The 144,179-nt window shown below is 41.5% G+C and overlaps 1 protein-coding gene across 3 annotated transcripts; it reads left to right on the forward strand.

Annotated features, from left to right (window-relative positions):
- The first annotated feature begins 546 nt into the window (after positions 1 to 546).
- On the forward strand, positions 547 to 64,972 carry LOC119649264 (adenosine deaminase 2-like). 3 transcript variants are annotated; one of them, XM_038051352.1, is made up of 4 exons: positions 547 to 1,029; positions 48,141 to 49,022; positions 55,775 to 55,957; positions 64,357 to 64,972. In XM_038051352.1, exons 2-4 carry the CDS (start codon positions 48,162 to 48,164, stop codon positions 64,963 to 64,965), a joined length of 1,653 nt encoding a protein of 550 aa, XP_037907280.1. In that variant the 5' UTR covers positions 547 to 1,029; positions 48,141 to 48,161; the 3' UTR covers positions 64,966 to 64,972. The 3 variants fall into 3 exon arrangements, with proteins under 3 accessions (XP_037907280.1, XP_037907279.1, XP_037907278.1); XM_038051351.1 differs by lacking the exon at positions 547 to 1,029 and adding an exon at positions 19,574 to 19,832; XM_038051350.1 differs by lacking the exon at positions 547 to 1,029 and adding an exon at positions 19,855 to 20,038.
- The last annotated feature ends 79,207 nt before the right edge of the window (positions 64,973 to 144,179 follow it).

Here is a 144,179-nt window from a genome sequence, read left to right on the forward strand (position 1 = left end):
GAGATGTTTTTTTTTTATTTTTAGACAATTCAAAGATATATAATTCTATCATGTTGTTGAAGCTAGAAAGCCTACTCATGGCCGATTGGGATTTGGGATTCTGTGGCAACGAAATAGATATGTAATTTAAACGAAGTAGTTGGAGTAATCTACCTGAAGAAATATAAATCATTCCGCACTAGAATAGTGTTCCAAATAAACTATGTGCAAACCCCAATACAGAAACATACCTCACACCTCTTGCGTTAGTTTTTGGGATCTCACGTGCCATCCTACTTATTACGGAAAAGTTTTGTATTCCAAAGTCTCCAAAGTTACTCCTCAGCAACGTGCGAGTCTGTTTACTTTAACCGTCATTGCATTAATCTGGCTCATAAATTATTTACATAAAACAGAAATTGGCAGCACCACTCCAAAGCACTGTAAGCTAAGTGTTTCAGTCTGAAAGCTTAAGAATGCAATCTTTAGATTTGAAAGCAAGTAAGAATGAAACCATGTGCAAAGACGGAAACTACATGTTCTACTTGTTGTAAGAAGCTGGCGTGTTCTAGTTGAGCAAGGCATCATCCCCAAGAACACGGCTGTGGTGCTTGACTTCTGTAGCCAGCCTCGAATTGGAGCTGAAGTGCGGTTGGACCTGCTCTCAAAGGGGCTCTTTTGCAACGGCCCCACGAGTTAATTAATAAACTCGTATGTTTCGTAGTATCTGAAGCGTAGTGAAGGCGAAAGCGATTAAGAGGTGTTAAATCGTAGTCTGTGATGCGATGCTACTTAGCTGTCGGATGTGATTTTCGGTATTATCTCTGAGCTTTCGGTCCGCTGTTTACCAACAAGCAGCGAGCAGATGCTGCAGAGTATTCAGTGTTAAAAATAAGTTTTGTGGGCTGTTCCGTGTTCGCGAAAAGTTAGTAATTGGCTGAATATTTGTTAGTTTTAGTGGTTTAAGTGCTTTAACGTATCACCAGCAGAGTGGAAATTAGTTCTGCAAATATAAATCTGGATTCATTGTACACGAAGGCGAGACTAGCGGTGAGTCAACTAAATAGAGTTTCCCATGATCTCTTCGAGTGAACTGTGGTCAATTCAAGCAATTCCAGTTGGATATTCTCGGAATAATTTTAGTGAACGCAAGAAAATTAAATATATTTCTTGAAAGACCTTCTCCGAAACTTTCACTAATATATAAGTTTACGGACCAGCGCCATCAAGGGCGGAACTATATCCCTTAATAAACGAAAAATCTGGGCATGTATTTAAAAGCGAATAAATGCTCCCGTCATTACGTGTAAGGAAGAGCCTTCCCTCGCGTATTCACATATTCTAATTATTCAGCTAAGTGATGCAGAAAGGAGACCTGTTCTGCCAGGAATTAGTAAGATACTTCGTGCCATTGTAACAGAGCGCCACATAAGGTAGCCCAAATCAACAGATTATAGTCATTCAGCGGACTTGAATCGATGTGTGTATGCTTTTTTAATTAGATGACTCTATAAGGCTTTCATACTTGAAAAAGATAATTTGAAAGCGTTGGTAAATTCACTCAAAATAGGCACATTAACAGCGTGATTTGATTGAGACGTGTTGATGTCGTCACGAAATATAAAAAAGTCCGAAATTTATGAACTTGAATTCTCGATAATGAATTTATAAAAGTTGAATGTAATTGAATGGCAGATTAGCTTGGTCATACGTTCTATGAGACTTACATATATTTTGCACGAAATTTTCATTCTTGATTGGATGGCTTTTTAGGAATTGAGTAGGGGAAAGGAAAATGTTTGGATTTAAAATGGACCTCTTTGACAGCCTTTCAGACAGCTTATTTTAACATCGCCTTGGAAGTAAATACACCTAGCTGTTCTTATCCTTTCCCTTTTCTCCTGGGTATTATGGTCAGCTAGATGTACGAAGTAATGTTTTCATGCCCTGTTAACGAGCTAACGCGAAACGTCAGTTCTTCAGGTTTTGTGTGAAACAAAACCTTATTAAAACGATTAAGTGTCTGTCTGTCTGTGACACCCGGTTTACTAGTCGCGAAATTCGGTGGTCTAAGAATCCCTTTACATATAGCAAGTGAATCCATTTTGTGTTGAGTATGAGTGAGGCTCTCCATACATTCGTAGAGGGGCAGAGGTCCACCCAATGTGGGGTATCAAATGAAAGGGCCCATTTAGTACTTTTCGAAGCTGGTCTTATTTCTGATACTGGGTGAAACATAGAGTAGTAGTGCCCCAAAAAGTGAAGCAGGTCTCGTTCTCAGAACCTATCGAACGGAAAAATCTGACTAAAATCACTATGGTGCATCTATACCAAATCTAGAGCTCAAAATACACCCCACCCCGATATCTGCTCAAATAAAGTTAGTGATACCATTTTACTATATTTTAGAAATTTACCCGAAAACCCCTATTAATAATTTCATCCTACAAATACAAATACATAAGTATGAATGATAATATAAGTCAAAACCAACCAAGCAATTTTTGAACGAAATCCAACTATTATTCACCATCATCATCATCAACGGCGCAACAACCGGTATCCGGTCTAGGCCTGCCTTAATAAGGAACTCCAGACATCCCGGTCTTGCGCCGAGATCCACCAATTCGATATCCCAAAAAAACAGTCTGGTGTCCTGACCTACGCCATCGCTCCATCTTAGTCAGGGTCTGCCTAGTCTTCTTTTTCTACTATAGATATTGCCCTTATAGACTTTCCGGGTGGGATCATCCTCATCCATACGGATTAAGTGACCCGCCCACCGTAACCTATTGAGCCCGATTTTATCCATAACCGGACGGTCATGGTATGGCTCATAGATTTCGTCATTGTGTAGGCTACGGAATAGTTCATCCTCATGTAGGGGGCCAAAAATTCTTCGGAGAATTCTTCTCTCCAACGCGGCCAAGAGTTCGCAATTTTTCTCGCTAAGAACCCAAGTTTCCGAGGAATACATGAGGACTGGCAATGTCATAGTCTTGTACAGTAAGAGCTTTCACCCTATGGTGAGACGTTTCGAGCGAACCAGTTTTTGTAAGCTGAAATAGGCCCTGTTAGCTGACAACAACCGTGCGCGGATTTCATCATCGTAGTTGCTATCGGTTGTGATTTTCGACCCTAGATAGGAGAAATTGTCAACGGTCTCAAAGTTGTATTCTCGTATCCTTATTCTTCGTGTTTGACCAGTGCGGTTTGATGTTGTTGGTTGGCTGGATTTCGGCGCTGACGTTGCCACCATAAACTTTGTCTTGCCTTCACTGATGTGCAGCCCAAGATCTCGCGCCGCCTGCTCGATCTGGATGAAGGCAGTTTGTACGTCTCGGGTAGTTCTTCCCATGGTGTCGATATCATCAGCATAGGCCAGTAGTTGGGTGGACTTAAAGAGAATCATACCTCTTGCATTTAATGTAGTATCAGTATCACACTAAAGTGAGCAATCCGACATGCTAAATATATCTTTGTTTTACGGGCTATGTACAAATGGGATAGTTTTGCACTCAAATATACCTACATAAGAAACAAACAAAACCTTTCATACCTAAAGCGCCGAGCTTTTGGTTTTCGACTTGTTCTAAATGCCGTACTTGCGATTGTGATATTCTAGTCTACTTCACTTTCCGCAGTTTATGTTGGGTAGATTTAATCAAAGAATTGAACAGAACTCAATTTTCCTGACATGCCACCGATGTCTTCATTCCGGGAGCAGCATTGGTTAATTCGTCTTCGGTGCTGACGCTGCCACCATATATTTTGTCTTGCCTTCATTGATGTGCAGCCCAAGATCTCGCGCCGATTACCGCCTGCTCGATCTGGATGAAGGCAGTTTGTACGTCTCGGGTGGTTCTTCCCATGATGTCGATATCGTCAGTATAGGACGCATGATAAGGCATCCCCCTTGTCGTAGACCGTTGTTGATGTCGAATGGTCTTGAGAGTGATCCTGCTGCTTTTATCTGGCCTCGCACATTGGTCAGGGCCAGCCTAGTCAGTCTTATTAGTTTCGTCGGGGTACCGAATGCTCTCTTAGCCGTGTACAGTTTTACCCTAGCTATGCTATCATAGGCGGCTTTAAAGTCGATGAAAAGATGGTGCAACTGTTGTCCATGTTCCAGCAGTTTTTCCATCGCTTGCCGCAGAGAGAAAATCTGATCTGTTGCTGATTTGCCTGGAGTGAAGCCTCTTTGGGCCAATGATGTTCTGGGTGTATGGGGCTATCCTGCCTAGCAAGATAGTGGAGAATATCTTATAGATGGTACTCACCAACGTGATACCTCTATAATTGCTGCACTGTGTGATATCTCCCTTTTTATGTATGAGACAGATAATGCCTCGTTGCCAATCGTCAGGCATTGATTCGCTGTCCCATACCTTGCGTACAAGTTGACGAACCAACTGGTGTAACTGGTTGCCTCCATATTTAACCAATTCGGCTGTAATTCCATAGGCTCCTGGCGACTTATGATGGGACCTCCAACTCGCCGATGTTCTGGTTGCTCAGTAGCTCATCAAAGTACTCAACCCGTCGCTCCAATACGCCCATTCTGTCGGAAATCAGATTTGCGTCTTTGTCTCGGCAGGATGAGCATCGAGGTGTGTAAGGCTTCATCCTGCTGACTTGTTGGTAAAACTTCCGCGCCTGGTGCGGTTGCTCCCTGTACTTTTCTAGTTCATAGACTTGTTGGTTCTCCCAGGCTTCCTTTTTCCGTCTGTGAAGTCGCTTCTCCGCTCGACGGAGTTCGTGATAAGTCTCTGCGCGTGCCCGCGTTCTTTGAAAATGCAACATTACTCGGTATGCGGCATTCTTCCGTTCCATTACTAGCTTACATTCATCGTCAAACCAGACGTTCCGACTCCTTTTGCGGCTGTGGCCAAGTATGTTTGTGGCCGTATCCATGATAACGTTCTTCAGGTGATTGTGAAGATCATTTGTTGATGTTTCATCTCCAGGTCCTCTGTTCACTGCGGTTATTGCGGCATCCATTTCCCTCTTATAGGTGTTGCGAAGGGCTGTGTTGTAGATGACTTCAGTGTTCACTCTCACCTGATTGTCAGAAGGGATTCTAGGTGGTATTGTTATTCGAGCTCGGAACACCATGCCAACGAGATAGTGATCCGAGTCTATATTGACCCCCCTATATGTTCTGACATTCATCAAGGCTGAGAGGTGGCGGCGTTCGATCAACACGTGGTCAATTTGGTAGAAAGTGATCCCATCTGGAGAGGCCAACGTATGTTTGTGGACCGCTTTCCGCGCAAACCAGGTACATCCAACAACCATTTCGTGTGACCCTGCTAATTGAATGATCCGCAGTCCGTTATCATTTGTTTTTTCGGGTAAGCTATGGGAGCCAACGTATCGCCTGAATACGGGCTCCTTCCCTACTTGGCTGTTAAAATCCCCAGATATAATTTTAATATCATATCTGGGACAGGCTTCGAGGGTTCGTTCTACTGCCTCGTAGAAGGTATCCTTCTCCGACTTTGCAGTCTCCTCTGTAGGGGCGTGGACGTTAATGAGGCTTATATTTCTAAACTTGCCTCGCAAACGCAGAGTGCATAGCCCTTCGCTTATGTTTTGAAAGCCGATAACTGCAGGTTTCATTTTTTGGCTGACTAAGAAACCTACTCCGAGCACATGGTTTACTGGATGACCGCTATAATATATGGTTTAGCGGCTCTTCTCCAGGAAACCGGTCCCTGTCCATTGCATCTACCCTTTCACCCCGAAGCCAGCTTCCGATAGCACCCCCCGCCCCCCTTGCTTGGTTAGAAGGTAGAATTCGCACAACGAAGTTTGTCTGTACTAAGTGAGTCTTGACTGACTTTCAAGTTACAGAGCTGTATTAAATTGTTTAGCAATGCATTTGAAACAAAGTTATACTAACAAGGCGGATAGTAGGAAGCTTAACGGTAATAGCGAAAACATGGCATTCAAAGCCTGAGAAGGATCTGCGTAAATGGGACGAACCTGCTTTAGATAGAATTCTCAACGAATTCAGGCATTCCTTCTCATATAACGCTGAAGCCCGATGATCTCTTGAACTTTCCGTTTCCCCTCTTTTCGGTCGAGCGACCGTGTCCTTAAATTTCAGTAACCGCGCAACTTCTAACGTCATCCACATCATGGCATTTTCCAGGTGGCTGCTTACCTTTCATCTTATGTTTAATAGGCGGCTGGGAACTGCATTTTTGTTACCACGCTCTATATGGTCTGAGGACTTCACGCAAGAAAACATTGATTGTTTATTTTGTTTGAGGATTCCGCATCCAGTTGATGTCAAACCGGACCAATTGGGAAAAAAACCTACTTCTACGTTTGCGGTCCACGGACCCCTGTGTTTTGAGCTAAATACCCAAGTTTTCAAAAAAGTGACTGACGGTTTCGTTTGGTGCACAGGCATCAGACGCTGCCTTACCTCCAACCTATCTGAAAATTAAGCCGGATTTCACTTGAATATAATTCGCATTCATGTCGTGCTTGCGATTATACATAAAGGAGCAATTACTAACTGTAACCAGTTGCGGCCACGCTGCTCCCAGGGCAAATGTCTCATGAATTGCCTCTGTCATGAGCGAAACCGTCAGTTACACATTGATTTTTTGCTCCTCAGTCTGTATGATCATCTATGCCTTCGTGCTGGCACACGTTGGAAACCTTCTTTGCTCAGGTCCCTGTTGCCGTTCCTGCCAGAAATGCATTCGCCTTCACGCTAGCCTCGAAGCACCACTTCGTGCCGCCAGCCCGGATCTATTCGTATGATTTAATGAATGGTGACGAAAGGTCACGGTTCAAATCTCACTGGTGCCAGTGGGGTTTGTATCGTGATTTGACGTCGGATATCAGTCGACTCAGCTGTGAATGAATTCCAGAATCAAATCAGGGTAATAATCTCTGGTGAGCGCGATGCTAACCACATTGTCTCTTAGAGTTTCCTCTAGTGTACCGTTACGGTTTTGAATGAAATGCTCTAATACACTTGAACGCCCTGATACAATTGGATTGTTGGGCCAGCGATAATTATTTCCGAATTGTCACAGTCTCGGCAGATGACGGGTTTTACCTAATACTAGCACTAAGTGCCAAGGATTTAGGCTCGGATGATCCTACCTACTTAAATTATAAAGGGGCATTGGTGGTATTGGCCAGTGGTAGGTCAATGGACGAATCCGTCGAGAACTCCACGAAATATCGAGCACGTATGCAAGATGGCGTACTTCTGCATGGTTTGAACCAGACTGTGTGATAGTCCCAGGACATGGAGGGAAGCCGTGAGGGTTTTAGGTACAATACCTGTAGCTGACAATATTATGTGAACTACAACCACCCGTTCAAGATGCCAAATTTTTTTGACTGCTCGAGCCAGTGGCTCATAATTCACCTTCTTCTCCACGTATTTCCGTTCCATGTAACTATTATGTTTTGTCAACGATAAGTTAGAACTTGCCGGTCACAATACATGCTGTAAGCAGAACTATTAATTACTGCTTGAGGCTTATATCCGTAAACCGGACATGTTCCCGTGATCAGCCCATACTTGCATGCATAATGAATAACCTTACATACAGCATTATGCCTGGGAATGTATTGCACCGGTGCCATAGCAGTGCAACCAGAAATGAGATGGTCCAACGTCTCTAATGCCGAACCATTGGTCGTTTTTCACCCGTTCTTTCATGATGAGCCTTTTATAAGCTTGGGTGGCGACTACGCCGTCCTGAATGGCACACATGAATCCCTCTGTCTCAGTAAAGAGCTCCCCAGGACACAGCCATCTATTCGACAAATGCAAATCGACAAATGGTTGCCAAAGAGAATTTACATGTTTACCGTACATTACCTTCGACTTCCATTCATCGATCCGCTCTTGGTCCGACTTCACCCCAGTCAGAGGATTGAAAGCTCGATCCTCCAAGTTAAGTAGAGTCACGGTCTGCCTTACAGACTACCGATTGCAAGGGACTCGCTTTCTTTTTTCTGTAAAACGTCAACAACGCCCCTACCTCCGATGCCACGAGGCAGGTTCATCCGCTCCACTGCAGACTTTGAATGATGCGTTCGGAATTTGGACATAGTTGTCCATATCCGCCCCTGGACATTTTTCAGGTCCGTTTTCGTCCACGACAATATTTTGAATTTAGAAGCCAGTGAAGGGATAGCGAATACATTCAATGTGCTTATTTTATTTTTCCCCGAGAGATGCGATTTCAGTACCAGCTTTACACGTCGCAGGAATTCGGATAGCGGGAGCATCCTTCAGATCACCAACTCGAGCATGGATTCCTTGCAGAATTGCTAGGTACCTGTAGAAGTCTAGCTCGGTCATAGCTTCGATGTGGAGGTCACCAATGTCCAATGTCCGGCTTGCGGCTTGTGATGACCTTTGCGAGTGGCTTGGATTCGACACTTGTCTAACCCAAAATCCATCCGAATATCACGGCTGAGCATTGCCATCCACCGCAACAGACTTCTAAGATGGTCGTCAGCACTAGCATACAACTTGATGCTATCTAAGTACATCAAATGTGTCAATTTGCACTTGGCACTTGGCCCATACTTTATTGAAAAACCATGCCCTCTAGCATCATTCAGTAGCCATGAAAGGGGTTCAGTGCCATGCAAAACCGAAAAGGACCCGACGAGTTCCTCTGGAAGATGCCCCTCCGTATATGGATGGGCTCTGAGGTATTGACACTCTCAGAAGTACGCACTGATTATGTCTGCGCGATCCTGCACCGTGTACTTCTGGGGGATAAGAAAGGTGATCTCCACATTGAGGAAGGGTGGAAATTCTTCCGGCTGACTCATGACCTCATTTATACTGTGTGCCAACCGACTGTGTATCCTGGCAAATTTCTTATGCCAGAAATTCTGCACCCGATCCAGACCTGGGCCCCTCCAGTTTTTCCAGCTGTTTATAGCTCGTCGAACTTGCTCTTCGGTAACATACGCAAAATTCATGCCAGACGTTGTGGCATGGTGGGTGCCTTCGGCGATGATCCACTCAGCTTATGCTATCATAAGTGGCCTTGAAGTCGATGCAAAAATGGTGCAAGTGGTGTCCATGGTGGTTAGGTAGGTTATCAATGGACGCTTCCAGGAGCTGTGATGCACCGTTTTGATGCCGCAAACTCCAAAGACCATGACTGCTGTTATAAGAGCAAGGAGGCAGAGTCCAGCGGGACAGATCTTCAGAGCCCGCCGATAGCATGCACGATAGTAAACAGCTCTTCTACCACGTAGCCAGAAATCTCCCTGAGGTCCTCAAAGATTGGTTTTCCTAGAATCCGCAGCCTGACTCCAGCTAGTACTGGGAGTTACTCATCTTGTGCGCAGCATTACGAATTGTATCGTATGCCGAGTCTGGCAACATAGTCTCCTATCTTCTATGTATTTGCACGTGTTTGGCCCGAGAGCTCTGGCCATTGGGTTTTGTTATAAGGAGGCCAAATCCTCCATGATTTGGTAAAGATGGTGAACCTTCACCACCAGGTCTGTGGCTGCTAAGTAGTGTGGGTAAATTCCACCTTTGACAGTCGCTAGCCGGACACAGAATCTACCCAGACTGTTCAGCGCGTCTCCGCCCTGTCCTACTAACCTGGAGGATGTCACCACTGAGTACCAGGCCTTAATGGTCGCTTAGCTGTTGATCAGAATGGCTATGTTACGCGTGGGCATCATACTCCAGCCTTCGATAGGTTTTCAGTATCGCTAGTACCTCCGCTTGAAATACATTGGCGACTCCACACACCATCTTTAATCCGTCTATGAATAATGCTGTATCACAGCCTTGCCTGGTTGGAAAGTCCACAGCAAAGTTTCTTATGGAGTTTTCCATCGCTTGCCGCAGAGAGAAAAAAAAATCTATTGCTGATTTGCCTGGAGTGGAGCCCCTTTGGTATGGCTCAATGATGTTCTGGGCATATGGGGCTATCCTAGCTACTTTTGGTCGGTCGGATAGCCCTATATGGAGAACATCTGACCGTTGGTATTCCGCAACGTGATACCTTTATAATTGCGTGATATCTCCCCTTTTATGTATAGGACAGATAATGCCTCGGCGCCAGTCGTCAGGCATTGATTCGCTGTCAAACACGTTGAGCATAAGTTGATTAAGCGATCCAGTGCACGGACTGCTTCTTACATGCTTGGTGGAGGCATTTGCCCATCGTCTATAGTTTGCGGTTTTTTGGTTGTTGAGTAGTTCATCAAAGTACTCAATCAGATTTCTCAGCATCAAGCTCCAGATTTATCCAATTTTTTGGTAACAGTTTTGCGCCTGGTGCGGTTCCTCCCTATAATTTCGAGTTCACAAACTTGTTGGTTTTCTCATGCCTCCTTTTTCTGTTGGAGTTTGTGCCTCTGCGCATGTTCGCCTTTTTTGAGGATTCAAAGTAACCCGGTGTGCAGCATTCTTCAGTTCCGCTGCTACCTTACATTCATCGTCGAACCAGCCGCTCCGACTTGTTTTGTGCCTGGAGCGTATGTGGCCATATGAATGATAACGTTCTTGTGAAGATAATTTTTTGATGCTTCATCTCCAGGACCTCCGTTAGCTGCGATTATTGCGGCATCCCTTATAGATTTTACGGAGGACTGTGTTGTGGATGGCGTCAATATTCACTCTCACCTGATTGTCAGAGGAGATTCTGGGCGGTGTTGTAACCACAGAGGAGTACATCAACGAGTACCCTATAGGAGGTAATGTAGTCAGCAGTGTGCTCGCCCGAGATTGTTACCCTGATTTGACTCAGGTACTCATTCACAGCTGAGTCGACTGGTATCCGACGTCAAATCACGATACAAATTCCACTGCCACCAGTGATATCGCGGTTGTGCTTGAACCACTCAGCTATCCGGACACAACCAGATAGGGATCCGATATGTTCTGACATTCATCAAGGCTGAGAGGTGGCGGTGTTCAATTAACACATTGTCAATTTGATTGAAAGTGGTTCTGTCTGGAAGGGCCCATGTATGTTTGTAGGCCGCTTTCCGCGCACAACAAGTACTTCTAACAACCATTTCGTGCGATACTACTAACTGAATAACCCGCAGTCCGTTATGATCCTTATGTAAGCTAGGGGAGCCTGAATACGAGCTCCGTCCCCACTTGAATATTGAAAAGTATGTTTTTGATATCATACTTGGAACAGAGTTCGAGGGTCCACTCCACTGTCTCATAGAAGGTATCGTTCTCTGACTCTGCAGTCTCCTCTGTAACCGACTCCAAGTACATGATTCACTGGATGGCCGCTATAATATATGTTTATTAGTAGCGCTTTCTTATTGACAACTGCGGTAACCATAACATAGGATATAATAAGAAATTATATCTTTAATACCATTTGGTCCGACGAACACCTAGTTGGTGACATCATCACTTCAACTTTTACAAGCTGTGGAAACTATAGAGAAAGTGCGCATTTCGAGAATCCTGCTTTCAGCTTGATAATCTTGTGAAGGTTGTCTGAGTAACGACCACTCTTCTGTATACTCAAGCTCAAAAGTTAGAACTGTTGCTTTCCAAAGTCCATCTTTACAATGTCCCAAACCACTTTTGGATTCTGATGCGAGTGATTTAGCTGACACCGTCTCAGAATTACAATTACTGAATTCTGAACCCATTAATAAACTCTGAATTTCTTTCGCAAGTTATTCCAAATGAAATCTATAAGTGAACTCTCGTGCGAAAATGATTCCGCACCCTCCGTTTTGGAAGTGTTCATTTAAAAGGTGCTTTCAATTGTGCAGAAGTCGAGGGTCACTTCAACATCTCGAACTCCAAACTCGCAATATCAATTGCACCAGCAAATTGCAAAGGAGCACCTCAAATGCTGGGTGTATAGATTTGCACAAGCATGATCCTTTGAATCGATGACAAACTAAATCCTGTCTCGTCTCGAATTTAATTATTCTGTGACTTAATTACTATCAAAGTTATAACGTTCAACTTTTGTCGAGATGGAGTCTGGTATTGAATGCTTGCATGACTTGCCTGTGAAAGCACAATTGCCTGCAGAAACGAACGTAATTACGACGAGATTTGTTTGTTAGCTCCACAGATTTAGCAACCTTGCCCCTTTGGCTGAGATGTTTGGTTGCCGGCAGCTCAGGTGTTGATTGAAGCCTCAAACAAATTTATCTAGGTATCTTGGAAGCTTTAACTTCGAAAGCTGGAGAACTCTTCCGCCTAGATTCTGATAAATTTACGTGGCTGGGACGCTTCGCTGCTGAATGTTTGCATTTTATGCTATCTCGGAACATGAAGGTAAAACCTACACTTTGATGTCAATATTATGTTGCAGAGTCGCAAGTAGTTTTTAATGAAATTTAGGCTGATGATTCTGAAAGTTTTACTTCTGCAAACATTGTCCTAAAACTAGGAAGCTGCGCCACAATTTCAATTTGGAATATTTTATGGGGACGGAAAAGTTTGTGCTTTACAATTTAGATTTGCTAGTTCGCAGATGAATGTATCAGGGCATTATGTCATGAAATGTGTGAGGTTTCTATGGAAGTAGCTGAATAATTTCGTAGAAAAGCAAGTTCGACCTCCTGCATCATACCCAACAGCAAGGATGCTTCCCAATTATCTTGTTATCAAACTTATTCTGATATTCTCCACAATATAACCATCCTTTTCGACTTGTTTGAAATCAGTTATTCGTTTGAAGCCAACAACAAAAAATACACAAAAATCTAATTACAAATTCACCTCGCTGAAATTTACAGAGTAGGACAGAATAAAAAGCAATTTTGATAAGCGCAGGAATCGTACTCATCAGTGAAAGGAATGCAGTCGCAGACTACATAGTGCGATGCTGTCAAAGTGTTTTTTCAAGATGGTAGTTCTTATGTACAGGTCTTTCATGCCTCCACATCTGTATACCTATACTTCAAAAAAGTCTAGCTAATTAACTTTGGAAGAGGCTTCGTCAACGGCGCTAAAGAAACCAGAAAATACCGATCCGCCAGGAGGAGGTTCGCGGAATAATAATAAGATTTGCTTAAATTTTAATTTTTCTTCAAATTTTTTTTTATGTAACATAACATCTTCAACGCGGAACCGAAAGCTGAGAACATCACCCATCACGATTTTTTCTCAGGAAAATTTTACTGAACTTGGGTCACCTGTCCCTCTCGACTATTGAGTTACCTGCATCCAAAGGGTTAAGGTTCATCCAAAATTGTTATTTACCCTACACCCTATTCATGCCAACTAAGAACGCTGCTTCGGTAATTGAGTGTCGAGCGTGTTAAAAAAACCGCCTTCGTTTGATCACCGGAATTAAGTATATTGGGAGCAATAAGTACCTGCATACCTTTCATTTCCATTTTCCTATAGATTTCCTTCTCGGGAATAAATTGCCTAGATACCTAGTGGAGTAGAGAAGAGTTATATAATGCCGAATGCCCGAGTAACCCCTTGGCGTCTTAGGGAATAGCTGTGGTGAACTCGACGTTGACTAATGGCATTTACTATTAAGGGGAAAATCGGCGCCCTCTTTCAGTAGTGATTACGTTCTGAACTGAGGGGTTCAGAATCCACTCGAAGAATTCACTGCTTGAAAAAGGTAACTAAAGGCAGGCTATAAGCCTGCAGTTCTCGAAAATCCTTATGCTTTGGAAACTGGTATGATTAGAGTCTGAAATGCGCGAACAGTTCTTGACAACGATATCGACGCTCTTAAGAACGTTCGCTTGCTCCAGCTTAAAATTGAATTTCAGCGACACAGTCTGGATATTCTGGGGTTAAACGAGGTAAGACGATGGGACTTTCGGGAGCACCCCCCTTCCGTTGCGGCACTGTGCTTTTTTATTCTGGCAAGTCTGTCGGAAGTAAACGGTAATGCGGTGTGGGACTAGTCCTTACCTCATCCATTTAGTACTCCCTTATGATAACCAGTATAAGACAGAATGTTAATTACGAGGTTCGTGATGACAAGCCCTTCACCTTGGTTTTGAACTATATAGCACCCGCAGAAGGTCTACTTCATCGTGGATGAAATGGATATTTACTAACAGCAGTTACTGTTGCGTCTGCAAATCTGCTTCTTCCATTCTTCCATAACTCCATTAAGAGATCTTCCTCGGTGAGTGGAAGAAAGCAATGACGAGCGAGTGCCACAATTGAAAAGGCATTTGCGTGTGCCGCGATTGCGCCAAGATATAACTACAATTTTCCTCGAATATATTGAAGGATACCACTCAAATTTGATTCATAAAGGGCAAAGCGTGATCCGCTCTCGATCCTCCTGCGCAGACCATATGAATACCCTTCAGATGACTTGGTGGCAGTGTCGGGGGATTTGGGATATGTGAAGTTAGCTGGTTGTCTGTTCTGGGCTGCATCGTTCTTGGGCTTTGGAGTGCTAACTCGTGAATTGTATGAAGCAAAATTTCTCTCCTTCAAAATACATCCCATTTCGATATTTGGTCAAATAAAGTTAATAGAGCAGATTACTATATTTTAGAAGTTTACTTGAAAACCCTCCTTAAGTTTATTGATTCACACACTTTTGCAATAGTATAACTGATATATATCGCATGGCACTGATATGTTTCGCGGTATTCGTATTGAAATCAACAAAGTTTTAGCACATCAAATTGGTATTTTTCATGAGAGAATTACCAATTATTATACACTTATTACCAATTGGAGGTACGCATACTAGAGCCCTACGCCAGAAATTATTTCATTAAATTACTAACTACTGAAAGGCTTTTATTTTATTTTTTTTTTGTCTTCTTCATGTGAATTTACTGCATTCTAAAACATCAGAAAATATTAGCGCGACATAGTCTGAAATACACTATACCATATCTACGCATATAACACAAAAGCGTTCTTCCTGTCTGTGAACTATTGGAAAATTTCTTTAAAATTCTTTCAGCTGAAAACCATTCATTGAATGTATTAATTATTAATTACGAGCTAACGCTGTTTCTGAACCGGACAAAGGCTAAAGAAGAAGATGAGAAAGATAATTACCAATTTTGCTTGTTTCGTTCCATTGCTGAAAAATTTTCAATCAGATTTTCGCAAAATGATATAGAGACACATGAAATCTAACCTGTCCTTTTTACACAACTAAATTCTTATTTTTTGAGAACTCACTCCTAGCACTTGTAATTTTTTGTCCAGCTCAGTAGATAACACTTTTGAAAGTAGACGAAATTGCGACACCTAGTGCCAACGTATACAGTTATAGATGTACCTTTTATATTCCCTTCTATCTCTACAACAGTTCTTAAAACATACCGTTTTTGAAAGAGAAACCGGGACAAAAGAACCAACGGACAAAATTAAGCAAATTTATGCGGTAGTAGCAGTATGGCAAGAAATATCCAAGTCTATTCTTTCCTCGGTGTTAGGCAAGCACCTCCCCCCCCCCCCCCGCAGTCCAATGGGATGCTGAAACGTTGGCAGCGGACGCTAAAGGCCGCCTTAATGGCTCACGACCATCCAACGTGATCGCGGTCTTTGCCTTTCGTCCTCGGCCTTCGCACAACCCATCGAAAGGAATTCACGGCCAGTCCCAGGAGATGGTGTACGGGGGCAATCTGCGCCTCCCCGCCGACCCTGTGCTAGGCATCAGAACAGCATTAAGCGACTCCGGTATGCTGCGTCTGCTCAGAAAAGCGGTTTCGAACCTGCGGCCGACTCCACCTTCCCGACACACGGCACCGGAGGTCGACACCCCCACGAACCTCGAAAAATGCTCGCAGGTCCTCATTTGGGTGGACGCTCCTCGGAAGCAGTACTTTGTCCGCAAAGTATTGGACAATCGATTGAAATAAAGTTTGTATAATACAGTAACAATTGCGTGAGGTGGTTATACTTTAACATTTCCATTTACAGTTCCAAATTCGCTATAGACACATATAGACTGTAGTGTCCGCAGCTTTGCAACAGATACAAAATTTTGCCTCGTCCAGAGAAAACCTGACGTATTTGGTAATACGCCACATTTTTTTTTTGTTTTCTGATGTTTTGGCGAACCTTAGCTGTTCCAATTCATTCCAATTTCCTAACTTGCAGGGTTATTTTTATTTTATCAAAAAAATCACTAATACTTAGTACCTCTCCCCTAAACCCTAAAATTAATTTCTTATTAAATAATTTCAACTTTTACATAATAATAATTCCCTAACACTTATTGCTGGCTGGAAAAAGAATATCTAATTCTTGTTTCTGCTGCCACCGACCTGGAATTTGAATTTTAAGGTCGGGGTCAGCAAAAGTAAGAATTAGCGGCAACCAGACCGGCAGATGAGGTTTGACTTTGATCAGCTGGACTTAGCAGAGGGAGATTGTGTTTGGTTAGTGTTTTAGGTAAATCGTTTTTATCTTTGTGAAGACAGAGCTCTAGGAACTAGAGTATATATGAGAGAAACGCTTCAAACACTTTCGTTTTCCTTATAAAAACTTTAAATATTCAATCTCCTTGAGCTTAAATAAATAGTGATCATTCAGTGACATCACCGATTACCATTTCTTTGTTTTAAGCCACTGACTGTTCCCCTTCTGCCCTTCAATCTTTTTAATGCTATTTTGGGGGATAGCAACGCGGAGCGACCGGTCTTGTCAACTAACAGCACGTCAGACTTGTGTGCTCCCTGGCGGTCAGCCAAAACTTTTCGGTCCCAATACGAGCCATAAGCAGAACTATCTAGTGCTAACTGCGACTCATATCATCCCAAAACCGGACATGTTCCAGTGATCAACCCATGCTTGTATGTTATGCATTATACCTGCCTTGGTATTGCACCGGCGTCATATGATAATAGTACGGCCAAAAATCAGATGGTCGAATATCCCTAACCTTGAACCTTCATTGATCGATCCACTCTTGGTCTGGCGTCACCTCACTCAAAAGTCGGTCCTTCAAGTTAAGTGGAGCCAACCCACATTTTGCCTTACAAGCAGTCACATGTGCAGGATTCGCCTGCTCTTTACTGTAAAAATAAACGCGTATTGAATTGACTTGGCGTTGATGTTGTTCCGCAATGTCAACCACATCCCAGTCTCCGATATCATGAGGAAGGTCCATCGGCTTCCAGCCAGAATTTGTCCGGCAAGTGGTTCGTGATGAATTTTGTCGATGGTTTGAATTTGATACTTATCTAATGCAAACTCCATCCGAATATCACGAGTAAACACCTTTACTATCCGTGTATCAGCTCGCACTTAGCACCTAGGTCTTATTTCATCCCAAATCCATGCCCTTCAGCATCATTCAGTAGCCACTAAAGGGATTCAGTGCCCCTTTGAACATAAGTTTGGGATCAATGCGATACACATGTAAGATATCGACTAGCCAGGTGTGCGGGATGCTATCAAAAGCCTTGGCGTAATCAATATAGTAACTAAAGAGATTTCTTTGGCTCTAATTACCTGTCCTGCAACTACCGAGACGATAATGAGTTGTTCTTTGATTCTACTCGGTAGCTCTTTTGCTCCTCGACAGAATGTTATTGGTCCGGACGTGCGCAATAACTCTTCCACTAACAATAGATGCTCTAAATTTGTAGAGGGTTGATAAGCAACTAATCGGTCCTGCACCGTGACTTTTTAGGACCAATATAGGTAATTCCCGCAGTGTAGAAAGGTGGAAATTCCTCTGGCTGACTAATGTCTTGGTTTATGCCGTCTATCAACCAACCATGTATACTGGTAATCTTTTTACACCAGAAATTCTGCACCCGATCCAGACCAGGCCCCTCGAATTTTCGGAGCTGGTTATGAATCTTCGGTAACATCCGCAAAATTCATATCCGGCATTTTAGACAAGAGAAACATCGATTGAAGATTTAATCCATCGTGGATCTTCCTTCTCGATCGCGGCTCTTGGGTTACAAACGAGGGGTCCGTGGACTAAGAAACCTGAGAGTAAGTTGCTCTCCGCTTGGTCCCATCCAACATCATATAGATGTCGACTTAGGATCCCCCCTATCCTAAACAATAATCTAGCTTTAGCCTCGTTTAGGCTCAAACTATTGGCAGTTTAACTTGATACAATTCGCATCCTTGTCGTGTTTTTGCGATTATATCAAGGAGCGTTTTCCACCTACTGCACTTTCGGTCACGTTGTTCCCAGGGCAGAGGTGAGGCGGCGTCTGATGAGTTGCTTCTACTCTGGAGGAAACCGTTAGTCCTTGTTTCTATCATATAGACTATCTGCCCGTCATTTTTGACAGCATCTTCCTTATCTTCTTTTGCGGGAGACTCACTTAATTAGCTAGATGTTAAGAAATTTGAACTCTATACAGATAGAGTATATTTAAGTCGGTACTTTTGAAGAAACTTCCACATTGTACCTATGCAATACATCTTCCATACATTACAAGGTCGCTCGATGCGTCTCTTCCTGTTTCCTAGATTCTTGAGCAATATTCTGAAAAATATTCAAAAGAATCATTATCAGCGACTCAGTGAAGTCGAAATTCCCACCTTACTTTTCTCCCCTGCTTTAAAATCAATCAATCTCCATTAACAGCTCACATTCACACATCACATTCGAATGGCTGAAGAGGAGAGATGATAGGCGTAATTTCCATAAGAATCTACTTTCGGGTTCTTCTTTTCCAGGTGCTTTTACACATAATATTATATTAAAATGTATAAAAAATGTGTATTATGTAGTATCATCATCATCATATTATGTAGTATATACATGTAAAATATGGAAAAGTCTGAAGTTTTCAAAATGTGTTGTTTTTTTTATACACCATTTCATCGGCAAGAGTATGTGTGTTTTTGAGGTGGGGGAGAGGCAAAATCTATGAACACTCAAATCTTAGTGATCCATTGTACTCGATTCACCCGTCTAACAGAATGTCCCCGTTGTGATGTTACCCGTTGTAGTTGGAGCACATCAGCACCAAAAATCTGATGTCTGACGCGTCCATAGGCGAAAACGTTTCGTGGATTCCCCTTCCTCATTACAGGATGGACACGTATCATCTTGGATAATTCCTATTCTTAACATATATATAGCTAGTGAATTATGACCAACCAGAATGCCTACAATACTTCTGCAAGACAGGATAAACTTTACAGTATGTTTATTTGGTTCTGACAGGAAAAGTTTGGTGTATCTAGCAGCATTAAGGTTCCGCCACCTGTCATTATGGGAAGCTGGTTCCCAGTTTTTGATAACACCATCAGTCAATGCTGCTGACACCCCAATTTCTGGAGTGTCACCGACGGTTGGCTACTGCAAATTATCAAAAGAGCAATTAACACTGAGGTATTATAAACATTATATTTAGATAGATGATCATCAGCAATGGATTAAAGGCGATTTGATAACATTAGTAACTTAAGATGGCTGATATGGTATCAGTTGTACATACGAACTTGCAGTGATAAGAGCTTAGATTAGTTGATTGTTGACGGGAGCTTTTTGAATCCATAAATTACGACTGGTCACTAAGACGCTAATTCCTGTTAATCAGCATGATAGTTCTTTCAATTAAATACGCCTTTCCGAGTGTTGTTGCTAATTTTATTTGGACTCTGCATAACAAGCTGCGCAAATACTTCCACGACCCAGAAAACCCCTGTTTTCCGTCGAGAAAAAAGCATGTTCCTAATGATCACACTCAGATTTCAGATATAAATGGAATTGATTATTTTCTTATCACAAGTAGTTATTTCGGTTTAATTGTTAAAAATTCGCTGTGTTTTTTCAATCAGAAATGTTATCAAAATTAAATACTCGCCGTGATTGTGACAAATGTGGTGAAAGTTCGCTGCGGTACACCATTACCAAGTAACACTTGCACGTATATAGCAAGAAGAAAAAAGCGTAAATTGATTCGAAAAGGTACGCTAATAATATTGTTTGCTGTAAATTTGGTTGGAAAATTTATTGTGTTTCGTAATTTCCAAATAAAATTTAAAACTTTGTCACATAGTGCATCACTCAATTTTATATACTAGAAAAGCAAAACCGAGGGCAGTTGAGTTAAATCTGTGATTCAAGTGAAAATAATCTGATTTAGTGCATCAATACCCCATCCTCTCATGCTGGTAATTTCTTCTAGAAACTTAATTACACGAAAATAAATTGATTCCCATGGTGATGATGACCATGTATTCCGTCAATTAATTTGCAACTTAGTTTGTTGGTTATATGCACTGGGATCAAATGTTGATTCGGTCATGAATGTCGGCGCGTCTTTCCGCTTGTATCACTGCTGGCAGTGTCTTATTCCGACATTTAGGACAAAAATAATTTGGAAATAACATATACTTACGTAAGGTATGAATATTCAAACAGAACACATTATGCGCGGTTCCACGAAAAAGGACAGATTGATTACCCATTGAGTCACAGTAGTATACCTACTATGCCACTATAGTGAAGTACAGTTTGTTCTCTTACTGTTGGGACCGCCGAACAGTAAGCATCCTCTCGTGCAAGGGTCAGTCATTTCCCCTCGTCCCCAAAAAAGGAAATCGTCCGTAGTTTTCGAAAATAACGCTTTAGCAACACAGTATTTGTGGCCAATTTTCAAAATTCAGTCAACCTGATTAATTCGGGTTGAACAATAAATGTTCATTAACTGAAGTAGACGCCTCTGGGTTTCTGGTAGGCATTTACTTTGAAAGGGGTTGTGATTGCGCCATTTAACTCGGCACGGACTTAATCTGGGTGGAGTCGAGAGACTCTCAAATCGTTTCCTAATAGCAAGTTGCTCCCGTTGACAGTGATAGTTCGTGTCTCATTGGGGTTGGTTGTCATAAATGGTTCAGATGCAATCTCAGACCGTGCTGCATGAAACAATCTTTCCAATTTTGGACAATTTGCTCGAAACATCATTTGGATAAAAAAGTGTGTAGAACATTAAACGTTGGATATCCTCTGTCGCAGCGTCCGTAAGGAGGACAAAGTGGAATAACGAAAGCACTTACTTCCTCCCTTCCACCAAGCGGTTTTGATATACCTGCCACACTTCGAACTTTTAAGCCACCGCACAAGCTTCTCTTACACTAGGTGTTCCCGTAAAGAACACTCGAAGCGATGTTTCTCACAGTATTTCACCTTGAGTAACCGCACAGCGTGTATTACTATATGGCAATACAGTAATCTCTCAATAATCCGACGTTTTGTAATTCGACATACTTGGTAGTTCGACGCATCCTCCCTTCAAGGTTACTACAATATTGTTTACATAGATTCTGGAGTTTCTCGCTGCGTGAATCTATCTCATCTCACCGCCACTCGCGCGTCCGTTCGGATTGTTCTGTAAACAGTTTTGTGTCCATAACCTATGTTGTTCTGTAGCTTGTCAGTGCGTGAATTTCCCTCTGTCCACTCTCCCCGCCGTGATGTTCGGTTTTTCTTTTTTAAAAATCATCATCATTATCATCAACGGCGCAACAATTGGTATTCGGTCTAGGCCTGTCTTAATAAGGAACTCCAGACATCCCGGTTTTGCGCCGAGGTCCACCAATTCCACCAATATCCCTAAAAGCTGTCTGGCGTCCTGACCTACGCCATGGCTCCATCTTAGGCAGGGTCTGCCTCGTCTTCTTTTTCTATTATAGATATTGCCCTTAGAGACTTTCCGGGCTGGATCATCCTCTTCCATACTGATTAAGTGACCCGCCCACCGTAACCTATTGAGCCGGATTTTATCCACAACCGGCTGGTCATGGTATCGCTCATAGATTTCGTCGTTATGTAGGTTACGGAATCGGCCATCCTCATGTAGGGGGCCAAAAATTCTTCGGAGGATTCTTCCCTCGAACGCGCCCAAGAGTTCGCAATTCTTCTTTCTTAGAACTCAAGTCTCCGAGGAATACATGAGGACTGGCAAGATCATTATCTTGTACAGTAAGAGCTTTGACCCTATAGTGAGACGTTTCGAGCGGAAAAGTTTTTGCTGAAATAGGCTCTGTTGACTGCCAACAACCGTGCACGGATTTCATCATCGTAGCTGTTATCGGTTGTGATTTTTGATCCTAGACAGGGGAAATTATTAATGGTCTAAAAGTTGTATTCTCCTATCCTTATTCTTCCCGTTTGATCAGTGCGATTTGATGTTGTTGGTTGATTGGTTTTTGACGCTGACGGTGCCAAGATATACTTCAACATGTTGCCTTCATTGGTGTGCAACCTAAGATCTCGCGCCAATAGCCGCCTGCTCGATCTGGATGAAGGCAGTTTGTACGTCTCGGGTCGTTCTTCCCATGATGTCGATACCGTCAGCATAGGCCAGTAGTTAGATGGACTTAAAGAGGATCATACCTCTTGCATTTGCCTCAGCATCACGGATCACTTTTTCGAGGGCCAGGTTAAAGAGGACTCATGATAGGACATCCCCTTGTTACAGACCGTTGTTGATGTCGAATGATCTTGAGAGTGATCCTGCTGCTGTTATCTGGCCTCGCACATTGGTCAGGGTCAGCCTACTCAGCCTTATCAATTTCGTCGGGATACTGAATTCTCTCATGGCCGTGTATAGTTTTACCCTGGATATGCCATCATAGGCGGCTTTAAAGTCCATAAATAAATGATGCAACTGGTGTCCATATTCCAACAGTTTTTCCATCGCTTGCCCCCACAGAGAAAATCTGATCTGTTGCTGATTTGCCTGGAGTGAAGCCTCTTTGGTATGGGCCAGTGATGTTCTGGGCGTATGGAGCTATCCGGTCTAGCAAGATAGAGGAGAATATCTTACAGATGGTACTCAGCAACTTGATACCTCTATAATTGCTGCACTACGTGATATCTCCCTCTTTATGTATGAGACAGATAATGCCTCGTTGTCAATCGTCAGGCATTCATTCGCTGCGCTTGAGCACAAGTTGATGAACCATTTGGTGTAATTAGTCACCTCGATATTTAACCAATTCGGTTACAATTCCATCGGCTCTTGGCGACTTATGATTTTTAAGCCGATGGCTGTTTCTTCTGTACTTGGTGGTGGCAGTATTTGTCCGTCGTCTTCAGTTGGTGGGACCTCCAACTCGCCGATGTTCTGGTTGTTCAGTAGTTCAACAAAGTACTCAACTTATCGCTCCAATATGCCCATTCAATCGAAAATCAGATTTCTTTCTTTGTCTCGGCAGGATGAGCATCGATGTGTATAAAGCTTCATCCTACTGACTTGTTGGTAAAACTTCTGCGCCTGGTGCGGTTGCTCCCTGTACTTTTCTAGTTCACAGATTTGTTGGTTCTCCCAGGCTTCCTTTTTCCGTCTGTGAAGACGCTTCTCTGCTCGACGGAGTTTGTGATAAGTCTCTGCGCGTGCCCGCGTTCTTTGAGAAGGAGCATTACTCGGTATGCATCATTCTTCCGTTCCGTTACTAGCTTACATTCATCGTCAAACCAACCATTCCGGCTGTTTTTGCGGCTGGGGCCAAGTATGTTTGTGGCCGTATCCATGATAACGTTCTTCAGGTGATTGTGGAAATAATTTGTTGATGCTTCATCTCCAGGACACCTGTTACTGCGGTTATTGCGGCATCCATTTCGCTCTTATAGGTGTTGCGGAGGGCTGTGTTGTGGATGGCTTGAGTATTAACTCTCACCTGATTGTCAAAGGGGATTCTGGGTAGTGTTGTTATTCGAGCTCGGAACACCATGCCAACGAGATAGTGATCCGAGTCTATATTGCCCCCCCTATATGTTCTGATATTCATCAAGGCTGAGAGATGGCAGCGCTCGATCAACACGTGGTCGGTTTGGTTGAAAGTGGTCAGGGTCAACAACAACAACAACCATTTCGTGTGACACTGCTAATTGAATAATCTGTAGTCCGTTATCATTTTTTTTTTTCGTGTAAGCTATGGGAACCAACGTATCGCCTGAATACGGGCTCCTTCCCTACTTGGCTGTTAAAATCCCCAAGTATGATTTTGATATCATATCTGGGACAGGCTTCGCGGATTCGTTCTACTGCCTCGTAGAAGGTATCCTTCTCCGACTCTGCAGTCTTCTTTATAGGGGTGTGAACGTTAATAAGGCTTATATTTCTAAACTTGCCTCGGAACCGCAGAGTGCATAGCCGTTCGCTTATGTTTTGAAAACCGATAACAGCAGGTTTTTTTGGCTGACTAAGAAACCTACTCCGAGCACATTGTTTACTGGATGGCCACTATAATATATGGTGTGGCTACTCTTCCCCAGGAAACCGGTTCCTCTCCAACTTATCTCCTGTAACGCTGTTACATCAATCCTATATTGGGGCAGGGTATCGACTAGCAGCTTAATCTCTGTACACAAGTGTACGTTCCATGAGAAAATGCGCAAATTGTTATTCCTTTGTCGTTGCGGGTTCGTCGTTGTGTAATCCGTCCAGTCCGAGGCTCCTATTGTGGCTTCGTAACAAGTTGTTTTCCTGTAGGGCTGTCAGTCCTACTCAATCGCCAACCTGGAGGACCAGTTCATACAATTTGTCCCGTTTTTTGGCGCGGGAGACTCGCCTTCATCCTTCTCCGTCTGCAGCTTTTCATTACGAAAGAGCTCCCAGTGGTCACCACGTGGAAGTGGAGATAGGGTTTGGTAGTAGAGCTGTTGGTGTTGGCTCAGCAGGCGTTTCCCAGGTTTTATGCTCCATCGTGGGTACCAATCCACCTTTTGCCCTGGGACCTATAATACCCTTGTAAAAATGGCGGCCCCAAAGTCGAAACGTAAACACAAAACTTTGACCATAAAAGATAAGAGGACCAAGTGTGGAGAAACCCAGACTGCTACGATATCAGAAGAGCAACAGGTTATGTCATTTTAAAAAATGAGGATAAAATTGAAGAAGTCGGGAAGCCAGAAATTCAGCGATTCAAGTATAAAACGTTTTGTTTGTTTTCTCTGTGAATATATGCCGGTTATGTGTATGCATTTGGTATGTCGGACTGCAGTAAATTTAAATGGTAAAGTCAATTTTAAGCTACTGTAGCTTTGTTAGTAATAATACGATTTTGATCAAATTTGGGGATAACATGCTTCATACTAAAATCTACTGTTTTCATAACTCTAGAATAATCTTAAAGGAGTTTCTACTCTATTTCCCCAAAAATATAGTAGTATACTATTATACCCTTAACTTGAGAAGATATCGATATGGAGAGTATTTTCGGCCCTGCACACAGTATAGAGCCAGCCTGGTGCAAACCCTCTGCAATTTTAGGCGACATATTGAAAAACAAAGTCCAATTTTTTTATCAGAGTATAATAATAATAATAATCAACAACATTCTGTCCGAGCAGCACAAGGGCTGCCGAGTTGGGTCAAGGGGTTGCAAAGAGCAACCCATTATCAACTCAGTAGTTGTAGCACAAGCAACTAGAGGCCAAAAAACCTCTTTAGTTGCTATATTGATTATGGCTAGTCGATATCCTACATCTGTATCGCATTGATCCGAAACTAATAAAGTTTTTGGCGACAGTCATGGAAGGGTGGTATACCACCCTATCAGTGCGTACATCTGAGGGTGCTAATACATCAGAGCCCATCCGTATACAGAGGGGCATCTTCCAGGGGGATTCGTTGAGCCCCCTTTAGTTTTGTAAGGCACTGATCCCACTTTCATGGCTACTCATTAATGCTAGAAGGCATGGTTTTTCAATAAACTTTGACCTACGTGCTAAGCGCGAACTGTCACATTTGATGTACTTAGATGATATGATGATGATGAATATGGATATGTTCAGCCGTGATATTCGGATGCAGTTTGGATTAGACAAGTGTCGAATCCAAGCCATCCGCAAAGGTCATCACGAGCCGCATTCCGGACATAGCATTGGTGACCTCCACATCGAAACTATAACCGAGGCAGATTTCTTCAAGTACCTAGGAATTCTGCAAGGAACCCTTGTTCGAGTTGGTGATCTGAAGGATGCTGGTGCTGAAATCGCATCTCTCGGGGAAAAATAAAATAAGCGCATTGAATGTATTCTCTACTGGCTTATGCATTCAGAATATTGCCGTGGACGAAGACCGATCTGGAAAGCGTCCAGCGGCAGATACGGAAAAGTATGTCCAAATTTCAAATGTATCATCCAAAGTCTGCCGTGGAGCAGATGAACCTGCCTCGGAATGGAAGTCGAAGGCAATGCACGGTAAACACGTGAATTATCTTTGGCAGCCATTTGTCGATTTGCATTTATCGAACAGATGGCAATGTGCTGGGGCGAGCATTTTGCTGAGACGGAAGGATTCATGGGTGCCATTCAAGATGGCGTGGTCGAGCTTATAAAAAGCTCATCATGAAAGAACGGGTGGAGAATGATCAGTGCAGAATGTGTGGTACGGCGTTAGAGACGTTGGACCATCTCATTTTTGGCTGTATTTGTATGGCACCGGTGCAATACATCACCAGGCATAATGCTGTATGTAAGGTTATCCGTCGAAACCTTGCATACAAGCATGGGCTGATCTCGGAAACTTGTCCGGTTTATTGATATGAGCCGGAAGCAGTACTTAATAGTTCTGCTTACAGCATGTATTGGGACCGGCGAGTTATGACTGATCACCAAACTGCACATAACAAGCCTGAAGTACTGTTAATTGACAAGACGGGTCGCTCCGTGTATATAATTGATGTTGCTATCCCCGATAACAACAACATCGAACGAAAATACGTGGAGAAGAAAGTGAGCTGTAAGCCACTGGCTCGAGAAATCAAAGAAATTTGGCTCTCCCATTGACCTACCACTGGCCACTACCACCAGGGCCCCTTTAGTTTTTAAGTAGGTAGGATCGTCCAAGCCTAAATGCTTGACACTTAGTGCTAGTATTAGGTAAAATCCGTCATCTGCCGCGATTGTGATAACTCGGATAATAATAATAATCGTTGGCGCAAAAACCAATTGGATCAGGACCATGAAGTGTGAGCACTTTATTCAAGACCTTAACGGCACCCTACAGGATCATAGTTCCCTATGGGAGGCAATGTAGTCAGCATTGCGCTCGCCCGAGATTATTACCAGGGCTGTTTTATTTACAAATTGCCCTATTTATTATTTTATACAAATTTTCATATTGTAAATTATTTACTGCTCACAAAACATTTGCAAAAATTTTGATGGTCCGTACACCTTTGGTAATCCGACACGTTTTTGGTCCCATAACTGTTGAATTATCAAGAGTCTACTACAGTTTCGCATTTCTTGGTATAAACGACTCGCCCACGGTTATGTGAATGATATCGCGCATCCGATTGTCAGGAATGCGTTCAAAAATGTTTATGGAATGCGCAATAATCAGTAATTTAAACATTCAGGTGGTGCTTTCTTTTTCTATATTGGAACGTTCGTGTTTTCTCGCCAATTAGATAGGATTCTACCATCCTCAATAACGCCATTGAAAAACTCACTCGGCAAGGGTTTTGCGTACCAGCTCTTCGCTTCCCATAACTCAACTCCGATGCCCTTACATGCCTAATAATTTAATCATCACATTTCTGTTTTCTAATGAACGCATTCAGACCTATGTGTTATACTACTTGCATTATGTTAGTATTCACAGATTTTACGTAGAATAATGAATTCATAAATCAACCCAAAGGATTTAGCAGTAATTGGTGTTCACCATGGTTCTTGTCGCCTTCCATGTTTCGATACTTGAGATGGCAGTTCCGTACCACTTAACATTCTATGGCAGTTTTTATGCTACATAATCTACGCCACAAGCTTACTCTATGATCTTCTTTATCCGTCTTGATTACTACGATTGGTTTTACGGAAAGCACGTCGATAGGAGTCATCTGCATAGCCTTTATGCTTGTGGCATTATATCATGGGCTTTTGGATACGAATAAGTCCGTCAAAAAATGCTACACAACCTACGTCACCAATTATAAAAAGCAATAATATTTTTGATGAAAAATAGCTCTTCATTGTCTCCACATTAGGCTTAATTTTACTTAGAGGTTTTACTATGATGCGGAACGTAATATATTGCGTCAGCTTTCCCTTCCTCCTCTAGTCGCCTGCAAAGCACTCAGATATAATCCTTGTTTATGCTGACAAAACCTTGCTTGCAGTTAATGAAATTCATATTGTTTTGTCATAACCCGTGTTTCAATAACAATATCAAAAGCCTAACGCAACATATTCTTTGTTTATCAACCTTTCAACCCTTATTATGCATTACGATATTATTTGAGAAACCATATTTGCGGTACCAGAGAGCTGACAAATAACGCTCCACTTCTTCCACTCATCGATAAGGATATCTAATACCCGAATTAACAAAGCATTTAATTTGGAAGAATTATAATATTATATTATGGTAATTGGCTTTTTTATCCCTTGTGTCATAAATCATAACGATCATATGTTGAATCTAATGTTGCTAAAGCATCAAGGTACATCAGTTCGGTGTTACCATGGACGAACTGGATGTTCTGTCCTTTGATTAGACAGGAAGGCTACAATAAATCATCAGTCAAAGCTATTGGATCGATGGCAGAATACAAAGTGATCAAATTCCGCTTTGGACTTCAATTACTCACGAAGTTTAACCTCGATGCGGTGAGTGATATTTTTCTCCGTCATAAGTCGCTCTGGCAGCACCTATTAATTTATCCGCAATGCATCAGAGCACCCCAAATACCCTCCTTTTAGATACGGTCGAAAATTCTCATGAAGCGGAGTTCTAAATTAAGCGCAGCATCTTACAATAATTCGTGATATGTTGACGTCATTCAGAGCAAAAACCTGGCAGCTCTTTTCCCGTGCTGCTCCAAAATTATCCCAGATTATATCCTTGCGATAACAGAGAAAACGCAGATATCACACTCAAGGCGGGTGCTCTTGGTCAGGATATTAACGGTCATCTCCTTCTTTCATTTCCTCAGAAACATTTCAGATTCTCGAGCTTTGTCGATAAGTAGATATAGTAACTAACTAGCTCTAAAATTGGCAGGAAATAGTTCAATCAGTATTCACATAATAGAATTACTAGCCACTCCACCAGAGAAAGATGATTAATCGGATATGCATTCTTTTGTGATGCAACTGTATTTCAATCCCCGGTTTGTTACCGGCATTTTGAAAAACACATATGTTCATTTACATTAAAATCATGGGACTTTTGAAAGACAAATAATTCATGGCAACGATCCATCGGGAACTTGTAAGGCTGAAGCTACTCCTGATTACCGCAACATATAACCGAAACTCAGTGAGCAAAAAATAATAGTCTAGACCGATTTCAGCCTCCATCTTCTTACGATTATCCAGAAAACAACTACTATGTCTACTGCTGACAACGATTTGGTAGACCTAATTAGTTCTTCACCATCAGCCAATTGAAACCCAATGTGCTGATATATCATTGCACTTGTCATTCTAGTAATGTAGGCGAGGTCTTTCTGCAGATCTGCAGAGAGTGTGAGATGTGACAGTTCTTCTGGTTGAAAAAAATCATTTGAGGAAGCATCCCTCTTCATTACCAATAGCATCCAACGCGCGCTCTAAAATCTATCTTCACGGTTCTTTTTGATCATCGATAGAATAGAAATGACAATAACCTCTCAACCTTCAATCAAGGTTAGGCTCCAATCGAATCTTAGGAGCGATTTCCTTGTTTTTTTCTGGCAATGTCAAAACAAAATGAGGAGGATTGCCTGTATCACTGAAATCAACATAGAGAGGCAATTCATTCAACCACTGCGCCACAAGCATCGCCGTCATCGAAGTTGAAGACAAATGAAGAGAAATCAGACAAATGTAGCCACGAAAAGCAACAGGATTAACAACATTGTATTTGAGGAGCCGTAAGCAGCGAAGGGGGGACCCAGGTTTGCCATGAATGGAAGCACTGCTACTACTCTCCATCTGATTATGCAAAGTGAAACACCGTGAGAAAGATACGACCACTGCTAGTGAGACCCACATACCTAGATTTCCCTAAGGTAAGTACTTCGGATCGATGTTCCTCAGCTCAGCAAAATATTCCTTGATATACCCAACTCCACTGTTCATATGAGTTCACATTATATGGTGATGCTGCTAGATACTTCTTACTTTGCGATAAATTTACCTGAAATACAAGACTTCGACCTTCTATAACTTTGTTGATAATTGTTGGATTTCCTTCAAACCTTTCAAATTGCGTATTATATTATTAGTTATAATAGTTTTGTGCTTCTAGGATGAACCTTAAAAGGGATTTCGGATAAATTTCTGAAAAAAAAGTATTAGACTATATTATTTTGATTCCTAGATTTTGTGTAGACGCACCATTTTTATTTTTTTCAAATTTTTCGGTTGGATACATTCTGAGAACGAGACCTGTTAGACTTGTGGCGGCATACATATATTTTGAGCCCTCCGCCCCCTATGTTTCACCCAATATCAGAAATAAGACCACCTTCGAAAAGTACTAGTCAAGCCCTTCCATTTGATACCCCACAAAAATTGTACACCTCCTTTCATATCTATGACGAGGCCCTCTTAAACTCAACTGAAATTGGCGTCACATACTGTATGTAAAAAGATTCGCAGACCACATGTTCCCACCAAATTTTCTGACAATAACTTCTGCTGTTTTTTAATAAATCGGGTGTGACAGACAGGTAGACAGACACTAAATCGATTCTAGTAAGGTTTTGTTTCACATGAATCCATAAAAAATATGGTAATATATTAGTTTAAAATAATTGGCTGAGTGAACCCGCAACTGCAGGCGATCAGTTGTTATATATTAGACCAATTTACTATACCGGCCCCTCAATTGGTTAATATTTTAGAGTGCTGTTTTTTTTTTTTTTGTGCGTAAACGGAGGTGGAAAATCTTAGAAAGACACGTCCGCCGCCCGAACGGCGGAACAACAGCGGGCGCGTGTGGGATTCACACCCACTAAAAACCACCCCCGGTCTCTTCAGCCCCAGCCCCGCGGGACCACCATTGAGGTATTACTTCGCGGGGTAGGTTTGCTCTTAGGCACTCATCCTTCTCCTATTTGCAGCTTTCCTCCTTCTTTGTTCTTTCAGAGCCAGAGATCAAGCGACTCTGACCTTGCCGCATTTCTACGCTGTGCATGCCCCTCTATATGTCTTGCATTGTACAGGACACTCATTTCTTTGGCCAGAATGTCAACCGGGATCATGCCTACCACCACCAATACTGCCTCATCTGATGTGGTTCACCTGCTTCCGTCTCTGAGAGTTTGCAAGCGCCTCTGCCCACACAGGTGACGAGTAGAGCAGGATGGAGCGCACCACTCCGGCTAGCACCAACCTCCGGCAATGTTTCGGCCCGCCAATATTTGACAACATTTTTGCAAGTGCCGTGGTGGCACCGGCTGCCTTTTGGCATGCATTCTCTAGGTGTTCCCTAAAACTCAATTTGGTGTCAATTATTACCCCCAGGTATTTGATAACCGGCTTTGATGCGACCGTATGTCCACCGACCTCCACTTTTACAGTGTTATTTTTCCTGCGTTTTGTTATTAAGACCGCTTCCGTTTTCGCGTCCGCCAAGGTCAGCCCGGCCTTTTCTGGCCAGGACTTTACCGCTCTCACTGTTTCCGTTGCGTAAACCTCCACATCTTCTGGGTGTTTTGCTGCAACAACCACAGCTAGGTCATCAGCAAAGCCGACAATCGTAGTCCCCTCTGGGACGGGAAGAGCAAGCACCCCATTATACATGATATTCCACAACAGGGGACCAAGTACCGATCCCTATGGTACCCCGGCTGTGACAATGTACTCTTTGGGGCCCTCATCCGTCCCGTATCAGAGAGTCCTCTCTGAGAGGTAATTTTCCACCGAATTCGCTAAGTATCCGGGGACACCTATGTCAGCCAACGCCCCTTTAATTCTATTCCAGTTGGCCGAGTTGAATCCGTTTTTGACATCCAACGCCACCACGGCACAGCAGCCGCCAGAAATCAGTACACCTTTTGCCAGGTTTACCACCATGCCAATTGCGTCCACCGTAGAGTGGGCGCGTCGGAAACCAAACTAGCGTTCCGACAAACCATTTCTGGCTTCAACGATGGGCAGGAGTCTGTTGTAGATGACTCTCTCCATCATCTTCCCCATTGTATCCAACAGGCAGATAGGACGATACGACGCTGGGTTTCCAGGTTGCTTGCCAGGCTTCGGAAGCAACACCAACTTTTCTTTTTCCACTGGGCAGGGAATATTCCTTCTTTTAGGCACGCCTCGAAGGTGTTGGCGAAAAGGTTGGGCCTAGTCTTCACTGCCAGTTTCAAAGCTCGGTTGGGGATGCCATCCAAACCTGGGGCCTTGTTGTCACCGAATCTACTACATATTTCCCGCAGCTCCTCCACAGTTACAGGCGGTATTATGTCGTCATTTGGCTGGACAAAAATTTGCCTTCCCCTATTTTCGTGGTAAGGGAACAGAGTGGTAACAATATCTTTCAGAAGGCGCGGACAGGTCACCTGGGGTGATTTCCGCAGCCTTTTCATCACCACTCTGTAAGCCTCGCCCCAAGGGTTTATGTCGGCATGGTCGCACAGCTGTTTGAAGCAGTTCTTTTTGCTCCTCCGAATGGCTTCCTTTAGGCGGCCACGCAATTGCTTGTGTGCCTCCTCTCGACCGTCGCCACCGGGTTTTCCCCTGAGCCTCTGGCAAAGCCTCCTTGCCCGAAAACATGCGGCTCGCAAACTTGCGATTTCGTTGTTCCACCAGTAGTTGGGTTGCCTACTGGGGAGCAATCACCCATCGAGTGATCTGGGTGGCTTTCTCTCCAGCCGTACCATTCAGGGATATGTCGGATTTGAGCACCGCGGAAAACGTGTCCCCCTCGAACGCTTTCACTGTCCAGCCAAGCATACCACCCGGCATTTTGCGAAAACTCTTTTTCGAGCTCGATCCGCCCTTGATCTCTATGCAGATTGCCTGGTGGTCGCTGTGAGTATAGTCCTCACTGACATGCCAAGCGATTCTACTGGCTAAAGTGGCACTCACGTATGTCAGGTCCACTATAGACCCCAGGCCCCTTCCCCGGAAAGTGTACGAAGACCCAACATTCGCCAGTACCACGTCCAGCTCCGCGAATGCTTCGAGGAGAACACGTCCTCTGACATTAGTTATCCGGCTGCCCCATTCAAGAGCCCACGCATTGAAATCGCCTCCTATTATGATCGGCCAACGTCCTCTTGCATCCAAGACAAGAGCAGCAAGCATCCGCTCATACTCGACGAGTGTAGCGCTGGGTGGAGCATAGCAGCTGTAGATGTGAATGCCCTTCACCTTCGCTCTGATGAAGCCCTCCTCCGGGTGCTCCATTATTTCCTGGAAGACTTGTTCTCCATAAGTCCACAGCGCTGCTTGGCCCATTTGGTCTTTGACCCAAACGCTACCACCGCGGTTTCGGTATGGTTCACTTAGTATGGCCACATCGATGTTTTTCTCGCGGATGGTTTGCGCGAGTAGATCCTGCGCCGCCTCGCAGTGTTTGAGGTTGATTTGTATCAACCTCATCTGCGATTTGTGCTAAGGGCTCTCTTGTATTCCGGCCTGCAATGTGCCGATGGTCCACACCCTCCTTTCCTTTGCACAGTAGACAATTTGGGTCAGCTCCGCAGTCCTTGCTGATGTAGCCTTCCACTCCGCATCTCATGCATTGCTTTGACCTGTCATTTGGGTTAGTGCATGACTTCGCAATGTGACCAAAGCCAAGGCATCTAAAGCACCGTTTTAACGCCACCTGTTCCCTAAGGCGATACATAACCTAGCCTATTCTCACTCTCCCTGCTGCTAACAGTTTGAGTGCGTTCTCCACTGATAGGCTGATGATGGCGGTTTGTGTTCCCCCATAGGCTTTCCTTAGCGTTTTCACCACTGACTCTTGTAGTCCGGCGAGATCGAACTGTTTCTCCAACGCTTCGCGAACCTCCTCCTTCGTCGTGATTTCATCTATATCTTTGCAGATTATAGTGATCTCCGGCCTGCTAGCTCTTATGTCGGCTTCCTGCCCTAAAGTCTTCCCGATTTGGCTTAAGAATTTGTCCGCGGTTACATCCTTGGATTTCTTAAGTTCCAACATAAGATCTCCCTTCTGCGACCGTCTAATACGGCTGACGTTGTCTCCCAAATTGGTGACTTCGGGGTCTGCCTTCACTTTCCTGAGAATATCGGCATATGACCCTTCGCCTCGTTTGGAAATGAAAATCACCTCCGGTCTAATCTTCCTCCGATAATTTCTTTTCCGCGGTTCTACCTTCCTCCAAGCTTCCGCATCCGCCTTTGAAGGTTCGATCCCTTTTCTCGAGGTAGTTAAAGTGCTGTTAATTGCCCTACTAAAGGCATATCCCCTTACTCAATTGATAATTAAAGTGCAATAAACTAATTTGGATCTAGGTCCTAAAATATATTACACACATTTCACTAGAATACCATGACTCTACACTCAGCGGCAATGTGGACAAAATTGCCCTCTCATGGAAAGCACAAAATACTATTCTTTATTGACCACCGTTTTCACAAGCCAATAGGAATTCAAATTTCTCCTCTCTTTTGTAACTTTAGAGCAGAAGCTCCTGTGCATTCGTTAACATTGAACGCTAAAAGCTCCACACCAACTGTCGGAGTAAATTTGAATGGTGAGTTCCCGCCATACGGTCTCCTCTTGCTAATAAAATGTATGTATATCCACCTGGAATGTGGCCGACATTTTTCCAAAATACTCCTGGGTCCAACCTCCAAGGCGGACATGCTAGTGAACATTATTATGTCCGTAACCCCCCAAGATCCCGTGACCCCCGAGTTTTATTGGTTCAATTTCTGTCTGTCTGCCTGTCACCAGAAACGGCTATACCGATTCGCACTAAATTTGGTCTGAAGGTGAGAACTGTGAGCGCTCACACCTACAGCGAATTACAACTTTCTGCATCGTGTCCTAGAGGAGTTTATATTCATGCAAAAGGGAGGTGTCAAATTTGTCAAAATATAGTCATGGAAACTATCAAATAAAAGGTCTCGATTAGGGCTTTTCGACCAGTGTTAGTTTTGACATTTGTTGAAATGGCGCTGGGTACGGGGTTCGAAAGTGATGACTCCTTTAGCAGAAACTGCCCAACCGAAAAATGCATAAAAAAAATCACGAGGCTGGCTCTATACGGTGTCCAAACTTCAACGTGTTCTCCAAATAGATACCTATTCCAATTAAGTTAATAATATTACTGGGTTTTTGGCAAACTAAGTTTATCCTCGCGTTCTAATATAAAAATAATATAGGCTATAGTATGAATCATCATTTCGCCAATTTTGATCAAAATCGTACTATTACTACAAATAAAGAAACCATGTGATTAGCGTTGAAAGCAGTTTAAAGCACCACAGGGCAATGCAACGATTATTTCGAGAAACCTGATAAACATCTACATGACATCCTTTTGTCATTAATAGCTTAGATGGATGATGTCTGTCCTATTATAATATCTTGCAAGCAGAGCACCACAACATAACTGACTATCAACCTTTTACTATACCGAGCCGAGAGCTGACAATCGCGAGCCTACAAAAGAAACTTCGAATCACTCTTGATCCTTGATCGTGCAGAAATCCTTGTGACGTAACAGCCAATAACGCGGAAGTTTTGTGTCTCCGAAATTGTTGCAATCTAGGCTCCTGTACAAATCGCTTTGTCCTCCTTCAGCGAGGTACTTGATCATCAAGTTAGCAACTTTTTAGATGGCTAAGATACGGGTGAGTTGATGCAATCATCATCATCATCATCAACGGCGTAACAACCGGTATCCGGTCTGGGTCTGCCTTAATAAGGAACTCCAGACATCCCGGTTTTGCGCCGAGGTCCACCAATTCGATATTCCTGAAAGCTGTCTGGCGCCCTAGCTCCATCTTAGGCAGGGTCTGCCCTGTCTTCTTTTTCTACCATAGATATTGCCCTTATAGACTTTCCAGGTGGGATCATCCTCATCTATACGGATTAAGTGACCCGCCCACCATAACCTATTGAGCTGGATTTTATCCACAACCGGACGGTCATGGTATCGCTCATAGATTTCGTCATTGTGTAGGCTAGGGAATCGTCCATTCTCATGTAGGGGGCCAAAAATTCTTCGGAGGATTCTCCCCCCCAGGTAAGAGCTTTGACCCTATGGTGAGACGTTTCGAGCGGAACAGTTTTTGTAAGCTGAAATAGGCTCTGTTGGCTGACAACAACCGTGCGCGGATTTCCTCATCGTAGCTGTTATCGGTTGTGATTTTCGACCCTAGATAAGAGAAATTATGAACGGTCTCAAAGTTGTATTCTCCTATCCTTATTCTTCTTCGTGTTTGACCAGTGCGGTTTGATGTTGTTGATTGATTCGTCTTTGGTGCTGACGTTGCCAACGTATATTTTGTCTTGCCTTCATTGATGTGCAGCCCAAGATTTCGCGCCAATTGCCCCTTGCTCGATCTCGATGAAGGTAGTTTGTACGTCTCGGGTGGTTCTTCCCATGATGTCGATATCGACAGCATGGGCCAGTAGTTGGGCGGACTTAAAGAGGATCGTACCTCTTCCATTTACCTCAGCATCACGGATCACTATCTCAAGGGCCAGGTTAAAAAGGACGCACGATAGGGCATTCCCTTGTCGTAAACCGTTGTTGATGTCGAATGGTCTTGACAGTGATCCTGCTGCTTTTATCTGGCCTCGCACATTGGTCAGGGTCAGCCTAGTCAGTCTTATCAATTTCGTAGGGATACCGAATTCTCTTATGGCCGTGTACAGTTTTACCCTGGCTATGCTATCGTAGGCGGCTTTAAAGTCGATGAATAGATGGTGTAACTGTTGTCCATATTCCAACAGTTTTTCCATCGCTCGCCGCAGAGAGAAAATCTGATCTGTTGCTGATTTGCTGAAGCCTCTTTGGTATGGGCCAATGGTGTTCTGGGCTATCCGGCCTAGCAAGATAGTGGAGAATATCTTATAGATGGTACTCAACAACGTGATAACTCTATAATTGCTGCACTGTGTGATATCTCCATTTTTATGTATGAGACAGATAATGCTTCGTTACCAATCGTCAGGCATTGATTCGCTGTCCCATACTTGAGCACAAGCTGATGAACCACTTGGTGTAACTGGTCGCCTCCATATTTATCCAATTCGGCTGTAATTCCATCGGCAACAGGCGACTTATGATTTTTTAGCCGATGAAATGCACGGACTGTTTCTCCTAAACTGGGTGGTGGCAGTATTTGTCCCTCGTCTTCAGTTGGCGGGACCTCCAACTCGACGATGTTCTGGTTGTTCAGTAGCTCATCAAAATACTCAACCCATCGCTCCAATATGCCCATTCTGTCGGAAATCAGATTTCCCTCTTTGTCTCTGCATATAAGGCTTCATCCTGCTGACTTGTTGGTAAAACTTCCGCGCCTGGTGCGATTGCTCCCTGTACCTTTCTAGTTCACACACTTGTTGGTTCTCCCAGGCTTCCTTTTTCCGTCTGTGAAGTTCCTTCTCCACTCGACGGAATTCGTGATAAGTCTCTGCGCGTGTCCGCGTTCTTTGAGAATGCAACATTACTCGGTATGCGGCTTACATTCATCGTCAAACTACTGCTAGCTTACATTCATCGTCAAACCAACCATTCCGACTCTTTTTGCGGCTGTGGCCAAGTATGTTTGTGGCCGTATCAATGATAACGTTCTTCAAGTGGTTGTGAAGATCATTTGTTGATGCTTCACCTCCAGGTCCTCTGTTGACTGCGGTTATTGCCAGATCCATTTCCCTTTTATAGGTGTCGCTGAGGGCTGTGTTGTGGATGGCTTCAGTGTTAACTCTCACCTGATTGTCAGAGGGGATTCTAGGTGGTGTTATTATTCGAGCTCGGAACCCCATCCCAAAGTGATAGTGATAGCCCCCCAACACGTGGTCAATTTTGTTGAAAGTGGTTCCGTCTGGAGAGGCCCGCGATTTCCTGTGACGCTGCTAATTGAATAATCCGCAGTCCGTTATCATTTGTATTTTGGTGTAAGCTCCTTCCCTACCTGGCTGTTAAAATCCCCAAGTATGATTTTAATATCATATCTGGGACAGGCTTCGAGGGTTCGTTCTGCTGCCTCGCAGAAGGTATCCTTCTCCGACTCTGCAGTCTCCTCTGTAAGGGCGTGAACGTTAATGAAGCTTACATTTCTAAACTTGTCTCGGAAGCGCAGAATCCATAACCCTTCGCTTATGTTTTCAAAGCCGATAACAGCAGGTTTCATTTTTTGGCTGACTAAGAAAAGTACTCCGAGCACATCGTTTACTGGATGGCCACTATAATATATGGTGTAATGGCTCTTCTCCAGAAAACCGGTCCTTGTCCAACGCATCTCCTGTAACGCTGTTACACCAGCCCTATATTGGGACAGGGTATCGGCTAGCTGCTCATCAGCTTCAGCTCTGTACAGGGAGCGCACGTTCCATGAGAGTTGAGGCAATATTCTGCGGAAAGAGGGTTTGAAATACTATCCATGAACCCGCGTGTAACCTAGGCGACCAGCTAGAATATTTGCAACTCGAGGATAATATGGCAAAATCGGTATATCGTGGGTGCAAAGCGAGCACACAGAAAGAAGTTCTCCATTTCGCGACTAGTACGATTTATGAGCTGTACAAACTAGTAGCTAAAAATTAGGGAAACGAGTTTTTCGAGGCATTGTACATTATCGTACAACTTCTCAATTGAGGTGTCCGGATAGCTGAGTGGTTAGAGCACAAGGATATCGTACGGAAGGTCGCGGTTCAAATCTCACTGGTGGCAGTGGCCAGAAGACTCTGTTGTGAATCAGTACCTGAGTGAAATCAGGGTAATAATCTCGGACGAGCGCAATGACTCCTATTAGGTACTATAATTCTGTAGTGTACCGTTACAGTTTGAATAAAGTGCTCTAACACACTCCAAGGCCCTAATCCAATTGGATTGTTGCGTCAATGATTATTATTATCCTCAGTTGCGATTGCGGGAAAGGTGTACATACAACATTTGGGCTGCTCGAATTATTAGCAAATTGAACATATAAAAAGGATATGAAAACCGTTTTGGTGAATATCAGATTTTCTGCTATAATTAAATACTGTCCCCTGTCGCACAGAACTCTCTGTAGCTAAAGTATGAAATTCCAAAGCCCAGCCCACATCACAAAGGCTTTTATCTTCGAATATATATAAAACTTACTTTTCCATGATAGCTCCATCGCACTCAGATTTTTCACAAAAGGCTCCTTAACGTGGAACATAGAGGATAGCCAAGCGACTACAGTGAGTTAATATTCGTCAACCAAGGGAGGCAGAAGTTGGCAAGGACTCCACTAACCGACTTTAGGTTAACTTCACACAAGATCCAGCTTTGCCCTTATGGTTGACAAAACTCAAATGGAAATAGCCCTATCAAATGTAAAGGCTCGTTACAAATAGCTTACAAAAAAATGTGGATAGTGCAGCGTGAGCTAGAAGAGTGCTACCCAAAGTCTTGAAGGCAAACTCGTAACTATTCCACCGTCTTTATTCTCCAAGTTCCAAAAACAATTTCAGATTTTTTTCACAGAGGAGCACGTCATGCATGCATTTCATCATTCACGTAGATATTAGCTTCGTCAGACGTGAAAAAACCTTTGATCTTCTTCCAAGTTGTATTTTCTTATCTTGACCTGTGACGTGCGGAGTTGTTTTGATGCCATTGATGGTGACACTTCGCAACAAGTATCATACTTGTATCTGACTTGTACTACATACGTTTATCTATTTCGTTAGAACTGTTGCTGCTTATTCATTCTAAGTGAATATTCTGATGTGGACACAGAGTCGATGTAGTCAATATTAGCTACTAAAGCGATTTACTAGGTTGTTAAAACTTGACGGTCTGGTGACCATACATTTGATATTTATCATAAGTAGTAATATCATATATAGTGTTTGTCCATCAAATTATGACCGAAGAACTTTTTTGAAAAAATTTACTATACCACTCGCTTTTTAATTGTGAGGAAACTTCAAAACATATTGTCAGGTTAGGACGTTAGAATAAGATTAGAACCCTAATTTGCCTTAGAGGCGCTTCATTCCATTGAAAGTCGTCTTTGAAGCTAGTGGATTTTTAGGGTTCTGCTTAAAACAAAACTTTATTAAAATCGATTTACTGTCTGTCCGTCTGTATGTCTGCCCGTCTGACTGTCACACGCATTTTTCTCGGAAGTGGTTATAGCGATTGATACTAAATTTGAGGGAAAAGTGGGAACTGTGAACGCTCGCGCATACAGCGCATAAGTCATTCGTCGTCAAATTTAAAGGGGAGGCGGGAGGCGTATAAATGCTAATCCTACCAAGTTTGATAAAAATCGTACCATTACTAACAAAGTTATAATATGTCAAAGTTTGTCGTTTCTGTGCAAATTCAAGGCTTTGAATGTCAGTGTCGCCCAAAAGTGGTTATTCTAACCTGATATATGCATATACCTTACGTGCTAGTTACTAATGGCTCAAATGTCCACTCAAATGTTTTTCGGTAAATAAAATACACAAAACCTTTCATACTTAAAGCTTCCGATTTCCCCGCTTGTTCAAAATTATTTTGGTTTTTGTGATTTTCCCCGGCGAAATCGAGAAGTTTAGGATAGTTATTTTTAGGTTTGTTTTCTATCTTACGGTATACTTAGGTGAAAGATTGATTTCATTTTGCATGTAGACCACAGCTTTATTATAACGGTAAATTAGCAGGAAATGGATAAGAAAGAAGATATCAAACTAAAAGCGAACCGAGCGCTTATCGGGTGCAGGCTCAGGCTTGAGCGCACAGAATGTAATCGCTGTATGTCCTTATGTAATCTTGTAGGGCAATGTAAATAGCGTCAGTCCTTTTCAGGAGTGCGTTTGGAATTGTTGTTCGTAATGAGGAGTGAGAAATTACTTCATATTCTAAGGGTGACTTTTCAAACAATTTTTTTTTAAACCCGGTTTTCTCAAAATTATGTTTTTCATATTCGTTTTAGGAATGATGGGGTCCTAAGGCCGCATCAACTTAATGCTGGACCGGACCAAATGGGAAGAAACTTACTCCCTCTTTCCTGGACCACGGACCCCTCGCTTAGGGCTTGCTGGTAAGAAACCGTAAAGCCGCCATCGCTTCACTTTTTTTGAGAAGTTTGGGTGCAAGCCCTAAGCGAGGGGTCCGTGGACCAGGAAAGAGGGAGTAAGTTGCTTCCCATTTGGTCCGGTCCAGCATTAAGTTGAAGCGGACTTAGGACCCCATCATTCCTAAAACGAATATTTCAGCTCTGGCCAAGCTCTGGTCAATAAGACGGATTTGCGCTCAATATAATTCGTAGTCATGTCGTGTTCTACGAATTATATAAAGGAGCACGCAACATCTGCGAGCCGCTACGGCCACGCTGCTCCCAGGGCAGAGGTGAGGCAGCGTCTGATGATTTGCCTCTGCCCTGGTAAGAAACCGTAAAGCCGCCATCGCTTCACTTTTTTGAGATGTTTTTCATATTTGCGGAAATTCTAGCTGAAAAAGTAATAAACCGATCATTACATAAATTCGGGGTATGGTTCTTTATAAATTGCCAAGAATATCTATTTTTTTGCGTTTTTTGTAAAAAAAATGGTGAAAATTAAAAAAATGCTTTTTCAACAGTTGTAAAATTTTTGATTTTAATTATTTTCACCCCATTCAGGTTTACATTCATAGAAAATAAATTAATAATGTAAAATGAAAAGCTTTTTGTTTCTAGTTGGAATTGAAATCACTATACATCCAGCCATTGGAGAACTCTAGTGACCTTATAGGGAATACTATCGCGTAACTTTTCTATTTTCCGCTCAAATTTTTCCAAAAATATTCAAAAATACTTGATTTGCAGCTGCATTCCTAAAGAAGACGAAACAATACGTGGTTTTCTTACTTAAATTGAAAGTAAACCAATTCTCCTCTGAGTGTACTATATGCAAGTCCTCGCACTAAAGTCCATAAATGACGTCGTTTCCGAAAAAAATTGATTTACCTAAATGAAAAAAAAATTGTGAGAAAATACTAAAGTAGAAAAATGTGGTTTTATTCTCACTAAAATTAATTAGGCAGTTTTTCGCTCTCTTTTTTTGAAAAAAAAAATATTTTTATTTTTGGTGAATCAAACTATTTTCGAAACTCATTATCAACGGCGCAACAACCGGTATCCAGTCTAGGCCTGCCTCAATAAGGAACTCCAGACATCCCGGTTTTGCGCCGAGGTCCACAAATTCGATATCCCTAAAAGCTGTCTGGCGTCCTGACCAACGCCATCGCTCCATCTTAGGTAGGGTCTGCCTCATCTTGTTTTTCTACCATAGATATTGCCCTTATAGACTTTCCGGGTGGTATCATCCTCATCCATACGGATTAAGTGACCCGCCCACCGTAAACTATTAAGCCGGATTTTATCCACAATCGGACGGTCATGGTATCGCTCATAGATTTCGTCATTGTGTAGGCTACGGAATCGTCCATCCTCATGTAAGAGGCCAAAAATTCTTCGGAGCATTCTTCTCTCGAACGCGGCCAAGAGTTCGCAATTTTTCTTGCTAAGAACCCAAGTTTCCGAGGAATACATGAGGACTAGCAAGATCGTAGTCTTGTACAGTAAGAGCTTTGACCCTATGGTGAGACGTTTCGAGCGGAACAGTCTTTGCAAGCTGAAATAGACTGTTGGCTAACAACAACCGTGCGCGAATTTCATCATCGTAGTTGTTATCGGTTGTGATTTTCGACCCTAGATAGGAGAAATTGTCAACGGTCTCAAAGTTGTATTCTCCTATCCTTATTCTTCGTGTTTGACCAGTGCGGTTTGATGTTGTTGGTTGATTCTTCCCATGATGTCGATATCGTCAGTATAGGCCAGTAGTCGAGTGGACTTAAAGAGGATCGTACCTCTTGCATTTACCTCAGCATCACGGATCACTTTCTCGAGGGCCAGGTTAAAGAGGACGCATGATAGGGCATCCCCTTGTCGTAGATCGTTGTTGATGTCGAATGATCTTGAGACTGATCCTGCTGCTTTTATCTGGCCTCGTACATTGGTCAGGGTCAGCCTAGTCAGCCTTATTAATTTCGTCGGGATACCGAATTCTCTCATGGCCGTGTACACTTTTACCCTGGCTATGCTGTCATAGGCGGCTTTAAATTCGATGAATAGATGGTGCAACTGGTGTCCATATTCCAACAGTATTTAAATGACATTAATATGCTTTTTAATATATTATTGTTGAAACTGCTTCCGAGTTATACTTACCATATTTCACATTACGATGACTTTAGTAACTTTATAAGTAACACGTAGGAAGCCAAGTCAAGGTAAGGATTTGTTAACACTGATGAAGGGAACAAGTGGTTCCCGAAATATCGCTATTTGCAAGAATAAATATCTACACCAACGAAAAAGAAACAACAAGTTTTTTATTATTTCAAACATAATTAATCTTTGGAAACACCGCACAATTACATCCACAATTCTAAGATTTGGAGTAAAACAAAACCTTTTCAAAATCGATTTCGAGTCTGGTTGTCTGTCACAAGCACCTTTCTACAAAACGGCTAAACCGATTCATTTCCACGCATACATTGAGTGACTTAAATTAACATGGACTTTAAAAGGGGGCTCCCCATACATACATACAAAGAGGGGCTGAAATTTAAAATTTGTTTCATCGGATACTGTCATGTAGGGTATCAAGTGAACGGTGTTGATTATTACTTTCCGAAGTTGATATTTCTTTTCACGTGGATTGCAAAGTGCGCGAAGAAGGAATCAAAACGTGCACACTTAACGCAAGACACGACTTTTTTTGGAAATTCATCATCATCAACCACGCAACGAGAATCTAGGGACTGCCTTAATAATCCCGGTTTCGCGCCAAGGGCCACCAATTCGATATCCCTAAAAGCTGTCTGGCATCCTGGCCTACTCCATCGCTGCATCTCAGGCAAGGTCTGCCTCGTCTTCTGTTTCCTTCACAGATATTGTCCTTATAGGCTTTCTTGTCTGATTATTGTCACCCATACGGATTAAGTGACCCGCTCACCGCAACCTATTATCCCGGATTTTGTCCACAACCGGATGGTCATGGAAAAACCTGGAAACAAAAGAGGGCATTACAATCTATGGGACCAAAAAAAGACCCACAAGTAATCTCAACAAGGTTCCAAATGGTGCAAATATATTTGTAAAAGCCATGTAATAAAGATGGTAATGTCAAATATAAGCAGTTGTGAGAACTAAAGAACTCGCTTGCTTTTGTTTTTCGTTATTTTTTTTTTCAACTATCTGAAATACACACTAAACAAGTCGGGAAACCAGAAGCTTGACGCTTCAGGTATAAAAGGTTTTGTGTTTCCCTATGTGAGAAACGACGAGTGCCCTCAATTGTTTTAGAAAGTGATTTAAATAAATCATTTGATGGGAACCCGTGTATTGATAATAGTCAACCTCACACGCTTCACACTCTGAGTTTAATATTATTAGCAAATGCAGATACAAACAAGTTGGGAAACCAACGCTTCAGGTAGGAGAGGTTTTGTATATTTCTTTTACAAAGAGATTTGAGTGTGCATGTGTCCCATTAGTATGCAGCACGTAATGTATCCATATATTATGTGAAAATACCCACTTTCAAGTGATATTGACATTCATAGTCTTAAATTTGCAGAGAAGTGACGCTTTGACCTAGTATAACTTTGTACTAATAGTGCAATTTTCACCAAACTTGTCAGAATCATGCTCTATGCTGTAGCCTATATTCGTGATTCTAGGGTGAAGGGGGTTTTCCTGTCAATTACTGAAAATTATAATAATGTACTATTATTAACTTTATTTAAACAGGTATCGGTATGGAGAGTATTTCGGAGCCTAGGCACTATATAGTGGCAGCCCCCTGATTTTTCTTCAGATTTTTTGATTGCATAGTTTCTGAGGATGGGTTCGTTCCCCCGCACTCCCCACCTTTCAAATACACAACTTTCCCCACATGACTATATTTGGTGAAAAAAAAATTACACTCCCCTTTTGCATGTACGGGGACCCCCCCTTAAATTCGACATAAAAGGATGTAACTCACTATATGCGTGAGCTTTCACAGTTCCACCTTTCTACCAAATTTGGTGTCAATCGCTAAAACCGTCTCCGAGAAAAATGCGTGTGATGGACAAACAGACCGTAAACCGATTTTAATAAGGTTTTGTGTTTACAGGTTTAAGGTTGTGTTTACACAAAACCTTAAAAAGGGGTTTTGGAGAAGTAAAGTTTTAATATTTCTCATGAATGTCAGTTATTTTCGTTAATTATGAAGTCATTTTATTTGTATGGCTTAGCATACGGCAAATTCGCACGAAATTGATAAGTTTGAACTGCTCTAACTCTGACACCAATAGTCGGATTCTCATGAAACTTGGCACTCGTATGTACGATACTGTCCTCTATACCGGTGCAGTACTAATCGGATGAACTTAAAAGCGGCTTTTGAATCAATTTTTAACAGTTGGCAATATACTATTAGTAAGTTTATTTGAGCAATGGGAATGGGACATAATTTGAGGCCTAGATATAATCCAAGTGCATCTTCCTGATTTTTCGGATTTTTAGGGTAGGTAGTTTCCGAAAATGAGTCTTGTTTCACTTTAAGTGTGCACATTTTGACTCCTTACTCGCACAGTTTGCATTTCACGCCAAAACTAATATGTAGCCAAGAACTTTCATTTGATACCCTACACGACTATATCCGGTGAAAAAAATTTAAAACCCTCCTTTGTATGTATGGGAAGCCCCCTTTAAACTCCGCCTAAATTTATGTCACTCACTGTATGCGTGGGATTTCATAGTTCCCAGCTATCCACCAAATTTCGTTCGTTCGTGTGACAGACAGACATTGAATCGATTTTAATAAAGTATTGTTTTACACAAAACCTTGAAAAGGATACTCAAAATCAAAGACTATAACTAATAAGTAAATATGTTATGAAAGATCAATGATAAAGTTAACAAAAACTTCATTAGTATTAAGAAAAGGGGTTATTTTTTTTGATATATTTAGATGTTTCCAACAGTTTTTTATTGGAGTTATTTGGACCCACAACACCAGTTACGTAGCTAAACATATCTACACCAATTAAAGGTTAATGTCGAATGGTCCCGAGAGTGACCCTGCTAGTTTTATCTGGCCTCGCACACTTGTTAGCGCCAGCCTAGTACAGTTTTACCCTGGCCATGCTAACAAACGCGGCTTTGTAGTCGATGAAAAGTTGGTGCTACTGATGGCTATATTGCAACAGCTTTCCTATCGCTTGCTGCAAAGAGAAAATCCAATCTGTCAATGATTTACCTGGAGTGAGACCCCTCAACGTTATATTTCTATAATTGCTGATATCTCCCTTTTTATGTACACCTTGAGCACAAGTTGATGAACCGTTTTTTTTAAACCAGTTCGGCTCCTGGCGATTATGTTTCTTCTGATGAATTTCATGGACTGTTTCTTCCACATTTGGAAATGGCGCAGTTGCTCCCTGTACTTTGCGAGTTCACCGACTTATTGGTTCTCCCAAGCTTCCTTTTTCCATCTGTAAAGTTGCTGCTTTACTCGGAAAAGTTCAGGATAGGTTATTGCGACATCCATTTTCCTCTTATAGATATTATGGAGAGTTTTGTTGTATTCACTTGCACCTGAGTGTCAAGGGGATTCTAGGAGGTGTTATAATTCGACCGTGGACCACTATGCCCTCCTATATGTTCTGACAATCATAAAGACTGGGAGTTAGTGGCATTCATTTAACACGTGGTCAATTTGTTCGAAAGTGGTCCCATCTGGAGAGGTCCACGTTTATTTGCGGCCGCTTTAGGTGCAAAACAATTACTTCCAAAAACCACTTCCCACGATACTGCTAATTGAATAATCCACAGTCAGTTATCATTGGTATTTTTATGTAAACCAATATAACATACATATCACTAGAATACGGACTCCGTTCCTGCTTGACTATTTGTTACCTTATTTGGGGCACAATTCAAGCGTTCTTTCTTCTGCATCCTAGAAGGTATCTTCGCCGACTCTGCAATCTCCTCTGTAAAAGCAAGAACGTTAATGAAGCTTAAATTTCTCAATTTACCTTGCAAAAGCAGAGTGCATTGCCCTTCGCTTATGTTTCCAAAACCTATAACAGCAGGTTCCATTTTTTGGCTGACTAGGGAACCTACTCCGAGCACATGGTTTACCGGATGGCCACTATAATATATGGTGTAGTGACTCTTCTTCAGGAAACCGGTCCCTGTCCAATGCATCTCTTGCAACGCTGTCACATCAGCCTTATATTGAGACAAGCTGTAGAGGAAGCGCACCTCCCATGAGAAATATCGGAAAACGCTCGTCCGGTTTACTTGCCGGCTTCGTCGTTCGAAAAGCTATATAACCGAGGCTTCTTTTGTGGCTTCTTAACAAGTTGTTTTTCATGTGCGGTTGTCAGCTTTAAACAGTCATCAAGCTGGAATACCAGTTGGTATAATTTGTCCCGTTATTAGGCGCCTTCTCGTTTGGAAAGAACTCCCAGCGATTACCCCGTGGAGGTAGAGATAGGGTTTGGTAATAAAGCTGTTGATGTTGGTTCAGCAGTCGTTTCCCAGGTTCTATGCTCTGGCTTTCAATCCACGTTTTCGCCCTTCGACCTATGTATACCACTCTTTGACCATCATCATCAATTACTTGATACAAATATATTTACACGTATAAGCTAATGAATTTTGCGGGTAGTACCCAATTTTGGTGGACACACATATAAGTAAGTACGTATTTTATTTATATGTAAGCACGCTTTTACGTGAGGGGAGGGAAGAGATTTTCATCAACCTGATTGATGGGCAATAATTTTTATTATAGTTGTTTCTAGTTGAGTTAATTAGGATTGGGAATTTGATATGAACAATTGGCGGACGTGACCCTGAAAATTTTTTCGCATTGTTTTACAATATCTCACCAGTAGCCTATGTATTCACGTGCTATATTTATTGATACTTGATACTTTATGCGGGAAATCTTTATTAAAAGACTACCCAACTTAAAAATTTAATCTCACGCAGAATCAAGCGAAGTAAATGCGAAAGGTTAGGTTCAGTTATCTTGCTTACTCGAAACTTATCTAATCTAAGCACCAGCACATAGAGAAATTGATTAAATTAATCATTTTCCCATTTCAGATACCTAAATTGAACGACAAAATGGCATGTTTTAAACAGATTTACAGCAAGGGACCGACGTTGGCTCAGCTGGCTATAGCGTGGCTCGCAATTAGTTCACACGTGGAGTGCGCCGTTGCAAGTCCGCACTACCGAAACAATATTTACGTGATATACGCTACCGCAGCCGCCGAACCAGAGTCTGAAACCAATATGCCCGACAGACCATCTTTCGATGAATACAAAGTGAGCAGGAGTATGTTCTTTCAGGACGAAAATTCCCGCGCGTTAGGATCGAAACTGAAACTGAACGAACGTGAGTTGCTGGCTAATGAAATTTTCCAGCTGGTAAAGAAACGTGATATGGACAATGGTTTCGCCGACCCAAGGAAGTTTGCTCCGGCCAAGCATATCTTTAAAGCCTTAGATGAGATCAAAAAGTCAGATATGTTTTACCTGCTAAAGGCCATGCCAAAAGGAGGAGTGTTACATGCGCACGATACTGCCCTGACTAGCACGGACTATGTGGTTTCCCTCACTTACCTTCCAAACTTGTGGATATGTTCAAGTCCAGATTCAAACGATGTTGCTTTCAAGTTTGCCCGGACACAACCAGAGCCAACTGATGGTCTCGAATGGACGCTTGTCGCCGACCAGCGAGCAAAAAGAGGAGCAGATGACTATGACGCTGAGATTAGGAAACTTTTCACCTTATACACTCCTAATCCGGAAATAGAGTACAAGGACATCAATCATGTTTGGGAATGCTTCATCGGAATTTTCATTAAGATAACACCGTTGCTCACTTACGTTCCAGTCTGGAAAGCATACTATAAACAGGCTTTGAAGGAGTTCTATGAAGATGGCGTTCAGTATTTGGAGTTTAGAGGCACGTTACCAGATGTGAGTATCTTAAACTTTCTTTTGCTAAAATGTCGCATATTATTGCCTTGCCTAAAAGTACTTTTCCTATAAAATTTAATGTTGGCACAACCCTGCTATACCAATGATGAGAGAATTACGGTGCTAAGGTAAAAAACATTTCGAACTGATATTTGTGTCTGTGCTCCATTCACCGAATTTCGACTCAAAGAACCTACGTTAATTTTGCCACACTCTGTCAGTAATTTTCCCTGGATAGGTTTAGCTACGACTTAGATTGCATAAACATTTACTGTAATGTGATTGTCGAGATTTTCGTGCTCGGTGTGGTTATTGTTATTTAAAACCCTGAAGCTACCAAATTCCCAAAATCTGATTGGAATTCTTATACGTTTTCCCAAATACTCGCACGAATGACACACAGCATAATATTACTGTAAATTCATCTCCCTGGATTATGTAGCTAAGCAACCATATCAATTGTACACATTTAGTTTTAGTTTAGTAACAATAATATATAGATTAGAAAAATTAACAATAAAAAACAATCTTTTTAAATAACAAAAATAACTTAAATCTAATGGCCACTGTGAGCTCTCAAAATTTTTGAATAATGATTTACAGACAGAGAAGAGAAACAGTAAGAAATAAAAATCTGATTTTACAATAAGTTGTCGGGAAATGGTCAAAAACCCGAAAGAATTCACTTGGCCTTAGTTGCAAATAAAGAAATATAAAAGTAATAATAGTAATAAATGTTTTATCGCTTCAAAAAATACTTTTAACTTAAATTATTCTTCTTAAAACTATCATAATTATATTTTTTCTTTTTTTTTTACGATAACATCCATAGGGAGAAAAGGTAATAATAACAGTTGTAATATTTACAAAGAAACAAAGAATAATAACGTATGTATGTATAAGTTACAACTGGAAGCAAAATCAGCACCCATTCAATATGTACATATTTACAAAGCCCCACCAAGAAACAAATGGCAGAACTGAGCACAGGCACCGCTAACCGGCATCCCGCAGCCACCAGTACCAAGATTTCTCTTTTTCATCCCGCTTAATATCAATTGCTCTCACTCTGGAGTATCTTCAGTCGAATCCCGGAGCCCCCACAGTCAAGTTCGGGGGTATTCTATCCTTTTATCCGTGGTTCGCCTATGTATATTATACATAACCGGATCACCGACAGAATCAAGAATTAGACCATTCCTGTCAAGATACACGAAAGCTTTGGGAGGAATCAAGCCTGTCGTGAGAGTTTTCTCAAAATACCATCATTTGGGTAGAACGGTTGCAAAACCCAAGGGTTCCTGCCATGAGAAGCAGATCGCACTATATGATTCCGAATCAATCTGCTGCTGTGCCAAGAATCGACTCAGTTGATTCTTGGCACAGCAGCAGCTGTATACATCACTTCATTAGTTACATAGTGCTCATAGTTTGACGAAGCAGTCCTATTAAGCCCCGTGCAAGCACGCAGACATTTCCTTTCAAAGATCCTTATTTTCTCCATTTGGCTAGCACTCGAGTTAAACCAGATAGCACACCCGTAGGTGAGCACCGATCTAACCAAAGTAAGATAGCAAATAATCTTAACCTTCCGGCTAAAATGTGAAGCATAAAAGAGTCTTCGAAGAGACATGAATGCTTTGCGAGCGCTTTCTAGCGCGACTTTAACGTTTTCGTTAAATTCGAGACGCTCGTCTAACGCACTTCTTATGAGGAATGCGCTCAGAACTATCCTCATTCGCGACAATGTGGAAATCTCTCCAATTTCTTTGCAAGTTCCTACTGGCGTAGGCTAAGGAATTTCGAAACAGAATCCTTTTACACTTTCGCACATTGATTTTCATCCGCTAACTCTCCGTGAAGAACTTAATATCATTCAACATCTTCTGAAGTTCAACTTGCACCTCTGTTACCTTCTTGTATGCCGTGTAGGCTATCAGATCGTCAGCAAAAGCAACCAACGACCTTTTAGGAGATTTATTAAAATCGAAAGAGTTGAGTAATTAGCGGCAAATACTGCAAAAAGTTTAGGCGCAGTCACTGTCCCTTGCTGTAATCCATTCAGAACATGAAATTCTCTGCTAGTAGTAAGATTTCCATCCGTAATGACAAAGCGCTTGCCATACAGCATACTACACATCATCGCTATGAGGTGACTGTGAAACTCATTCTTCAGGAGCCTGAAAATCAGTCCATCCAACCAGACGGTATGAAGGGCTTTCTCCATGTCTATAAGGCAAGCGCCTACGCACTCACCATTGTTAATCCGCCAGAAAATATCAGACGTTACCTGAGTTATTGCATGTATTGTCGAATGTCCACATCGAAATCCGAATTGCGCGTTCGGCAATAATTCCTTCTTCTTGATATGCCCGTTCAAGGCTTTCAATACCAAAACCTCAAACAGCTTGCTGATGTTAGGGAGCAAACTGATTGGGCGGTAGCTTTGAGAGCTGGATGAATCCTTCGCTCTCTTTAAAATCGGGAATACTCGGGCTTTCTTCCATTGTCCTGGAAAGAAGGAATTGTTCAATAAATTATTGAACAAAATGCAATAATCACGAATGGCAATGTCTGGTAAATGCTTGAGGACCACGTTGGGAATGCCATCCATACCGGATGATCTCTTATTGTTTACTCTTGATCTCTTATTGTTTACCCTTCTAAAGTAATTAAGCAGATTATCACTCGGTATGAGATCAGCCTGCAACGCAGAGCTAAATTGGAGAACTGTGGTGCCGTTCAGGCTATATTTGAAATTGTGGACATCTCGTTCTACAATTTCCGAAAGCCGCGTTGGCTCTAAGTCCGTTCTGGGCCGATGCACCGATTCAAAGTGCTCCCCTATAAGTTCGAGTTTCAAAGCATCATCCACCACGATATAATTGCCTTGTGCATCAGCAGTTACACTATTCGTGTCCATACCTGAGTCAATAAGGTGTTGCATTTCGCTGCCACCGATTTTAATTCTCCACACAGTGACTTCTTCCGGAATAACGTATTTATCTTAGTAAACAGTGAATCTGAATCGCTTGATGAAATACCCTTTAACTTCACTTCATTTACGTAATGTTGACGGATAAGATCCCGCACGACCTTTAGAAGTAATTTGAACTCAACCAATATGGGATGATGATAGTCCCCATATCTCCGATAGAATTTGTTGACGCGAGTGAGCAGAAGACTTTTCACTTTTTCCAACCGTTTTATGGCTGCAGTTTCATATCCTTCCATATCATTGCAAGGTTTAATCTTAGGGACGACTTTTTCAATTGTATCCAGCGTCAAGATCTCAAGCTTGAGAAGATACTGAAGTATTTCCTCGTTGCTCAAGTTCCTGTCACCTGGTGCAATTGTACTATCGTTTTCCCCATCAAGAGGTGGGCATTCCTCTCGATATCCCCGAATAAACCTCTCTTGGAATTTCTTCCAATCTGGTTGTTTAAGTTCAGCCTGTGGACGCCACTGTCCATCGGCAGAAGGCGAACACTTCGTCCATCAAACAGAACTTCAATAAGAATGGCGTTATGGTCGCTCTCGTAAGGAACAGTCTGTAGTTTCCGTTGAGGATTCCTAAAATTAAAGTTCAAGCGCGCATCAGCGATGCACAAATCCAGATAGGAATTTTCCCTGGGCCAGGTTGGACTCTCTGACCCATACAATTCGCATTTATACTCTATCTGGTATTGCTCTATCCAAGATTTGAGGAATACCCCCCTGGGATTGTTTATGGCGTTTAGCCACGAGGTATACTTAGCATTCAAGTCGCCAGCTATAATATAATAATTATGCAGCCTATTCAGTTCGAGTATCGTAAACAGAGAATGGAATTCCTCCTTGAACTTGGCTCGGTTGTTTCTGAAATCAAGACTATGTCAGCCTGTTGCCTGGCAGCGAAATCAAGGAGCTCCGCTCTTTGATGGATTCCTACGGTACGTATCCTACGGATACCATCCAGTGGTATCGCTGTGACTGCAGACCTAGCAACGGGCATGCTGTTTTTGTAAATATTCTGTTGTGCATGGTTAGTATTTTATTGAGGATGGTGTTCATCCCGCCACTTGCATCTTGTTGGGGCTTCTTAGCTCCCCCTTGTCGAACTACTTCTGCAAATGGGATCCCCGAGACTATTGGTGCCGAGGGGACGGTACTGTCAACACCGCTGACACCTTCCCCCTTTGCGCCAATCTCGGTGCCTGCTGTCTTGTGACCTTAACATTGCGGTATGCAGGACATCCACGGTACGAAGCCGGATGCCCTCCGCTTCCGCAGTTGACACAGAAAGTTTTTTCCTTGCCATCTGCTTCAGTCAGCGAACATTCGGCTGCGGTATGGTCTTTCCCGCACTTTACACATCGTAAGGTCATTTGACAGTTCACTGCCGACTGACCATAGCGCTGGCATCTTCGAGACTGGACTATTTCGCCCCTTAGCAGGCGCTTAAAACGAATGGCCTGGTAATTAAGCGACCTGATGCCGATCAGATCGCTTCCCCGGCTCTCCGGCCTTATCTGCACGAGGAAGTGCGCCAGGATTCGTTTTTCCAAAACGGATCTCCTCATACTAAACCGTGACATTGAGAGGAACTTCACCTCAGTTCCCATCTCCCAGAACATTTTGAGCACCTCATCGGGCTCTTCATCCGCATCCAAGCCTTTCAGAAGGAAGGTTTGCACCTTCTCTTCCGTTGTTGTGTAGGTGAAGTGAGGAGCCTTCACTCGCTCGAAGACCTCCCGTGCTTTTTTTGTAATCTGCAATTTTATTACATCTGACTTGGACTCTCTCGGCCCCCGTCTTTTTAATAACAAAATTCGAAAGCCCCGCGCTCCCATTAAGTAGAGTGGCTAGATCTCTACCACCTAACTACCACCCTTTTCCCCTTTTCTTTATTTCTTTATTTATTTATAGCAACAAGCATCGCCATGTTGGGAAATAGCTCTATAATATTTTCATTGTATTGCGATCGATTGTTTTTGAATGCTAGATTCAAACGCATTAGTTGCTTTCGATGTTGATCGACTGTGATTGTCAGTCAGTATTAACTCCTAGGAATTTTCTGCCCTTGGAATCATCGTATCAAACCCATTCTTTATCCCTGGGTACAATACAATGTAGAAAGCCCTTTTGTTTTTACCTTTAAACCAAGCAAGCGTATGACATTCAACACTTCTTGACAATTTGTGAATATTTGTATTAGATATGATAAGTAAATACCAACTTTTCTCATGAGATTTACAAATTTTATTATTACAAATTGTTTATCCCCTTGGTGCACTTATCCCAGCGCTTCATCCGATCCTCGAAACATTTTTCATAATTGTTCATGTCCATCAGAGTTAACTTCGGCCTCTTAGTATAGAATGGTGCTGAATCCATGCGTTTTTAAGGTTTGATGACAACGAAATATAATAAAGTCAGCTCATTATCTAGATTAAAGATTCCCTCCGTACAAACTGTCGCCGGAAGATTCTCCAATGACATACACTCAATCATGAAAACGGTGTTCTTCACTCGCCACAATTATTCCCCCCACCATGGAGGTCGCTTCGTCGCATATTGTCCAGTAAGCACAACATTTTTGGCGTGCACATATATGAACCTCCAAGTTTTCTTCCTCCCACTTTCTTTCCCAGAACCCTGCCCACACTAGGACTTCATATAGTAGGATCGAGCTGACCACCCTTGAAATAAGGAGCTGACGGCTCAGATTTGGATCACCTATATTTGGTGGCATGCTCACAATCAGTGCTCCCGTATCATTTGAATTTTATTTCATCATTACCCCTAAATACTTAAGCGCAGGCTGGAAATGTATTGTTTGTGTTCCAACTTTAACCTTCATAGACGTCCACTTGCTCCGCTTAGTGATAAGAACTACTTCTGCACTTTTTTGTGCGATAGACCACCGTTCTCCAATCAAGACCTATTTTAGGGAGGTGTGTAGCCACTGTAAGCCGAATGGTGGGCACACCAGTAGGGAGATCTAACGTCAGTTCTGCCTTGAGCGTAATTATCCACAAGAGAGGGCCTAGGACCGAGCGTTTTAGGACGCCTACTGCTGTTCTATGTGATGTTTATACTTTATCTGACTCGCAACACAGAAACCTATCGTGCATTGCTTCACACGCTCCTCCTTTATCTGGGCTTAAGACCGACATTTTATGTAGATAAGTTGGTGGAGTTGGTTTAATTTTCGATATATCGAAGCATTTATTGATTTCAATGATTGAAATGATGCTCATCATGAAAATTGCGAAAGCGACCCGGAATCGTGACAAATAAATCCTACTCCTTCACTTTAATTGTATATTTCCAACAGAATCCCCTTAGCGTTTGAAATGTGTAATCCCGAACAATCTATAATAAAATATTTTGATTATTCACCATTATTAAAATAATATATTATGTACTTTGCTAATTATTCGGTATTTTGCAAGCATCATTTTCTCCCGTCTCGCATCCAACCTACCTTTTCGATTTCGCATTTCAAATGATGCTTTCCATCCTCGACTCCTTTTCTTCGAATTCAAGCTACCTACACAGATATTGGCATTTCAAGCATCTCATCTCATTTTCAAATAATATTTTAATTCTCGAAGAACAAGTAAATCAGTACTTCACGTCAATTTTGTTAGCCATTTGTGAAACTCCACCCCTTCAGTGAACAAAATTAGAATTACCTAAAATCCATAAACTGAACGCCTTCATATATCCCAGACTAACTTTATGTTGTTATTTCATTTTGCTTTCAGTTATACGATTTAGACGGGAAAATTTACAAGAATGCAGAAGTTGTGGAAGTGTACGTTGAAGCTCTTGAAGAATTTCGTGCTGAAAATCCTGGATTCATTGGCTCGAAATTCGTTTATGCTCCAACTCGTAAAGTGGATGATGCAACATTCGCTGAATATATGAGGATCGTGGTAGATTTGAAGGTAATTTTCTCTTTACATAATGCTCTCTCGTTTTCTTCGTATATAAGTTCTAGGTAAACATCAAGTGGTTTTTACAAGTTGATAACTACAAATGAAACATTTACCCTCCAATAATCCATAATCTCCCTCTTAAAGCGTCAGAGATTTTTGTTATATCTTTATTGTATCTAAACTCAACAGATTGCTTACATTAATGAACGATAGCTTTTCCTTTAATTCCAACCCACCTATATGCAGCTCTTTATACAAAGTACAATCAGTTTATACGGGATCATTATTTGAAATATTTAGGACTGAGGGGTAAACCAAAAATGGCAATGCAAAGTCTAATGGACAGAAGAAGTAAGAAAAAAACATAAAGATCCAAGAGATCGACATTAACACACTCGGTTAAAGGCATGAAGAAAAAACAGGCTAACAGGCGCATCAATAACCAACGTGAATTCATAGTAAAAGGATGGAATTATCACCAAAACGTTCGCACCTTGATGAAATTTACACGATGTGAACACAGAAGGAGGACTTGATTCTAAAAACCAATAAGTCTAGTATCTTCGTTATAAAGTAGAGGTTTTGAGTCCGCAAGCTGAGATACATACAAAAAACTAGAGGACGTCGTCTCTCAAGATAATGTTTGCGTAGATTTGCGTAGAGCGCCATTATTACCTAGCTAGTGCAATAAAAACTTAAAGTAATTACTGTAGGCAAGGGAGGCTAGGCTTTATGCAGATTGAAGGACCAAGTAGTTTCAGAAGGATGCCTTTCATGCCTCGAGTGGTATCACTTTACAACAGTGTGGATCAACAATTAAGACATCTAAAAGATGGAGGAAGTGCATCCCGCGATCCTGTAAGGGAGCCGAAATTCTTCAAGGAGTCGCCTTTCGAAAGCTATTTAGAGTTCTCTGACGAATACATAAGGACTGGCAAGATCATTGCCTTGTTCAATGGGGACCTATTTTTATTCACAAATTTCATCACCCGGTCATCGGTTGAGTTTCAATTCATGATAGAAAAAAATGTTAAAATAGTCTCCTAACTGCATTGCTTTCAATTAATTAATTAATAATTAAGTATTATTGGACGGTGCTTTCGGTTTAATTTCACCATGTTACCATGAACTTCTTGTTTCATTAATATGCAGATTAACATCTCGGGCATAGATTTGCTGCTGCAAACTTTTAGGGTAAGCTAATGGACTACTTGGTGTAGTTGGTCCCTTCCACAAATAACCAGTTCGGTTGTGATTATTGCAGCTCTGAAAATCTCATTGTTGTTTAGCAAATGAATTCTAAGGGCTTCACCTTCCGAGTTCACATGTTTTGTGGTTTTTCCAGTCGCTTGGCTGGCATTGAGCGGGGTTGACGATAAGTTTCTGTGAGCAACAGTTCAGTTCTATCGCTAGTTTATACTAGCCATCAAACTATTAATTCCAACTTTTCTTGCGAGTGGAGCCTAATATGTTTGTGGCCGTACCATTGACAAGTTTCTTCCGGTCCTCCAGAACTGGAGGTCAATTATTGATGCTTCACCTCCAGGACATTTGGTATCTTCGGTTATTGCGGCATCTATATTAAGGAAGACTTTGTTATGGATGGCTTCAGTCCTCATTCTCACCTGATTATCACTGACAATGTTGTTCAGGTGGTTGTCGAAATCAGTTGTTGATTCATCTTCAGCTGCTGTTATTTCATCATCCACTTCAAATGCAATGTACTGATTATCACATGCCGAGAAGTCTTCTTGTACTCGCCACCCGTCCACCGATGATGCCAGAGATTCCGACGCAATAGTAATGTCAGTAATGCTTCCTTCACAGCCTGGGCGCCGAAACGTTGGTGTGGATCCGGTGTTTAAAACTACGAGCCCGGTTTTCGCCACCATTTCCAGAATCCGTTTCCCTCTGGAGTCTGACTGAGACACTCAAGGGTCCTGGCATTAAAATCACCGTCAACCAGGATTGGTCCCTCCGTGCTCGAAACGGCGTTCTCCAGAGCATCAAGCCGGCGCCGAAAATCCGGCATCGTCTCGTTCGGCGTCAGATAAACGCTAAAAAACGTTATCCCTAAACAACGGATCCAGACAAACCCATTCCCCCGGCCTTTGGCAAGAACACGAAGTCGTCCCGAACCCAGATGGCAGCGGTGCCCGATCATGCCGTTCGCACCTTAGCCCTCTCCAATTCCGCCCTGAAGATCGGACACCGTCCCGAGCTCGCAGTATGTGCGACGTTCTCACCAGACGCGCCACGATCCTTGCAGAGAACGCAACTCTCGCTTTCATTGCAGGTCTTTGCTTGATGACCCACTTGGCCACATCTCCGGCATGTTGTCCTCCGGTCCGGACCCTTGCAAGCTGCTAACGTGTGTCCATAGTCCAGACACCTGTAGCACTTAGTGGGGACTATCCGCATTGGCACCCTGTATACTACCCATCTGATTTTGATTCTCCCGCCCCAAGGGGTTTCCTCGCATATTGCTCGGTGACTCCCACCACGGCGAGGTTTTGGCCTCGAGCATTTACAGAAGTGATACCTACCCGGGCATTGATTATTTCTAGACATTCACGCTTTAGCGCTTCCTCTACTTCGACCTTTTCGGTGAGCCAGTCAAGATCCCGGATTTCTAGAGAGCACACGGGCTCTAAGCTGGAAACAAGAGCTTTCTCTCCCAATAGCACCTTGGCCGCTTCGCAAAACGTGCTCTTGTTAGTCGTCTTTGGGCACAGTTCGACGAGAACTCCGCCACTTCTCGTTTTCCGTGTGAAAGACACCTCTGCTCCGTTGTCTTCGGGTTTCATCCTGTAGCGAATTTCACTAAGGAGTTCCGCAAATGTCTTGCCTTCTGTCGGCTTAATGAGCAGAGCCGAGGATCTAGTCCTTCTTCGCTTCCTCTTCTTTTCTGCCCCTGGCTTTTGGTTTGCAGCCTCCTTGGCTTTGGACAGACGTGTCTCTGGCGGCGGAGTCAGTTGTTTCTGTTTTTCCTGCTTCACCTTCTTTTTTGGGCCCTGCAAACTACTTCGATGAAATCTCCTTCGGGAACGCTTTCCTCTTTCCGCTTTTTCCCCAGTCCGCTTTCACAAGCAGCGTTCTCAACGGGGAATGCGACTATTTCTACTCTTCAATCGTCTTCTGCTGCTCTCCACGTTCACCTATAGAAGAGATGGGCCTTTGCTGACGATACTCTGATGAGGCTTCCTCTTTATTTGAGCGCCCCGGTGTCACATCGGGTATGTCAGCCTCTTTCGCTGATCGCTGCGGTGAACGACGCATTTTTGTGCTCCCCCCAAACGCACTCAGCTCTTCCTCCTTCCCTGTTGTTTCGTCGATTTTTTTTATTAATGCATGTTTATTCTCCATGAAAAAGTAACCAGCGCATCGTGTGCAAAAGCCCGCAATAGTCAGGAACGGGAGACAGCCCCTACCCCAGTTCCCTGAAACCTGACCTACGCTTAGCTGATCCCGGAATTCACGGACGGATCAGCACTCGCTCGGGGCAACGCGGTCTACTAACACCGGTTCAATGCACCCGACTAGGGTCCCGAAGGGGCTGACTCCTGACACACGTCACAACTACCACCTTGACAAACTACTCTCACATCACCCCGTCTACGCCGACAAAGAGTTGTCGACGGCTCCGGAGACTCCCAGTATGTCCCGACGTGTGCAGGTCATTCGCGGTTCGCTCTTCACCGAGAAGCTTTTCCGAGGCTACTACCTAGGACGCAGGTATATTGCCAACTATAGATATAAAATATAATATGAAGCATATAATCTCCAAGTTTGATCAAAATCATGCAGTTACTACCAAAGTTACAGGAGCTCAAAGTTTCAATTTACTGCACCTAAATACCAATATCAAAGGGTAGTATTGGTCCCAGGGCGAAACGTGGATTGGTACCCACGATGGAGCATAAAACTTGCGAAATGCCTACTGAATCAACACCAATAGCTCTACTACCAAACCCTATATCCACCTCCACGTGGTAACCGCTTCAAATGGTAACAATTGGTCCTCCAGGTTGGGGGTTGGGTAGGGCTGACAATCCTACACGGAAAATCGATGTTATGAAGCCACGAAAGGAGCCTCGGACAGGATGGATCTTACAACAACGAACCCGACAACGACAACGGATTAACGATTTGCGTATTTTCTCATGGAACGTGCGCTCCCTGAACAGAGATAAAACTGATGAGCAGCTAGCCGATACCCTGTCCCAATATAGGGCGTTACAAAAGATGCGATGGACAAGGACCGGTTTCCTGGAGAGGAGCCGCTACACCATATATTATAGCGGTCATCCAGCAAACCATGTGCTCGGAGTAGGTTTCTTAGTCAGCTAAAAAATGAAACCTGCTGTTATCGGCTTTGAAAACATAAGCGAACGGCTATGCAGTCTGCGCTTGCGAGGCAAGTTTAGAAACATAAGCCTCATTAACGTCCACGCCCCTACAGAGGAGACTGCAGAGTTGGAGAATGATACCTTCTACGAGGCAGGTGAACAAACCCTCGAAGCCTGTCGCAGATATGATATTAAAATCATACTTGGGAATTTTAGCAACCAAGTAGGGAAGGAGCCCGTATTCAGGCGAAACGTTGGTTCCCATAGCTTTCACGAAAAAACAAATGATAACGGACTGCGGATCATTCAATTAGCAGGGTCACACGAAATGGTTGTTGGATGTACCTGGTTTGCGCGGAAAGCGGTCCACAAACATACATGGGCCTCTCCAGACGGGGCCACTTTCAACCAAATTGACCACGTGTTGATCGAACGCCGCCACCTTTCAGCCTTGATGAATGTCAGAACATATAAGGGGATCAATATAGACTCGGATCACTATCTCGTTGGCATGGTGCTCCGAGTTCGAATAACAATACCACCTAAAATCCCCTCTCACAATTAGGTGAGAGTAAACCCTGAAGCCATCCACAACACAGTCCTCCGCGACACATATAAGAGGGAAATGGATGCCGCAATAACCGCAGTGAACAGAGGACCTGGAGATGAAGCACCAACAAATGATCTTCACAATCACCTGAAGAACGTTATCATGGATACGGCCACAAACATACTTGGGCCCAGCCGCAAAAGGAGTCGGAACGGCTGGTTTGACGATGAATGTAAGCTAGCAACGGAACGGAAGAATGCCGCATACCGAGTAATGTTGCATTCTCAAAGAACGCGGGCACGCGCAGAGACTTATCACGAACTCCGTCAAGCGGAGAAGCGACTTCACAGACGGAAAAAGGAAGCCTGGGAGAACCAACAAGTCTATGAACTAGAAAAGTACAGGGAGCAACCGCACCAGGCGCGCAAGCTTTACCAACAAGTCAGCAGGATGAAGCCTTATACAACTCGACGCTCATCCTGCCGAGACAAAGAGGGAAATCTGATTTCCGACAGAATGGGCATATTGGAGCGATGGGTTGAGTACTTTGATGAGTTACTGAACAACCAGAAGATCGTCGAGTTTGAGCTCCCGCCAACTGAAGACAACGGACAAATACTGCCACCACCAAGTTTAGGAGAAACAGTCCGTGCAATTCATCGGCTAAAAAATCATAAGTCGCCAGGAGTCGATGGAATTATAGCCGAATTGGTTAAATATGGAGGCGGCCAATTACACCAAGTGGTTCATCAACTTGTGCTCAAGGTATGGGACAGCGAATCAATGCCTGACGATTGGCAACGAGGCATTATCTGCCTCATACATAAAAAGGGAAATATCACGTAGTGCAGCAATTATAGAGGTATCACGTTGCTGAGCACCATCTATAAGATATTCTCCACTATCTTGCTAGGCCGGATAGCCCCATACGCCCAGGCTTCACTCCAGGCAAATCAGCAACAGATCAGATTTCTCTCAGCGGCAAGTGATGGAAAAACTGTTGGAATATGGATAACAGTTGCACCATCTATTCATCGACTTTAAAGCCGTCTATGATAGCACACCAAGGGTGATAGCATAGCCAGGGTAAAACTGTACACGGCCATGAGAGAATTCGGTATCCCGATGAAATTAATAAGACTGAGTAGGCTGACCTTGACCATTGTGCGAGGCCAGATAAAAGCATCACTCTCAAGACCATTCGACATTAACAACGGTCCACGACAATCCCTATCATGCGTCCTCTTTAACTTGGCCCTCGAGACCCGTGATGCTGAGGTAAATGGAAGAGGTACGATTCTCTTTAAGTCCACCCAACTACTGGCCTAAGCTGACGATATCGACATCATGGGAAGCACCACCCGAGACGTTGTACTGCCTTCATCCAGATCGAGCAGGCGGCGCGAGATCTTGGGCTGCACATCAATGAAGGCAAGACAAAATATATGGTGGCAAAGTCAGCAGCGAAAACCAACCAACGAACAACATCGAACCGCACTGGTCAGACGAGAAGAATAAAGAAAGGAAACTACAACTTTGAAACCGTTGATAAATTCTCCTATCTAGGGTCGAAAATCACAACAGATAACAGCTACGATGATGAAATCCGCGCACGGTTGTTGTCAGCCAACAGAGCCTATTTCAGCTTACAAAGAATGTTCCGCTCGAAACGTCTCACCATAGGGTCAAAGCTCTTACTGTAGAAGACCATGATCTTGCCAGTCCTCATTTATTCCTCGGAAACTTTGGTTTTTAGCAAGAAAAATTTGCGAACTCTTAGCCGCGTTCGAGACAAGAATCCTCCGAAGAATTTTTGTCCCCCCCTATATGAGGATGGACGATTCCGTAGTCTACATAACGACGAAATCTATGAGCTATACCATGACCGTCCGGTTGTGGATAAAATCCAGTTCAATAGGTTAACGGTGGGCGGGTCACTTAATCCGTATGGATGAGGATGATCCCACCCGGAAAGTCTATAAGGGCAATATCTATGGTAGAAAAAGAAGACGAGGTAGACCCTGCTTAAGATCAAACTAAACTATCAAACTAAAGTGAGTATTCTGACATGCTAAATGCATATACATAACGGGCTACGTACAAATGGGATAGTTCTAAGTCAAATATACTCACAGAAGAAGCAAACAAAACCTTTCATATCTGAAGCGCCGAGCTTCCGGTTTCGGTTGGCTGTTTTAAATGTTTTTTGACGAACAATACAGTGGTATTATGGCTTTGCAAGAGTGGTAGACCAAATGTATCGACCATTTGAGACACTTCATAAGAAAAAAATGTTGATTGTATTTACAATTTTACATATCAGTTATCATTGCTTTTCGAGCATCCCTGTATCAGACTAAAAGAAGTGTAGAAGAATAGAAAAATAACCGGGAGTCAGTGCTGATGCTTCACATTTAGTCGACATAAGAAATCTATGGACTACTGAAAAGACAGGAAGACAAAACCCTATCTACGTATCTTGAAACAGATATAATTGCCTCTGAAAAGATTAAAGGGACGGTTGTAAATTCGATAATTATTATCTTATATGACTATATATAAAATAGAGTTCGGTTATCAGAAATTTCCAGCACTAATCGTTTGAAATCCAATTCCATTTAAGTAACATGGGAGTTAATAATTGAGAGTGAAAATTATCTAAAGATTTTAAATTTCGATAAACAAAAAACCTAATCAAATATATTTTCCCTTAAATAAAATTGCCTATAGTTCTCACTCTTTTAACTGAATGGCTTTTCGCTTCTCTTTGTAACACTGTATTGGTGTAAGATCGATGCAGAACTGCACAATTTGTTAAAAATTATTAATGTCGTCAAAATAACTCCTCTGAAGTACTAGCTAAATCAGTAATAATAATAATAATCGTTGGCGCAACAATCCATGTTGGATCAGGGCCTTGAAGTGTGTTAGAGCACTTCATTCAAGACCGTAACGGTACACTACAGTAGACTGTAGGAGGCAATGTGGTCAGCATTGCGCTCGCCCGAGATTATTACCCTGATTTGACTCAGGTACTCATTCACAGCTGAGTCGACTGGTATCCGACGTCAAATCAAGATACAAATTCCACTGCCACCAGTGAGATTTGAACCGCGACCTTCCGTACGACAGCCTTGCGCTCTAACCACTCAGCTATCCGGACACTAGCTAAATCAGTAACTATCTAAAAATAGGTTTCCCAGAAGAAAATATATTAAGTTGAGTAAGTACAACTGCCACTTCAGGAAGTAATTTTCAATATTTTCCTGCCTTGGAAACTACGGTTCTTACAGTTGCATCAATACCGCGCCAGGACAGTGATATACTTTGTAGCTTTGAGCTATTTGAAAAACCACTTTCAAAACTGTCTCAAAGCGAATTATATTAATCTTGTGACCAATCTGATTCCAAATATCTTCTCAACATAACACAAAGAAACATTGATTCAAAACCAGTTCCATCTTCCTTTGAACGAGAATAAATTTTTAATTACTTTTTGTCCATTGCAGGCCAAATATCCAAACTTCGTTGTGGGTTTCGATATCGTCTCCCAGGAGGATGCAGGACGACCGCTTATCGATTTCGCCGAACCACTTCTCAATCTACCTAACGACATCAACTTTTACTTCCACGCTGGTGAGACGAACTGGAATGGAATGAGCACCGACGAGAATCTTATCGATGCCGTTTTGTTAGGGACAAAAAGGATTGGTCATGGTTACGCCATTCTAAAGCATCCAAAAGTCCTTGAGGCTATTAGGAAGAAAAGCATTGCCATTGAATTGAATCCAATTTCCAATCAGGTGCTGAAACTTGTGGACGACAACAGGAACCATCCAGGAGGTTACTTGTTTGCCGACGACTACCCCGTTGTAGTGTCGTCCGATGATCCCTCATTTTGGGAGGCAACACCTTTGACCCATGACTTTTACATTGCGTTTTTGGGCATTGCTTCAGCACATGCTGATCTGAGGACGCTTAAGCAACTCGCCATTAACTCTTTGGAGTATAGTTCATTGAATTTCGCCGAGAAGAGGGCAGCAATGAAAAAGTGGGAAGAGAAGTGGAATCTGTACATTGAATGGGTGATATCACAGAAAAGCAAATATAATCTTTGAAAGTGGATTTGTTGCGTTTTATTTGCTTCGAATTCATTTAGCAAAGAAATTTTATTAGCTGTTTGGAGTGTGTATGCGTTTTTTACGTTCGTAGTTGACAAGATATTTAATTTCAATGATGTAATCAAAGATATCTACCATATGTTGTACAAAACAATATAATTGAAAACATTGCATTTTTACTTAAATTTCTTAGGTTAGGTCACTGTAGAAATAATAAACAAGTCGGGAAACCGGAAGCTGGACGCTTACGAAAGGTTTTGTGTATTTCTTAGTACGTAGCACGTAATATATCCATTATGTGAGAGTATCCACTTTCGGGTGATATTGACATTCATAGTCTTCAATTTTCAAAGAAGCATCAAATTTGAGGTATTATAACTTTGTTAGTAATAGCGCGATTTCCACCAAACTTGGTAAGATCATGCTCTCTATTATAGCCTATATCATTGCAAAATTTCATGGTACTAGGATGAACTTAAGGGGGGTTTCTAACCAATTACAGGAAATTGTAGTAATATCCTATTATTAACTTTATTTAAACAGATATCGGCATGGTATTATGGAGCCCAGGCACCATATAGTGGCAGCCTCCTGATTTTTTTCAGATTTTTCGGTTTGGTAGTTTCTGAGAATGGCCCCCTTAAAGAAGTGATCACTTTCAACCCCCCGTGCTCCACACCCTTCCAACGAATGTCAAAACTAAGATCGGCTTTGAATAGTACTAATCGAGACTTTTAATTGACTATATTTGATGAAAAAAAATTTTACACCCCCCTTTTGCATGTATGAGGACCCCCCCCCCCTTAAATTCGACATAAGAGGATGTAATTCACTGTATGCGTGAGCGTTCACAGTTCCCCCACAGTTCTGCCAAATTTGGTCTCAATCGCTATAACCGTCTCCGAGAAAAATGCGTGTGATGGACAGACAGACAGACAAACAGTAAACCGATTTTAATAATTATTTAATTTTGTGTAAACACAAAACCTTAAAAAGGGCTAGGGAGAATTAGATTCTTCTTGAATGGAATTTTAATATTTCACTCGAATTTCAATTATTCTCATTAATTATAACGTCAGCATCTTATTTGTATTACTTAGGATGCTGTTAATTTGCACGAAATTGATAAGTTTGAACTGCTATAACTTTCCCACTAATAGTTGGATTTTCATGAAACTTGGCATGTGTATGCACGAGGCTGTCCTCTATGTCGGTGCAAAATTTAGTACACTTAGGATGAACTTAGGGGAGTTTTTTAGTCAATTTCTAAAAGTTGATAATATACTATTAGTAAATTTTTTTAGCAGATACCGGAATGGACATCTCTCGAAGATTAGATTTCACATAAGTGTTTTACAAAGAACCTTAAAAAGGGCTGCAGATAAATAGATTCTTCATAAATGTGACTTTAATATTCCACGCGAATGTCAATTATTCCGGGTAATTATGACGTCAGCATCTGATTTGGATGGCTTTGGAAGCGGTAAATTCGCGCGAAATTGCTTAGTTTGAACTGCTATAACTTTGGCGTTAATTGCCTGATTTCCATGAAATTTAGCGCGTATATACGAAAGATTGTCCCCTATGCTGGTACAAAATCCAGAAGTGCTAGGATGAATTTAAGGGGTTTTTTTCAGTAAATTTCTAAAAAGTAGTAATATACTATTAGTAAGTTTATTTGAGCAGATACCGGGATGGGACATATTTTGAGGCCTAGATTTCGTCTAGGCGCACCACCCTGATTTTTTTCGAATTTTTAGGTTGGGTAGTTTCCGAAAATGAGTCCTGTCTCACTTCAAGTGCGTACATTTTGACACCTTACTCACGCACTTTACAATTTATGCCAAAACTAATACCAGTTTCGAAAAGTACCGATTGAGACCTTTCATTTGACACCCTATGCAACTATATTCGGTGAAAAAAAGTTTTGAATCCCCCCTTTGCATGTATGGGGAGCCCTCCTTTAAACTCCACCTAAATTTATGCCACTCGCTGTATGCGTGGGATTTCATAGCTCCCATCTGTCCACCAAATTTCGTTCGGATCGGTTTAGCCGTTTTGGAGAAAAATGCGTGTGACCGACAGACAGACAGACATTGAATCGATTTTAATTAGGTTTTGTTTTACACAAAACCTTAAAAAAACGTGCACTTTAAGAATGAGATACTGAGAGGATCAAGATGGGGAAAATATCAAAACACTTTTATTTTGAATTTTAACCCAGAAGTTGATTTTAAAATAATAAATAATTTTCGGCGGTTTTTTCGAAAACTAACATATCAAAAAATCCCATGTTCTTCTTTGCTTACTGTAAATTATAACTTGTAGGTGAAATTAATACAGGCCGCGTCGTCGGAGAAAAGCTGTGTAGCCGCCACTTTCTTTTCCATTGCTTAAAAAAAAGATAATTTCTACAGATTTTAATTTACTTCATTGTCCCGCCGAAAAAAAAACCCTAAATGCGCTTATTTATTAGGCAACTATTGAGACCTAACCGCTTAAGGGGGTCGTCCCGTGTGTCGGGTTGGAGAAATCGATTTTTTTTGCAAAAATTGTATCTATATATAGTGGAGAATATGTGAGCAAAGGGATTTTCCGATATTCCGAGTCGTTCAGAAATGACAGTGTTAAACAGGTAAGGAGTTTGCAGCTGCGGCTAGAGTACTCGATGAGAAAGTGCACCGAATCTTTTTTTACCTGTTAGTTTTTTACCTGAGCCTTATAAATTCGAACACAGGTATAAATATAACAAGTCGGGAAACCGGAAGCTAGACGCTTCAGGTATGAAAGGTTTTGTTTATTTCTTTTATGAAGAGATTTGGGTGTGCATTTGTCCCATCAGCATGTAGCACGTAAAATATGCATATATTATGTGAAAATAGCCACTTTCAAGTGATATTGACATTCATAGTCTAGAATTTGCAGAGAAGCGACAGCTTTGACCTAGTATTACTTTGTTAGTAATAGTGCGATTTTCACCAAATTTGGCAGGATCATGCTCTATGCTGTAGCCTGCAAAATTTTGTGATTCTAGGGTGAACTTAAGGGGGGTTTTCCTGTCAATTACTAAAAATTAAAGTAATGTACTATTATTAACTTTATTTGAACAGGCATCGGCATGGAGGGTATTTCGGAGCCTAGGCACCATACAGTGACAGCCCCCTGATTTTTTTCAGATTTTTCGGTTGGGTAGTTTCTGAGAATGGGTTCGTTAAAAAAATGATCACTTTCAACCCCCCGCAACCCCCACCTTTTCAACAAGTGTCAAAACTAAGACTGGTTTCGAAAAGTACTAATCGAGACCTTTAATTTGATACCCCACATGACTATATTTGCTGAAAAAAAAATTTCCACCCTCCCTTTGCATGTATGGGGACCCCCCCCTTAAATTTGACGTAAAAGGATGTAACTCACTATATGCGTGAGCGTTCACAGTTCCCACCTTTCTACCAAATTTGGTGCCAATCGCTACAACCGTCTCCGAGAAAAATGCGTGTGACGGACAGACAGACAGACAGACAGACAGACAGACGGACAGACAGACAGACAGTAAACCGATTTTAATAAGGTTTTGTTTTACAAACAAAACCTTAAAAAGATGGAAAACCAATCAATTGTCTAAACTTATTTGCTATTTGGAATAAAAAGGATAATCCAGTCTAGAGTGAGCACGGAAAGGCTTTCAAGCTATACTCAGTTGTATTTTGTTGTAAGTATTGTGCTGTTTGTGTGTTCAATGATTTTTTTAAATGGATCGTACGAAATCCCTTTAGCGTTCAACGTCATGCTCGCACTAAAAAACGAGTATTTCATGGAAATCGACACTTATCAGAGAAGAAAAAGGACTTCGCATCAACATCAGCAAAGAAACTTTTAGCAAGCATGAACATGGGTGTTCCAATTGGAACATTTTGCTGGAGTTTCTGCAAATTTCTGCAAATAATAAAATATACGTAGTAGTAAACAAGTCGGGAAACCGGAAGCTGGACGCTTCAGGTACGAAAGGTTTTGTGTATTTCTTAGTACGTAGCACGTAATATAAGCATATGTCCACTTTCGGGTGATATTGACATTGATAGTCTTGAATTTTCAAAGAAGCAACAATTTCGATGTATTATAAATTTGTTAGTAATAGTGCGATTTCCATCAAACTTGGTATGATCATGCTCTATATTATAGCCTGCAACACTGCAGAATTTCATACTGCTAGGATGAATTTAAGAGGGGTTTCCAGCCAATTACAAAAAATTATAGTAATATACTATTATTAACTTTCTTTGAACAGATATCGGTATGAAAGGTATTTCGGAGCCAAGGCACCATATAGTGGCAGCCTCCTGATTTTTTTCAGATTTTTCGGTTTAGTAGTTTCTGAGAATGGCCCCCTTAAAGAAATGTTCACTTTCAACCCCCCGCACTCCCCACATTTCCAAGAAATGTCAAAACTAAGACCGGTTTCGAAAAGTACTGATCGAGACCTTTAATTTGATACCCCACATGACAATATTTGATGAAAAAAAATGTTACACCCCCCTTTTGCATGTATGGGGACCCCCCCTTAAATTCAACGTAAAAGGATGTAACTCACTGTATGTGTGAGCGTTCACAGTTCCCACCTTTCTACCAAATTTGGTGTCAATCGCTATAACCGTCTCCGAAAAAAATGCGTGTGACGGACAGACAGACAGACAGACAGACGGACAGACAGACAGACAGACAGACAGACAGTAAACCGATTTTAATAACGTTTTGTGTTTACACAAAACCTTAAAAAGGAATGCGTAGGACATGTCGAGAAAAGAATGGGAACGCGGCTTAGAAATGCAAAGAAGAATCACAGAGGCATTGGTGGAAAAGGGGCCGGAAAACTTACTGATAAGGTTATTAACGGCCTCACTACATTTTTTGGGGTAACTATTCGTCGACATGCAAATTCGATAGAAGGAATGAAGCAAGAAATTTGGGAAACTTTCTTCCATAAATGTTCTGCAGACGAAATTCCTCAGCATCAAAATTGTCCAGCAGGCGAGGACAGTTGGTGCAAATGGCGCAAAGCGGAAGCTAAAGAACAACTGGATAATCTCCACCACGGGAAGGCACCTTTAACTGAAGAAGTTCAAGCAGTAATCAAACCAATCTGCGAAGATTTGTCACGAGATGATCTCTTGAACAGATGTTTGGGAGCAGAGACCCAGAATAGTAATGAGTCGTTAAATGCATTGATCTGAACTTTCGCTCCTAAACAACTTAATTCTGGGGCCAAGGTCGTAGAAATAGCCACTTTTGCTGGCTGTAATTATTTTCAATGAAGGATTCAATGGCATTCACAAAATCCTAGTGACAATGGAATGTCAAATTGGTCACATATATCAGGTTTATGTCGACCGCCGTAATGATGCGCGCATTTGGCGGTCCGAACGACGATCGACTGAGCAAACTAGGATAATTGCAATCGGACGGGTCGTTTTTTTTATTCATAAAAAAAGCCGTAAAAAAACACCAAAATCCAAAAAATTTGGATTAAAAGCCCACCAAAAATTTGCCTTTTAATATTTTCTCATTATCCTAGTTTGCGGACCGTGGAATATTGTCCACATTAAAATGCCGTTTAGTTTTTTTCCTCAGATGGACACAGCGCCCTCCAGCGTGGCAGCAGAGAAACATCTTTTTTTGGAGATGGATGCATAAATTGACACGTATTCTGAAAACTAGCTACAATATCAAGCTGAAAAGTTTATCACATATACTAAAGATATCAATAAACATATGGTGAAAAAACCATGTTTCCATCTTTATCCAGTCCTCCAAAATAATTTCTCAAAAAAGGGCAAAAAAACGGCCTTCACACGGGAAGGAAATGGCGTCAGAGAGAGAATTAATGGCTAACTGGTGTACTGTACTACGATTACTAGTTTTCTGGTTATTTCTTGCTTTTGTTTTCCAATATTATCCAACAATATCACAGTGAATGTTACGATGTCTATAGGTACATCCGACATCTGATTTTTGGTGTAGCATCAAATTCAAGCTCAAGAGAAGTGGTTTTTTCAAATCAGCACTAAAAGAATGACAAGGGATATCAATTTCAAACACAAAACGGCAACCGCACTCGTCCATCACTGCAATGCTGATCTTCCAAAAATGAAATATGCACTTCATAAAATCCAAAACATCAAAAAATTTCTAATAATTTCAAGTAATAGCTATTACATGAATCTCAATTTATATAAAAGTAGGGGTTTTCCGGAATTTGGTGCACTTTTGACCATTGGTAATCCTAATTCGGCAATTTTTAAGGTTTTGTAAAAAACAAAATTTCATTGAAATCGGTTTACTGTTGTTTGTCTCTCTGTTGGCTTTCTGCATGTTTAACTCTCACACTTTTCTCCCAAACGAGTACACCGATTCAAAAGAAATTTAGTGGGTATATGGCAACTATGAAATCACCCGTATACAGTGACAAACATAAATTTGCTTCAAGTTTAAGGGGGGAGGTAAAATTTGTTATCTCCTTATATACCCTTACGGGGTATAAAATTAAAATTTGTCATTTTATAGGCAAGTTTCAGTTTGAACATAAATTGCAAAGTTTGATAATAATGTGTAAACTTTTAGAAACTTCCTAACCGAAAAATCTGGAAAATATTAGGGTGGCGGTGCTATATAAAATCTAGGCCCCAAGATATCCCATTCCCCCCCCCCCCTTCTGCATCATAACAGTACTAAATTGCAGTAGCATAGATGAAAGTATCGCACATAAAGTTGGAATACTGGCATTAGTATCAAAGTCATAGCAGTTCAAAGTTATCAATTTCCTCCGAATTTCATTTGCTGCACGTTGAACTTATGAAGGTCTTTCACCGAATGTCATCAGATGTAATAGGAAATGAAAAGTCTGGATTATTTTTTTCTGAAGCAGATATTATTTTTGATATTTGTTACAAATTGAAGGAGTGCGTGGATTCGGGAAAGGGTCAATGACTTCAAGCACCCATTCTCAGAAACCACCCAACCGAAAAGTCAGAAAAAAAAAAATTATTGTAGCCCATGCACATGGTATCACCTTACGTTACGATATCTGCTCAAATAAAGTTAACAATTTAAAAATATTATATGTACTGTGAACCTTCATGAACCTTGAATGAAGCACTCGAACACACTTCAAGATCCTGATCCAATTGGACTGTTGTGCCAATAACTATTTTTAAGTTGTCTCAATCGCGGCATATGACGGATTTGACCTAATACTAACACTAAGTGCCAAGCATTTAGGCTCAGATGATCCTACCTACTTAAAAACTAAAGAGGGGTTCGTGGTGGTAGCCGGTGGTAGGTTAATGGGAGACTCCGCCGAGAACTCCCCGCAACATCGAGCACATATGCAGAACGGTATACTTCTGCATGGTTTAAACCAGACTGTGCGAAAGTCCAAGGACACCAAGGGAAGCCGTGAGAGATTTAGGTACAATATCTGTAGCTGACAATATTATGGGAACTACAACCAACCGCTCGAGACGCCAAATTTCTTTGATTTCCCGAGCCAATGGCTCATAGTTCACCTTCATCTCCACGTATTTCAATTCGATGTTGCTGTTATGGAGGATAGCAACATCAATTATATACGCGGAGCGACCCATCTTGTCAACTAACAATACGTCAGGCTTGTTATGGAGAGTATGGCGATAAGTCAAAACTTGCCGGTCCCAATACATGCTGTAAGCAGAACTATCAAGTACTGCTCCCGGCTCGTATCGGTAAACCGAACACGGTCCCGTGATCAGTTCATGCTTGCATGCAAGGTTTTGATGGATAACCTCACATGCAGCATTATGCCTGGGGATATATTGCCCCGATGCCATAACAGCACAGCCAAAAATGAAATGGTCCAACGTCTCTAACGCCGAACCACATATTCTGTACTGGTCGTTCTCCACCCGTTTTTTCATGATGAGATTATATATATATAAGCTAGGGTGGCGACCACGCCGTCCTGAATGGCACACATGATCCGCTCCGTCTCAGTAAAGTGCTCCCCAGCACATAGCCATCTGTTCTACAAATGGAAATCGACAAATGGCTGTCAAAGACAATTCACGTGTTTACCGTCCACTGCCTTCGACTTCCATTCATCGATCCGCTCTCGGTCCAACTTCACCCCACTCAGAGGATTAAAAGATCGATCCTTCAAGTTAGGTGGAGTCAACCCACAGTCTGCCTTACAGACAGCCACATACAAGGGACTCGCCTGCTCTTTGCTGCTAAAATAAGTGAGCAGCGAGTCGATTTGGCGATGATGTTGTGCCGCACGTCAACCACGCCCCTACCTCCGATGTCATGAGGCAGGTTCAACCGCTCCAGGGTAGACTTTGGATGATACATTCGGAATCTGGACATAGTTGTCCGTATCCGCCGCTGGATGTTTTCCAGATCGGTCTTCGTCCACGGACATATTTCGAATGCATAAGCCAATGAAAGAATAGTGGATACATTCAACGTGCTCATTTTATTCTTCCCCGATAGATGTGATTCCAGTACCAGCTTTACACGTCGCAGGAATTCGGACAGCTGAGCATCCCTCAGATCACCGGCTCGAGCATGGTTGCACCTAGCACGTAGCCATACTTGAAAAACCATCCCCTCTAGCGTTATTCAGTAGCTATGAAAGGGGGTTCAGTGCCATACAAAACCAAAGAGGATTCAACGAATCCACCTGTTCAGAAGCGGGGTCAGCTGATTCTGATCGGTGCACCGTTTTCCCCCGTCAAAAGTCTGATCTGGATGCGAGTATTTCAAATCCCCATCCAGCGTATCAAACTACCATTGTTTTTGGTCGTTTCTCATCGACTTCGATGTTCAAGTTAATCTTGGTAATTGAGCTCCCGTTGGTGTGTATTGCCTAACCATACTATTCAAGACACAATAGATGCAACCCCATATCGATCGCGAATATCCTCGTTGGCGTGTTACACTACCTACCTATCATGGCCTGTTACACTACGAGTCCAACGCATCATTTTCGTCTCCATTATTTTTTATAGTTGGCCAACACTCAGAACCATAGAAGGCGACAAGGTGGATGACATTGTGGTAAATTTTCGTATTGACGCGTTCGTTGATATGTCGATCTCAAAGAACGCCAGTTGTGGAATGTCATTCCCCATTTCGTGTAAGATGCGCTAATGCGTGAAGCATTGCCACAACACAGTTTACCATCGGCTAATAGCATTGACCCAAAAACTCTGTCTCATTAGGATCGCTCGTCAAAAATGTTGTTTTATTCTGATTCAATCTGAGACCACATCGCATAAGGCGATCATTCAATGTTTGAACAAGTTGGTCTAGATCAGCTTTGCTATGAGACGATTGGAAAATATCATCTGCATAAAACAATGTGTAAGGCGTTGGTGACACCGAGGGTTGCATAGACCGCCTTGTGAATCGCGTTTTTAATTTGTTTCCACGATACTCCCACATTCGTAATGGTTAGTAATCCCGAGATCATTTCTTTTTTTCTTCCACCACCATTTATTGGAACGGCCTTCCAATCAGCAACGGTGATAAATTATCGGCGCTTCAGAAGAATATAGTCGATTTGCGAAGATGATACAATCGTTTAATTAACCGTGTATTCACTAGTACAAGGATAAAATAGACTATATGCTCGCGACCCTCAGAGCAGACTCCAAATCCTTTACCCAGATGGCACCTTACTCTATTAAATTCGACCGTTCTGATGATATCTTCTTCAGCAGAGACGTTATAGATCTTTGCGTTGAGAAATTGCCAGAAAGCATCTTACTCGACATCAGATCGACCTGTTTGAAGGTTGGATGCGATAGAGAAGTGAATTGGGCTGTTGGTTAAAATTATAGTCAACTTCATGAACCGCTTTTGGTACCAGACCGTCGGATTTCTTGTAAAGCGCAGATATCAATGTGCCTTTTCCGAAGGTCGGTTAGGGTACAGAAACGCTTTTGTTTTCCTCGAACTATTATAATTTTCTTACGTCCTGATGCCGTCTATGCTTCATTGCCCATTTCTCGAGAGGACTGAGGTCGTCCTTCGGTGGCGATTGAGGCGAAGGCCCTAGCGTTTCTCCGAAGCACAAGACTCAACGCCATTATTTTATTTTTAACGACGTTCGAAGTATTTTCCTATCCGGCCTGTCACGGGACCTGTCACCAAGAGAGATCAGGTTGGATTTAGCATAGTGGAGTAAGTTCAACTATACTTTATTTATCTTTTCCCTGATTTCAACATTTTATTTTTGTTTTATTGAAGATAACGCAAAGTACGTTGCCTCACCCTCCTCGTTTATCTGCGCTATATAAACAACCAACATGCTATATAAATAACATGGCGACCTTTATATACAAGTGGGATTCCTCACTCCCCGCAGAAGGAAACACAAAACGAAATGTCATAGAGGAAAACGAAGACTGCACTTGCTTCTAAGCGCTGTAAAATAAATACTAAAAATAATACGTTTAAAATTTTAAAGAAGTATTCCTCTACGAAAACAAGAAAAAGCTAAAAGTGGAAAAAAATGTTTTACCTATTGTTAAACATTTAACATAACCCCTTAAATAAGAGTACGCTTAAATATTTTTTTCTTATCTCCCGAGGATAGATTAGTTTTTAAGGTTTTGTGTAAAACAAAAGCAGAAAACACAAACTATCTAACCCCAAAATCTGAAAAAAGAATCACAAACATGCCACTAGACTGTCTCTATGCACCGAAATACCTTCCAGGCCGATGCATGCTCGAATAAACTTAATACGTTACTATATATTTTAAAAATTGACTAAAAAAAACTGTTAAGTTCGTCCTAGACCCATAACAAGTAGAAAATCGGAAGCTCAGAAAATTTTTTTTTGAGAATTGTGGTGTCCTGCATCGACTTGATGATGGACCGGACCAAATGGGGAGCAACTTACTCCCTCTTTTTTTGGTCCACGGACCCCTCGTTTAGGCCTTAGTACCCAAACTTTAAAAAATGTAAGGCGATGACGGTTTTACGGTTACTTACCAGGGCAGAGGAAAATCGTCAGACGCTGCCTCACTTCTGCCCTGGGAGCAGCGTAACCGAAGCGGCTCACAGATGATAAGTGCTCCTTTATATAATTCGCAGAACGCATCATGACTACGAATTATGTTGAGCACAAATCCGCCAATTCTATCAGCGAGGCAATGTCTGACAATTTGCCTCTGCCCTGGTAAGAAACCGTAAAACCGTCATCGCCTTACATTTTTTAACGTTCCGGTATGAAAGGTTTTGTGGATTTTCAATGCAAGAATATTTGGGTGTAAGATTATTTCATTTATACATATTGTATTGTATTTGCGCTGAATAAGCCTGATATTCCATTCACATCCACATTTATTGATAACATTAATATTTCAAGTAAACTTTTCAGAATGATGAGAAAGCTATATTACTGCGATAAATTACAAAACATACAAATATGCAATTTTTAATTTTATTTGAACAGATATCGTGAAGAAGAGCATATTGAGATCTAGATATCCCACGCATGGACAACCAACATATGTTTTAACATTTTCTGGCTAGGTTCTTGATATAAGTGACGCCTTCTCCTTCTTCTCCTTTACATCCAATGTCAAAACTAGGATCTTCACCAAAAAGTATTAAACGAAACTTTTCATTTGGTGCCTCATATGGTTATATTCGGTGAAAAAAAAAATTGCATCCTATTTTGCACGTAACTTCGACGTGTGATAACATTATTCACTGCATGGGTGCGTGTTCACAGTCTCGACCTTTCCACCAAATTTCGTGTCAGTAGATTTAAACGCTTCTGAGAAAAGTATATGTGACAGACAGATAGACAGACAGACGAACGGACACAAAGATTGCCTATCAAACCGATTTAATAAGGCTTTGTTTTCGACAAGGTATGGCATTGTTCGTAATGTATAATAATAAACGAGACAAATATCCGCTCAAACATTCTTATATAAGAAGCACACAAAACCTTTCACCCCTGAAACCCCGAATTTCTGCTTTTCGGCTTGTTTCGGTTTATAACAACGCGGCTATTCTCAAGTAATATATGATATAAAATTGCACTTCTGAGTCTCACTCTCAGTTCCGGATGTGCAGAGGGAGAAGTAGCATCTCATTAACCCCCATCCAACTAAATGGTATTCAGTGACAGTGTAGGCCATATAGTTAGCTAGCACACTAGTAAGTGTAATCCAAGTATGCGTCTAACTGATCCCGACCAGGAAGTCAACGGCTGGATGCTTCAGGTTTGAAAGGTTTCATATTTTACTGAGAAACTTTGGATCTACGCTTTACCATTTGGTGGTCAGAGGACAAAGCTGTCGTACGAAAGGTCGCGGTTCAAATCTCGCTGGCGGCAGTGGGATTTGTATCGTGATTTGACTTCGGATGCCAGTCGACTCAGCTGTGAATGAGTACCTGAGTCAAATCAGGGTAATAATCTCAGGCGAGCGTAATGCTGACCACATTGCCTCTTACAGTGTTTCTGTAGTGTTCCGTTACGGTCTTGAATGAAGTGCTCTAACACACTTCAAGGCCCTGATCCAATATAGATTGTTGTGCCAACGATTATTATTTTACCATTTGTACACGTAAAAAATTCCCAATAATCCTCCAGGGATTTCTAAACTGCAAAATGTCATTTATGTAACATTAGGCTCATCCTACACAAACAAATATTCCCCACTACCCGTTACTCGTGAGTACGTATATATGGATGCAAGTGTCTAAATTGATCGTATGTGTATGCTTGAAGTAATTGAGACTGATATATAAATAATTAAAGTAGCTAAAAAAAGTAAAAACAAAATGCTGTAATGCGACCCTGGTATATAGCGTTTCCGCCATAAATTGCCCACATTCCAGGTGAAATTAACAATTTTCCAAATCAAATCCGCGGCTTCTCAAATGAAAATAATATTTCCAAATCGAATTAACAGGATCAAATTATTAATGACTTGTCATTGCCACATACATACTTCAAATAATATGAAACGTGTGAGACTTGTGAACATAACTCCTGTCCAGTCACGGCAAATGGAGTAATCATCAGCATATCAAGTACATAGGATGTGATGTTATTAAATACGAAAGAGTACGATCACAGGTAAAGTTACTTCAACTTGTTGAACATGACTGAACACACTTTTCAAAATAAATAAATTATAGCGAAAAAAAACATTGAATTTAGTTTTGGGCGTTGTAATGTCTCTTTGATTTCGTTGCCTTTGTGGATCGGGGCATAGTCGATTATAATTAATGCTCCTTTCTATAAGTCCAATTGGTATACCAGCTCTCGTAAAAGCATGCGCCATTTCTCTGCATGGCAGGTTGATTGGGTGAAAATGTTCCTGTGGCTTCTTCGTTCGTCATGGCTGTAGTCAGAGTTACAAAGTGCAACACCCTACGAACTGTTGGAACTAGTACCCGAGTGCTTCGCCGGGATTGATCGTGCTTTGGACGAAGATGCAGATTGAACCCATCCAAGAAAGTCATTTTTGGTTGCATTTATTAATTTGAGATGAAAATACTATATTTTGGCTCTGAGTCATGCGTAGTACCTCAGAGCTCACCGATATATATCAGGGTTTACAAAGAATATATCTTTTGCATGATGCCTAAGGATTCGCTTAATTCATGTGAAATAGAAAACTTTAATCAACTATAACTTCGTTAGCAATTATAGAATTCAAGTTTATTTTTAATATAATTTCTAATTATTCACTATTTATTAAATTATTTTAATATGTATGAAAGCTTCAAAACATTGAACAAAGTGTCAAAGGTCTTTTCTCTTCGAAATCTTTTCGTTAACTAACTGTCAAACCAATATTTTTCTCAGTCTTGCCGACCTTTTCCAGTATGTTCAAAACAGAACTCTCAATTATTAGCCTTATTTTCTTTGATCGCCTCTAAGTTTGCACTTCTAGAATGCATTTAGTGCGGTTTTTGGTAAGCTTCTAAAATGTAGTAGTCTACTATTATTGACTATATTTTAGTAAATATCAGCACGGGATGTATTATTTTTCAATTTTTCAATTGGTTAAATTCTTTGAACGAGGGCTGTTATACTTTTGATGCGTTCATTTTGGGCCCAAGGTACCCTACAGATACATTAAAAAGTACTAACTGAGCCCTTTCATTTGAGACCCTCATAAACATATTCGAATTAAAGAAAATGTGCACTCCTCTTTCACTACTACACACAAACGTAGCCTTCCCCTTAAACAGATTGCATGTAAAAGATTCGAAGTCCATACACTTTCACCAAATTTTTGTAACAATAGCTTCAATGCTTTCCGAGTAAAACTGACAGATGGAGATTGGATCGATTTTAATAATGTTTTATTTTACGAAAAACCTTAAAAAAGACCGTCTGGCGGAGACTATTTAGAGAGTGTCTATCTCCGCAGTTCTCCCATCTGGGAAGTTGACTGGTCAATCTGCCAATTTTTATGTATCAACTACCTCCACGAATTCCTCCCCAACATCGAGCTGAACCATGACACATTCAGGGAAATCAGTAAAACTTGCTTGGGCAAAACAAGCCAAGAAAGCGTAATCCTACCTCAAAACATTTCCCCTGTTCCTTCAAGCTTGCCACTCCACCCTATATATTGTAACGTAGCGTATCAATTTTCTAACTTCAATCGGTCTTCATGTTGCCTTGTCATTGGCTTTTTCTTTCATAACCCACTGATGAAGATAGCAAGGTGCTACTGAACTGTACATTTCGGATAATAAATTACTTACGGACTTAAAAGGAATAATTTTAGTTCCTCTACCAATTCACGCTGGGCTGGTGCGACACATGACGCACCCCAATGTTATTTGCCATTTTACTACCCCCCTCGTTAAGTCAAGTTGGAACAATCCAACCCAGAGATATTTATTCGAAACACCTTACTTCCATGAGGTACTACCTGCCTTTACCCCTTGAATTTGACTTGGACTATGAGTTTCGTCTTGAAGATTAATAAATTTTCCCACTTTTTTGCTTCCGTCACCAATTCATTGTTCGTTACGCTGCATCGTATAAACCAAATTGTTTCGCGTTATTCTCCAATGTATCATTTGAATTTTCTTTCACTCAGAGAAGACTTTACGTGCCCCCTTACTATTCTTTTCCATCTCTTAAGCTGCCTCTGACTACACCGCAGTTAAAGTACTTCTTGAACATAGTAGTTCCCTCCTAACTTCAAAGAATTCTATCTTTTTTCTGAAGCCAATGATTCTGTTTGCTTACTTCTTTATTATTTTACCAGATAAGCGCTCCTTAATTCTTTCCAGCCTATTCAAATTGATTTGATTATGAAAAGGTCTACCTTGGTTCGAAATCAAACTTTAATGTCTAAGGATTTCGTAATGCCAACCATAGTGTCTGTTACTCGGTTTGATGTTATCAATCTTCTTTGAAAATTTTGTTTCATGGAAAACCGCTCTTTCATCTTATTGCTTTTCTACATACATATATTCATGGGTCGCAAATATGCCTCCAGTTACCAAAATGTTGACTTGTCAATTTATCCTGATGGAACACACGTAGAACCAACCTTATTTTCTCTGAAAGGCCGCCTTGAACTCAGCACGACTTAGTGACTGAAGCAACATTCCCGGAAGAGCACTTTCACACAAGTACCATAGTGGCCTTCCATTTACTTTAAGATGTTGATATTAAATTTGGATGACCTAAAAATCTTGCTTTTCTCCATCCTTGTCACAGGTACTCGATTAGACCAAACTCACTGGAAAGGGATAAAGTTGTTACCGGTGATTATGCGTGTTGTAAACATTCCATGCCAATTGAAGTGTATCGATTTCGTTGAACCCTAATTACAGCAAAGGAGGCATTATGTACCCAGATTCCACTTCACTCAAGTGTGTCAATCAATTTGAATAGGACCTTTTCGTCACACTGACTTAACATGACTTTTGAATAAAGTAGAGCTCTCCTGGAGAAAAGTCTCGACGCGACCCTTCTTATTTTTCTTTTCCCTTTCAATGATTCCCAGGTTCAGTGATAATTTACCTACACAACGTCGCTTTTATTCTTAACAAAGTAGGGAGGTGAGTGGGATAAGAACAGCATTGAAGTTATTCAACATCCTAACAAGAATGAGATTAGCAGAAGGTTTTCATAAGGCTGACAGGCTTGAATTTTGTTATATCGGGAGTATGTCAGTGAAGAGCAGCTGGGGAACTTTTTGAAGTTTTAAATCAGACGAAACTTCCATCCCTCGAACCCTTCAAATCAAATCCTGAACCCTTAGCATCTTTATTTATTTATTTGTAACCGAATGACTAAAGCGTAAAGTTGAATAAAGCGCAAAGATCTCTACCGGAATAACAAATTGAAATGATGAACATTACATACCTACAAGGAAAGCTTTACAGGTATCAATGGAGATTGAACTTCTAATGAAATCTTTATGGGAAGGGTTGAGTTGTATTTTTCAGTTAATCGGTAAATTAAACAAATTCTTTTAGGAATAGTCCACACTAGTACACAACAACAAAAAAATATCTTTTCTTTTTTTCTTTCATTCAGATGGCGAATTCAAACGAAAGCAATAGAAGAATTTAGAACATTAGCCTAAGTAGAAATATACGTCTTTAAAAGGTTTACTTACAAGCACACTCCAGACTCAATAATGTTTAATCAAAAATATACTTTTTTAAATTACTGATAAACTAAAGTGAATGTTTTTTTGGACAATTATTAGCAAATAAGTGAAATAAGACCTTGTGTAATACAAAGCCTTATTAAAAACGACTCAATGTCTTTCTGTTCGCCTGTCTGTCTATCTTTTTTTCGATGTAAGGTAGAAACCTTCAAAAATGTCACGCCTAAATCGATAGAGATGTGCTCGATAACCTAAATCTGTGCTCAAAGGCTCTGTTAGGTCGAAACCTACTTTCCCATAAGGTCCCTTTTTCTGTCTGTGGAAGTGGAAATCTTAGAAAGACACACAATCAAACTAACACAAATTGCAGATACTCACTGTAACCACCATGACCTGAGAGGAATTGGGTCAGGTAGTAGTTAGTCTTGCCGTGTCGGTTTTGATTCAACTCAATACGAGAAATCAGGGTGTGGACCCAGCGACCTTCCTTCTGCGAGTCATCCCACCATAGCTGCCCCATTCCCGGCAATTCTCGCCTTGCGCCCTTCAGAACTCTGTATCCCTTTGAAATAGATTCATTCGTCTTTCCTCATACAAACAGCATGTCTCACTTAAGCATAGTACTAAGTTCGCTTTTTCGCGTGAAATCTCATATAAAAACTGTCAAAAATTTCGCATTTGTGTGTTTTTCGCACGAAAAAATTTCGACCAAATTAGCTAAGACACAATTATCCACAGAAATCTACACACAGTTGTCAAATTTCCGTGCGAAAACAATGCACCTACACATTATTTTCGCGCGAAAATATAGGCAGATGATAAACTGACTGACCAACAGTCTATAAAATTCTATTGTGTTTGGCTATTGTAAGTGGACGGACCTAATTTATAGAATTTAAAATGAAAAAGTTGAGTGTAGATGAAAAGAAAAAATTTATTAAAATTTTAAAAGAAAATAGTGCTGTGTGGGATTTGTCCGAAGCAGGGCATCGAAAAAGTACGGCATTGGCTGCCGGTTGGAAGAAGATTTCCAAAGAAATGAAAAGACCAGGTAATATAGTTTTATGAAAATGTTGGTGTAGGCATTATATTTGTGCTTTTATTACAGTTGCGGAATGCAAGACCATTTATAGATCTTTTAAAGATTTAGCACGTTATAGGGGAAGGAAAAAACAGTGCCAAAAATCCGGCAGTGAGCTCATTCTAGATGAAAGTGAATCTCCCGAAACTTCGATTGGCAATGAAGAAGAATGTGCAGAATTTTCAGTTTGTTTGGATTTTTTGCAGCCGAATTCGTCCAAAAGAAGGTAATGTAACATTTTAAAATTTGTGTGGACATTTCGTGATCAGATTTTTTACAGGACAGGATAGCCACCGAGGAGGATGTTTCGAGCCCTGTATCAGATGGTTCGCAGTACAATTTCGTAAGTTAATAAAACAATGTTTTAGACGGTTCGACAGTGTTCTTCATCATCGCAGACATTAAAACCTGTTACCGACTTGACGAAAGTTATTTCCGATATGATAGCAATTAAAAAATCTAAACTCGACGACCCGAAATTGAAATATATCTCGAGTCATTTTCTTGGGCTTCAAATAAGGTGTCACCATCGATAGGATCCGCTGAAAAGTTATCACGTCCATGTGAAAATTTTCACAGAATCTTATTGGATCTTTAATTAAATCCTGAAACTATATTAGACAAATTAAAAAATACTAATTGAACGAATTTGCAGAATACAACTCACATCTCTTGCAAACCTACCACTTTTTTGTCGCTTCTTCAAATAAATGCTTTTATTTTGCCTTTTCTTTTTTTGTTTTTTGATAGATTCGGCAAGCACTGCACTATATAACAAAATAGCATCTTCCAAATCAGAATCAGAGTCTAAATCGATAAACATTTTTTGTATTTGGTGGAACACTGCTATTTTCTTTAAAATTGAAAATCTCCACTGTCACTGTCACAAATCTCCACTGTCAATTTTCCACAGCGAAAAAATTTCGTTCGAAAATATTTTTTCGTGCGAAAAACTTAGTACTACGCTTTACCTAGCATACATTTCAACATCTTCGGGTTGTGCCGCAACAACAACAACATCATCCGTGAAACTGCGAATAACCGTGGCTTTGTACCTTATGCCACGTTTTAGTAAATGATATATGATTTTACTGATTCCAAAGCATTTGAATGCATTTTTAGCGTCCAATGTTACCATGGCACAGCATTTATTAGAAAACATCGCGTCTCCAGCTAACTTCAAAACCACGTGTTCGGCGTCGATCATTGAATAAGGCAAAACCAAACTGTCACTCCGATATGCTACCCTTATATTCTATAATAGAGAGATGGTTCTTTCTAGTGTCTATAAGGCAAATCGGACGGTATAATGAAGAATGTCCCGGTTACTTATTGGTCCTCGGTAACGTAACTAGCTTTTGCCTCTTCTTCAGAGCTGGGAAAACTCCTTCTACCATGCCAATAAACCAGACGGATTTGATATTACTTGCGATTTTAAAGCTCTACTTGTAACAGCATTAAAAGTGAAGCTTTATTATTACAGAATTGTTAGCAAATCTCCGCAAGTTCCTCCTCGGTTACTGTAGGTTTACACCTTTGGCGTTCCCCAGTATGCGGGAGGAACAGCGCCATACTATTTCAAGCAGAAGATGCGGGTCTGAAAGTTGTCGAGTTCATAATAACGCTGTACGCTGCTTCCCAGGGGTGTTAGTCTGCACTCGTGCAAAGTTCCTTAAAGCATTCCGCTTGCTTAAATCTACCTCGAGCGTTTACGCATACTTCTCACTTTTCACCGGAGTCTAGTCTTTATCTAGATTGTTTGCAGATCCTTCTTACTCGGAAGCATACAGATCGTAACTCCCTGATTTCTTCTCGGCATGGCAGGATCTCATGCTCATGCTTTTTTGAAGTCACATCTTCGAGATCATGGTCTCCGAATAGCATTTCTGTTTTAGCTATTTATCAAATTGAATTAACTCTAGAAGTACAAGTAGTACAAGGATATCGTAGAGTAAGCGACCAAAGTCCGACGAAACAACGGTGGCTTGATACGCCGAATTGGGATCAAAGAGCCCCGCGATTACATCCAGATCAGGCATTTGATAGAACCAAATGACGATCACGACGAGCCGACCCCGCTTGTAAAGGGGACAAAATCTGAAGAAAAAAAAGAATAAATTTGGGAAGTTTCAACGATTACGTGTTAATTCACTAATCGGAAGACATAGGATTTGTCCCATATGTATAGAGATATATATCAATGCCACAATAAAGTGAACCACCTAAGCCACAAAAGAATTTAGATGCATGATGTATGTACGTGCGCACTGGTGGGTGGTAATGGATAATGATTATTTGTTTATATATGGTGGTCTTTTTACCTTGGTGGGTTATGGCGCATCAATAATACCTATGAGCCATCCCCTGCGATTCGCTGAAATGCGCATCAGTTCCTTCATAGCTTCTCGAGATGAACGCACTCCTGCTCTACATTTCTGCGCCGGGTGATCTTAGAGCGATCCACTCGCCTGCCATTTTGGGAGGCCGCTGCATGGCGCAGCTAGAAATGCAATTATCGCTCTTCCTGACCTATCCACTGCCATTTGATCGACGACTTCGATGCTCTGCCTTTTAATATAGATTGAAAGAGGATAAAGTTCCGTCAGGCTGAAAACCTTGATTTTGTTGGTGTTTGCGTTTATCCAACCCTACTTGCTTCTTCTTCTAAATCCATAGTAATTTGGCCAAGGTTCATGGCACCGTGCCATGAGACCAAGCAGATGTCATTAGCATTCTCCTGGTGGATGAGGAAATATATCATGGTTCATTGAACTGTACAATGCCCGCCGGAATAGAAAACACAAACAATGTAAACAGGAATAAAAAGGAATGATATCAGTTAAACTATTCAACCCTGGTAAACACTGGTTTTTACCTTAAATTCCTCTAACATTTTACCTCGGTCCAGCACGTGACAGTTTGCGACTTCATATATCTGATAACAGCTATCAGTTTCTTCGAAATTCTCCTTCCTGCGTAGAACACTCCGGATAGGCTTTCAATTCAAGCTGTGGGAAACCTTCATGAATAGGAAGTCTATCTGGAGCGCTCTTCGCAAAGCGGAGAATTCCGAAAAAACTGATAGCTGTTATCAGATATATGATGTCGCAAACTGTCACGTGCTGTTGAAGCTGAAGCGAGGATCTAAACTCCGCACGCGGCTACAAATTTTTCCACGGGATGTTGATGTGGATCTATGCAGGAGGACCCAGATCGAAAACCAGCCTGTTGTTAGTCGATAAAACTTTCGGGATTCTCTTTCATAAGTTCCACGATTATTTTAGTTGTTATCTTTGCGACGGCAGTGAATACATGGATATCTCTGCAAATGCCACACTCCAAATGGGTGCCCTTCTTTGGTATCATAACGATCATCCCCTTCTGCCACTCTCGTGGAAAGGTTTCGGATTCACAAGATTTCTGTATGAATGGAAGAAGCACATCTGCATATGCAGTGACGAATAACTCGCGCGGACACCATTGCGTCTAACATTCCATTGTAACTACTACTATTTGAAGAAACAAAGGACCATCAAAAAGTTTGCGACCACATGCAAGTTCTTTGGTGACACGGTATACGCTTCTAAAATCATTGCTTATTGAGGCATTTTCCGGTTCCCTCACCAGTGCAAAAACAACTCCAATTTTCTCACGGTGCCCCCAATGTTTAACAAAGTGTCACCTTGAGGAACTTCAATGATTTCAGAAGTGTATTACGCGTCACGAAAAACTTGATAGATTATGATCGCAAATCTTTCGATGGTCCTCTGGAAATTATTCACGATGACAAGCAACTGAAGGCGTGAAAAGAAAACTTTACGACGATTCTTAACCATATCGCATCCATTGAAATTCCGCCGTTCCATCGGTTATGATTGAAATGGCTAATCACTAAAAAAAAACGCCAACAAAACCATTGTTATTAGGTTAACGCGTCATTACAATCTCCCCGTCTACATTAATGGGCTGAGCTTCGGAAGCGTCGATCAATTTATATATTTCGGAAGCGTGATTTCTGCCGCCGGTAGCACCAAACTGAAGGACGCCTGACGCAATGGATAGATCGCACATTATGCTATACTGTTGACCTCTTCCTCCCAAGACAGCAGACGAATGGGTCGCTCCAAGATTACTTGGCGCAGAACGGGAATCTCGGGAATTTCTGTGACGTGCTGAAGTGAATTTCAGCGAACCACGAACGATGACACCTAGCCACGGTTGACGTGCTATGCCCCATCAAGAGGTAAATGGCAACCACATATATTTTAACCTAGACCGGAATCTTGTAGTCAAAATTCTGTCAGAAACCAGTTGGTAGATTAAGGGAGTGCACCTAGCGGCCGCCGTCAGAAGCAATCCGGGCCCGGATTCCAGTCTGCTACCACCAAACAGTCCCGCCATCTTACTTTACTTAGACTCCGTGAAGTCAGTCCCTGTTCGAGGAGTTAACGTTAAGGTTTCGGTAGTAATGAAGTTTCGACAGCCCAAAGATTTTGATCCTTTCTAGTCGGCTCTAACGGGAAGCAGGGAAGACTTTGAATAACTCACACGGTCTTTCCAAGCGCTTCAAAAAAGTTTGATTTTCATGAAGAAAATACTTTTTACGATTTTTTTGACGTTGAAAGGTCTCAATTCGCAGCAAAAACGAGCAAAGAGAGTAACACTTTGCTTCAGTTTTATTACTGAACATACTGGTTATCACGTTTTTTTCCACAAAAAAACCCAAAGTTTTTGAGTTTTTCGCGAAAAACCGTAATAATTACATGCATTTTCTTGATGAAAAACCGAATATGCTTGATTACGAACAACTCAAAAGGTACTGCTTGTATGAAAAATTTCTATGAAACATTTGCTAAGAATTGACCATTTAACAGATCCACTCCCTAAGGGAGTATCTCACATTAGCACTATGTATATAAATTCTGTTTCTTACGCTATTCTCTAGTTTCAGTTCAAATTTCACGTCAATTGACCGGAAAACCTACCTTCTATCAGAGGTAGTGCAGGTAGATTCCTTATCTACACAAAATACTGATTAGTTTTACACTTAAGGAGGTCAACCCGTGTGTCGGATTCGTGGAATCGTTTTTTTTTTTTGCAAAAATTTTATCTAGATATAGTGTAGAATATACCGGTAAAGTGATTTTTAAGGTTTTGTATGGAACAAAACCTTATTAGAATCGAGTCGGTGTCTGTCTGTCTTTTTTTTTGGCTGGGGAACTCCATCATGGATACGCATCTGGAATCTAGGACACGCATGCCGGACTCTTACCGACTAAAACCTCCCATATTTCCTCCACACTCTCCCCGCGGGGCCACCGTTTCGGTATTGCTTCGCGGGGCTGTTCAGTTCTTAGCTGTTCACTCTAAACGAGCTGCTACCGCTTTGCGTGGCATTAATTGCAGTAGCTTTCCTTCTATGTCTCCGCTGCACTTCTGCTGCTTTTAGTTGCTGGTGGATCCGTTTTACCAGTGCAACTACCGCTTCGCATGCTGTATTTGATTGCACCATATACCTTATCAGATTTTCCACCGTTAAGCGACGTTAAGCAAACGAAGAAAACGTGTTCTGCATTTTCGGCTGTATCTTCAGACGTAGGATAATCGGGCAATTCATCTAGACTGAACCTATAAAGGTAACTGCTGTGTCCACCGTGTCTAGTTAAGAACTGAGTCAGATCGTAACTCATCTCACCGTGGTTCCGTATAGTCCACATGCTTATGTCTGGGATAAGCTAGTGTGTCCACCGGCCATTCTCCGTCTGGTCCCATGCTGTTTGCCATGCAGCAAGTGACCGCAAACACTCACTTTGCTTGTTTAGGCTCGCTGCCCGATTTTAGTACAGACGACTTGCCTCATCGATTAGAATATCTACCAGCATCATCCCCGCAATCACGCATGCTGCCTCAAAAGATGTTGTTCGGTAGGCGCAACATTTTCGGAGAGCGCTTAATCGATATGCAGCTTGGTGCCGCGTATAAAAGTACAGGGCTGATGACTCGCGATAAAAGTAGTCGTCGACTGTGCTTCGGGCCGCCTACATTCGGAAGCATCCTTGCCAGTGTTGAGCTGATAGTCGCCGCTTTCTACCCAGTACGCTTTAAGTGAGGCTTAAAGCTCAGCTTGAAGTCGAATATTACTCCCAGGTATTTCAGCGATAGCTGAGGGCTAACAACATACGCCCCGATCCGAATTTCAACACTTTTCTGTTTCCGCCGCTTTGTAAAGAGCACCAACTCCGCCTTGTATTCGGCAAGCTCCAGCCCGTGGTCTTTAAGCCAAGACTTGGTCATCCGTATAGTCTCGTTCGCATATATCTGTACTTCGTCGGGGTGATTGGATATTATGACCACTCCAACGTCATCAGCAAATCCGATGACAACAACTTGTTTAGCTACTGGAAGCCGTAAAACAACATTATACATTAAGTTCCATAACAGAGGGCCCAGAACAGATCCCTGCGGAAATCCTGCCATTATTACATACATCTTCGATCCTTCGTTCGTATCATAAAGCAGTTTCCGCCGCCGGAAGTAATCGAAGATTATATTTGGTATGTATTTTGGTGTTTGTGCCGCGATGAACGCTTCGATGATATGGTTCCATCTGGCATTGAACGCGTTCTTGATGTCAAGAGTCACAAGTGCGCAATATTTTCCTCGTCGGAGGCTTTTCTGGCTAGATCAAAAACCAGTTTGGTAGCATCAACCGCTGGCCGAGCCTTCCGGAAGCCAAACTGCCTATTCGATAAATAACCTCCGCTATCAGTTAATGATATAACCGGTTATAGATTATCCGACCTTGCCTATTGTATTCAGAAGATAGATAGATCTATATGATGTTGGTTCACCTATTGGCTTACCTGTCTTCGGGATCAATATAAACTTTTGTATTTTCTACTCTCCGCGGATTAGATCATCCCTTCTTTTAGACAGTTTGTAAATACCCATGCAAACATGCTTGGTGCCATTCTCATTGCCAGTTTGAGCTCCTTGTTGGAGATTCGATCCATGCTGGGGATTAAGGCATCCCGCATCCTTTTCACTGCGTCCAAAACTTTGTCTGTGGTTACTAGAGGCATGTCGTCGGCGCTCATTGCTATCATTGGAAAGGTTGTTTCCGGATGTTGGGGGAACAATGTCGAAACTATCTCTCACAATAATCTAGGGCACAAATAGGAGGGGTTCTTTTGCCTTTTATTACTGGCATAACGGACTTGTACGCTCCTCCCCGTGGATGTGAGTCTGCCTCATCACAGAGTCGCTTGAAGCAATAATTTTTACTTTTTGTGATGGCCCACTGCAACTTTTTTCATGCCTGTTTATATTCGAGATACCGTTGTTTATACAGTCTGTCTGTCTATCTGTCTGTCTGTCTGTCAGACAGACAGGGGGGGGGGGGGCTCCCAGTACATGTGAATGGAGGGTGCAACATAAAATAAGGCCATGTGAGGTATCAAATGAAAGGTCTCAATTAGTAACTGTTCCATATTTGATATTTGGTGAAATATAGGGGAGTGAGGACTCAAAATGTGATCCACGAAAAATGTAGCATGCCTCGTTCTCAGAACCTATCCAACCGAAAAATCTGAAAAAAAAACACAGTAGTGCATGTCTACAACATCTAGGTCTCAAAATACATCCCATTCGGATCTCTGCACAAATAAAGTTAATAATAGTATATTTCCACATTTGGGAAATTTACCCGGTAACCCCGACTTGTTTGATATTCGGAGTCGTTCGAAAATTACAGTGATAAACAAGTAAAATGTTACATGCCAGGTTTATGACGATCATCGTAATAAAGCGCATATTTATCGATTCAAATGACGTTCGAATGACTTCGCTAAAATCATAAGAAGCCACGGCTTTACATGTGCTTCATCAAAAAACATAAGGTTTTTGGACTAGGTATAGCAGATTAATGGTCAGTTAAGATTTTATGGATGAAAATCGCATTCTACTTTTTAAATGGCTTTTTCTTGAAACTGAACGTTGAAAATCTGCTGCCACCATAGCCCAAAAGCTATCCAACGAAATTCTTTGAAATTTTCACAACTTATTCAGAACATATTTCTACGGTTATAGGATAATTGCGATTTTTCGGTAGTTGTTTTTTAAGGTTTTGTGTAAAACAAAACCTTATTAAAATCGATTCAATATCTGCCTGTCTGTCTGTCTGTTTGTCTGTCACACGCATTTTTCTCCAAAACGGCTAAACCGATCCGAACGAAATTTGGTGGACAGATGGGAACTATGAAATCCCACGCATACAGCGAGTGGCATAAATTTAGGTGGAGTTTAAAGGGGGGCTCCCCATACATGCAAAGGGGGATTCAAACATTTTTTCACCGGATATAGTTGTGTAGGGTATCAAATGAAAGGTCTCCATTTGTATTTTCCGAAACTGACATTAGTTTTGGCATAAATTGCAAAGTGCGTGAGTAAGGAGTCAAAATGCACGCAGTTGAAGTGAGACAGGACTCATTTTCGGAAACTACCCAACCTAGAAATCCGAAAAAAATCAGGGTAGTGCGCCTAGATGAAATCTAGGCCTCAAAATATGTTCCATTCCGATATCTGCTCAAATAAACTTACTAATAGTATATTACTACTTTATAGAAATTTACTGAAAAACCCCCCTAGATTCATCCTAGGACTTCCGAATTCTGTACCAGCATAGAGGACAATATTTTGTATATACATGCAAAATTTCGTAGAAATCTGGCAATTAACGCCAAAGTTATAGCAGTTCAAACTTGAGAACTTCGCTCGAATTTACCGCTTCCAAAGCCATGCAAATCGGATGCTGACGTCATAATTACCCGGAATAATTGACCTTCGCGTGAAATATTAAAGTCGCATTTATGAAGAATCCATTTATCTGCAGCCCTTTTTAAGCTTTTGTGTAAAACACTTATGTGAAATCTAATCTTCGAGAGATGTCCCATTCCGGTATCTGCTCAAATAAATTTACTAATAGTATATTATCAACTTTTAGAAATTGACTAAAAAACTCCCCTTGAGTTCATGCTAGGTATACCAAATTTTGCACCGACATAGAGGACAGTCTGCCAGAACTGAGCGATTTCAATATCTCGGGTCAATTCTATAAGCCAATGGAGAACTACATTATGCTCCTCACATAGGGAAACACAAAACCTTTTATACCTGAAGCGTCAAGCTTCCGGTTTCCCGACTTGTTTATTCATTAAATAACTCTTCAAAAAACACCAAAGTTTTCAAAAAAACAGTTTAACAAGGCATCAAAAATTTAGCTCTCAATTTTTTTGATAATCCTTGTTTGGGGACTGTGGTTAAGTCCGCATGTTAAAATGCCGTTTACATTTTTCCTTTAGGATGATCACAGCGTGGCAGCAGAAAAACACATTTTTTTTGGGATGGGTGTATATCTGTATTTCAATAACGAACGATGCTATAGTGCTGGAAAAAAAACCACGAATGCTCAAGATATTAATGAATGTATGATGAAATATTCGTATTTATACCTTTATCCAATTCTTCACAAAAAATTTCTAAAAAAAGGCGGATAAAACGGCTTTTGCACGGGATGACTTACATTGATCTATTATCCATGTGGATAAATCAGTGGGAGGGTTTCAAATACAATGTAGTCCTCAACTCCTAACCTCTGCCCGTATGGGGATGGACTTAAAACAGAATTTCAAAGCTTGTACATGGTACTACTGTCAAGGGAAAACAAAAAATATCGGTTGCATTCCCCTTTTATCCATCTAAAGTACTAATTAAATCCCTCCCGTCCTTCAATATTTTCCAAGTCAAGACGAGTTTTGCTGTACTCGAAATATACACACAATAAGCGATATCCGATTCTTCCATGAACCACATAACCCTGCACTTCCGTTTTCGATTCCAGTCTAACAAGTGAAGGAACCTAACAACGGCACAATACAACCGTTTTCAACTTGGATTGGGGGCAGGAATCTTGAATTTCGTTCAATTGAAATTCGCTCACGCTCCACATCATTAAACGGACGTCGGCACCTAGCCTTCGTCCATGAAGACATATTGAGCCATCGAAGCAAGATTGAAGCTAATGGACTTTAGGTATTTTGCTGGCGAGCAGATTTAGATGCAAACGTTCGCCTCTGGCTATCCTTCAGCCGAACCAGGAACCCATTTCAATTCCCACTGTGTATATGTAATACGTTTTGATTTTGACTCCCTCTCTGGAACCCTCTTCGTTGCTACCAGGAAAACAACTTGCCAATTGTATTCAGCGATTTCGAATCAGGTGTTAAAATTGGCAGACAACAAAAGAAATCATGGTCCGTTTCCTTTTTTGTTGATGACTATCTGACGATAAAAGGAACGTCTGATAGACCTTCCGACTTGATGCTGGGGACTTCACTAATTCACAACAAGGAACCATTTTCGTGTTCTTGCTTTTGGAAATGATTCTCCACGATTCAGAAAGTCGGGAAAAGGCGCTGGCGAAAGAACAAATCCGATCAGAAAATTGCACATTGGAAACTTTCGACTATATTGCATTTGAGGAATTGGAAATCGTATAAAACAATAGCAGGGATACGACTTAGTATGAAATGATTTCAGGTAATGGCCTTTGGGGTGGAACTTGCACCGTCAGGATTGCTCGAATAAACTGCAAACGCAACAATGGAGGAAGTATTTGGATTAAAAATGGATCAGATGAGGCGGAGTTCATGCAAGCAACGTTTTCCCAAATATACATCTATGTATAAGTACATACCTGTATAACTGGAATTAAATTTATTACAATCGTTATTCTATGGAGCTTTCGTTTCTCTATCAAACTTTTTAGCATCGCTAAAAATATATGGCAATAGAACAATTTAAAGTGGTTGGAATTGTACATTTTTTCATCAGGAACTTCATTGAATATTCGATCGCCTTACTGGGTTACATTAAGAAAAGATAATGATAATGAAGATAAAGATAATGATATCACCTGTTTCATTAGGATCAGTCGTCATTTTACTCAGATTCAATATAAGATCGCGTTGCATAAGGCCCATAACAAAAACGAAGAGGAGTGGTGAGAGGGCCAACAGAAACACGAAGCGCTTTTGATATACTCGTCACTTACAACTTTTCTTTTCGTATCGTGATAGAGCAACTTAATCCAGCACACGAATTCTCCAACCACTAGGTGTTGCCACAGAGCTAGATGTGTTTGAACCGGCCAAATGCCTTCCATAGATCCAGAAAAACAAGGGAAGGACGCTGTTTCCCCATTAGTAATCTCGCAACATGTCTTGCGTCTGTAGGTCCGCAATTCTTGAAAAACGCGCCCTGATTCATTGTTATTTGAACGATGTAGCGAATACAATTATAGTTAAAAAAGCCCACGGACCCTCTTCCCGCCCAACCGGACCGAGGGGCGACCAACCTAAGGATGGGCTGAAGGCAACATCCAAAGGCCCGCATCACAGCGATGATGCGTTTTAACGCAAATTGTGTGCGACCATGCGAAAATGTATTACTACATCCCGATTGTCGCAAACACTTCAGCCAATGACGCGGAGGTTCTACACTACATAGACATGGATCTTATATCGAAGACAGCGCGGATCAAGACTGAAACCCATTAGGTCAGATTGTTACCGGACAGGTCTCATCGGACTATAGCACAGGTTGCAAGGATAACCGCTTTTTGCATCTCCATGTACTCGTATAGTCCAGCCCTAAGATCGAGCGTTTCCAGCGCTTTATGTAAGTTCTGCGGGACTAATCCCGTCGCTGAAATTACTATTAGGACTACTTCGATCTTTTGTAGTCTCCAAGTCTGCTTCATATCGTCTGCCAAGGGGCCGTAGTTCCGGATTTTTTCGTGCTGTTTTTCAACTATGTTCCGGTCCAACGGTACGGCTACATCGATTATAAAGCACGCTCGTTCTTCCTTCAGAAGCAGAACTAGATCGGGTCTGTTATGATTAATACTGTGGTCAGTGGCAATATTGTGATCCCACAGTAGTTTAACCCAATCATTTTCCAAGATTCTCTGCGGAGTATACTTACAGTAAGGATGGTAGGTTGCCACTAAGTTATACTTCAACGCAAGGTTTTGATGGAGAATCTTGCAGACGGAGTTATGCCGATTGGTGTACTCGGTACCGCTCAACATCCTGCACGCAGATGTTATGTGCGGGATGGTCTCCTCTTCACAGTTGCATAACCTACAACTGGAGTTGGTGATTGAGGAGTCGTGAAGAATGTACCGTTCATAATTTTTGTTGGGATCGAAGCATCCTGAATTGAAGTTAGGAATGCTTCGGTCTCATAGAAAAATACACCACTTGTCAACCATTTGTTGGAGGCTTCGATGTCAATGCCTGACAACAACAAATTTTTTATATGACCTCCGTGAATGGGTTTCTCTTTCCACATGTCGATCTTCTGTTGGACTGAAGTAACATTCGACATGGGATCCCATTCTCTGCTTCTCAAGTTCAAAGGAGATAATTTATTATCTGCCATGACGGTAGCCTGATGTATTTGGCTAGAGGATTGTTTCTCATAGAAAAACTCACGAAGAGAATGCACTTGATTGTAGTGCAACGTTTTTAAATCAAGTACCCCCCTTCCTGCCTGATGACGTGGGATAGTGATTCCAATTTTTCGGCAGCTCTATTATGCATGTTGTTGTTTGCAAGAACTACCCTTACCCGTCTATTGATTCTAAATCAGTATTACTCCACTGTATCACAACGAAAGTGTATAGAAGGACGGGAATGGCGAAGGTGTTGATTGCCATGATTTTATTTTTCCCGTACAGCTCAGTTTTAAGGACAAGATCCAGACTCCGTTCAAATTCCCCCAGCAACTTAGATTTGATTTTTGCCACAGCAGGTGTTGTTGGTTGCAATATGCCGAGGTATTTGTAGACGTCGTCCGAATCCATGCCCTCAATTCGGATGTTATTTTGGCTGTATCCTTCGTTGTCGGTGTGTTTTCCCCGAACAATTGTTTTTATGCGACATTTCTCTAAACCCAACTGCATGCCGATATCCTTGCAGAACTGAATGGTGATGTCCAGCAAGGAGCGAAGTTGGTTCTCGTCTTTGGCATACAATTTGATGTCGTCAATGTACATTAAATGGCTTAATGTACATTTCAACAATATGCCATGCTTGACTTGGAACCCGTATTTGCTTTCATGCAAAAGATGGAATAGCGGATTCGAAGCCAAACAGAACCACAGTGGGCTCAGAGAGTCGCCTTGGAAAATGCCACGCCTGATTGGTATCTCTCCTGATGTTTGTGAGGATACCGATAGCTTCTTGCTCCAATTCTTCATTACTGTTCTCAGAAGAAGAACGACATTCGGGTTGATTTTATACAAACGTAACACTTGTAGTAATCACGAATGTGATATGGAGTCAAAGGCTGATTTATAATCGATGTGGGCTGTCAAGATGTTTCGTTTTTGGTGGACAGCCTGCTTTACAGCTACCGTATCGATTATAAGCTGTTCTTTGCAGCCTCGGGAGCCTTTTGCGCATCCTTTTTGCTCCTCAGCTATCAATTTATGAACATCAAGATGTTTTGAGATGTTCGCGCACAGAACTGAAGTGAAGACCTAGTAAATGGTAGGAAGACAAGTAATTGGTCGATATTTTGAAGGGCAAGAGACACCCTGTTCCTTGGGGATGAGGAAAGTTATCCCCTTGGTGAAAAATGGTGGAACTAAATCAGGATCGGCAATCATCTGATTAAATTGATTTGCCAATACCCTGTGAGTGCTCTTGAATCGCTTCAGCCAAAAGTTGTGAATCTTGTCAACTCCTGGCGTCTTCCAGTTACCTGCCTTGTCAAGGACTTCTTCAACGTCAACTTCAGTTACGTCAGGCATGGTCATTTCGGGGAGGGCCTCGCATGAACGCATAAGGTGTGGGAGCACGCTGCTTCTAAATTGCAACGGCTGGATTCGCTCCAAACACTTCTCCAGAAGTCTTTTGCCTCATCCAGATCGAGGTTACTTTCCCTGTCTGAGTTGGTGAGATTTTTGTAGAATCCCCGTTGGTTCTGGAAGAACAAGGTGTTGTCTGTCCTTCGCTGAAAGCTTTTCTGATACCTACGGATGCGATTGGAGCATACCGCAAGTTTCTGCTTCAGCACTTCGAGGATTTCTTCGATTGGCATATCATTGGACAAATGGTAGTTTCCAATGATGTTCGCAATGCATCTATGCACTCTTGGTGATGGATTTGCAAGAAATGCTTGCGTCACACGACCAATCTCCTTTCTCAACTTTTCGACTCTTTTGTTGAGTCGAAACACCCAGAACGGTAAAATCCTTCTGCGCATACCTCTGTTATTCGCTCTAAGATGTTGATTATGGAGACGAATAACCGTGGCAGCTGCAACGTAGATCAGGCTGTGAACCTCTGTAGCAGTAATCTCGCTAGCCAAACGATCAGCCAAAATTCTGTCAACGGCAGCAATGATGTTAGTAATTGCCGAAGTAAACTTCAGTTTTGGGATCTTTAGCCTAGCGTCTGGGAGAATCTCAGCATACTCTGTGAATGCGACCTGGAATGCGGTCAAAGCCTCATTATAAATTGGGTCGACATCCCCAGTTACTAAGCTTCTCCTGACTACTGGATTCATGGAGTGCCTTACAGGTGGAGTACTTGTGTCACTTCTTTGACTAGTCCGGTAATTTGATGACTCCAGCCCGAGCTCAAGTGAAACCTCTTGGAAGATTTGTTGCCTAGTTGGTAAGGCAACTCAGTTGTTATTCACGATCACCCGGTACTGGTTGACGACGTTCTGTTCCGGAACATGACTTAGCTCCGGAAATCGGGTTTGAACGCATCATGTAGTCGATGTCTGTACCCTGATGGATTCCGTTCCAAATCCGTGACACGGTAATAGGCGCGGACGATAAATTCGTTGATTTGGTTCGTCCAAACCATACGACGCCTAGGTCTCCCGTCCCTGGTGGTTGACGGCATAACCGCCAAAACATCCAAGGGCGAAAAGCCGGTCTGATGTTGATGAACGACCCTTAACCGTGTTGGGTACTGTCTTCGTGTCCCTGGGGTCCCATTAAAAAAATTTAAATTGTTTTCCCCAATTTTGTTCCCACGAGTGTTGGGGAAGCAGTAAACCCTGCAACAGAGCCCCAATGTTGCAATGCCCCATGATTGCCTCCAAAGGTAGGGAAGGCATTGAGGGGAGCCGCTGAAATACAGTGTAACGTCACTGTAATTCATCCGATAGGCGCGTCGATCCCTTAACCCCGGATTACGGATTTGTTAAGGAGGTTTACTCCCCCTGAACGGGAAGAACCGGTAAGGGAGGACGAACACCAGAGCTGCCGAAAAATTGAGGATCACTTGATTTAAAAACGTTGCACTACAATCAAGTGCATTCTCTTCGTGAGTTTTTCTATAAGAAGCAATCCTCTAGCCAGATACATCAGGCTACCGTCATGGCAAATAATAAATTATCTCCTTTGAACTTGAGAAGCAGAGAATGGGATCCCATGTCGAATGTTACTTCAGTCCAACAGAAGATCGACATGTGGAAAGAAAAACGCATTCACGGAGGTCATATAAAAAATTTGTTGTTGTCAGGCATTGACATCGAAGCCTCCAACAAATGGTTGACAAGTGGTGTACTTTTCTATGAGACCGAAGCATTCCTAACTTCAATTCAGGATGCTTCGCTCCCAACAAAAAATTATAAACGGTGCATTCTTCACGATTCCTCAATCACAAACTCCAGTTGTAGGTTATGCAACTGTGAAGAGGAGACCATCCCGCACATAACATCTGCGTGCAGGATGTTGAGCAATACCGAGTACACCAATCGTCATAACTCCTGCAAGATTCTCCATCAAAACCTTGCGTTGAAGTATAACTTAGTGGCAACCTACCATCCTTACTGTAAGTATACTCCGCAGAGAATCTTGGAAAATGATTGGGTCAAACTACTGTGGGATCACACTATTGCCACTGACCACAGTGTTAATCATAACAGACCCGATCTGGTTCTGCTTCTGAAGGAAGAACAAGCGTGCTTTATAATCGATGAAGCCGTACCGGTGGATCGGAACAACAGCAGAAAATCACAAAATCCGGAACTACGGCCCCTTGGCAGACGATATGAAGTAGACTTGGAGACTACAAAATATCGAAGTAGTCCCAGTAGTAATTTCAACGACGGGATTAGTTCCGCAGAACTTACATAAAGCCCTGAAAACGCTCGATCTTAGGGCTGGACTATACGAGTACATGGAGATGCAAAAAGCGGTTATCCTTGCAGTCTGTGCTATAGTCCGAAGAGACCTGTCCGGTAACAATTTGACCTAATGGGTTTCAGTCTTGATCCGCACTGTCTTCGATATAAGATCCATGTCTCCGTAGTGTAGAACCTCCGCGTCATTGGCTGAAGTGTTTGCGACAATCGGGATGTAGTAATACATTTTCGCATGGTCGCACACACTGTGCGTTAAAACGCATCATCGCTGTGATGCGGGCCTTTGGATATTGCCTTCAGCCCATCCTTAGGTTGGTCGCCCCTCTTGCCGGTTGGGCGGGAAGAGGGTCCGTGGGCTTTTTTAACTATATATATTATTATCAAAAGTCTTCATCAGCAACAGAATAGGTGGATAATTTAAGGAATAAGTAGAACCCCGGGGTCTTCTTCAATGAATCCTAAAATATCTTTGGCTTCACGGTTAGTTTCTGTTCATTCGACAATACTTTCAGGGCGAGATTGGCGCAAATCTTTCTCATCCTAAGATCCTGGCCGATGAGTTGTACATAACCAATTTTCGATTCCCAGGGCATCCGTGATCATACCAGCGTTTAAAGGTCTGCCCATGTTCAACAAATTTCGCACGCATTTCTCATTGTCTTCTGTTCTGGAGGTCGACCGGCGACCTCCCCGGGGTTCGTCCTCCACGTTCTCCCGACCTTCTTTAAACATTTTGAGCCACCTAAGAAAAATGAATTTGTATTAACCGTTCACTGGCGTACGCCTGCCAAATTATTTCGAGCGTTCATGTACCAGATTTTCCAAGGCAAGCACCAAACTTGATTGTGAAATGCAATGGGTACGAGATTTCTATGACATAGTGTGCGTTACATATAATTGTGAAGCTCCATGCAGCATCAAAATGATGTTTTTTGCGCCTGTATTTGGAACACTTTGTGGCACTGGAATCGACAACAGTTCAAATAAATTAAGTCTAATATTATATAAAAGAACAAATTTGAAACTTTATACGCGATATCTCATAATCGTATTTTTTAAGGTTTTGTTTGCAAAACAAAACCTTATTAAAATCGGTTGAATGTCTGTCTGTCTGTCTTTTTTTTCAGGAGGTGCAAATCTTCAAAAGACACTGGTCTGGACACACCAGTGTGTGGGATTTTTACCCACTAAAACCACCCCCGACTCCCTCCCTGCCCCGCGGAACCACCATAAAGTATAACATCATTACGGGGCGGAATCAGCTCATTTAGCTTAGTCACCTTTCTTCTATACGCGGCGCATGCGACGGCGCTTTTCTTCTCTCCTCTGCCTTTCGCAGTTTGGTTTGGATAGATGTGATCACTGAATTGACCGCGTCCCAATTTTCTTGATGTGCCAGTATTTTCGGCACCAGATTTTCTGGTACCGGCACCTCCCCTAGAGTCTCCCCTAGTTTCGTCCTTTCTTACACAAATCTCGGACAGTGGAAGAATACATGCTCTGGGTCCTCTGGGACTCCATCGCAATTTGGACAGTCGGGTGAGGTCTCCAATTTAAACCTGCGCAGGCATTGCCGATATCCTCCATGCCCCGTGAGAAACTGGGTGAGATTATAATTAATCTCACCGTGTCGTCTCTCCAACCACTCCTTGATGGCAGGAATGAACCTGTGAGTCCACCGACCCTTTCCCGAGCACTCCCACGGCGCTTGCCATCTATTTATGGATCGGAAGATTGGTTTGGCATTGTGTATATTCACCATCTCATCTGCCAAGATGTCAATCGGCATTATTCCAGAGATGCCGAATGCTGCATCATCTGAGACAGTCCTGAAGGCAGAGCATACCTTCAAGACTGTCCTCCTCTATACTGCACTCAGTTTTTTAGTGTTACCTGTTAGAGCATGATTGAGGTCACCACCCTGGCTATAAGCAACCTAGAGATATGCCGTGGCCTTCCCACGTTCAGCATAATTCTCGCCAAGGCCATACTAGCAGTCGAAGATTTATCTCGAACATACTGCACATGTTGCTTATAGCTGAGCTTCCTATCAATCACCCACCCCCAAATATTTGATGGCCGGCTTGGAATTGATGATATGATTCCCGCTTCTAATACAGGCGTAATTTCTGTTCCGGCGTTTAGTGATGAAGACCGCTGCAGTTTTTTATAGATAAAGCTTACTGTATATATGGGCGTTCACAGTTTCCACCTTCTCACCGTAATTCGTTTCTGAGAAAAAAATGCAGACGGGCAGACAGACAGGCAAACATTGAACCGATTTCAGTATTTTGGTTTACAAAAAAAAACCTTAAAAACTACCAATCTAATCAACAGGAAGCCATTATTTTACAACATATCTCTTACAATTATGATTTTAAAATATTTTAGGTAAAATAATCGAAAAAATGTCGGCATTTCACCCACTACACCCTTTATGTTCGTTTAAATCGGTGTATTCGTTTTGGAGTAAAGTGCATGTGACAAACAGACAGACAGACAGTAAACCGACTTTAACAAGGTACATGGAAAAACTTGAAAGCCCCTTTATGAGGCAACCGTAATGTGTATAAAAGAAAAGAAGTATATTATATCAGTAATTACTCTTAGTATTCCAACTAGGAAATACCGCAATTAATCATACGTTTTATCCTAAGGCAAACACCTTACAGGTGGTTATTCATATTTTGCCATTGACAATACAATGAAATACCCAAGAAATAACAAACACTAAAACAAAACCTATCGATTAATGGAAATAATTATCATGATATAACTGCAGGTGTTAACCATTCTACGGAATAATGACAATCGCAAGCAAAGCTTCTTATTTGCTCCCAGAATAATAACTGAAGATTACTCAACAATTACAAATATAATAATGTAAATTAAAAAAATGCAATTTTTCAGTAAATAGAGAAGTAACGTATAATGGAATAGACCAGAACAGTGTACTGTGGCAGAAAAAAAAAGTTTTTAAAGAAGTTTTCCGTTAAAAAAACGAATGTATTTTTAATCTTTATGTCATATATGATTGTTAGCATATCTTATACAGAATTAGATTAGTACTAGTTTTTGAAAAATGTCATAAAGTGACTACTTTCATTATTGCCATTTTCGTCAATTTCTTGGGCGGAAAAAAACTCAAAATAATTTTTCGTAGTTATGGTTCGCCAATTAGAAAACAAGTCCGGAAATGATTTGTGTATTTTTAGGGTTTTGTGTGAAACAAAAGCTTATTAAAATCGAAATGGAGGGTGCAAAATTTTTTTTCATAAAATGTGGCCATGTGGGATATCAAATGAAAGGTCCCAATTAATACTTTTCAAAACTGGTTCCATATTTAACATTGGGTCAAACATAGGCGAGTGAGGGCTCAAAATATGACCCACAAAAAGTGTAACAGGTCTCATTCTCAGAACCCATCCAACGGAAAAATCTAAAAGAAATCATCGTGGTGCATCTCTACGAAATCTAGGCCTCAAAATACATTCGATTCCGATATCTACACAAATAAAGTTAATAATAGTATATTTCCACATTTTAGAAATTTACCGGGCAACCCCCCTTATGTTCATCCCAGAAGTACAAAATTTGGCATGGATTTAATAATGAATAATGAACTGACTTCACAGACGGAAAAAAGAAGCCTGGGGGAACCAACAGGTCTGTGAATTTGAAAAGTACAGGGAGCAACCTGCACCAGACGCAAAGTTTTACCAACAACTCAACAGGATGAAGCCTTACATACCTCGATTTTCATCCTGCCGCGACGAAGAGGGGGTCCGTGCAATTCATCGGCTTAAAATCGAGCCGATGGAATTACAGCCAAATTGGTTAAACATGGAGGCGGCCAATTACACCAAGTGGTTCATCAATTTGTTCTCAAAATATGGAACAGCGAATCAATACCTGACGGCTGGCATTATCTGTCTCATACATAAAAAGGGGGATATCACACAGTGCAGAGGTATTATAGAGAGGTATAATGTTAGGTATAACGAGGTTATAGAGGTATAAAGTTGCTGAGTAACATCTATAAGATATTCTCCTCCATCTTGCTTGACCGGATAGCCCCATACGCCCAGAACATCATTGTCCCATACCAAAGTAGCTTCATTCCAGGCAAATCAGCAACAGATCAGATTTTCTCTGTGGCTCGACACAAGTCTCAAAGAAGATAGCCTGGTGATCGCCACAAAAAGTGAAACATGACTCGTTCTCAGAACCTATCCAACTGAAAAATCTGAAGAAAATATCAGTAACGCAACTATATGAAATCTAGGCCTCAAAATGCATCCCATTCCGATATCTGCACTAATAAAGGTAATAATAGTATATAACCATTTTTTATAAATTTACCGGAAGTGCAAAGGAACTACAGGGGCAGAAGATAGCTATTCTCACCGATAGCCAAGCAGCGATCAAGGCACTTAGGTTCAACCAGGTGAACTCTAAACTGGTATGGGAATGCCTTGAGAGACTGAAAACACTCGACTCGTCCAACAACATCTGGATACTTTGGGTTCCAGGTCATGCTGGGTTGTAAGGCAACGAGGCAGCGGACGAACTAACCAAAGGTGGGAGCAGGGACGCCTTTACACGGACCAGAACCCTTCTGTGGAATCGGAAAAGGTCTCATGGCTATGAATCTAAGAAATGAAAAGAAACAGTTGAGGGAACTATACTGGGCGGGCCTACCAGGGATGGAGCAGTCCAGGGTGCTTATTGGGGGATACGAACCCATGCGCGCAAAGGATTGCTTAAACCTCACCAAAAAGAACCTCCGAATCATAGTGGGAATTCTCACTGGTCATTGTCGGCTGAACTATCACCTAGGGAAGCTAGGGATATCTATGGACACTGCCTGCAGGTTTTGTGAGGAGAGGATGAAACCTCTATACACGACCTGGGACAGTGTCCGGCACTTGTGCAAAGTAGGTCGAGGCATCTGGGAGAACACTTAATACCAGATGCAAAGCTGAAAGATCTGGAAGTAGGAAACATACTGAAGTTCCTAACGGTTATAGGTCTGCTTGAGATACTATGATCAATAGGTAAACTATAACCAGTAAAAGGGGAACAATAGTTCTTCAAGGACACGGTGCGACTTTCCCTTAACAGAATACTAATAATAAGTTAATCCGAGGAGTACACAATTGAATATCAGCATAGACGATAATATAGGACATAATTCTGAAAAGTTTGAAGGCAATCCAATTATTATTAAGTTATAGAAGTTAAGAAGAAAGTAGTTAAGGTATAAAGTGAGCTTATATGAACGGCGGGGTCGGTGGGGACGTTTTAGTTTTCCTTTTTTGACTTTTTTTAATTAATTGAATTTCAATGTCAATTAGAGGCAGATATGTATATGTACATGCTAATAATAGACGTGTGTACCTGGTTACCTGCGGTTTTTAATTTACTTATGTAGCATATCTATGTATGTTTTTGTACATGAAGTAAAGTGGAAATGCGTGAAGATGCGTTAGATATATTTTGATGTGCGTATAGAAGCGCCCGCCAGGTGGTATCCCGACTTGTGTATTAATTGACGTTTTTACCAGTAAGCCAATTATTGCTATAAACTGTCACTATGGTACGAGGGAAAGATATTTCCCAAATTAAGAAAGCTGAAATTGTGGCATATCTGAAATGCAAGGCGCATATCTATCGAAAAATTGCAAAAATTGTCAAATTCAGCGAGACTACAGTGTCGCGAATTGCAAAAATTATACAAAAGCCAAACGTACGCATGGAAAATGTTTGGAATAATTTGGAAAAATTGTGGCAGGAAATCTAAAATAACGGATCGTATTAAAAGAAACATTGCTTTGCTAAAAATATTCAGTTTCGTGTATTTCTTTTATAAAGAGATTTGAGTGTACATTTGTCCCATTAGCATGTAGCACGTAATATATGCATATCTTATATGAAAATATCCACTTTCAAGTGATATCAACATTCAAAGTCTTGAATTTGCACGGAAGCGACAGCTTTGAGCTATTATAACTTTGTTAGTAATAGTGCGGTTTTCACCTTGATATACACTACCACAAAATTTCATGTTTTTAAGATGAACTTAAGGGGGTTATCCTGCCAAATACTAAAAATTATAGTAATGTACTATTATTAACTTTATTTGAACAAATATCGGAGTGGAAGGTATTTCGGAACCTAGGGACCAACCATATACTGGCAGCCCCACCCCCCCTTTTGCATGTATATCGACCCCCCCCCCCCCCCCCCCTTAAATTCAACGTAAAACGATGTAAGCGTTCACAGTTCCCACCTTTCTACCAAATTTGGTGTCAATCGCTATACCGTCTCCGAGAAAAATGCGTGTGACGGACGCACAGACAAACAGACAGACAGACAGTAGCCGATTTTATTAAGGTTTTGTGTTTACACAGGACAGGACACCATACTTTGAATTCCGCCATGCTATTAACACAGGGAGGAAGGTTTGAGGCAACGTACTTTTTACTATCCTCAGTAAAACATAATTTAAATGCTCAGATCAGGAAAAGGTATAAATAAAGTATAGTAGGAGTTATTCCACTATGCTAAATCCTACCTGATCTCTCTTGGCGACAGGTTCCGCGACAGGTCGACCACGAAACCAATGGCCTAGTGGCAGAAGCTGGAACATTGAACGCGAATGCGATAAAATGACTACAAACTTCTCTAATTTGGTAGCCTACACACTCGATACGCTGTAGGCATTGCCATCTCAGACAACATTGCATCCGAGCTATAGAAAGCGACGAACTGGGCTTAAAACACTGTGGCTCAGCGAAATCTTCAATCAGGTTATTCAGGAAGGTAGAACACCATCTGACTGGGAAGTAAGTACCACTGTTCCAATGTTGTTCAAATTACCGTCCGATCCGGTTACTTTCCCATACCATGAAAATTTTTGAACGCATTCTTGACGATCATATTCGCGAAATTGTTTAAATAACCGTGAATCAAAAACTGCCGAACTGCTGACGCAATACATGCTGCACGGTTACTCATGGAGAAACACCGTAAGAGAAAACATTTGACCGTTTGCCACACGAACTCATCTGGCATGCTATACGATAACACTTAGTGCCAGAAGAACTCGTACGCTGGGTTCAATTGCTCTACCACGATCCGAAAAGTAAAGTTCGAAGTGTGGCCGCTGTATCAAATCGCGTTTTGTCTCTGTTGGTGTTCATCAAAGTAGTGCCCTCTCAACATTTCTCTTTATTCTTGATATGGACACCGTCACACGGGACATCCAACGTCCAGCGCCCTACACACTGCTTTATGCAGATGATGTTTTGCTAGCATCTAATAGCAAAATCATCTTGAGTAACTTGTCAAAAAATGGAATAATCGCCTCATGCAACACGGTTTTAAATTGAATCTAAATAAAAGTGAATTTTTGACGACCGATCTCCGTGAAACAGGTACAATTAGCATCAGCGGCAGTAGTAACCCGCCCAGAACTGAGTGATCTAAATACCTCTGGTCAACGCTATCAGCCAATGGAGACCTGCACTATGAAATTGCTTCACGCGTTTACGCAACCTGGATGAAGTACCGTGCCACAACGGGTGTTCTTGGTGATCGATGTATCAAAGAACGTCTCAAATCTAAAATTTACCGCAATGTCGTCCGTCCTGTCGCTCTCTACGGTTGTGAGTGTTGGCCAACTATAAAAAATAATCAACACCGTCTTGCGGTAATGGAGACGAAGGTGTTGCATTGGGCGAATGGTGGCGTACGTTTTGCTCACATCCGAAATAAGGATATCCGCGACCGTTGTGGGGTTGCATCGATCGTAGAAAAATTGCAAGAGAGGGGTCTGCGATGGTATGGTTACGTAATTCGGGCTAACGAGAATTCACTTGCCAAGATTGGTCTGAACATCAAAGTCGATGGTAAACGACCAAAAGGCAGGCCTAAACAACGGGGGCTTGATACGCGGGATGGTGGTTTAAAAGCTTCGAGGTTGCATCTGAATCAGGCATTTGATAAAATAAAATGGCGAAACTGGTAACGCCGACCTCGCTTGTGAACGGGGCAAAGGCTGAAGAAAAAGAAGACTATCTGTATGCTTTTTTGCACGGAGTAAAGTGGAAATGCGTGAGATTAATTTACATGCACTACGTTTGTTTATTTAGAATTAGCACCATATTTGTGTCTTTGATATGTATATACATATGTATGTATATCTGGAGTTTAGCAATTAATGAAGGACTACTTTGCATTTTTAGCTACGTATGAATGGAAAACCGTGTATAGACAGTTCCTCACATAAGATGAGTAGAAAACCTTTATACCCGAAGCGCCCAGCTTCCGGTATCCCAACTTGTTTGAAGCTGGAATAGGTCCTGTTGGTAGCCAGCAACCGTGTGTAAATTTAGTCGTCCTAATATCGACCATAGGTAAGAGAAGTTGTTCGTATGGGGTTAGCAGCTACCTAGCAAGATTGCAGAAAACATCTTATAGATTGTACTTAGCAACGCGGTACCTCTATAATTGCTGCATTGCGTCATATCCCCTTTTCTAGGTATGGGATAGATATGCCACATCGCCAATCATTAGGCATTGATTCACTATCTCACACCTTGAACACAAGTTGATGAACCAACCGCTTGATGTAACCTTTGGCCTCCATATTTAATCAGATCGGATGTATTTCTTAAGCCGACGTATTACACTGGCTCTTCAGGTGGTCGGATCTCCAACTCGCTGATATTTTCGTTGTTGTATATTTGATCAAATTATCGATCCACCAGTCCAATATGCCTGTACGATCTGAAATCAAATTTCCCTCTTCATCTCAACAGCATGAGCATCACGGTGTATATGGCTTCATCCTGCTGACTTGTTAGTAAAACTTCTGCGACGGGAGGGGTTGCTTCCGGTACTTTTAAGTTCATGGAATTGTTGGTTCTTCTAGGCTACCTTGTCAGCTCGAGAAAGTTCATGATAGACTTCTCCGCGAACCCGCGTTCTTTGGGAGTGCAAAATTACCCGGTGTAGCATTCTTCCATTTCGGTGCTAGCTTACATTTATCGTCGAACGAGTCGTTTCGAATTTTTTGCAACTCGGGGCAAATTTATATGTTTGTGGCCGAATCAATGATAAGGTTCCTCCAGAGGTTTTGAAGATCATTTATTGATACATCATTTTTGGCAGCTCTGTTAACTACGGGTATTACAGCATCCATTTGCCCCTTAGGTGTTAAGAAAGATTCTGTTATAGATGGATTCAGTGTTCACAATGACCTTGTTGTCAAAGAGAATTCTAGGCGGTAATGTTATTTAAACCCGGAGTACCATACCAACGAGATAGTGAGTCGAGACTAGTTATATTGTCTCCCTATAACATGATATTTTTGATATTCATCAAGGCTAAGAGGTGAAGTCGTACAATTAACAGGAAGTGGTCCCGCCTGGAGGACCCCACATCTGTTTATGGATCTCTTTGCGCGAAAACTAGACACTTCCAATAAACACTTCGTGTGACGATAATCCGCAGTTCGTTGTTATTGGTAATTTTATTCACGCTATAAAAGAAGACATATCGTCGGAATACGTTTATCGTTGTACTGCCTCAGAGAAGTTATCCTACTGTGACTCTATAGTCTCGTCCGTAGTGGTATAAACTTCAATGAGGCTTACGCTTCGAAATTTGCTTCGCAAGCGCACAGTGCATAACCGTTATGTTTTCAAGGCTGCTAACTGGAGGTTTCTTCTCTAGCGCACTTCTTATAACGCAGGGGGACCCTTATATCGGGACAGGGAATCGACTTAAAAGCTACGCTTTCGCCTTGGGACCGCCAGTTTAATGGTCAAAAATTTTCCAGGTGAGATATAGCACCAGGTCCACCAGGTCGAATCCACTGAGAACTGCGAAAGTGTATTCGTGACTTCTACAGATATCTAGAAATTCTACAGTTAAGTCCTTGAGTGTTTTACGTAGGTACCTGTCGTGGAGACTTAATCCTACGGTCTTCTTAAGACACGGATTGATTTTGTGACCACAATCAAATCTCCGCTAAGACAAGCGACAACGATACCAGTCTATACCAAGTACATGGCTTAGCATTCATACTGGTGGATGCAAAGACATACCAAAATCTCTACCGAAATAAGGAGTACGGCTCCCGTGTTGAGTCCCGAAGGTCTCTTCTCACTTGAGCATAACCGCAACCCCCATGAAACTCCCACTAGAGGGTCTACCGCAAATAACCGAGCTGTACTCACATACAACGGGAGTTCACCCGAAGTATGAGAGTCCAGGTGCTATCCCGGTTCCCATGGTACCAGTATACCCCTGGTAAGGTTTCGTGGCCAATTAGCACTTCAGATGAGTCCCCGTGCAGACTCGGGTCTGATCACCCTAATTAGGCCTCTGGAGCATTCGACTACTGCATCACGGCCGGCAAACGAAAGTGAGTACAGCGTCTCCCGGTGCCATCACTATGGAGGTTCTCCTCGGCCACTTGATTTTGGTTTAACCGACACCTCTGAGCACCCTAGAAATTCTACAAATATATCATGGCCCTTGCACGCAGCTGAGCTGTTTGACACGCAAACTTCGAATTGGCTTCAAAACAAACACATGAATTGCCTCCGCCAACGTTTGGCCATCTCCGTTTGTCGAACATGTAGATAAATATATTAGATTATTAGACAGATCACTTCCGGTATATTGTATTCCCGTTCTTCATAATAGAAACAGTCTACTGAGATTTGCGTCTTCAAAACGGTTGATGTTGAAACCAACCTAGGACATGGAGGCAATTTGCTTTTGAAAGCTGATCCGCAATGATGAATAAAACAATTGTTTATTCGAAGAACTTTTGTATTTCATGCATGTAAGGTCTTAAAATATCCATTTGCATCAAAAATAACTACTAAATTGAGAAAAAATTAAAATTGAAGCTTGTATAAAAGTATTCTAACTTTTCATTCCAAATAGTTTTGAATGAACCATTCAAGAACCTGGCAGACACTTTTGTTCCACCCAGAACTCGAGTTGAAGCTGCCAAAAGCCCGTGCCATTTGTCTGTTCCCTTTTGTTTACTGAGTGTGGGAAAAAAGGTTCGCAAGAAAGTGTTCATTGTATATAGGCGTACCTGTGCAACACATGTATTTTTGCATTTTATTCGCGTTTTTGAATAAATGAAAGGAAGTTTTCAGCCAAAGTGCATTTCAAAAGTCAGTAGTAGACTCGTGCACATATGCCCAGGAAACACACTTTCCTACACCTCTACGGGCGGCTCTCAGGCCTGATGTCTTTTATATGTTCGTAGAATATCTTTTATTCCGCATCCCGATTTCCACATGACTCCATACTCGCTCTGAATAGGACTGAGATAATAAAGCTTACATAATAGCAATCATGCGGTGTGCGGTTTCATTTATGTATGAATGGAAATTCAAATAAAGACTCCTCATTTTCCAGATTATTTCCATAGATGTCGGCGAACAATGTTGTTACTTGAATAGAAATTGAATACAACGAAGACCCATTTTGTGAAAATGCAGGAGCTATCTGTGCGCTAAATGACAGAAAACTACGAAAAGCAATCAAGGAAATGAAGTGGTTTGCCCCATGGTTGCCAAGCATACAACCGATATGGAACTCACATGTAACAGAGTCCTGGAAATAGAATAATCCATTAGTGTCTTTGCAGTTTGATTGATATTTTTCATCCTAATTCCGTTCAGAGGTATAACACCTCGACAGAAGAATTAGCTTAGAGCTGGAAAGGCTTGTTATGCAGGAAGCTATCAAATATACACTTCAAGAATTGTATCAGCCCACTGTTGGCTTTTGCCACATTTTCGTCAAGGCTTTGTGTGAAACAAAACCTTATTATAATGGAGTCTATGTCTGTCTGGCTGTCTCACCCGATTTATTCGGAAAAGGCTGGATCGATTGTCCCGAAATTGGTTAGAGTGTGTAATCTGTGGATCCCTTTACATACAGCAAGTGGCGCCATTTTGCAATTCGTGTAAGGGGGCTTGATAAAGGAGGGTGGAACATTTTTTTTTGCACAGAATATGGACATGTGGGATATCAAATGATGGGGTCAATGAGTTCTTTTCGAAACTACTCCAATATCTCGGGTGAAATGTAGGAGAATGATAGCTCAAAATATGACCCCCAAAAAGTGTAATAAGTCTCATTCTCACAACCTATTCAACCGAAAATCTAGAAAAAAATCACAGTGGTGTGTCTAAACGAAATCTAGGCCTCAAAATACATCATCATCATCAACGGCGCAACAACCAGTATCCGGTCTAGGCCTGCCTTAATAAGGAACTCCAGTCATCCCGGGATCATCCTCATCTCGGATTAAGTAACCCGCCCCACCGTAACCTATTGTGCCGGATTTTATCCACAACCGGACGGTCATGGTATCGCTCATAGATTTCGTCATTGTGTAGGCTACGGAATCGTCCATCCTCATGTAGGGGGCCAAAAATTCTTCGAAGGATTCTCCACTCGAAACGCGGCCAAGAGTTCGCAATTTTTCTTGCTAAGAACCCAAGTTTCCGAGGAATATATGAGGACTGGCAAGATCATAGTCTTGTACACTAAGAGCTTTGACCCTATGGTGAGACGTTTCGAGCGCAACAGTCTTGTAAGCTGAAATAGGCTCTGTTGGCTGACAAACAACCGTGCGTGTTAGCGGTTGTGAGTTTCGACCCTAGAGAAATTGTCAACGGTCTCAAAGTTGTATTATCCTATCCTTATTCTTCTTCGTGTTTGACCAGTGCGGTTTGATGCTGTTGGTTGATTCGTCTTCGGTGCTGACGTTGCCGCCATATGTTTTGTCTTGCCTTCATTGATGTGCAGCCAAGATCTCGCGTCGATAGCCGCCTGCTCGATCTGGATGAAGGCAGTTTGTACGTCTCGGGTGGTTCTTCCCATGATGTCGATATCGTCAGCATAGGCCAGTAGTTGGGTGGACTTGAAAAGGATCGTACCTCTTGCATTTATCTCAGCATCACGGATCACTTACTCCAGGGCCAGGTTAAGAGGACGCGTGATCGGGCATCCCTTGTCGTAGACCGTTGTTGATGCCGAATGGTCTTGAGAGAGATTTTGCTGTTTTATGTGGCCCCGCACATTGGTCAGGGTCAGTCTAGTCAGTCTTATTAATTTCGACGGGATACCGAATTTTCTCATGGCCGTGTACAGTTTTACCCTGGCCATGCTATCATAGGCGGCTTTAAAGTCGATGAATAGATGGTGCAACTGTTGTCCATATTCCAACAGTTTTTTCCATCGCTTGCCGCAGAGAGAAAATCTGATCTGTTGCTGATTTGCCTGGAGTGAAGCCTCTTTGGTATGGGCCGAAGATGTTCTGGGTGTATGGGGCTATCCGGCCTAGCAAGATAGTGGAGAATATCTTATAGATGGTACTCAGCAACGTGATCTCTCAAAATACATCCCGTTCCCATATTTGCACAAATAAAGTTAATAATAGTTCATTAGCTTATTTTAGAAATTTAGCTTATGTTCTTATGTTTAGTTCATGTTAGAGGTACTAAAAATCATAGATTTTTCATTTCATGTGAAGTTCAAGCATTTTAAGATATGCACACAACAAGGCGAGCTCACATTAATGGGAGGGGGGCAGGGAGACATTTTGTTTTAATTTGTATGTATGTATTTAAATGTATATGTAAATGAAGCTTAAGGGTAGTGCCTAATTCAAATAGATATATTTGTGCATTGAACAAGGGGTATTCAATATTCATACTTTACATGTACATATAAATACTTTTACTCGCTAAGTAAATCCGAAATATTATATGTGTACGATTAATTTAAATACATGCATATACTAAACCAAAATGTCATAATTATAGGTAAGATTGAAAATAGTAGAAAAGAGGGAGTTAATTTTCCTCCTCCTTGGACACCACTTTGTCGTAGTGGGGGCGCCTCTAGTAGTTTACTACTACGCGTCCAAAACGTGAATATGGAAGCTCTCCAAGTGGTAACAATTCGAAGATTTCGAATCCACTCGCGATCATGAGCAATAAGGTCGTAGCCGAGAAGCGGATTTTGAAGTTCTCACCAATTTCATGTCCTCCTTGTAGAAGGCATTCTTTCCAACTTAATGAAAAGATGCATTTAATGACTATGACAAAGCCAGCCAAAGGGGAAAGTACGGCTATTCTCACTTTGGAGGAAACTGGAATTCCAACTACAATCTGTCCATCTTCGATACTACTGCTTAGATCAACCAACAAGCGGAAGTGGAAGCCACTTGTCTTGTCAACTAGCAGTACGTCAGGCTTGTTCTGTAGAGTATGGCGATCAGTTAGAACTTGCCGGTCCCAATACATGCTGTAAGTAGAACTATCAAGTACCCCTTTCAGCTTATATCGGTAAACCGGACATGTTCCCGTGATCGGCCCATGCTTGTATGCAAGGTTTTGATGGATCATACAGCATATGCCTGGTGATGCATTGCACCGGTGCCATAACAGCACAGCCAGACATGAGATGGTCCAACGTCTCTATAGCTGAACCACATATTCTGCACTGGTCGTTTTCCACCCGTTCGGGTGGCGACCACGCCGTCCTGAATGGCACACATAAACCCCTCCGTCTCAGCCAAAAGCTCCCCAGCACACCACCATCTGTTCAACAAAGGCAAATCGACAAATGGTTGACAAAGACAGTTTACGTGTTTGCCGTGCATTGCCTTTCACTGCCATTCATCGATCCGCTCTTAGTCCGACTTGACCCCACTCAGAGTATTGAAAGATCGACCCTTCAAATTAAGTGGAGTCAGCCCACAGTATGCCTTACAGACAGCCGCATGCAAGGGATTCTCCTGTTCTTTGGTTGTAAAAATCAGCGCGAGTTGACTTGGCGATGATGTTGTGCCGTCACGTCAACCACGCCCCTACCTCCTATGGATAATGCATTCGGGACTTAGACATAGTTGTTCGTATCTCCCGCTCAACGTTTTCAAATCAGTTTTCGCCTACGTCAATATTCCGAATGTATAAGCCAGTGAAGGGATAGCGAATACATTTAATGCGCTTATTTTATTCTTCCCCTAGAGATGCGATTTAAGTACCAGCTTTACACGTCGTAGGAATTCGGACAGTAGAGCATCCTTCAGATCACCAACTCGAGCGTAGCTTCCTCGCAGAATTCCTAGGTACTTGTAGAAGTCTGTCTCGGTCATAGCTTCGATGTGGAGATCACCAATGCTATGTTCGGAGTGCGGCTCGTCATGATCTTTGCGGATGACTTGGATTCGACACTTGTCTAATCCAACTCCATCCGAATATCACGCTGAACATATCTATTATTCGCAACAGACTTCTAAGATGGTTGTCAGTACCAGCATAGAGCTTGATGTCATCTAAGTACATCAAATGTGTCAATTTGCACTTAGCACTTGGCCCATACTTTATTGAAAAACCATGCCCTCTAGCATCATTCAGTAGCCATGAAAGGGGTTCAGCGCCATGCAAAACCGAAAAAGAACCTGACGAGCTCCTCTGGAAGATGCCCCTCCGTATATGGATGGGCTCTGAGGTACGACGGGCTTCCTAACTTGGTGAGGCTACCTTAAACTGGCACCAGCAGGTAATCCCAGCTATGCGTTTTGGCGGCCACTATTGTGAATACTGAGCTGCATAGGACAAAACATGTCGGATGTTGAATAACTGACCCACGAAGAAAAGCAGGGGACATCATCCCTATGCTGGCGGTATTGATTTCCGACAATGAAAAGTAGACTTAATAAATGCCAGGAAAGACAAATATGCAAACATGGAGGGCTTCAGCTTGGTATTCGAACTCGATTGAAAGGGTCTGAAGGTGCTTAGGAACAGGCACGAAGGGGCTACAGAGAAAATTCTACCTGTTAGTCACTTATCCCACACCTTTTACGGAACAAATGGAAGAAAAGGAAGTCAGATACGTGGACGGAACTCGCTTGATGTCAGATCTTATAATCGAATCTACGAAAACCCGTCACCTCAAACCACAGGTCTTAAGTGAAAAGCAGAAGAATATTAAGTAGAAATGATCTTCTATGATAAAACATCCATACGACCGAGAGCTTGTGTCAGTCAGTGTGGAATCAAGAAGAACTGAATTAAGCGATCTAACAATCTTCACTTGATGGCTGTTGGAGTTGATTACAAGCTAGTAGATACTAGTTTTTACTGTCAGATTGCCGATACCTAGAATTCAATGTGACTATTGCAGGCGAACAGTCTGTAATGCAAAGACCGAATCCAAGGAAAATTGATTGGACCATTCAATGAACTTCTGGCCATAAGGTCCATAGGCGACTAAGGACACTTTTGGCGACGGAATATAAATTGAGAACTCTGAATCACACGCTTTTAGAATTTTATGAAGAGGCTTGTCGTATTTTCCGTCGAACGCGCTAAAACAGTTCCTTGGTGGAACGAAAAACTTCTTGTAAAAGCAATAGGAATGAACACTGATTAAACTGTACTGAAAACTGAAAATAAGAAGCTCGTAAAGCTTTCGAAACGAGAGCGTAAAGGAGGAATATTGTCAAGAACTGGAAGACGAAGCTCTGTAGAGCTCTTAAAAGGGATGAGTCGGCCAAATCGCAAACACTTCAACACGAAAGTGTTGCAAGGGAGATCGGAACACTGCGAGAGCGGCTAAGGAGTGAAAAAGTGAGAGCTGTCATACTGCCCTTTGAACACTTCTAAGCACCTCGCAAGGATGGTATCTATCCAGCGATGCTATAGGAAGGTATCGAGCACTTAAAACGACTGTTGGTCTTTCCCTTCCAGAGATGAGGGTACAACCCTTAGCTTTCCGAAGAAGTAAGTCATTCTAGATATGAAACTTCTTTAGAAAAAACATGTAAAGGCACAAATGAAACGATCTCTCACAGCTTACATATATTCAAGGCACTGCAATGAGAACAGTTCATAGACTAAATTGTTTATATCTATGGCTGGAGGAGCACAGAGCATTAGGAAGTCACAGAGAAATGCTTGTTAGGATATCCGGAAGTCTTTTACACCAATGCCTCAAAAACAGAAAAGGGTTGTGGAGTGGGGGGGAGGGGTTTTTCCTTCCGACAATATGCAACGGTCTTTCAGGGTGATGTGTATGCTATCCTAAGAGTGGGAACCTCGGTGACAAGTAGTTGAAGGGCAGGCGCATTGCAATCTGCAGCGGTAGCCAGGTTGCACCGAGGACGTTGAGTAGTCTTTGATCACCTCGAAAATCGTTCAGGAATGTAACATGTAGCAAACGAGGGTTCAATCTCCTCTGGAGTACCAATAGATTTGGCTAAGGTTATTTCAAATACTGGAAACAAGCTTCCCATAATAACTGGTTGCAGAGCTTTAAAGTTGCTATACACACCAAACTTTTTCTGTCAGAATCTAACAGATATACTGAAAAGTTTGTCCAATCGAAAGGCAGGAAGATTTACCGAAGAATTGTGAACGTTCTTACTAGCCATAATTCACTAGCTGGACATATGTTCGGAATAGGAATCTGACAAAATAATAAGTGTTCCTCCTGCAATGAGGAAACGGTATCCACGGAGCATTGTCTAAGTGAATGCCCCGCATATGGGCGTCTCATCTTTGGTGCTAATATGGTCTGGTTGCAATGTGACGTATCGCTTAATGGAATTCAATGAGCGTTCATCCCACATTCAATCATAATTGCTAAGCTTCTGCCAACATCAAACGAAATATGGCACAGATAATACAAGCAGCATTTTTTTTCGTTTGGTATCTCTTTGGACCTAGTTTAATCTAGGTGTGTAATGACGTGGTTAGTATCAAACAAAAAGTTATGCAAAACGAGTGTTTTGAAGTATATAACTTAATGTTTTGATCTTAAGAACTTAATATGGCTTAATTTGCAGGCTAGGAAGGAGCTGTAGTTAAACGGTAGGTTGCGCGTCGGTAGGTAAATGAACTTAAAATACTTAGAAAACATTAAAATTAAGTAAGATTCACTTCATATATCTCATCTGTCCACAGGATGTGGTTTCCTCTCACTCCAAGGCTTCCAATTCTCCCTAATCAGCGGGGTCTCAACTTATCAGGCGAACCACTATTTGAATAACGAGGTGCGTGATTATGTTGCTAGCTCTACTATCCCCGTACGCCACAGACATCTACATATCGGTCAGTTGAAGTCTCCAAGAGTGATAATTGTAGCAGCTTTCGAGGTCAAAATTGAGTGTGCTCTTAATGGAACCCGCAATGCAAAAGTCTTTGAAGCGAGGACAATTGCTTGAAAGCTTGCTTCAATCGCACATTTAGCCACAATACTGATAACCACCATACTGGGACCATTTACGCAAAGCCGCTCCGAGAAGATCAAGTTGCGCTGCATTGCACTGTTTTGATTCAACAACCTCATAAGGCTGTTGGAATAGTAAAACGAGCAAAGTCGAGCCGGCTTCAGAGATAACCCGTAGTATTGACAAAAGATAGCAGCCCCCTTAGAACACTGGGGTCCCAAAAGAATTGTTTGCCTGGTGTCCGCAACCTGGCTCTAGCCAGGGTGAATTGTAGGATATGCAGAATGTAGTGGTTTGGTCACCTATAGGCTAGTGTTCCGTGAAGGCCGCCAGAATCCTGTATGCATTTGAATGCATCTGACCCAAAAGCTCTTGCGCTTGGGCCTTTTTATATGCGGACCAGATACTCCTTCACTGGGCGCAAGTGGTGAGCTTTCGCCATGTAAAATCAGCGGATGCTAAATTGTGCAGGCGAATTCCGCCCTTGACAACCGCCAACGGGACGAAGCCTATGCTCAGCGACGGACCGCCAAGAGCAGAGTCCCGACTGGCCAGTTTGTCACCTTTCTTATTCTACTCTATGTCCCTATTACCGAGAACCGAGTGACTTTGAACTTGTCGCCCCGGCTAATTAGCGTATCCCTACACGTCCCTAGCAGCCTGGAAGTCAGAATGACTACGTCATGGTTGGGGCTATAAGTTATCAGTATCGACAATACTTCCACCTAGAAGACGCTGGCGAACCTTCGAAGACTGTATACATGGACTACACCGTATGTATCTAACAAAAAAAACCGCACGAACTCCATAGAACATCTTTTATCCACCGGTGGAAAACACCGTTGCGCCGGTTCTTCACGCTGGTTGAAAAGAACACGGAAAATTTCCTTTTGACACTTGGCGTGTGTGTTGTGCTGTCAGTTAGGAATTCAAAGAGTTGCCGGAATACTTCATCTAGGATGTTACTATAGCCGTAAGACTTTGTTATACCACATCTGGACTCAAGCTTCAGCATATTTAATGTAGCGGGTGAAAGAGAAGAGGTGCAGGAGCACACCAAGGACATCTGCGGGGAATGATTGCAGAGCCCCATTAGCACCTTCATACTCAATTGTTTAAATACCATTAAGCATGGTTCTGTTGCACTTCTTGCTCTGCACCAAAAACCGCACAATGAAACCATATGTTACGTTGGCACGAACTGAATGTGTGTACATTCAGAAAATTATCCTCGGCCGAAGACCCCACTTCCTTTCGAGGCTAGTTTTCTACCTACAAAGTAAATATTTGTTTATTTAGCCCGGTAATTGGAATTCGAGTCCCTTATCTCGGTGGTAAATAGCACCAACTCCGTTTCATACCGAGCTCGCATTTTGTAGGCATACCTTTCCCAACACGAGATTTCAATCATTATGGAGTGGAACATCTCTGACAACGATATCACAAAGTCATCGGTGTCACATTCACCCCGTTCCTGTGCAATATCCGTGTAATTTCATTTATCACTATCAATCAGAGAATGGGAGAGATAGCAGCACCCTGGAACGTCCCTCTGTTCATAACTCTGGTCTGGTTGCATGGGTACTATCGCTCAGCTTAACACACTACCTTGTCGGTTTTTCTGAATTTGCCTTTGAAATAGGCGTACTGAGACTTGGAGAAGGGTGTCCTCTTCGTGATCGTCCTTAATTCGATGTCCATTTCGCGGTCCAGTTTCCTGATCGCCTCTTTCGACGGCTTGAAATCGAAAATTGTCAAATATACCTGGATACTTCTAAGATGGTCAGAAATATCCACGTATAACTTGATGTTTTCTATGTGCATCAAGTATGTCAGATTAGTGCATTGACAAGGTAATAGGCCACCATTCTAAGAGTTTTATCAGAATCTTTATTATTTTCATGATATCGACAGGATAGGGCACCGGTTATTCAGGTGTTTGGAACGCTGTCAAAAGCCTTGATTTAATCAATATCACAACTAAATAATTTCAATTGCCAGTCCTAAAACTATCGGGTCGATAGTGGACCTTAATGAATGGAATTCTAAATATGTTTTCCATAATAGACAAGCAATTGTCGTTGCAGAAAGTTCTTTACACGTTCTTTGGAATTCTAATTCTTTCTGAACCTCAGCGGAGACTTTAGTTTGACGGTGAACAACAGAATTTCGGTAAGTACTAAACCCATTGGCCGCATAGTACACTGCGGTATTGTTGATGCCGTCGCTTCTTGCCCTTTCGACTCTGGGCTTGCAGCTTCCATAGCAACCTCGAACCCTACTAGCTCTCAGACAACGGGGAAAGTTGTGCCGCTACCAGTGATAAAGCGGTGCTAGTCTGCAGTAGTGCAATGAATTTCTGACACAACGAATGGCGGTATGATGTTGCGCCTGCCCCTACCAACGGATGATAAAGAGGTTCATTTCCTTCGTCCATTTCGCCCGCTGCCTACGCGACCCTGCTAAAATGGTCGCCGTCCCTCCTCTTTTCACAAACGGACTCAAGTTTAATTGTCAACGAATAATCGGCCACTTATAACTAATTATTATTAGTTTTTTAATTATAGTTTTGTTTTGAGGGGTTTATGGAATTAAGCAAGTTAAGGTGAAATTTTTGAAATAAATTTGGAAGAAGATACTGGTTTTCATATTGTGGATTTAGGAAATGGTATAAGATATTGGAATTAGTATCATCGAAGTAACTGAGACGCTATGCGACAAGGAAAAAGAAATGCTATACCGAATTAAGCCGGCTCAGTATAAGACACAATACAAAATCGAAAACCATTCGCATGCCGTGAGCAACCAGACAGTGCACAAACGACTTTTTCAAACTTTTAGATCTAATATTTTTAGCGTCGGGTGTAACCTCCCCATGGTAATCCTTAACTAAATACGTCACACAACATTACCTGAAACATAACTCAAAACCTTTCTTTTCCCTGAGGCAAACAGCATCAATAATTCACCTCAAATGTCATCAGTGTCACCATCTTACCTTCGAGCTCTCCCCGGAACCATCGGCAGAAAACAAGCAACACGGCCAGAACATATGAGAGCAAGAAGGAAGAGAGGTCGAAGAGGAGGATATACTGCAGGAAAGTGTGCCTTCGAGCGAGTTATATTATGATGCAATATGAACGTGGAGACAAGCAGCAATGAAAACACTATCAATTTATTATTTAATAGTGCAGCTATGGAGGGAGTTCCTATAATTTATTACGCCATCAATCTTATCGAAGTGCCAGTTACTGTAGATAGATGAAAGGATAAGACAACCTGATGACTCAATGTGAAGATTAATAACTCTTGCCCACGGAGTTTGCGAAACATTATTTGACACTCTAACGAAGAAAAGACGGAAAAGTGAACAGGAAATGGAATTTTTGAATATGTGTTGAAATATGAGTCAAAACAAATACACATCAGGATTTTGAACGAGAAAGTTTCGTAAGATTGATATCTATAAACAAGGATAAATGAAAATCAGTTTGACAAACTCCTGCAGTTGAAATTTGTCTAAAATCGATTAGCTTCTTGTTTGAAAGAGTAATATATCAATCTTCACTAGATTTCCTGCTAATAAAACACTTAACGGTTCGGGACATCTCGTAAATATACTTCCCATTCACATGTGTCAGCTCCTTGTATAGCCTAAAGTCTTAGAATTCGAGCCAAAAAAAATTAACGAACTATATTCTGGGAAACATAGATGTTGATCTCCTTGGAAAACTTTTTAAAAATACTGACTGGACATAGGAGCATAAAATTCTGCTGTATTAATAAAGTGGTTTCTGGAATGTGCGCGCTCTCCTCGACAATAGTAGCGAGGGTCCTCCGAATGCTTGCTTTCTCCAATATGAGAGGAAATTCCATCGATATAGGCTGGACTAAACGAAGTAAGATGATAGGACTCTGCTGCGCATAAACGGAGACTTTCGATATAGTAAAAAAGGATGCTTCCCACGCGCTATGCTGTCCTCGGGAGACTTCCTAAAGCTGAGAGTTGTTGAGTTGTTGAATCACCATCTAATGATCGCTAACGTTCGCTGGCGTGTTGCGTCCGCCGCATGCATGACTGTGGAGCTGCGAACCCTCAAGTTCAGCAACGACCGCTTATATGATGCAGTTGTCGCTCACCAGTGGGAGAGCTATCATGCTGATCGGACGGCAGATATACTGAGCAATACTGAGCATTGCGGTGCCATCAAAAATGCTCTTTCCTGTGTGCTACAGCGGTCAAAGCTAGAGCGAGCGTATGTGGAGTTCGCTCCACCTACAAGCCACCCTAGTTTCCCAGCCATACTCCGCAAGGACTACCAGGTTTTACCCTTAGGGCTCGTGCTTCCGGCTGTTTTAGCTATAATCTTCCTTGTCTCCTTAAGCTGCTCGTTTTGTATCTATGTAAAGTGCCTGCGTGCATCCGTTGCAAAGATAATAACTAAATTAGCTAAAAAGAAATGGTCTCCGTCCAGTAGAAAAAGCAAAATTTGCTGTTGCTTTCAAACCCTATAAGCCACTTGGAGACCTATAAATCATATCGCTCGATCTGCTTGTTGGATGCAATGAGGAATATGATGGAGAATACCATGTGGATAGACCGCTACCTATTGTTGAAAATGGCCTGTCGGGCACTAGGTTTTCGGCAGTATGTTGGGACGGTCGCTGCGCAATCAATGTAATAGACATGAAGCTAAACCTAGCAAAGCCATAATCAGTTCTGGTCGGCATGTTGGCGTTGGATGTTAAAAATGCATTTAACTCAGCCAATTAGAACCGAATTAAAGGTGCATTGTCCGAAACTAATGTAGCTAGATTACTCAGCGAGTTCGGTTGAAAAAAAACATAAACTTTCAGAGAGAAGGTTTCGGTGGAGAGATAAGCTCATAGTTAACCTTGGGGAGTGGATCAGTAGGTCACACGAGGAGAGCCGCGAAGACACACACAGCGAACAGTGGGTGCCGCATACGGTGCCTACGCCGCTTTTGATTAAATATTTCCCGAATTTTTGCTAGAAGCGGGAACATACTAGAAGATTCCCGACATGTAATATTTCACCAACACGAGATTCATGTGCAAAAGAAAACCTAAATGAAGCGCTGAAAGCAGGAGCGAATATAATTGAGAACATACTCAAAAAGACTTTGCATACAGTTGCCCTGAAAATTACATAGATACAAAACGAGTTGCTGAAGGAAACAAGGAACCGAATAGCTAAACAGCTCCTAGAACGTGAATAATTTCGTTTCAATAGCGCAAAAAAATATCTATTTCAGGAAAAAAGAATAGACAAAGGTCATTCCACTTGCTATACTGCAACCGGAAGCAATATAAAGCAGCTATTATAATCCGAGCAAGCGCAAACCTAGACTATAGGAGACAATGTGGTCAGCATTGCGCTCGCCCGAGATTATTACCCTGGTTTGACGCAGGTACTCATTCACAGCTGAGTCGACTGGTATCCGAGGGTCAAATCAAGATATAAATTCCACTGCCACCAATAAGATTTGAACCGCGACCTTCCGTACGACAGCCTTGTGCTCTAACCACTCATGTCTCGGATGTCTGACCCAAAAATTGATGTCTTTGTTCATGGACGACCAAAAAAAACTTTACCAACCGATTAGGATGCCTGAGTGCGCTAGATCGTGGAATCTTGCAGTTCCATTGAGCGGGGTTCGGCTGCTGGAGAAGAAAGCTCAATCGCTGCCACATCTAATTCCACCTTTCGGTGAAAGGCGGAACCTACGGCGACGTCTGAAGCTTCGACGAATACCGCAACCAGAACATCCTCCAAATAAAAGAAACGGAAGTGGAGATGAATCTCTGAAAGTTTTGCGGTGCATTGTACAGTCGAAAAGTCATCCTAGTGAACTCGAAGAGGCCGAAAGATGTTGTCGTTTTCCGAATGTTTTCGAGAGCTACAGGAATTTGGTGCTATGCCTTGACTAAGTCCAAGGTTAAAAAATACGCCAGTTCATGATAGAGTACGCAAAATGGATGGGTGGATTGGGGTATGGGTCTGCGATCATCTCTCCGTCACCACTGATTTTAGGGACCATGTGAAGTGGCGAAGAATAAAAGCTGTCTGAAAGTCTGCAAATACACTGTCTTGTACCCTGCGAGCTTCTGCGAAAGATTGCTGTGCCAGCAATGTTGATGTGGTCCTGAACATTATGCTTAACGGACTCAGAGAGATGTGTTGGCAATGTTTTCAAAAGCATTTGCAAGAGTTTTGGGCGTGCAGGTTGAGATTATTGTTAATGACCTATAGTTAGGTCACTTCGATAAACCTAACTATAAACTACAGTAAGTTGTCACTTCAATAACCCTAACTATGTTGTACTTAAGACACCAGTAAAGTTGTCGCTCATTTGTCTTAAGATGGTTAAATTTGCTGTCAAAAACTTGACCGACAGCCGCGTTAACTATACAAATTTAAGAAGTTTTAACTAAATTTGCGCATGCTACACGATCTCCGATTTTCTTCCAGTTGCCCCACTTCACCCAATACTTCCACCAACATGGAACAAGTATCACCCGATGAGAGCAGAATTCAAAATTTCATTACGATTCTACCATTAATCTTCAGGATACGAGCAGAAACGAGACTGCAGTGCTTGTATCGAGAATATAGTGACGTCGATTCAAAGGGACGTAAATTGCCAGGCGACGTGATGCTGCATTTCGGGCGGCCATCATCAGAGCTCTCCGGCAACTCTGGTTTTTTAAGAAAACGTGTGGGATTGGTACATTTTGTGCCCTTTTCGGCGAACCTACAGTGGTACAAGCATACCCCTGTGCTTGTCAATAATCCTAACAACCAACTACCTGATTAATCTTTTCTACTTCCCGAACGAAAAGTACCAAGCGCCTCTATCAATTTAGAAACGGTGGCGGTTAACGCTGCTAACATCATGTCTAGCTGAGCCACCTGGTTTGGCGTGTCACGAGGCACCGCCCGTGTCGTACGTGGACCTCATAGATTTTGTTGACGGCGGTGGCCAATGTGACCGGAGACCCAGAATCCGCATGGCAATATAATTTAAGTAGCATGTTCCAATTTCATTTCACTTTTTACATTCTTACCCAAAGATCAAATGATCAAGCAGACAAGCCAGCCCGGGACCATGCCCTACGTCAATATTACGGTTCAATACCATTCCTTACTTTTTATTATCAAATTTTAAGAAGTGGGAGTTAACGCCAGATGTGTTTCTATAACACGAGGTGCCCATCTCAAAGTTTTGAAAATATAGTGGCCAGAAACTTACAGCTGCCACGTTTCCAAGGCAATAACTAGCCAAACTGCTACCGCAAAAAAACGTCACTAAAGGTTGTAATTAAATGTCAAGTTATTTAGTGATAAATAGTTAGCTACAATTTGTATTTTGCGAAATAGAGACGTAAAACTCTTGTCTTGTAAAAGAAAAAGATTGTCCTCAAAGTTAATATATAACATGAATTGCACAGCACTAGAAGGACTTGTGTGGATAACTGTGTATGTATTAGTAAGCAAAAGGGAGCAATCCGAGTCAACAGAAAATTCAACCTAAACAACTTTCAGCATCTCGAAAAAGCGCTTCTCAACCGAATGCCAAAACACCAGGAAAGAGAGCATTGATAAATAAGCTCCTAACTTCTTAGCTTCAATTTTCACCTCTGCCAGTCCTCGTTTAGTACACAGCCATTCTCCGGGCACTCCATTATACACATTAATAACAAGTTGCCCATATCTCACGCAAGATAATAGCACCAACATTCACAAACAATCCATAAATCAGGCACTAACAAAAACCTGAATCGTACATTTCTTACCCTGAAACCCTTGCGGATTTCTTCGGTCCTTGCTCCAATACTAAATAGTATCAATTTTTAAAGCTCCTCGTTACGGGCGCCTTGATACTCATTTCACCTGACTGCTTAATAAAGATAAATATCGAATTGTTCTATCGAATAAGTTTCTATGCGTCGAAACAGGGAATTGAGAGCGAAGTATAGATGGCTGCCATACTGTAAGCGAAACAGCAAAAACAACGGCACAGATTTAATCAGTTTAAACTTTACAAACTCCCAGAGGAATCCACAAAAGGGTTTACTGCCGGAATGGTGTTTTAAAATGGAGGTCACAAGACACATTTAATCTTTGCTCAAATGATTAATCATGAACAAGATGGAAAATATAATGCCGAGCCGGGTTTGGTGGTTAGACCTTGTGGCTGAGGCTAAACCGAAACTTGATTTCCCCACCCTCACTCTCAATTAAATCATTTAATATCCTGAACTACATCAAATTGTAATCAAAGTTGATGGGACACAAGTTGCCACATTGTAGAATGGTCTTGTTGGTCCATTCCACGTACACGAGGAATGTGACCAGTTTACCCTAACACGGGTATATAAGGGTAAATTACTTCATTAAATGATTTACGACAATTAGAAAATCGTGTCGAAGATTGTTAGGGAATCTGGCAAAGGGAAGCATGGAAGTTTTCGAAAGTGGCGGTTAACCCTCGCATATATTTGAGGTACTTCGAAATCCGTTCGTTCAACATCCACTTATCATCATCATTTTTGTATGTGTAGGAAAAGTACGCAGTAATATATGTATAACATATGCATGCACATATTTATTGAGGATTAATTTCAACACAGAAGAAATAAATCCATTAAGAACATATAATTAACTATGCTTTCGGAAAATAATACGTCCCCCAACATTAATCCAATCGTGTAATCAATCGATTTATCATAGTATCTTCGTTCTTCCACACACTAACACGTGATGCGGTGTCCCGAATATCTTTAGGTTATTTGCCTGTAAAGTGTTTCGCTGTCTGTTTTGATCATCTCCTAACATATGCACGAGTTCGATAATTAGGTCGATTTCCTTGCGCAGATCCCTTTCCCTGTCAATTCGGAAATCTACGTTCGCCAGGTATTCATTTCATCAACTAACTGGTACAAACGGGAGGTGAAAGCAGTTAACACTTCCACCTTCTCCTTTTACTGGCCCGGAAATCGTTCACTGGATCTTCCGCGCTGCTACTCTAAGCCCCGGTACTTTATCCACAGGTGCCAGTGGCCCCAGATTAAAGACCGCCAAAACAGTTACTTGACTCCACACTAGCGTTCGCTACTTCCACGGACAAGATACTGGAGTACACCAGGAGCAAAGTTGGCTCACTTTCACAATTGTCTTGTATTAAGCTGACAGCAACCCCGAAAGAATGACAACTTCTTACCCTCCATGAATCTCGCTCAATCGGCAATCCTTTTTTCTGACCTGAAAGTGTGTTCATCAAGCTGTACAACTGCTCCAATTCACGATTAATTTTCAGGACAGCCCCACCTGCCTCGCTGATTAATGTAACTGGCTCCGCGTTCACTGTCCGCCTGTTTTACGAGAATGTTAAGGGCTTAAAAAACTAAGCTGGTGGCCTTCAATTTATTCAAGCTGGCTCCGCAATAGCATGTCATCTGTATCTCTGAAAGCTGACTTAACGATAATATATTAAACTCCGAGCTCCCAGAAAGGTATTCCATTTTCTGCTGCGAACGTTTTCTGCATCTTTGGCTCTCCATATGATTATGTTCCCGTAATGTTCGTGCAATTCCCTCTCGCACATTGTATCTTGTATATACGTCCCTCTAGGCTTTGCCCCTCCCGCTTGTATGAAAACTGTTTGAAAGTTTATCGAACTACTAATTGTCAGGTTCTCGTTACTCGCTTCTTCCTCTGCGGGGCTTTTAACCTTCCCATGCTCAACTGGTGTAATCATCCTGGCTTCCAATTCCCTCCAAAAACCTCCCCCACTCTCGTCTTCTACTCTCTCCCATTTATCAATATTTCTCTTCTCTGCAATTCTACACCACCAAATTCACCTTGGAGCGCACTCCCGATCTGTTCGTTTTCGACATACCCGAGTGTCCTCCATACATACTTCAAACATATCCGTATGACAAAATTGACGCTCAACAGCTCCACTTAAATTTAAAGCAGAGCTCTTTCGTTCAAACTCTTTCTTCCGCAAAACTCTCAGCTCAGTCATATCTTCACTGAACTGGATCACATATTAAGTAACTCAACATGTCAACAAGCTCTGTAGCAATTTTTAGAATATCCTTTCCGATCTCCTCTCCAATTACCCCTTCTTCTCCTACTTGTCTTCGTTCTTACTCAACTTTGTTCATCACGAATGAGTAACTGAGTCAAATCAGAGTAATAATCGGTAATAATCTCGGGCGAGCGTAATGTTGACCACATTGCCTCCTACATTGTACTGTAGTGTACCGTTACGGTCTTGAATGAAGTGAATCTAATTGGATTGTTGCGCCAAAGATTATTATTATTATTTTTTATCTGTTAAAAATATGTTTCCTCTCTGTGTATAATCTCTCACAAAGTCTCAAAGAAAAGTGCTTTCCTCTCCTTTGAAAGAGGCCCTTATTATCCCTATCCTCAAAAGCGGAGACTCTACTCTAGCTGTGAGCTATCGTCCATTCCTCTTCTCTCCACTTGCTCCAAAATCCTCGACAGATTGGACTAGCTGACCCCGGAGAAAGAGCTGCAAGCGCAACATGGTTTCGAGAAGCATCGATCTACTGCTTTAAACTTTTCTGATCTTTACTAAATACCTCAATTCACGATATATCATCATCATCAACGGCACAACAGCCGGTATCCGGACAAGGCCTGCCTTAATAAGGAACTCCAGACATCCCGGTTTTACGCCGAAGTCCACCAATTCAATATTCCTAAAAGCTGTCCGGCGTCCTGACCTACGCCATCGCTCCATCTTAGGCAGGATCTGCCTCGTCTTCTTCTTCTACCGTAAATATTGCCCTTATAAATTTTCCGGGTGGGATCATCCTTATCCATACGGATTAAGTGACCCGCCCACCGTAACCTATTAAGCCAGATTTTATCCACAACCGGACGATCATGGTACCGCTCATAGACTTCGTCATTGTGTAGGCTACGGAATCGTCCATCCTCATGTAGGGGGCCAAAAATTTTTCGGAGGATTCTTCTCTCGAACGCCGCCAAGAGTTCGCAATTTTTCTTGCTAAGAACCCAAGTTTCCGAGGAATAGATCATTGCCTTGCACAGTAAGAGCTTTGCCCCGTTTCGAGCGGAACAGTTTTTGTAAGCTGAAATAGGCTCTGTTGGCTGACAACGACCGTGCGTTGTATTCCCCTATCCTTATTCTTCTTCGTGTTTGACCAGTGCGGTTTGATGTTGTTGGTTGATTCGTCTTCGGTGCTGACGTTGCCATCATATATTTTGTTTTGTCTTCATTGATGTGGAACCCAAGATCTCGCGCCGCCTGCTCGATCTGGATGAAGGCAGTTTGTACGTCTCGGGTGGTTCTTCCCATGATGTCGATATCGTCAGTATACGTTAGGCCAGTAGTTGGGTGGACTTTCGTACCTCTTACATTTACCTCAGCATCACGGATCACTTTCTCCAGGGCCAGGTTAAAGAGGACGCATGATAGGGTATCCCCTTGTCGTAGACCGTTGTTGATGTGAAATGATCTTGAGAGTGATCCTGCTGCTTTTATCTGGCCTCGCACATTGGTTAAGGTCAGCCTAGTCAGTCTTATTAATTTCGTCGGGATACCGAATTCTCTCATGGTCGTGTACAGTTTTACCCTGGCTATGCTATCATAGGTGGCTTTAAAGTCGATGAATAGATGGTGCAACTGTTGTCCATATTCCAACAGTTTTTCCATCTGTTGCTGATTTGCTGGAGAGAAGCCTCTTTGGTATGGGCCAATGATGTTCTGGGCGTATGGGGCTATCCGGCCTAACAAGATAGAGGAGAATATCTAAGATGGTACTGAGCAACAGGATACCTCTATAATTGCTGCACTGAGTGATATCTCCCTTTTTATGTATGAGGCAGATAATGCCTCGTTGCCAATCGTCAGGCGGTGATTCGCGGTCTCATACCTTGAGCACAAGTTGATGAACCACTTGGTGTAACTGGTCGCCTCTATATTTAATCAATTCGGCTGTAATTCCATCGGCTCCTGGCGACTTATGATTTTTAAGCCGATGGATTGCATGAACTGTTTCTCCTGAACTTGATAGTGGCAGTATTTGTCCGTCGTCTTCAGTTGGCGTAACCTCCAACTCGCCGATGTTCTGGCTGTTAAGTAGTTCATCAAAGTACTCAACCCATCGCTCCAATATGCCCATTCTATCGGAAATCAGATTTCCCTCTTTGTCTCGGCAGGATGAGCATCGAGTCTGTATAAGGCTTCATCCTGCTGACTTGTTGCTAAAACTTCCACGCCTTGGTGCGGTTGCTCCCTGTACTTTTCTAGTTCACAGACTTGTTGGTTCTCCCAGGCTTCCTTTTTCCGTCTGCGAAGTCGCTTCTCTGCTGGACGGAGTTCGTGATAAGCCTCTGCGCGTGCCTGCGTTCTTTGGGAATGCAAAATTACTCTTCCGTTTCGTTGCTAGCTTATATTCATCGCCAAAGCAGCCGTTCCGACTCCTTTTGCGGCTGGGGCCAAGTATGTATGTGGCCGTATCAATGATAACGTTCTTCAGGTGGTTGCGAAGATCATTTGTTGATGCTTCATCTCCAGGTCCCTCTGTTGACTGCGGTTATTGCGGCATCAATCTCCCTCTTATAGGTGTGGCGGAGAGCTGTGTTATGGATGCCTTCAGTGTAAACTCTCACCTGATTGTCAGAGGGGAGTGTAGGTGGTGTTGTTATTCGAACTCGGAGCACCATGCCAACGAGATAGTGATCCGAGTCTATATTGGCCCCCTATATGTTCTCACATTCATCAAGGCTGAGAGGTGGAGGCGTTCGATCAACAGGTGGTCAATTTGATTGAAAGTGGTCTCGTCTGGAGAGGCCCACATATGTTTGTGGACCACTTTTCGCGCAAACCAGGTACTTTCAACAATCATTTTGTGTGACACTGCTAATTGAATAATCCGCAGTCCGTTATCATTTGTATTTTCGTGTAAGCTATGGGATCCAACGTATCGCGTGAACACGAGCTCCTTCCCTACTTGATTGTTAAAATCCCCAAGTATAATTTTGATATCATATCTGGGACAGGCTTCCAGGGTTCGTTCTGCTGCCTCGTAGAAGGTGTCCTTCCCCGACTCTGCAGTCCCCTCTGTAGAAGCGTGAACGTTAATGAGGCTTATATTTCTAAACTTGCCTCGCAAGTGCAGAGTGCATAGCCGTTCGTTTATGTTTTCAAAACCGATAACAGCAGGTTTCATTTTTTAGCTGACTAAGAAACCTACTCCGAGTACATGGTTTACTGGATGACTGCTATAATATATGGTGTAGCGGCTCCTCTCCAGGAAACCGGTGCTTGTCCATCGCATCTCTTGTAACGCCCTATATTGGGACAGGGTATCGGCTAGCTGCTCATCAGCTTTATCTCTGTTCAGGGAGCGCACGTTCCATGAGAAAATGCGCAAATCGTTATTCCGTTGTCGTTGCCGGGTTCGTCGTTGTATAATCCGTCCAGTCCGAGGCTCCTGTTGTGGCTTCATAATAAGTTGTTTTCCGTGTAGAATTGTCAGCCCTATCCAACCCCCAACCTGGAGGAGGAATTTGTCCCGTTTTTAGGCGCGGCAGACTCACCTTCATCCTTCTCCGTCTGCAGCTTTTCGTTAAGAAAGAACTCCCAGCGGTCACCACGTGGAGGGTTTGGTAGTAGAGCTGTTGGTGTTGGTTCAGCAGGCATTTTCCAGGTTTTATGCTCCATCATGGATACCAATCCACGTTTAGCCCTGGGGCCTATACTACCCTTTGACCATTCACGATGTAGGAACACGCTATTTACATAAATTTCTCCAAACCCTTTGATACCATTGACGACATTATTCCAGAAACTCCCCCTACTCAATCTCTCCTCGTCAATCATCTCATAGCTACCCTTCTACCTTCTCTCCTTCCTCTAGTGTTCCCCAGCCTCCGTAGTTGGTCCCATACTTTTTCTATTTTTTATTAATTACTTCTCTCTCCATCCTTATCTGCCCGTATTTGCTTTACGCAGGCGATCTTAAATTATTTCCTTCTGTTTCGTCTCGGTTGGACTGTGCTCTCTTGATACTCTGATCCGTTAGTGTCTGGTTAACAAGCTGACACTAAATGTCAGCAAATGCTACTGGGTGTGCTATTTGCGAAAACCCTTGCCAACATTCTTTTCTTACTCTCTTGGTAGACAATGTCTATCACTGCTAATTTCCTTTCAAAACACGGGTGTAATCTCCAATAACAAAGTTGGTTTCAATCCTCATTTCGTTGGCATCCTCGATCGCGATTTCAAAATGGCTTGTTTTATTCTATATTCCTCCCCCGAATTTACCTTAATCTAGCCTTCCTTAACACGCTTCAACAACCTTGTTAGAATCATCTTTCAATAATGCTGTGTAATTTTTTTCTTTCTTTAAGGTCAGTTAAGCCTCTTCGTGGTTCTGCTACTGAGCACAATATGTAACTAGTATTTTCATTTTCTGTTGTTCTGTTCATTAAATAAATAAATATAAAGGGTGCGTAGAAGGCTTTGTAAGCTACCGCAGTTTGCCTTTTATTAAATCACTAAGCTCCCGACCTCGGAAGATAGAATTCTTGGATCACTCCATGATTTGTATCTTCTTCCCTGCCCAATTTCCGCAAAGAGTAAACATAGCTCTCACTACCTCCATTCTAGTTTTATTGGAACGCAAGTATTTCCTCAATTAGGCTTTCCAGTACTACAGTCCAATGTCTCGTCCAAAGTCTTCCTTTCCTCCGCGAATCTAGGAAAATGGAAGAAGGCATGATCCGAGTCTTCTTTTGTATTCATTTTCCTGTCCCCTCTCTGCGTCCAAACCTTGATGTTGAATACCATTGACCCGTTCCACTCGTCGTTGCCATCCATTCAACAATTAATCCCTTTCATCGTTTTTAGGTGACGATCATAGAAACAACAGGGTCCGTGCGCATCATTTCATTGACCAATTGTTTCGATCAGCATTGTGTATACTGCTTGCCTGAAGCAGATCTAAGAACAGAGCCTACCTCTATCGTTAACTAGGCATCGTATGCGAGCGTCGCGCCTACCCCTTCCCCTTCCCCGCATTTACCATCATTTTTGCAAGAGTTGCCCACACATTGAACGCGTTAATGCAAACATTTTACAAATACTCCTAGGAATTCAGTCTAGGATTTATCATTACTCAGTATTTGAATGGTGGTTCTGAGGTGATAATGGGGTCAGACAGAGCCGCGAAAGTAGTTTTACCACTGTTAATGCGTCGGGCAACGATGTTAAGAAAAGTGAGGTGGTGGTTAAGAAAGACCGCAAGACTGACTTACTACACATCCTTTATTACTGAGACGACTGAGTAGAGTGCTCGGTCAAGCTTATATAAAAAGTACATAGGTTACAAAATTCAGTAGTAGAAAGAAGTGAGACATCTAGTGTATGCATGTAGAACTATTATACATATAAATGTACTAGATACACTTAACACGCCTCCTTACATTTATATGTATTTACTTAAATTACAATAATCAAAACGAATTTTCAAACCTTATATCAAATTCAACATACTTCGAAACTTTTCAAATTTATCTTTACATAATGATTTTGTAAATATATCCGCTACATTATTATTCGATTTGACCTTTACAATGTTTATTATATTTTCTTTCACCATTTCGTGTACATAATGATAATGAACTTCGACATGTTTTGAGTTTTTAGTAAAATTTCCATACTTCGCTATGTTTATTGCACCAGAATTATCCTCATAAATATTGATCGGTTTTGTACATTCAGTTTCAAATATTTTCAATAACTCTCTCACAAATTTTATTTCACTTACAGCTTCTGATAAAGCTACATATTCTGCGAAGTCGAAGCTTTGGTTACAGACTTTTGTTTTTTTGATTTCCAATAAATAACATTACCAAACAATCTTATAACATAACCAGTCGTTGACTTTCTATCCACATTGTCACCAGCCCAATCGGCATCAACATAACAATCTATTGTTTTTGTATTATTGCCACCTTTAAAAGTCAAACTTAAATCTTTTGTTTTATACAAATATTTCAAGATTCTCAAAGTGTTTCATTGTAACAATTTTGAAAACGACTCAAATAATTTACGGCAAAACTAATATCTGGCCTTGTAGCCGAACTTATATATAACAATGCTCCAATTAAGTTTCTATATTTTATATTTTGTTCACAAACTTCAGACTTTTCAATTTTTAAATTCACTTCCATAGGTGTATTATACAATTTACTATTTTCTAAGCCGTATTTACTTACTAACGATAAAATATAATTTGTTTGATTTAGTTTTATTATCTTACAGTAATACTTATAATATATTCAACCGTAATACCCAAATACTCCTTTATCTTTCCCATGTCTTTCATTTTAAATCTCTAAGATAATAAATTTTTAATTTTATTTATCAAACTTTCATTTTTACTACAAATTAATAAATCATCAACATAAATCAATAAATACAATATATTATTTTCATGTTTTAATATATATAAACAGTAATCCAAATTATTTCTTACAAAGCCTATACTCAATAAAAATTTGTCGAGACATTCATACCATGCTCGAGGACTCTCTTTCAATTCATATAAAGCTTTTATTAATTTGCACACTCGATTTGTGCCATCTTCATAACCTTTCGGTTGACGAACGTACACCTCAGATGTAACTTTACCATTTAAAAACGCGGTTTCTACATCCATTTGTTCGATCATTAGGCCCATTCTACAACAGTATGATAAAAGAATTTTTAATGTTTGCATTTTTGCAACCAGTGCATAAATATCATCAATTTCCTCTTTTTGTTGAAACCCACGTACAACTAAACGAGCTTTATATATATTATCAGATTTTTTATTATAAACCCATTTAACATCAATAACTTTTTTATTTTCAGTATTTTCAATTAATTCCCAAGTATTATTCGATTTCAAACTTTCGATCTCTTTATTCATTGCTTTTATCTAGTTTTTACTTTCTTCAGAATTTATCGCCTCCTCAAATGTATAAGGGATATCAACTCTACAACAATTTGCAAAAATACTATTTTTAGCATACATTTTATACTCGTCAAATCTTTCTGGACAACTTTTTATTCGCTCTGACCTTCTCGGAATTTTCAATTTATTTTCATTATCATGAATTTCCGAATTTTCACCAATACTTTCAAAAGTTTCATCTAAGGATTCATTTTCCGAATTTTCATCAATTTCAAAATTTTCATCATCTGATTCATTAAAATTTAAACCAATACAGTTTTCTCCCTGCTCAACTATTTCAATATTTTTTGCTACGGTAATACTTCCATTAATTAAATACGATAACCATTTTTCACTATAGCCCACTAAAATTCCCATTTCGGCCTTTTATCCCATTTAGATTTTCTTTTTTGTTCCGGAATTCCTCACAAAAACTTTACTTCCATACAATTTCAAATTTGAAACATCTGGTTTCCTTCCGAAAAATATTTCATAAGGGGTTTTCTTTTCAACCGTATTCGTTAAAGTACGATTTTTTAGATATGTTGCCGCGCACACTAATTTCCGGCCAATACTTTTTGTGAATTTGTGCTTCCTGTAATAAGCAACGTGCCAAATTCATTATTCTCCGATTAAACGACTCGGCAACTCCATTAAGTTGATGTACATACGGAGGACACGGTTTAATTATTATACCCTTTTCTCTCGCGAAATTATACATATTTTTGCTCAAATATTCTTTTGCGTTATCACATCTTAAAATTTTTACTCGTTTGCCCGTTAAATTCTCACATTCGTTAACATATTGAACAAAGCTATTATAAACTTCAGCTTCACTTTTTATTGTATAAACTCGAGCAATTTTACTGTAATCATCTATAAAAGAAATAAAATATTTTTCCCTTTTAAAACCAATAGTTTGAAAAGGTCCACAAACATCTGTATGTACAATTTCCAAAATTTCTCTTGCATGATATCTATTATTTTTAAATGGAATATTGTACATCTTATTTTCTCTACAAATTTTACATTTCATAAACTCATTATTTAATTCCTTGGGTATACCTTTTAACAACTGATTTTTACTCAAAATATTCAAGTATTTAAAATTTACATGTCCTAGTAAACGGTGCCATTTTTCTTTTAAACTCATATGTTCAAAATTTTTATTTGCAATATTAACAAATTTATTTCCAAAAACCAAGCAACTTTTCATATAATATAAATTATTAACTTTGAACGCAATTGCCGTTAGCTTACCAAATTTAATAAAAATTTTTGACGTTTTACCTTCAGATATAATTTTATTGTTTTCTGTCATTTTACTATAACTTACCAAATTTGAATGCATATTTTCTACATAAAATATATTTTTCATCTCAATTTTAACTTTCTTTCCATATACATCAATATAACTAATTACATTACCTATTTTTGTAACTTTTACATAACTATTATCTCCCAAATAAACGTTAACAGTTTTTCCAAAATTTTAAAATTTTTAAAATATTTATCGTTATTTATAATATGATCAGTACAACCGCTGTCTAAAATCCATTTAATTTCATTACAACCATTATTATCAGACTTACTATTGTACGTTGAATTACAATCTACTCGAGTTATCCACGCACATCTGTCTTCATTCTGCTGCCTGTGTTGCTGAGCTTGATGCGCACTCGTAGCTCGCTGATTTCGGCCACGTCCACGAACATAGTTGCCTCTACTGCTACTTAGTCGGCCTTGTTGACAGTTTCCTCGTGCCGATCATCATCATCATCATCAACGGCGCAACAACCGGTATCCGGTCTAGGCCTGCCTTAATAAGGAACTCCAGACATCCCGGTTTTGCGCCGAGGTCCACCAATTCGACATCCCTAAAAGCTGTCTGGCGCCCTGACCCACGCCATCGCTCCATCTTAGGCAGGGTCAGCCTCGTCTTCTTTTTCTACCATAGATATTGCCCTTATAGACTTTCTGGGTGGGATCATCTTCATCCATACGGATTAAGTGACCCGCCCACCGTAACCTTTTGAGCCGGATTTTATCCACAACCGGGCGGTCATGGTATCGCTCATAGATTTCGTCATTGTGTAGGCTACGGAATCGTCCATCCTCATGTAGGGGTCCAAAAATTCTTCGGAGAATTCTTCTCTCGAATGCGGCCAAGAGTTCGCAATTTTTCTTGCTAAAAACCAAAGTTTCCGAGGAATACATGAGGACTGGCAAGATCATAGTCTTGTACAGTAAGAGCTTTGACCCTATGGTGAGACGTTTCGAGCGGAACAGTCTTTGTAAGCTGAAATAGGCTCTGTTGGCTGTTGGCTCGTGCCGATCGCCATGAATAATTTTTGCCTTGTGTTTGACCGCCATCTTTGCAATCATGTTGTATATGCCCTTCTTTTCCACATTTGTAGCAGGTTCTACCTTTTGACATAAATGCATTTGACCCTCTTTTAAAATTCTCTTCCTTTTGACTTTTCATTTCAGCTAACTGGATTTTATTTTTAACGTAATCTGCGGTCTGATCTTCCTCTTTCAAAGTATCGATTAAGTCACCAATATAACTATATGACTCTGGCAACGTATTCAAAACATAACTCAACTTTTCTTTTTCTGTTACAGAGGCACCCGCACTTTTCAATTCATTTACATATTTTTCAAAATCATCAAAAAAGGTTGCACAATTACTATAATTTTTTAACTTTAATTTTTCCAACTTATTCCTGCATACTATTTGCAATGCCGTTGACTCTTTCAAGTATAAACTATCAAATTTCTTAATTATTTCAAAAGTAGTCGCCAATAAATTCCATCTGTCTATCTGATATAGAACTGTATATATAGTTTATTGCTTTCAAATCATTACTATCCCAAGGTTCTTTATCTCCTGCCGTTTTTGCTCTCGTAATAACTTTATCACATTTTTTCATTTTTAAAAACATCGTAATACGTTTTTTCCACGTTTTGTAATTTTCACCATCAAACACTGGTATTTTAAATTCACTATTATCATTCGACATTTTATATTGCTCGTGCTTTTCTTCGTAACGGGACACACAAACTATTACACTTGCTTGAACGTTCCTTTGTGAACGAGAAGAATCAAATTTCAATTAATTTAAAGCAATAATACTACACTTTTATTTTCCCGAACGAGAAAAACAAACCACGCTCTGCTACCATGTTAAGAAAAGTGAGGTGGTGGTTAAGAAAGACGGCAAGACTGACTTACTACATATCCTTTATTACTGAGACGACTGAGTAGAGTGCTCGGTCATGCTTATATTAAAAGTACATAGGTTACAAAATTCAGTAGTAGAAAGAAGTGAGACATCTAGTATATGCATGGAGAACTATTATACATATAAATGTACTAGATACACTTAACTCTCGAGCTCGATGCCAGAGTCCACATAAACCACGCTTCCTAAGTATGTGAATTGATCGACGTCTTCGATCCTCTGCCCGTCAGTGCAGATGGGGAGAGTGCGATGATTCGTCAAACTGAGAACCTTGATTTTGTTGGTATTTATCCAAACAAACTGGCAAACTGGTGTCATCGGCGTAGTCTAGGTGTTTGAAGAAATATTTGATAGTCCATTGAATCCGGCAGCGTTACCGATAACAAAAAGGAATAATATCGCTGACAGGATGCACCCTGGCGGACTCCGCTTTGAACATCAAATCCTCCGAGATGCTACCTCAGTGCAGCACGCGACATTTTGCGCCATCATACCTATGTCGGTCTTATAATAGCTATTCGTTTCTCCGGAATTCTGCTGCTGCATAGAGCACACTACATACACACACAACATTCTGTTCTCGAAATCAGGTGCAGCTGAGTAGGTGCAACGAAGATCTAAGCTCCACGCAGTGTTCCAAAATGATCCGTGGGATGTTGATGTGCTCAATGCAGGAGGATCCGGAGCGGAAACCAGCAACGGATCTGCAGAAACTGCTGGTGCAGCAATAAATAACTCTGCCGGGAGACCATTCAACCCAGAGGCTTTACTCTGTTTGAGTGCATTGATAGCCGAAATGATTTCTCGTCTCCTTGGAGGAACAGTCCGTATCCACATGTTTCGGAACTAATTATTTTATCTTCACCGACTTCAAACTTTACAGGATGTGATACGATCAACAACCGTGGTGAAGTGTTCTTTCCACCTCTACAGTTTTTCATAATCATGGATGAGAAGTCGATCGATTACGTCCTTCACAGGACCATTGAAAGATTTACGATCACATGCAAGCTCTTTTTGGATGCTGTATACATTTTTGAAATAATTGGGATCTGCGGCATCTTCCACTGTGTTTAGCTCTCAGAATCGTTTGCCTGGAACAAAGAAAAAATTTGGAGAATGGTTCATCGATAAATTTTCTGTTTCAGAAGCAGGTCCTCTAGTTACGAAATAATCAAATTTCAGGCATTTGTCACTCTCCTATTATTTAATAGACAAAATTTGAAGTAATGTTGTGGACGAGAGCGTTAAAAAGTTCTTCGTCAAGAACAAAAAATTCATTTAGTTGAAGTGACAGCAAGAAATCAAATCACCTAAATCATAGGTGGACCAGTAGTTGTAAAATGTATCTTAATTTTGACGTCAGTGTAACATTTCTTTGGTATAGGATGCAGTTAATGCACAAGAAAATAGAGACTACTATAGGTCTATCAGCAGTAACATTATAGTCTCTGCAACTTTGGTCAGTATATCATTCGCCGATGGGAGCCGGGTGCATTCCATAATATGAAATCCTCTCTTTATTTTGTTTTTTTTTCCATTATAGCAATCCTTAACTTCCCCAATTATCCCTCCCAATTGCATAATTCCTCTTCTGATCTTCCTTTGGATTCAACATTTACGATTTAGAATATCTAATTTTAATTATTTAAGAAAAACGAACAACTGGTCGCTTTCAGCTTTTAAAATCCCACTTGATTTGAACAAAGTTCAATTTGCATTTACTAACAATTCTTGATTGTCATCGAAGATTAACCCCGGGAAAATATACGCTGACCTTTTCTTTGTTGGTACTTTAACTTGCTCCGGTTACCTATTGTTGAATGCACATAAGAACATCGGTTTACCTGGGCTAGAACGAATATGCATACATTTAGCCACGGACAAATGTCAGTTGATTTTCGCTTCCGCTGAGGCAATTTGAATTTGAAAATCAAGACCGGCGCCGGTGGAATCAAACAGGAACGGAACCGGGGACCGGCTGATCTGGGAGTCAGCCGATTAGTTGTAGATGGGATGCGAGGTCGTTTTTACTGAAGGAGCAGATTGGTCGAGAAAAGGGGATTCTGTGTGGTGTCTTGAAGGGAGTGCGACGTTTTGGAATCAGAAATTGGAGTTCGAATGAAAATGAAGGAAGGAGAAAAGTTTGAGCAAGAATTTCAACGGATGTGGAGTAAATTCAATAACAATGATAATTGTATAGTGTAGGAAAAATAGTGAAACTAAATTACATTCATTAATTTAATCTGAATATGTTAATTAAATCAAAGAAGCGGAAAACGAAGGAAACAGTTAAAAGTTAACAAAAGCGGGTGTTCACTTTTTGAAGGAATGATATACAGGTTGTAATAGAGAAATATATTATTTGTTATAAAAATTATTTATGTGTCCAAAAATAAGAAAGAAACCTCGCAAGAGAGAATTCTATTTTTATTGAGGATCATCAGAAGGAGTTATGGCAATACAGGAAATTCCGCGACACCCACAAGCATGTGTTAGAAATTCGAAATCAACAATATGTGGAGAGATTTCTGTTCAAAATGAAACACAACAAATTAATTTAATTACAATTTCACATTTAGGAAATTATTAATATCAATGATTTTGTTATTACATTCCTTTTTAGGAATTACTTACTTTATTAACTTTTAATTCAATTTTTTTTTATCATTCTTAGTCTCGTAGTCATTCGTTTTATGGCACTAATCAATAAATATTGATGGCCTGAGGGTAGTATAGGCCCCAGGGCGAAACGTGGATTGGTACCCACGATGAAGCATAAAACCTGGGAAACGCCTACTGAACCAACACCAACAGCTCTACTATCAAACCCTATCTCCACCTCCACATGGTAACCACTAGGAGTTGTTTCTTAACGAAAAGCTGTAGACGCAGAAAGATGAAGGCGTATCTCCCGCGCCTAAAAACTGGACAAATTGTACCAACTGGTCCTCCAGGTTGAGGGTTAGGCTGGGCTGAAAACCCCCCGTGTAACGAAGCTACAACAGGAGCCTCGGACTGGCCTGACGGCACAACGACCAACCCGGCAACGACAACGGAATAATGGTTTACGCGCTTTCTAATGGAACGTGCGCTCCTTGTATAGAGATGGAACTGCCAAGCAGCTAGCCGATACCCTGGCTGATATAACAGCGTTGGAGGAGATATGTTGGAGAGGAACCGGTTTCCTGGCGAAGAGCCGCTGCACCATATATTATAGTGGCCATCCAGTAAATACTGTGCTCGGTATAGATTTCTTAATCAACTAAAAAATGAAAACTGTTGTTATCGGTTTTGAAAAATTAGCGAACGGCTATGCACTCTGCGTTTCTGAGGCAAATTTAGAAATATAAGCCTCATTAACGTTCATTCCCCTGCATAGGAGACTACAGAGTCGGAGAAGGATACCTTCTACGAGGCAGTAGAACGAACCCTCAAAGCATGTCCCAGATATGATATCAAAATTATATCTGGGGATTTTAACAGCCAAGTAGGGAAGGAGCCCTTATTCAGGCGATACGTTGGCTCACATAGCTTACACGAAAATACAAATGATAAGGGGCTGCGGATTATTCAATTCGCAGTGTCACACAAAATGATTGTTGGAATTGCCTGGTTTGCGCGGAAAGCGGTCCATAAACAAACGTGGGCCTCTCCATGCGGGATCACTTTCAACCAAATCGACCACGTGTTGATCAGACGCCGCCACCTCTCAGCCTTGATGAATGTCAGAATATTAGGGAAGTCAATATTGACTCGGATCACTATCTCGTTGGCATGGTGCTCCGAGCTCGAATAACAACACCACCCAGAGTCCCCTCTGACAATCAGGTGAGAGTAACCACTGAAGACATCCACAACACAGCCGTCCGCAGCACCTATAAGGGGAAAATGGATGCCACAATAACCGCAATCAACAAAGATCCTAGAGATGAAGCATCAACAAATGATCGTCACAATCACCTGAAGAACGTTATCATAAATACGGCGGCAAACATACTTGGCCTCAGCTTCAAAAGGAATCGAAACAGGTGGTAGCAACGGAACAAAGAAATGCTGCATACTGAGTAATGTTTAATTTTCAAAGAACGCGGGCACGTGCGTGGACTTACCTCGAACCCCGTCGAGCGCAGAAACGACTTCACAGATGGAAAAAGGAAGTCTGGGAGAACCAACAGTCTGTGAACTCTAAAAGCACCGGAAGCAACCGCACCAGGAGCGGAAGTTTTACCAACAAGTTAGCAGGATGAAGGCTTACACACCTCGATGCTCATCCTACCGAAACAAAGAGGAAAATCTGATTTCCGACAAAATGGACATATTGGAGCGATGGTTTGAGCACTTTGATGAACTGCTCAACGCCCCCCCCCCCCTCGCCAACTGAAGACGACGGAAAAAATGCTGCCACCGCCAAGTATAGAAGAAACAATCCATACAATTCATCGAAAAATGATAAGTCGCCAGTACCCGCTGGAATTAGAACCGTTCAGTTCGTTCTATTTTTTGTCATTATTTGATTGGATTGCTTGATGCCTTTATTATTTTCTTATGAACATAAGCTATTAGCATGAATTGGAAATAGTGCTCTGTTAAAGGAAGGGCAGGGACCTTAGAGAGGAACATTGACCGCGGATTTGATCCGTCGTGGACCCGCGGGACTCGGGTCTAAAGTTTTATGGCTCCACGCGCGCGGTCGAACCGTTTTTTTATTTCTTTTACTTCCAGGTTTAGCTCGCGTGTTGGTTATTTCGGTAGGCTCGCAAGAATCCCCGTGTTTAATTTATTCTTCAGGGCAGGAAACACGTGAACGTGGGAATGACACGTGAGGGAAGTGCTCGGAGGACCCCCACCCCACATTCCCGACCCTGGCTAACGCAGAAGCGTGCAAGCACGTGTAAACGCAGCGCTTCAATGGAGCTTCAAGATTTGTGTGCGAACCTTCACGGTCAAGTTCGCCATCCTTTTAGGTTTTTGAGATAGCTCCCCCCTCTTGTTCGTCTCTGGCCTCTCAAGATGATCGTTTTACCATCTTCCATCAATATTGTCATTACAACATGATTTCTTCGGCAATTCTGTATTATAGTAATAATAATCGTTGACGCAACAATCCATATTGGATCAGGGCTTTGAAGTGTATTGGAGCACTCCATCTCTTTGGAAAAATATCAATCAAAACGGTTTGGTATCCTACACGGATACATTTAAAAAGAATTTATCATCAGAGCCACACCACTCGCTTATAGTTCCGATGGGACCACTCAATTTCCTTTCAATTGATGTAGCCATTTTCGATTAAAGTGCATCTGACAGACAGGCAGACGACAGTAAGCCAATTTTAATAAGATATTGGTTTACGCTGAATGAAAAGGGAAGTAAATCAAAAAAGCATGACCCAAACGACACGATGGAGTAGGGAGTGTGAAGTAATCCCACATCCTAGTCCCAATATCATCATATTCAGGCCAGCATTTAAGAAGGTTCCGGTGCAAAACAGATTAAATTCTAGTTGATCTTATAACACAACTACCCTCTTCGAACACCAATTTAATTATGTATACAGTCTTATCATTCATCTAAGGTAAGTAACCTCAATGCCTGAATTATTTGAAATCATAGAAAACGTGAAAGTCTCATTTCTCAAATCAGTGGCCGTCCCAGACATATTTATCAAATTTATTTCTATGTTTGCATATTGTCGTACTGAGTATAACACAAACTGGCAAAAATTACTTTCGATGTATTTTCCAACCCCAAAAGAGTAAAGGGAAACTTACTCAGTAATAATATGAATATTTTCAATTGGGAGTGTTTTATCGTTTATGGATCTCAACTATTGTAGGACACATCGTATTCATCGATTAGGTATTAGAATCCCACTGGAGCTCATTTTTCTTACCACTTGTAGCATCCCCTGTCACAATCCATCAATATCACTCTGTTAAGTATCTGCCTCCGGCCTAGGCTTACAGACAGACACCACATGATAGATTTTCTTCATTCAAGTTTAACAAATTGATTAAAGTTTTTATGGAGTTTTCAATAGTGAGAAAGAAACTGACTTGGGACACATCATTATATGATATAACGGCATTGATATCAACTTTTGTTTGGAAAAAGAAACGTTTCTAACTTTTACGTTGTTACTTCCCAGTCAATTTGGGGAAGCAGTGCAGCAGTTATTGAAGTTCCCTACGATTAAAAGGAACTAATCTTCCGGAAGTGTCTCTCTAAAATTAGATGAAAGAAGCCATTTTAAAGGTTAGCCACTGCCTGGTCCAAATAGTACTAACCTATGAGCTTCCAAATGCGATGGTAGTTCCGGAAGTAACCAGATACATGCTCCAGGAAGTCTGACATAATTTTGTGCGATTACAGGGTGAAAAGCTTGTGCTGCCTGTTTCGTAAAATGGGGCTGAGTCAACAAGCGGCCAAGCACCACGTTTATACCCTGGATTAAAGTTGGAGTTCTCCTCGTTGAGCGAGAATATAACTAGAATGGACGGCGCGATAAAACAAGACGAAAAGTTCAATGTGCAGTGAGGCGAAGTAAAACGATCGCTTCCGTCAAATTTTGACTGACGAGCCACACCCATTTTATAGTTCTTCACTACTCCAGTGCTGGAGGGTATCCCTTGTTTCACAGCTCGGCATCACATCGAATTAATTAAATCTCAATAATATGATATT

This window comes from Hermetia illucens, chromosome 2 (genome assembly GCF_905115235.1).
Source record: "Hermetia illucens chromosome 2, iHerIll2.2.curated.20191125, whole genome shotgun sequence".
Lineage (NCBI taxonomy): Eukaryota > Metazoa > Arthropoda > Insecta > Diptera > Stratiomyidae > Hermetia > Hermetia illucens.

Coding starts and splice junctions, on each gene's coding strand:
- LOC119649264 (XM_038051350.1), top strand. Junction 49,023..55,774: donor TTAGAGGCACGTTACCAGAT/GTGAGTATCTTA, acceptor TTTTGCTTTCAG/TTATACGATTTAGACGGGAA. Junction 55,958..64,356: donor GGATCGTGGTAGATTTGAAG/GTAATTTTCTCT, acceptor TGTCCATTGCAG/GCCAAATATCCAAACTTCGT.